Below are 144,179 nucleotides of genomic sequence, written 5' to 3' on the forward strand. Positions count from 1 at the left end.
CGGACAACATTTGATTGCCGCCCGCCCGACCGCCCGCCCGCCGAGCATCCCCAAATCAATAACCGACAATTTTGTCACAAAAATCCGGTTAAAAATGGCTGTATTTGTCTTATTAGAATTGAAATAATTCATGGGGCTTGAATATATTGTGATTTTACCACGGGTTGTCCCTTTAGGCTGATATTTCACCCCTCGCTATCACTTAGGGGTAAAATATTTTGCAAATAGGGCCAACCTATGGTAAAATCACGATATATTCAAGCCCCAATAAATTATTTCTTAAGTGATACCAAACAATTTCTTGTGTTAGATTTTGATTTTAAGGTTATAAATAGAACACAAATATTTTGAACAAACGTCAGTGGTATCACAGTGTTCAGAGACAAACTTTACTATACAGAAAATTTCCTAATTTAACAAATGGCAAAGTTAAAACCTCAAACACATCAAACAAATGAAAAAAAATAGTTGACTTATTGCTTATAGTTTCTATAAAAACAAACTTAAAAATGAAAATTTAACATTGACCAATGTACAACCAAAATGAGGTAAAGATATCGACAGACATAAACAGCTTACAATCCTTCAATAAAACAAATATGTTGTTGACCTTTTGCTTATATTTTTTAGAAAAACAGACCAAAACACAACAAGAGTGCACACACTGAAATGTCTCGCCTTCTTAACTAATCATTGATATTATGTTGATAGACCTAAATATAAAGCTTTATTACAATTGTCACATAAACTCAACATTAACCAAAGAAAACGAAACATTGATCAATGAACCATGAAAATGAGGTCAAGGTCAGATGAACCATGCCAGACAGACATGTACAGCTACCATTTCTTCAATACAACAAATATAGTTGACTTATTGCTTATAAATTAAGAAAAACAGACTAAAACACTAACACTTAATACTCAGCAAATGACCGTGAAAATGAGGTCAAGGTCAAATAAACAGACATATAGATCATAAAATATTTCCAAACACCAAATATAGTTGACCAATGCATAAAGTATTAGAAAAATATACCAAAACTCAAAAACTTATCTTTGACCATTGAACCATGAAAATGAGGTCAAGGTCATATGACACCTGTCAGCTAGACATGTACACTTTACAATCATTCCATACACCAAATATAGTAGACCTATTGCATATGGTATAAGAAAAACAGACCAAAACACAAAAACTTAACTATAACCACTGAACCATGAAAATGAGGTCAAGGTCAGATGACACCTGCCAGTTGGACATGTACACCTTACAGCCCTTCCATACACCGAATATACTAGACCTATTGCTTATAGTATCTGAGATATGGACTTGACCACCAAAACTTAACCTTGTTCACTGATCCATGAAATGAGGTCGAGGTCAAGTGAAAACTGTCTGACGGGCATAAGGGCCTTGCAAGGTACACACATACCAAATATAGTTATCCAATTACTTATAATAAGAGAGAATTTAACATTACAAAAAATCTTAACTTTGTTTTCAAGTAATCACTGAACCATGAAAATGAGGTCAAAGACATTGGACATGTGACTGACGAAAAGTTCTTAACATGATGCATCTATATACAAAGTATGAAGCATCCAGGTCTTCTACCTTCTAAAATATAAAGCTTTTAAGAAGATAGCTAACGCCGCTGCCGCCGTAGCCGGATCACTATCCCTATGTTGAGCTTTCTGCAACAAAAGTTGCAGGCCCGACAAAAATTATTACCACTGTGCAATTAACTGTGAAAATGAGGTGAAGGCCAAAAAAAGCTACAAGACTAACATGACCATCATGAAATATTTCCATGCACCAAATATAGGTAGCTTATGACAAATTGTATAAGAGAAAAGACTAAAAAATTTAACACTAAAACATGAAAATGAGGTAAAGGTCAGATGACACCTGTCAGATGGACATACAATGTATAGTTAACCTAATGCATACCGTATAAGAAAAACAGACCAAAACACAAAAACTTAACTATAACCCCTAACCATGAAAATGAAGTCAAGGTCAATATGACACCTGCCACCTGCCAGATGGACATGGACACCTTACAATCATTCCATACATTAAATATACAAGACATATTGCTTAAAGTATCCAAGATATAGACTTGACCTTGTTCACTAATCCGTTAAATGAGATGGAGGTGAAGTGCAAACTGTCTGAAAGGCATGAGGACTTTGCAAGGTACACACATACCAAATAAAGTTATCCTTTTACTCATAATAAAAGAGAAATAAACAGTTAAAACAAGTGAAACTGCGAGCTACTGCTCACTGATGACACACCCCTCCAAATATTTCGGTAAACAGGAAGTTGTTGAGTGGTGAATCTGAAAAACATATCACACTGTATAGCTAACTTTAATATATTAACCCTGAAACCAAATTTCAGATATCATTTTATTGTAGTTCCTGACAAAAATGTGACAATCTTTCGACTTGGCTATCATGTGTAAAATCAGACAAGTGTTCGGTCAACAGGAAGTTGTTGAGTGATCTGAAAATACACCACACAGTATAACAAACGCAGAAATCCTTGTGTTGTTGTTCCTGAGGAAAAATGTGATGAAAATTTTCATCTCAGCTATCATGTGGAAAATGATTATAGTGATTGTTAAACAGTATAGTGATTGTTAAACAGTATAGTGATTGTTAAACAGTATAGTGATTGTTAAACAATATAGTTTTTGTTAAACAGGAAGTTGTTGAGTGATGAATCTCAAATCCATCACACAGTAAAGCAGACTTATATAAACCCTGATACCAAATTTCACAAATCCTTATAATTCTTATATCATTTGCATATTTGTAAATACTTGAATTGGATTGGTCAAGTAGAATTTTCCCCTTGGTTTACACTTCGATAAACCATGTTTCCGAAACTACTTTTGTAATCTATTCATGCGCGATACACATTCTTGCAGGGATATTGGGATTTTCAGCAAGTTGAGATTATAAAACAATTGCATAACAGTTGTTTCTATTCTTATGCATATATAACCAAAAATAAAGAAATAAAATAAATGCACTAAAGCTTCGAAAATGTATAAAAAATTGAATTTAAATAAAATTCCGGGAAGTTTCACGAAGGATTTGGCGAATTTACGTCTTACGATTGAAAACTTTCAGACGGAAGATTATTTCGTTACTTGTACGCTTCAAATTCGGATAGTATCTAATCAAAATGAAGTTTTTGAGGTAGGTGCTAGTTCATTTTAGATTCTGCTGCATTTATCAAACATTCAAATTGTTAGAAAGTCAAGATGGCGGCGTACTCCTTAGTTACGACATGTCATTGTGCTTCTAATGGTACATATAGTAGCCATCAAAGTAATAATGAAAATTAATAATCGCGTATGTTTGGCTGAAGAATTATAAGGATTAAACACATTTTTTCTAGAGGTTATTGATGTGTAAACCGGGTCTCTAACTCACAAACTTGACATAAAAGTCCTTCGGACTTTTATTCAGTTTGTGAGTTAACCGCCCCGGTTTACACATCAATAACCTCTAGAAAAAATGTGTTTAATCCTATAGTATTGTAGTTCCTGAAAATGTGACAGAAAATATTAATTGGACTGACAGAAAAATAGTCAGGCAGAGGTAAAACAATATATCCCCCCAATAATTTTAAAGCTGGGGTATAAAATCCTAACTTTTTTCAAGTAGTCCCTGAACCATGAAAATAAGGTCAAGGTCAATGAAAATATTATTGACAGAAAGTTCATAACATAAGGCGTCTATATACAAAATATGAAGCATCCAGGTCTTCCACCTTCGAAAATATAAAGCTTCTTTAGTTAGCTAATGCTGCTACCACCAGATCGCTATCCCTAAGTCCAGCTTTCTGCAACTTAAGTTGCAGGCTCGACAAAAACAAAAAATGAACCCTGTTGCTACCCACCTACAAAAGAGTACATATGTCTCAATTAGAATAACAGTTTTTAGAGCAGACAATAAAGCTGGTGTCAGTGCAAAGGGCCACTTGATCTAATACATAAACAAATATTGTTCACCTTTTTTATTAGGCTGTTTTGCTGCATTCAGTTCACTACATTCAATATAAGTAATTATCATTGTTTTTACCATTTATACAAAGATGGTAGTCAGAGATGTTAAATGTAACAATGTTTTTGTTCATTGTCAAAAAAAATATACTTTCGCAATAAAAGATCAATCAGGGTTTTACAATTCCTCCATAAAATTTAAAACCGCATATATGCATGCAGATCAAAATAAAAGATTGAGAATGATTTACTACTAACCTTTATAAAAGGAAGTACAGTTATGTAGTCTCTATCAACACTTCAATAACCTATTTAAGGATATTTCTTTAGTTTCAAAGGTGTCTATTATATATTAAAATATCTGGTGGCTTAATTTCATGAAATGCACAAAAAAAATTATGATAATCTGATCATTGCAACATGAGTCAAATGAAATTTTTCATACATTATTTTTTCAAATGCATGTGTGGAGCATTTTTATATTTACAATGTGTAAATGAAAAGAAATAAATATTGTGTGTTTGGACATGTTTAAAACAAATTTCATGGTTGAAAGGCCAAAACAATTTGAGAATTATAAATCAAAACCCTTGAAAAAAAATGAAAGGTCAGGTGATAAAGATAGCTCTCAGATATTGAAGGTCCATACTGTATGCATTAAAATAGACAATCTAAAGGTAAAAATTTGGACCGCCATCAATTTGAACTGTTGAAGTAGTTAACTATGAATTTCACAAGCAATTTTCCAATTAATTATCCACAAATATCAACTTATTTTAAAAACCCTAAATTGAATAAAAAAATGCCAAATAATTCATTGTTCCGTATCAATTTATATTTATACAGAACTTAATTTAAAGCCTTAATTGATGACAAGTGAAATTCAAACATAGCAGTAAATTTTTTAGAAATAATGTAGTCTGAGCATTGCAATGAGGTGAAAAATAGCTGACTAGTTTCGTAATATAAATTTAAGGATGCATCATTATAGTTTCACATTGACAACAACTTTTTTCATTTTCCCTTTATATCTTAGCCATAAGATAAAGGCTGGATTTTCACAAGTAAACCTGAAAAATCCAATAATTGTTTAAATATGGACACAAAAAAATACATAAATGTCTTAACTTTATGTAAATAACATATTCACAACTTATACAAATCTAATCTTATACATGTACAAGAGACATTTCATCCTCTACATTTATTTCTCGACACATAAAATTTGATTCTTCTATTTATCTTATTCTGAAAGGTACTCAACATATTTCACAGACATACACAAATAACAAAATAAATCAATTACACATTTTATTTCTAGAGCATTGATACATGATTCAATAATTCAAATGCATATTTTTCACTTTAAATATTTTCATTTTATATTAATTGATGAACATAAATGCATACCATTTATAAAGAATACATAAAATATCTGACAAAAATATTTCAATCAGTATAATCTCACAAAGTAAAAATGTCGAGCTCTTTCCACAAAATAACTCCAAAGACAAAAAAGGATCTGAATTTATACTCAGAAAATTTGAGACACCAAGGCAAACATTAAAACTTAATAAGAAATTTTAAGGTCAACATGTGATTCTCAGCTTTAGGTTTATGTCAATATCAAGTCAAAATCTAAATAACTGAATTACACAAAATAATAATTAATAATTTGGCATCACATTTTAAATATTTTCCACAAAACTAAGAATAGTATCTCAAATCATGATTTGTTTGAACAATATCTCTGATTATACAAAGTATGTCTCATATTCAATATTTAATGCCCAAGCAAAAGATCATCAGTTGGATAACATCTTAGTATGTAAAATATTCTTAAACCCTATTTAGATGCTATAATTGATTTAATACCCAAACATTTTTTTGTATTAAAATAATGAACATATATGTATAAATATATAAATAACTCAGGCACTATGAGTTTAATCTGTCATTTTTAACCATGATCATAGAATTTTCTTTTAAATTGATTTTTCACAAATTCATTAGACTTAGAAAATAATTTTCTACGAGGTAGCTAATAAAACTAGCTTTTTAAACAACTCCATGAACTTTTTCTGTCCATATCTCTGAATATTTAGTTGCAACAGCTACAAAAATAAATATTTATGGAAACAACAACCACAACTTCTGTTAAAAACTCTTAAAACCACATTTATACACATGACAAATAAAGTTTGTTTACATAAAAACTACACTCATACACATAACACATAAGAGGTTGTATAAAAACTACATTCATACACATGACACAGACCTTGTTTTAAAACATACATCAAACACAATCAGTCAATATAAATGCGAATGAACATCTGTTAAAAAGTAACAATTCAAAACAGGGTAACCATGGTAATTTAAAACACTAAAAGCTAACAAAAAACAATCATTATGACTTTAACCATGGATGTGATGACAGAGATTCTTTATTTCTATCCCCATAGTCATATAAAAGTTCTTCACCCGTGGAAATATCTCTTGAAGCCACAAGCATGAGGTATGGTCGGTCATTTATTTCTGTTAACTTCATGTGACAGTTGTTTTTGGTTCTACTGTGGTTGATGAGACGACCAAGACGCCCACTCTCTGCAGTTGCGTCCACACTGAAGTTAAATCAAAATTGCTGCATTAAACTTATGAGTTCAATTGTTATGATTTTGTATATTTCAATAACAAAATGCTTCATTGATGAGAAGACAGAAAACTTTATCATCATATATTTCATGAATATTCAGGATATAAGAATCGACATGAGATAAAAAAAATAAAAAATCTACTCTTCTTAAATATAATTGCTATTTAACAAGTTGACAGTCAGCAGGCCAACACTTATTCCTGCAGTGACACATTATATTATGACTTAAGATGTCACCAAACACCTTGACTAAAATTAATTTGGCTCGTTTACTTTTCATAAAATTTTGACAAAATATTAACTTAGACCATTTGATAAAAATAAAAAAAAAACTTGTATCGCACTTTATAAAAAAAAAATCCTTGGATTTATATCAGTTTGACAAACAATAACTTTGATCATGGAGAAGCTTATTATTTCCTTTACAACTGATGCTGATTTTAACAGTTATTTTCTTGTAGTGTTTAAACCTTAGGCTAAACAGTTGTAAAAATTTCCTTTTATTCTTAATCCTCCTTTACTTACCAGTAATTAATAGTTTTATGAGTGAAGTAATACATGTAACAGCCAATACTGGGGTCCTTGCCGTAGTCCAACTCTTTCTGTTTGGCAATCTTCTGACTGATAAGGTTACCAGCATATTCCACAACAAAGTCTCCACGGAAGAAATCTTTACTGGCAATCACCCCACGACCTTTGTTGGCAATTTCTTCAACCTACAATAAGAAAGTATGATTTCAGATAGTCGATAATAACTTCTCAAGTATAAATCAAACATTACTGATGCAAGATTGAAGACTTGGTGGAGACATTCATACACTACAGCAGTTAGTGAACATTTCTAAAACCTGAACCATGGCTATTATTTTCTAAAATGTTGTCAACAGTTAACCGATAAATAGATGAAAGGCCTAAATATCAAATACCAAAAAACATTGACCTGTAAATCAGAACTTTTTTCTAATCTAAATAAATTTTCTTTCATAAAAACAGATACAGGATGTGAAATAGAACATCATCCACACTTTGTAAAGACTTTTCATCCATGTGTGGATTTTTTTTTAAAATAAATTTTAATTTTATTTGTAAAGCATTAGATATAAACATGTAAATGGTAAGTATAACTTATAAGGGCTATTCCATTTAAACATAGCTCATACCCACAGACGGCAAAGAAAAAAAATTCTATCCCTGGCTGTTGTCTGAAATAAATTGCTTCTATCCAGGTGTGTGTATTGATAAAAAATGCATCTCTACATGGATATTGTTAGCTTGAATGAAAATGCTTCTCTGGGGGGCTGTTTTATGAGTGGTGAGAGAATCATTTGTGGTTTTTTTGCGTTTATTTGACAATTTCGGCCAAACCAAAACGTCTGACATCCGAATCAGTTTACCGCAGGAATCCAGGTAAAGTTCAAACCGCATTTGCGATCGGGATCAAAGTAGAAGAGAAAAAGGCAACCGGATACGGATAGGAAACGAAAACAATCCAGATATCGTAAAAATTTACGATTTTTTTCAATAAAAATTTTACAGTCGGGAGGCTCTCAATCGGCTCAGTCAGGCTACCTCAAACAAACATTATTTTTTTTTTAATTTTGGTCCTGCCAGGTACAGTGTACATAATATATTTGTCTATCTGTAGGTTTGGGATGATGTTTGGTTCATGTTCCTATAAATGAATCTGCCCCACATCCTCTCAATTTCTTTCTCTGACAATCCCAAACTTTTGGTCCTGAAATAGGGGAATTGGGTTTAAAAAGCTAATTTCCTAGGGGAAGTGCTGCCCAAATTTTTTTAGGTATGGACTTAGTTTTTTTTCGGGGGTATTTTTAAAGGGGGTAAACTAAAAGTTATTTCAGGGGGATTTTAAAAGGGGTAAACTAAAAGTTATCTCAGGGAGATTTTTAAGGTGGGTTAATATAATCAATCTCTTTCTATTAAATCCCAAACTTGTGTCTGGTAACTGGAAATTGAGTTTTATATAACTTAAGCTTATTTCTAAGGGGAAGTGCTGCCCTTTTTTAGGGTTTGATTTAGCTTTTATAGCTTGCTGTATTATATTTCAGTTGCTGCATCAAGGATGCAGGAGCTCTATACTTTTCACTTTGTCTATCTGTATGTCAACTATTTTTGTCAAGCTAAAAGTCAAAAATTATATACAGTAGAAACATGAAATGTTATGTTATACACGGTTGTTTATAATATAAAAAAAATAAAAAAATACCTTCCTACCTACCGTCCCTTCAAAATTTCAAGGGGGTGATTGGAAACACAACATTATTTTTTGTCGGCCTAACTTTCCTGCAACATTCCAAGATTTTTTTTATTTTATTTTAACACAAATATACGTTACATCAATCTCTCTGATTTTCAAGGTCAAAGTTCAATTTACACATTCACAGCTGCTTCAGTTTTATATGATTGTGAACTGTGCAAGTAGAAATTTTAAGATGCATAACTTTAAGATCTCTTTTATATTGAAAGACTGCCTTAATACCGATTAAAAGTTCAAGTTATGAATATTTCTTATCAAACCTCAGTGTGCTTGCCAGGGGTGGACCAGGATCTCTTTTAACAAATGTGTGCTCCCACCCCTCCACTATTTTTTTCTTTTTTAGCCCATTTTCCCTATTTTGAGGCCTAGCCTTCCATTGCCCCCAACATCAAATCATTGATCCATCTCTGATTGCAACCAGGGGTATGTGACCTTAACAAACAACTCAATTAAATCCAATCATGATGTGCAAACAGTTGCATAAATTCATTGAACAAGTGATAACAAAAATATACAGGTATACATGGAGTATTTGAACAGAATACTTTGTATTGCCTTACAAAAAAAATGACAAAATAGTTTTACAAAATGTAGTTTAAGATATCAGCAATATTCTGTCGTTAGAATTGAAAATAATTTATGTTTTGCTTAATCTTCCCATAAATTGGATCTTGAAACTTTTTCCTTTCCTCTGAAAAAAATAATAATATAGTGAACTTGTACCCTTGACTTTCACACGATTCAGACAGTGTATTATGCCATTCCACATCCCAGAAACATAGGTTTACATACAGTATATATATAACAAAACAACATGATATACCCAGCAAAAGGTTTCTGACAGTGATTGTTGTAATAAAACCTTTCTCATCTCAAAATTAAATTAATTTTGATAACCTCCAATTTTGCCTTTAAAAAAATTAATTAAGAATTTTAAATTTGCTTCTGTTGGTGGTAAAAGAAAAAAGAAAAAAATTGCTTCTGTAGGAGGTGTCTGCATTTAAAAAAAAACCACTTCTATTGGTGGTGGTGGAACAGAAAAAAACACTTCTCTACCATTGCCGAACTTGAAAAATATCACTTCTATGGGGGGTACCTTGAAATTTCAGGTGCCTTCCTTGGGGTTGAGCAGTGATCTGGAAGGTTTTTTTCACTATGGGCCCAGGGCCCCTCAAAAATAAATTCAATGGGCCATTTTAAAAAATAATGGGCCATGTTGTCAAATGAGTGGGCCATTCGAATTGACTTCTGTAAAAAAATAAAAAGTATCATTATTTTCTCATGTTTTGGAAAAGAGGTGTTGGTACAAGTTTACCTTTATGATTTTAAATAATATTGTTCCTGTGATTCTGTAATTTCAATGAATATACAATAACTTCTTCCAAAACGAACAATATTAAAGATAAACCTTTATTTACAATGTTTAAACTGTTACTGTTGCCTTGGCTTGTTCATGTTCATGTTTTTTTTAACATTAAATTTGGGTCTTCGTCGATACCATACTCATTCCAGACGTTCCGTATTAGAGGACATTTCAGGAATGTCCTCTACTCTTCTTGTATTATTATTATTACTTCATCAAGATGACAAGAATAACAACAGAGAGTACCATTAATTGATAGAACAAAACAATAATTCGCTGAAGTCATGTTTACAAAATGTCAAAACGAGCCAAAGACCAAAAAATGACAAGGACAGTTAAGCGCCTTTTATGGAGACAAAAACTATATTCATAAAAAGGCTTAAGGGGTTTTTAATCGAAATAATAGCAAGCTAAACTAAATTAAAAGATTATTATTAGAGTTAAATTTCGTCTGTAATAGCCAAATTTCACAAATGTTAAGTTGTTTATAAAAAATTATATCATGAATGATGGGTTTTTTGGGTTATCAGTTAAACCGCATGGTTCTATTATTACCATAGGAAAACACCCGAGACGTTAAACCGCATGGTTCTATTACCATAGGAAAACAACCGAGACGTCCTAAAAATATATGGGTGCTCCTATGATTGGAGGAACATTATACAGTTGTGTACACACACATGACCGCACGGAACACGATCGGAAAACTATTTGACGATATCTAAACGTTTCGAAACGATGTGAAAAATATCGTGCGCCACGTGGGTGCTTACATTTGTCACTATATGCTCCATTTCTGGTGAATATGCGCTATAGGCGCACGTCCTTCCTGATCACTGGTTGAGCTATGTTTAAATGGAATAGCCCTAAATGTATTTTGCTGTATAGGGATTATTTGTCTTCTACTTATTTGTTGTTATTTTACACGTGGATTAAAGTTTTAATATTTTCAATTTATCACAGGAGAAAATAAGGTATGGATGATTTGTCCAATGTACAATGTGGCTGCATGGTTTACAAATCTTATTGATGTTATGGAAATGTGGCCCTTGCGCCTGGAAAGCATAATCAATGTTTAATTTTAAAAAGAACTCTGTTACATTTTGTGTAATATCTGTACATGTAAACATGGGAATGAGTTTCCTTATATTACCTTCAAACCTTCTTCTTTCTTGTTTAATATTTTATCTTCTATCTCACACTGTTTATCTTTCTGAAAAAAATATGATATAAAGAATTATATGAACAGCAGAGGTAATAATTATTAAAGTCAAGTTTATTTGCAGATGTATATATAAATTTGTAAGAATTTAACTCCCAAGGATTGAATAATCTCCCCTTAATCTCCATAAATTCATTTTTATGGAAGTTATATTTTTAATAACACCTTAAACTTTCAACTTCTGTGCAGTCAAACCATGTCTAAACATGTAGAGATCAGAACCAGACAGTCAATCTATATCAGTATACATTAAGCTGTTTGAGTTTAATTTGTTTTGAAAGGACAGATTTTTCTTTATGTCCTACAATAAATTAGTATTACAATTGGAATCTAAATTTAAGTGGTTTTATGAATACTGCCCCTGACTTTTATCTTAAAATGTAACAAAAATTCCATGCAAAGATGTTTAAATTGAGAAAATAAATGGGGAATGTGTCAAAGCGACAATAACCCGACCATAGAGCAGAAAACAGCTGAAGGCTACCAGTGGGTGAAACTCCCACACCTGTAGGCGTTCTTCAGCTGGCCCTCTTAAAATGTTGCATGTATGTAAATGAGCAATGTTTGAAAAATAACAAACAAAGAAGGTTTTTTTTACAATAATGAAGACAACTTTTCATCATGTTCATGACAGACACTCTTATTTGAGTAATGTTGTGAAGAGAAATTAAGAAAAGAACATAAACATTTGTGTACCTAAATAAACTAGAGGCTCCAAAGAGCCTGTGTCGCTCACCTTGGTCTATGTGAATATTAAACAAAGGATGCATTTGAATTCATGACAAAATTGTGTTTAGGTGATGGTGATGTGTTTGTACATCTTACTTTACTGAACATTCTTGCTGCTTACAATTATTTTTATCTATATTGAACTTGGCCTAAAAGTTTTAGTCGAAAATGTTAGTGAAAATTGTTAAAAATGCACTATAAAGGACAATAACTCCTTAAGGGGTCAATTGACCATTTTGATCATGTAAACTTATTTTTGGGTCTTACTTTGCTGTACATTGTTGCTGTTTAAAGTTTATCTCTATCTATAATAATATTCAAGATAATAACAAAAAACGGCAAAATTTCCTTAAAATGACTAATTCAGGGGCAGCAACCTAACAGCAGGTTGTCCGATCCATCTGCAAATTTCATGGCAGATTGATCTTGACCTGATAAACAATTTTACTCCCTGTCAGATTTGCTCTAAATGCTTTGGTTTTTGAGTTTTAGCCAAAAACTGCATTTTACCCCTATGTTCTATTTTTAGCCATGGCGGCCATGTTGGTTGGTTGGCCAGGTCATGCCACACGTTTTTTAAACTAGGTACCCCAATAATGATTGCGGCCAAGTTTGTTTTAATTTATCCTGGTAGTTTTAGAGGAGCAGATTTTTGTAAAAGATTACTAAGATTTACGTAAAATGGTTAAAAATTGACTGAAAAGAGCAATAACTCATAAAGGGGTCAACTGACCATTTTGATCATGTTGACTTATTTGTAGATCTTACTTTGATGAACATTATTTCTGTTTACAGTTTATCTCTATCTATAATTATATTCAAGATAATAACGAAAAACAGCAAAATTTCCCTAAAATTACCAATTCCGGGGCAGCAACCCAACAACCAGTTGTCCAATTCATCTGAAAATTTCAGGGCAGATAGATCTTGAACTGATAAACAATTTACTCCCTATCATTTGCTCTAAATGCTTTGGTTTTCGAGTTATAAGCCAAAAACTGCATTTTACCCCTATGTTCTATTTTTAGCCATGGCGGCCATCTTGGTTGATTGGCTGGGTCACGCCACACATTTTTTAAACTAGATACCCCAATGATGATTGTGGCCAAGTTTGTTTTAATTTGGCTTGGTAGTTTCAGAGGAGAAGATTTTTGTAAAAGATTACTAAGATTTACCAAAAATAGTTAAAAATTGACTATAAAGGGCAATAACTCCTATAGGGGTCAATTGACCATTTTGGTTATGTTGACTTATTTGTAGATCTTACTTTGCTGAACATTATTGCTGTTTACAGTTTATCTCTATCGATAATAATATTCAAGAAAATAACCAAAAACAGCAAAATTTCCCCAAAATTACCAATTCAGGGGCAGCAACCCAACAACGGGTTGTCCGATTCATCTGAAAATTTCAGGGCAGATAGATCTTGACCTGATAAACAATTTTACCCCATGTCAGATTTGCTCTTAATGCTTTGGTTTTTGAGTTATAAGCCAAAAACTGCATTTTACCCCTATGTTCTATTTTTAGCCATGGCGGCCATCTTGGTTGGTTTGGCGGGTCACGCCACACATTTTTAAACAAGATACCCCAATGATGATTGTGGCCAAGTTTGGTTTAATTTGGCCCAGTAGTTTCAGAGAAGAAGATTTTTGTAAAAGTTAACGACGACGGACGACGACGGACCCCAAGTGATGAGAAAAGCTCACTTGGCCCTTCGGGCCAGGTGAGCTAATAATCAAATTTTTAATGTTAAAGGGATATAACTCTAACACCAAGTGTACTAGTAAATAAAAATTATTTGTATTAGTATTACTCCTGACTGACTTAATTCTAGCTTTATCAACCAACATATTCTTACAATTTTCTTAGAAATATTTCACATGTGTGTTAAAATCTAAATGTTTATCTCTTGACAATGATGTTTTGTCCTTCTAAGCTGTTTAATCGATTTCTTCATTTAAGAAATAAAAAATCAAAAGATTTTACAATTTAGTATTTATTTTAATATCAATAATCGACAGATAAAGAAACATATTAGTTGGCTGCCTCACTAGGTATGCTAGGTGTGTGTTAACAGACTTTTTTTTTATAAATGATATGATTTTTAAAGAAAGTTTAAAAAAAATTAAGATTGATAAAAACAGATAATTATCATCTATCCATCATGTTTATTTCTAAACAAAAAAAATCACCATTAAATTATCTAATGCTGAAGACACAACAGCATCATCAACCAAACCCTCACTATCCATTATTGAGTAGTCTATTATCTTTCTATTCAGTCGAACTCTCTTAACAGTACTACATGCCATAGTTATCCTCATTCAAATGAATTTGATTGTCAAAATTTACATGCATGAAATTAATGACATGTGAACAAGAGCAACCAATTACTCTAAAATTAGATCTCAATGGCTTCAAAGGTGTATAGATAATTATGTCATTGTTTGTTAATTAGGGAATACAGGGTGGTGTCATAAATAATTGTTCTAATTACATGAATTAAGAAAAACACCTGCCAAACTAATTAATACAACTTGCAATTTATGTTTGTATAAACAATAATCTTTAAAACTGTACATATTATAATTTCAACAACTTTGTTCACAAAGTGTTATAATGAGATTTCTTTCATATTTTATTTTCATCTATACTTTAGTTTTTTGTTGATTGTAGTAAACAATTTAGAATTAAGGATATAATTATTCCGATTATTTAATCTTAATATATGAAATGTAATTTAAAGAACCTAAAGTTACGTTTAGAGCACCATGTGATCTTTCTTGAAATTTGAACAAAGATATGAATGAATCAAATTGCTTCATGTCAGCATTTAATGTATTTTTAAAATGAACAGAGTTCAAAACTAATTAAGCTTAAAAAAAATAATCTTATTCATGTGTCTGTATTTAGTGTGTAAGGGGCAATAATTCTTATTATTTACATAAATAGAACATTTTTGTTGCAGTAAGCTAATTTTAGTAAATTTCACTAATAAGATTTATTTACTAATTATTTAAAATGAGGTAATAAAGTTTACATCATTTTCAGAAGTAAACTTGCAAGGGTTAACTAATAGTTATTATTTATATATGAATACCTAATAAATAATTTCAAGAAGTGGAGGGATTGCCTCCCCTGACTCACTGCAATATAAATTATTAGAAAAATAGCACCTTCTATCTTGTATGGGAAAGGATTTGTTTAGGTGTTGAATTCTGGGAATCCATTTGTTAAACTATACGTCTCATATTGAACATTAAAAGATTCTGAATTGAATTATGTGTGAAAATACAAATTAAAATTTACAAAATTTAACGTGATTATGATTTAATAAAACACACCTCTAACTCAGATTTACATCTCCTGTTACTACGCCTGACAGGGTAGAAGTCTGTCAACAAGCTGTTCTGTAGACTAGGTTGAGTAGGCTCTGCTGTCTTTCTGTAAAATATAAGACAAAGAATTTAAGATAATTATTTTCAAGTTTTGATATGAGAACTGGTACATGGGACACATCATGAAATCAGATTTTTTTTTATACTGTTAAAAAAAACATTGCTATTTATTTAAATTTGGCTTGATCTTTTTTGGATTATGAGCTATTTTTTCATATCATACCACTCAAGTGAAATGGTTTTTTTTCAGTCTTGGAAGAATGAAACAGTGAGAAGTCAAGAGCCTAAGTCAATTCTATTGCTTAGGAAAAAAGTGATAACCATAATTAAATGGTCTTACAAATTTCAGGATGTTTCTTAGCTACATCTTATCTCAGGACTGTCACTCTACAGTCTACAAGAGATTAAAGCTGAGAAACACACTCTTATTTGATAATCTGTAAGGGTTCGGTGGAACACAGTGTCTTGCCTACTTTTGCTGTTAATCGCAGACACAACAAAAATGAGGGAAAAAAAAAAAAAAATATATCCCTCTTGATACTATTTTATGATCATAAGCAAGCTTCTGTCCAAGTTTGGGTGAAATTCAGGAAAGTTCAAGAAAGTTATTCAAAAACTTTAACCGCAGAGTGATTATTTGTGGATACCACAGCCGAGGACGGAATGTAGGATCGCTATGTCTCACTTTTTTGACAAAAGTCGAAGGCTCAACAAAAACCATTGATAATATATTTTTTTTACTATAACCAAAAAAATAGATGTTGATCCAAAAACGGAAAAAAGAAAGCATAATTTATGCAATCAACAGTGCACCTAACTAGGAGATTAAAGAGGCATAAATTGGTCCCTGATATTGCTTAATATAATAGTATTCTTCAAGACTGCCACTCTTATGTTTAATTTTTGTATTGATAAATCATAACTGTTTAAATTTTGAAATTTTTAGTGAAGTAAACTTATTTCTGCTGTCATAATATTTTGCAGTTTTGAATTTAAATGCAAGAACTTTGAAGCCCTCATGCATGAACGAGTTTAAGATAAAAATACAGGTATCAGGTTCTGATCATGTTCCTATCTAAAGCATGTTGTTGGATGGTTTAGATTAATTTGTCTTATTGTCGAATCAGAGCCCGAAAACAATGGCCTTTAAAACACCTTCTCCTTTTAACTGAGCTTATCATACCGTACAGCGGATTATTTTCGCGGGTGTAAAATTTCACGATTTTCATTGGTTTCGGTATACAAAATATTTATCAGTTATTATTTTGGCGGATTTGAAACTTTTATCAATACCTTTGCATGAAATCTTTTAATTGGCTGAATTTATTTTGGCGATTTTGTCCCATCCGCGAAAATAAGCGAAAATTTCCACCCCGCGAAAATAACCCGCTATACGGTAGTCCTCAAATTTACATTTTTTTAATGTTGGTCTGTGGACTTAAGCCACAAGTATTGTAAAAGGACCTTCAATAATGGTTCACTTAAAACATCTTCATGTGTATTATTTTCTCTTTACTTTTAGTAAAATATTTCATTGCCATTTAAAGAAGGAGGCCTCCGGGTGCGGGAATTTCTCGCTACATTGAAGACCTGTTGGTGACCTTCTGCTGTTGTTTTTTTATTTGGTCGGGTTGTTGTCTCTTTGACACATTCCCCATTTCCATTCTCAATTTTATGAATCTTAATGTAAAAGGGTTTGGAAATGTAAACAAACTTTTTCCTTGATGCTTTCTTCTTATTCTGTGAAGTAGAATCTGTTTTTGTTGATTTCTTTTGTCTTCCTTTAGGCTTTTCTTCCTCTTCATCTTTTTCGTCATATTTTTCTAAAAGAACCTTGAAGATACAAACAAAAGATAAGGACTCGTATTGATATTGATCGTCTGTGGACAGTGTGTCTATATAAGACTCAGATGCCCTCACTTACAAATATATGTCAAATTCTTCAATTTTTTAATGAACGAAGGGACATAACTCTGGAATGGTTTAAGAATACCACCCCAAATTTAAATTGGTTCTGTGTTTGGTTTTAATGAGTATTGTGTATAGGTCTTTTAATATTTTGTTGAGGCAAACATAAGTTAGACAACAGGAGGTACTAACATGCAGTGCACCCTTCAGCACAAAGTGGGCATAAAAATCTAACAGTAAATGAAACTTATCTTTCCATTCTAAATTTTTGCAGTCGTATAAAAAAGTGCATCTTATAAAAACAATAATAACTTATAAAATGTGTGCCCAAGAAATTTGGACAATTCACTAACAATGTAAATTCAGTTTCTAAACCATCAATATCTATACACGAAATCTAACACACTACCTTTTATAGGTGACTATGTGGTATGGGCTTTGCTCATTGTTGAAGGCCATAAGGTGACCTGTAGTTGTAAATTTCTGTGTCAATTTGTTTTCTTGTGGAAAGTTGTCTTATTGGCAATCATATCACATCTTCTTTTTTTTATATATATATATTCTATAGCAATGTTACAGTACCTGTTTACATTTAGGTTGTTCAGTACTAGAGTTACTGTCTGTTTCAACTTTATCTTTCTGATCTTTTTCATTGTCTTTGGCAGGTGAAGGTTCAGGGGTCAATAATATTGAAGAATTGGAAATGTCAATTTTGTTGGTCTTGGTTTCTTTGAATTTTTCATCTTTATCGCCTGAAATAATATTTTGAACATTAATGCATATTCATTGAAGGCCGTACTTTAACCTATAATGGTTTAATTTTTAGATTGTTATTTGGATGGAGAGTTGTCTCATTGGCACTCACACCACATCTTCCTATATCTATATTCATAGAAGCCCAGCAAAGCACATATTGGTGGCAATATTTAACTATTTTGTTGGTGTTCTCTCTGAATGGTTCACTCTATGCTCATACAGCACACTCAATTTGAAATATCGCAAACACTGCAGAGTCATAATTTGCTGTGATCATCACTTCACCAGGCTTTTAAACTATATTTTAGGATACATGTACACATGATCATATCTTTAATTTTCATATGTACCTTGACAATAGGAACTGGTCGGTCCATTGGTGACATTTTCATAATCAAGATTCATATAATAAAATATCTTACCAGTTTCTTGACTTGTTTTTGGACTTGGTGGAAAGTAGTCAGTTATTCTTGAAGGCGTGGAAACCAAGGGTAAGGGAGAATCACTCATTTTCAAACCTGAAAAAAAACAATACATACATGTACATTGTATTATATGATTATATACTTACTAGGAAACTAAGGTAAGCAAGCAGTCAGTTTCATAGATCATAACTCTGATTCAGTGACTCAGGACCTGTCATCGTTAGCAAGTGTCTAAAAGACACAAGCAACTCCCAGTGCTTTTCTTACAATACGAAACTGTAAACATATTTTTGTAGTAATATAATGTTTACTTATCATACAGTGGATAAGAGTGAAATAATAAAATCTATCTCTTATACATTATAAGCTTACGGTTGTTTAATGTTTACATGAATCCATGATAACTCATCCTATACAAAATGTACATGTACATTTGTAGATACACAACCGAACATTCTACTATAACTCAACTTATTGCACTTTCTACAAACTTGCCAAATAGTTATAACTTTTTAAGATTATCTGATCCCACTGTATTCTTAAGATATAAAACTGCCTTTTCATTCCACTAAGGAATACAATGAATACTGAGGAAAACATTTGAAAGTAACTTTTTATTTGTACTTCTTTTCTTTTGGTTGAAGCAAGGCAGAAATCCTGGTGAAATATATCCGGCTGGACAAATATATAATTAGTCAACCAATTGACGTATAATTTATGTAACAAACAGCTCGTGTGAGATACATAGAAGCATCATTTTGCAACTTACAACCTATTTTTAGAGCATTATTGAGTCCTCTGAAAGTTTTAGTTTTGTCAAAGCCTGCTGCATCTCTTGAGAATGCATGTGTACAACAATTCTTTGTTGAAATATCTGTTCTATTGACCATGATTGACTTTTAATAATAAAAGTCAAGTATTAACAATGAGCTCCATTCACTGGTGGAGTTGTACTCATAATCACATAACTGCAGACAGCAGGTTCGATGTCCATTGACAGGCCAGGTGATTAGTTGTAAATTTGCCAATCAAGAATTGACAAGATAACAATAGAAGAAACTGCAAATACAATTATTGATTTTATGCAAAATGTTATGTCATTATACTAAACTAGGAATGTTTGACATGTTTTTCATATCATAATATGGTTTTAAGAAAACAATGCTCTATTTTTTTTAAATAATTTTCTTTGAAAAACAAAGAATGATACGTCAATTGGTCTTTACAATTAATTTATGTCAATAGAGGTATAATCCACCAATAGACAACTTTCGAGTACGATGCATTTCCGTCAAAAACTCTGTTTTTAGGGAACATCACATGCGTTTTTGGAAATTGCATACCTGTCAACCTCTGAAAATGAAAAGTCAGGTCATGACCTGCATTGAGAAAAAAAATCTCAGGTCATAACGCGTACGACATTTTGCGGGCTGAATTGAAGAACAAAACATGTTTACATATTATTTATGTAGTCAATATGTATATGAAACAGTTAGAACATGTATACAAGTTTATTTCAGACTATTGTTATATTCCATAGTAGCAGACTTGGCATTCTTTAAAAGAACTGCACTTGGTTTCAGTTCATAGCAATGCAAATGTGTATTCATTTTACAAGAAAGAAGAGCACACAGTGTATCCTTATTAAGATCAGCCCTAAACTCTGTAGCTATTTTCTTTACTAAAGAAAATGCCCTCTCACTGTCTGCATTGCTGTTTGGCAAAACCAGTAATGTTTTAGCAAGTTTTGACAAAACAAAAAATCTTGGCTTGTTAAGAAAAATGTCATGCAACTTGGACATTTATCCCCATCTCTCATTTTCCCATTTCTCGCCGTCATTAGGGAAGTGTGATTAAGTACTTGCAATACAAACATTATTTTTAGTTTTTCCTGCACCATGACAATCACTAAGACGCTTGATGAACGTTAATCATGTTAAAAGTGCAGGGATACAGGCGACACCCTCTACCTGGTAAATGACGTCATAAAGGTGCACATAATTGACAAGTTTTTTCTGGTAAAGGATTAACTTGAAAGTGTTCTATTGGTGGTTATTTATGACCTGTTAGTGTTGACTGGCCAGCTAGTGGTTATAATTACAGTAGTACTAGTTGAACTACATAAGACAACTTAGACGCTGAGACTCCTACACTGTAATGATACCACTTCTACTGCTGTATTGTACACTGGTAGTAACTACTACTGATACTACCAACTTTTAATCTGCTTATTAATAATAATATATTAAATTATATATTAGAAAATCGACCAATTGGCAATTCACATAGAAAAATAGTTCTACAAATTGAACTTAATTGTAGCAGTAAAAATATTAAATAGATATAAATCTTACTATTAAAAACCAGCCACCTATATATTCTTCGACAGACAATAAAAAACGTAAACAAAGCGTCCCCCTTTTTTGTTTTACACCATACAAGTTGCTTTAACTAAGTATTTTCAATACCAACGCAAGGTGAATGGGTATCAGAAACGTGCACTGAGTTTAACTTTGTTTGTTTGTGTTTGTTAATTGTTATATTAATAGCAGTTTACCGTGTACTTGTTACCAAATTTCTTGTTTCAAACCAATGCAAGTGTCGCGGGGTTTGCGTCCATATCTTGGGTGTTGATTTTGATTGGTCGATAGAAAATGTTTCATTCCACCGAAATGACATTACAACGAGAAAATTATTATGATTTTATTTTGACTAAATCAATTAGTATTTGCTTAATAATTATCAAATATAGACAGTATAAATTATTTTAGTGATTTATTAATGTATACAAACTATTTGTAAGAAATTTGCGACGTCATTTCACAGTGCATTATGGGTAATTAAGCTAGGGATGAGATGAAAACGCCATGATCATCGTGCGGAGGTCTCTCATAAATTATGGCCAGTGAAGAAAATGTAAGAGAGAACACGTGTCGGCTTGGTGTATTTGAATGAGAATAATACATACTCTTTTCAATTATGTACAAAAAGTCAACATGTCTGCAGTTATTCATTCTAAATTAATAAAAAAAAATCTTCCCTGTTAGACGAAAGTAAAATGATCATGTGAGAGTGAATTTTTTTTTTACATTTCGTCATTTATGAATGTCACTCCAAATTACAATGACAGTATGTTATTAAATTGTAAATCGAATATGTTGTGACTGCAGATCATTAGGAAACGATTTTTTTTTAGGACAATTGCGCAATAACCGTTAAAAAGAAGTCTGAAGAAAAACATGATAAACAATTTCAAAATTTAGTATTCTTTCTCAATATAACTGTTTCTTTATCCAACCATTAATACTAATTAGTGAACTATAAATACTATTGCAGGTGATGTAATCTAATTTCTGAATAAAACGTGGGATTGTGTTTAGCAGATGCCAGATCCACTTAAAAAAACTTGTTCTGCAAACATTCTTAATAAACAGTCATGACAGTTTACACATTATATAGAACTAAAACATATTTTTTGACAGATTAAGGGGCAAATAGAACTTATGATGAATAGAGGTATCTAACATGTGCAATGATCACTTCATAATTTTGATAAAAATTGGTGTAGATGATGCAAATGTTGCAGGAACTTTTATACGACTCTTAATTATTGTAAGACAAGTTCAGAGGTCTATTTAGAGGGGGCCCAGGCCCCCCTTTTCTGTGAAAAAATGAAGGTTGATTATATAAGGCATCCCTTAAGCGTGACCAGAGTGAGCCTCCGCTTATGAAAATTTCTAGATCCATCACTGAATTTTACAAAAAATATAAATTCACTGATGCAATTTAAATCAGAAACCTGTTTCATACATAAAACTGATAATGGATCGGTGTAATAGAGACAACTATCTGACCAAAGAGCAGAAAAAAGAAAACTAGGTCACCAATGCCGGATCTTAAACAAAGCTATAAAATCGGATCCGGTATCCAGAGTTGGGCTTCAGTGGACCCCTTGCCTAAACCAAAATGTGAACTTGTCTAGAGGAAATGGATGTCACACTCAACTCGAAACAATTTTTGCTACATTACTGACAGTGACAAACCTATTCCACCTGGACATTCTACTTCTTAAATATTATTGATATTCGCTTCTTACAGTTTGCAAAAGTGTCAGATGAATATGGCCAGAGCTCCAGATAAGCTGCGTATTTGCGTGATCACGCAATACAAATAATAAAAAAAAACCAATGCAATTGCCCATTGTAGGGTTCAATAACCTAATTAATTCAAAGGGAAACCCAATTATATGCCAAAACCATGAGTTCTCAACCCTTTTATTGGCTACTGTTTGTTTTGTTTACCCTTATCTGTTTACAGTCGTCGCGTAAATATGTTTTTATAATATTTATATTTGGACATTTCCTTTAGTCCTAAAAACAGATCCCTGCATCAAGTAGCTGAAATGGGTCCCTGTTAGAGTTTTCCCTTGCTCAATAGGTACATGTGTTTTTGAAAACATTTCTATCTTTTCAGCGTTTATCCATTAGCATGTGTCATGAAGTCATATTTGTTTCACATTTCTTAGGATTTATCATAACCTACATTGAATTAAAACGAAAGTGAATGTCCGGTAAAAATATTGAATAAAAGCATATTTTCTGCTTCTTTTGAAAAACTGAGGGAAAGTTCTGATGATAACAAGACCCAACCAGTGTTAGGAAGCGTCCATCGAACACACAGGCGTGTGTGCGTACCTTCACAAGAACATTGCTAATAAACACGGGGTTTTGTCCAAAAACGAAATCAGTTGGAAAAAGTAAAAGTTCAAATCAATTATGACATGATAAAGCATCAGAAACCAAGAGTTTTAATGAAAGACAACTAAACCCAGATTTATGTAAATTGAATAAAACAAAAACATTCCAGTATAATTAGAGTTTATATACTAATTTTTTTCATTTTACGGTTAATTAACGATTAATGAATACACACAGACACAGGCACTTGTCTCAGAATTTATTATATAAAGGTATAAGACGAGTGCCTGTGAATACACATATCCGTTTTTGTGAGAAAATACAAAACTGGCAGAAGGTTTGAAACGGGGCACAAATGAAATCTACAATTGCTCCTCAGTGAATAAACCAAATAGACAGCTAGCAAATAACCCTAACATTAACTCTAAACCAAATAAAAGGGTTAAACAAGGAAAGAAGCATATTTAAGATGGAAAAAAACCTGGGGTTGATATTGCCTAAATATTCAATATTGTGTTGATGAAAAAATCCAATATATTAAGGAGCTTGGTGGTGAAAAACCCAATTTGATATTAACCTGAGGGGTGAATTGGAATTGATAATGCAATTAAAAAAAACTTTATCAACCAATTATATAAGAAAATAGGGGGTAAAAACCCCACTTTGTGAATTCTTATCTGGAGCTCTGTATGTTAAATGACATAGATAATGTAGATCTACAAAAAAATATATATAATAATGATATTTTTGTGTTTACAGAACCCGTTTACAGATATTTTGTCTGCAGCTTTAGATGAATCAGGCATCACAGGTGATGAGTTTGATTTTTCAGCTCCAGAGCCCACACCAGAACCTGTACAGTATACAGTAAGTAAATTGTGTGACCCTAAAAAGGTGTCAATTTATAAGTTTTGATTTCTAGTGAAATGGTCTGATGTGAAGGAAATGGAACTGGAATATAAAAGAGAATAATCATGATAATTCTTTTGAATATGTATATGATCATGAGGATGTTTTATACTATTATAGTCTTGCAGCTATATTTGCTGTGGTTTGTTAACTTGTTTGAATAAAAGGGTTCATGAATACTTTATCAACACATGTATATGATAGTTGAAAAACTTTGATGAAGCTTCTATAATAAAACTTCTAACATTAAATTGAATGCTAATTACATCAGGAAAACCACACTGCAACATTGCCAAAGTCACATCTAATTTCACAATTTTTATTAATGTAAATCAGTAACTATCAGGTTTTGGTAGTATGTGTGAAGGAATAATGGAGGATGCAGTAAGATTTGGTTTACTAGTCATACAATACTTATTGCATATTAAGAGTGTTTCTCTGAGTATTAAACATTAACTTAATCATTTCCTTTCTTTTTCTACTTTATATGCATTTTAATTGTGAACATATTTAGTTAAAGGTAAATTTTATTACAGGATCCTAACATACTGATAAGCCAAAACCAATATATACGACACGAGCCTGTCCAAGATCCTAATGTTTTTTCTCATGCTTTGAAACAGTTGGCTACAACAAATTATCAGGTGTACACTAATCAAAGATCTAGTCCGGTAAGTCATTAAATCAATTTAACAGGGTTTGAAATAAGTAGGGGCTAACTCACCAATTATGTGGGCTACAAAATTTAAGCTGTGGGCTAGCATTTCCAAAGTCTTTAAGTTCAATGTATTAATAAAGCAAAATGTAAATATATTATGTTCTCAGTCAGTCACCAGTTGTCAAACAAATGTTTGGTTTTACCTAGTTCATGTACTTCATAAGGGATTGTTGAAGACGAGTCCAGGAACTCATCATTTTTAGTAATGGAGGATACATTAGTGAGCAGAAGAAATTTTATTGCTATATAACAGTGTATAATGTATTATTTCAGCCTCCTTGACAAAATACAGCAAGGAAATATCAAATTCAGACTATTTTTAAACTTTTGCTGTAAAATGAGGACATGTGTGTGCTCTGTTGATTCAGCATTTTAGGATCATGATGCATCTTTGGACTGACAACAGTTTAAAAATTATAAGTCCAGACAGATATTCACTAGTCCAGAACTCACAGAATCACTTTAACGAGAACTTTTTTCTAAAATGTATTAGAAATGAATATAATTTAGAAATTTTTTACATTTTGTAGTTATTGTTCCATTTGTCCATGAGTGTTTCTTTCAACATGTTTGAACAAATAAAGTTTACTTGCATTGAGAGAGTAAATATTTTTTCAGGTGATATTTTCCAACAGTCGGGGAGCTCTCAACAAGACATCTTCATCTCCTGCCATCATAAGAGTGCCTCCGACAGGTCAATATGTAGGACAAAAACAACAACAGATAAAACTTCAGCCATCTACACAAGGTGGACAACCAAGAATTATCAAAATTACCCGAGTGGGTAGTAATGCAAATAATCCAAGTGCAATTAACCTGGCAAATTTACCGGGATCTGGAGCTATTAGATTTAATGCTAACAGTGGCTTAGGACTACATCCTTCAATTCCAAGCAATTTAGCTGGAAAGAAGATAATAATCACAAATGGCATCGCAAAGACGAGGCCATCCGATATTCCTTCTAGTCATGTGGTTTACACTCAACCAAACATTGTCCGTAGTACAAATTCACCCGTGCAATTTATAAACCAAGGAGTGTTTGCAGGTGGTAAGGTATTCCCCAACAGTAGTAATGCAGGTGTGTCATTGTTAAATAAGAATATACCTCACACTTTACAAAGTAATATACCAACTATGTTACATAGTCCAAGTATGCCTAATATGAACAGTAACAGTTTGTCTAACGGTGAAATGTCAAATATTATTAAGACAAACATCACACAGAAAGATATATCACGGCTGTGGTCAAACCAGGATTTGAAGCTAAAGTCTGTTACACAGAACATGCAGAATATTGCTGGAATGCATAGATCCATGAGTCAGGTATGTTATTCCTTGTTAGTTAAACTTAAAGGATGAAACATACATCAGGGCAAATGTAGGGATAGTGGGAACTGATGCTGGGTTGAATACATGTAATGATGTATATTTGACAACATTCCTAACAATGCCCAAGGTACATGTAAATATGTTAAAAAGTAACCAAATTTGAAACAAAAAGTACTTACTATTAAATAGTTAAAACTGACATGGACTGAAATCAATTTTTAACCGGATTTTTGTGACAAAAATGTCGGTTATTGATTTGGGGATGTACGGCGGCCGGGCGGGCGGGAGGCAATCAAATGTTGTCCGTGCATTAACTCATCAACCGTTCAACCAAAGCTTTTAAAATTTTAATATGTTGTTACTGACAACTTAATGAAGGTCAAGTTCAATAATGGCGATTTTGACTTTTACCGTTCAGGAGTTATGGTTGAAAAATGGAGTTCCCAGTCGTGTCCGTGCATTTACACATGAACTGTTCTACCAAAGCTTCCCAAATTTTAATATGTTGTTACTGATGACAAAGTGGAGGTCAAGTTCAATAATGACGATTTTGACTTTTACTGTTCAGGAGTTATGGTTCTTGAAAGATTGAAAAATGGAGTTTCCAGTCGTGTCCGTGCATTTACTCATGAACTGTTCTACCAAAGCTTCCCAAATTTTAATATGTTGTTACTGATGACAAAATAGAGGTCAAGTTCAATAATGACCATTTTGACTTTTACCGTTCAGGAGTTATGGTTCTTGAAAGATTGTAAAATAGCGTTTCCATTTATGTTGTTGCATTTACTCATGAACCATTCAATCTAAGCTTTTCAAATTTTAATATGTTGATACTGATGACAAAATGGGGGTCAAATTTGATATTGACGATTTTCACTTTCACCATTCTTCAGTAATGGTTCTTGTGATATTGCCAGGACACAAAGAAATATAAATAAATCCGGTTTGCTGTCGTTGTGACAGCCTCTTGTTAGATATATAATTGTTGGAACTGATTTCTAAGATATATATTTTATAAAAATAAAGAAAGTGGGAAATGTTGTCCAGTTGTCCAGTAAATTGGAGAATACAAAATAGTCTGGGGGTTTCTGGTAAAACCCATTATTTTGAGCACTGACTTGTAATCTTTTGAAGATATCACTAAAATGTTGTTGGTTTTCGCATATAACTTATTTCATCAGTGAAACTTAAATTTCCATTTCTTGTTCAATGAAAAGGAAAACACAATGCCAAAGAAAAGAAAAACAATTTGAGAATTGGTTCAATATGCTTTTTAGCTCACCTGTCCCGAAGGGACAAGTGAGTTTATGCCATCACTTGGCGCCTGTCGTCGTCCGTCGTCTGTCGTCGTAAACTATTTCAAGAATCTTCTCCTCTGAAACTACTGGGCCAAATACTTTCAAACTTTAACTGAATGTTCATTAGGGTATCTAATTTATAAATTGTATCTGCAGTTTTGATCTATCAACAAACATGGTCGCCATTGCTAAAAATAGAACATAGGGGTCAAATGCAGTTTTTGGCTTATAACTCAAAAACCAAAGCATTTAGAGCAAATCTGACATGGGGTAATATTGTTTATCAGGTCAAGATCTATCTGCCCTTAAATTTTCAGATGAATCAGACAACCTGTTGTTGGGTTGCTGCCCCTGAATTGGTAATTTTAAGGAAATTTTGCTGTTTTTATACGACCGCAAATTTTGAAAAAAATTTCGTCATATATTGCTATCACGTTGGTGTCGTTGTCGTCGTCGTCGTCCGAATACTTTTAGTTTTCGCACTCTAACTTTAGTAAAAGTAAATAGAAATCTATGAAATTTTAACAAAGGGTTTATGACCATAAAAGGAAGGCTGGTATTGATTTTGGGAGTTTTGGTCCCAACATTTTAGGAATTAGGGGCCAAAAAGGGCCCAAATAAGCATTTTCTTGGTTTTCGCACTATAACTTTAGTTTAAGTTAATTGAAATCTATGAAATTTTGACACAAGGTTTATGACCACAAAAGAAAGGTTGGGATTGATGTTTCAACAGTTTAGGAATTAGGGGCCAAAAAAGGGCCCAAATAAGCATTATTCTTGGTTTTCGCACAATAACTTAAGTTAAAGTAAATAGAAATCAATGAAATTTAAACATAATGTTTATGACCACAAAAGGAAGGTTGGTATTGATTTTGGGAGTTTCGGTCCCAACAGTTTAGCAATTAGGGGCCAAAAAGGGACCCAAATAAGCATTTTTCTTGGTTTTAGCACCATAGCGTTAGTATAAGTAAATAGAAATCTATGAAATTTAAACACAAGGTTTATGACTATAAAAGGAAGGTTGGTATTGATTTTGGGAGTTTTGGTCCCAACAGTTAAGGAAAAAGGGGCCAAAAGGGTCCAAAATTAAACTTTGTTTGATTTCATCAAAATTGAATAATTGGGGTTCTTTAATATGCCGAATCTAACTGTGTATGTAGATTCTTAATTTTTGGTCCCGTTTTCAAATTGGTCTACATTAAGGTCCAAAGGGTCCAAAATTAAACTTAGTTTGATTTTAACAAAAATTGAAACCTTGGGGTTCTTTCATATGCTGAATCTAAAAATGTACTTAGATTTTTGATTATTGGCCCAGTTTTCAAGTTGGCCCAAATTGAGGTCCAAAATTAAACATTGTTTGATTTCATCAAAAATTGAATAATTGGGGTTCTTTGATATGACAAATCTAACTGTGTATGTAGATTCTTATTTTTTGGTCCAGTTTTAAAATTGGTCTAAATTAAAGTGCAAAGGGTCCAAAATTAAACTAAGTTTGATTTTAACAAAAAGTAAATTCTTGGGCCTCTTTGATATGCTGAATCTAAACATGTACTTAGATTTTTGATTATGGGCCCAGTTTTCAAGTTGGTCCAAATCAGGATCTAAAATTATTATATTAAGTATTGTGCAATAGCCAGTCTTTTCAATTGCACAGTATTGTGCAATGGCAAGAAATATCTAATTTCACAATATTGTGAAATAGCAAATTTTTTTTTAATTAAGAGTTATCTTTCTTTGTCCAGTATAGTAAGCAAGAAATATCTGCATGAATTTTTTTTAATTGGAGTTATCTTTCTTTGTCCAGAATCAACTTAAATCTTTGTTATATACAATATACAATGTATATTCACTTTTTACTACCAACTGATAAATTTAAATAATCTTTACCATTCAGTGATAACAAGCAGTTTTTTTACATCTTAATATTTTATGATGTATTTAAATGAGTAGTAATTGTTGCAAACTCCATTAGAATATTTTAATTGAAATTAGTTTTGGAATAAGGGAAAGGGGGATGTGAATAAAAAATTGGGTTCAATTTTTCTCATTTGAAATTTCATAAATAAAAAGAAAATTTCTTCAAACATATTTTTGAGAGGATTAATATTCAACAGCATAGTGAATTGCTCTAAGAGAAAACAAAAAATTTAAGTTCATTTGAATACATTCATTCTGTGTCAGAAACCTATGCTGTGTCAACTATTTAATCACAATCCAAATTTAGAGCAGAATCCAGCTTGAATGTTGTGTCCATACTTGCCCCAACCGTTCAGGGTTCAACCTCTGCGGTCGTATAAAGCTACGCCCTGCGGAGCATCTGGTTGGTTATTATCTTGAATATTATTATAGATAGAGATAAACTGTAAACAGGAACAATGTTCAGCAAAGTAAGATTTACAAATAAGTCAACATGACAGAAATGGTCAGTTGACCCCTTTAGGAGTTATTGCCCTTTATAGTCAATTTTTAACAATTTTTCGTAAATCTTAGTAATCTTTTACAAAAATCTTCTCCTCTGAAACTACTGGGCAAAATACTTCCAAACTTTAATTGAATGTTCCTTAGGGTATCTAGTTTGTAAATTGTATCCGAAGTTATGATCTATCAACAAACATGGTCGCCATTGCTAAAAATAGAACATAGGGGTCAAATGCAGTTTTTGGCTTATAACTAAAAAACCAAAGCATTTAGAGCAAATCTGACATGAGATAATATTGTTTATCTGGTCAAGATCTATCTGCCCTGAAATTTTCAGATGAATCAGACAACCTGTTGTTGGGTTACTGCCCCTGAATTGGTAATTTTAAAGAAATTTTGCTGTTTTTGTTTATTATCTTGAATATAATTATAGATAGAAATAAACTGTAAACAGCAATAATGTTCAGCAAAGTAAGATCTTCAATTAAGTCAATTTGACCAAAATTGTCAATTGACCCCTTAAGGAGTTATTGCCCTTTAAAGACGTTTTTCACAATTTGTTCATCATGTTGACTTACTTTAAAAAATCTTCTCCTTTGAAACTGCTGTATCAATTTCAGCCAAACTTAGGCTAAATGAGTTTCAGAGTATCTAGTATAAATTTTATATTTTATTTCCTTGTATGTCAAGAAACATAGCTCCTATGGCTAAAATAGAACATAGGAGAAAATGATTATTTTTTTTGGCTTTTGAAGAAAATAGGACGATCCAAAAAACATTTAAATAAATTGAAAAGCCAAAATAATCATTGATGAGAGATTTAACCAAAAGAATTAAGGTGAGCGATTCAGGCTCTTGAGAGCCTCTTGTTTAGTATTAAAATAAATCTGTTCCACCAATTGAGTAAATACATGTTATCTTGAAACAGAAAAAGCTAAAAGGTTCAGAAAAATATAACAATGCAGAACTATTAAAATATAAAAATTATAAGAAGGTTTTGTGATTTCCAATGAAGAGATATAAACAAAACAAAATTCATGAATGATTTTTCCTATTCACTATTTGCAGCATTTAAAAAATTGTACATAGAAAAGTTTTAGTATTTTCAAATGATTTTGAAATTGATATTTTTAAATGCACTTCACTTTGAATATACATATATATTTGTTTTAACAGACAAAATTAAAACTTTATCATGTTGATCCATTTTATTTTGAATAGCAAACTCTTGGTGGCACTAGTTTTGTTTCAAATGCAAATCCACTGGATGATGATGATGTAGAAGAGGAAGTTCAAGAATTAGGACATGCTGAAACTTATGCTAACTATATGCCTACAAAATGTAAGTAGAATATATTAAGTTAGAATTTCTTTTTTCATTATTATTCGTGGGATACCAATTATTGTGGATTTCGTTTGTACAGGTGAACCACCAAATTAATTATTCAACGAATGACAAATTTCATCTAGGCTTTTATGCAGACTATGGCAAAACCACAAAATTGAATATCCATGAATATGCCAGTTTTCCTTAATCCACGAAAATTGGTACCCACGAAAATAATTGAATCCACAGTATATAATGCTAAAGTTGGTATGGTTTTCAATTATAAAACGAGATGATTTCATGAGATCAAGAATATTCATCTGAAAAAGCTGTCCGTCTGTTCAGTCATAAAAAGTGATTCTTTTCTTTCAACATGTTCGACTTAATTATATAAATGCAAAAAAAAAAAAAAGACTTGTGCATATCATGATTATTCAGCTTATCAAGATTAGTAGACTGGTAAATGTACTAGGTATAGTAGTTTCATACCAGATGAAGCAAATACCAAAGGGAAATTGTTGACAACTTTTATTGCCTGCTTTAAAATAGGATAGTAGGCAGTCCTGTATCAAGTTAACAGTCTTGTATAAGGAAGCTTGCAATCAAGTATTTTGGTAGGGCATTATGTCCAGTGTACTACAAAAAATCTAGTTGTAATGGATCATCTTGGACTTGGCACTAAACAACTGATTTAAAATATGGAGGCCTGAATAAAAGAAATCAATAATTATTTGTTTTACTGAAGTAAATAAAGCTTTTTCATATATTTAGAAAATGATGTGTATTTAAAAGGATGTTTTTTCTATTTACAGTAAATTTAGGAATCAAACATCCAGATCCAGTAGTAGAAACTAGTTCTCTGTCCAGTGTAGAGCCTGAGGATGTCTGGTATAAGTTGGCTATACCAGATACAACCATTGAATGTGGAGAGTTATCTGCCCTTCAGTTAGAGGCTATTGTTTATGCCTGCCAGAGACATAATGTTATTCTGCCAAGTGGAGACAGATCTGGTTTCTTGATAGGTAAGACATAAACTTATCACTTTTAAAATGGATTTCTGTTATAAAACCATAATTTATAAAAGATAATTTTAAGATGTCAGCATAAATTCAAATAGCTATCAAAGATGTAATTTTACTAATCTGTATGTTTACAGTACAGTAAATTGTATTTCATAAAAGACCTTATTGAATCAATATGAAAGAAGAAAATGTGGTATGAATGCCAATGAGGCAACTATCTATCAGAGACCAAATGGTACAGATGTTCATGACTGTTAGCCACAGTACAGTCTTCAACAATGAGAAAAACCTAGTTAAAAGTGTTTATTTTTCAAAGCAGAGAAATTAGTGACATCTATTCTATAAAGGTGAGAATGGAAATGGGGAGTGTGTCAAAGAGACAACAACCCAACAGTAGACCAGAAAACAGTTGAAGGCCACAAATGAGTCTTCAACACAGCAAGAAAATCCAGCACTTTGATGCGGGCTTCAGCTGACCCCTTGAAAAAAAGTATAATAGTTCAGCAAAAATGCACTTTGAGCTCAACTCCAAAACATATAAATGAACAAAAATTAAGAAACAAACATAAATGGTTGTTTTCTAGTTGTACAATACTGAAAATAAAGAATGTATTCATATTACAACAGAACTTCCTGTAGTAAATGATATTTTATATAACGTACAGGTGATGGAGCAGGTGTAGGGAAAGGAAGAACTGTGGCTGGTGTTATATATGAGAATTATCTACTTGGTAGAAAGAGAGCAATATGGTATGTATGAAAAATAGAAAAATGATATCAATCATAAATTTACAGTAAGAATTATCCTGAACTAACTTGTAACAAACAGCTGGAATTTCAAGTTATATAGTGTGTGGTACATTTACATTAAAATCACTTTCGTTGTCAGAAAAATCAAAACATATGTCAGTTTTTTTTTACCAGTAGTATAAATCACTTGCAGTTAATTGCATTCATGGCATGTATGTTATAACACTTCCACAAGAAAAGTCTTGAAAAAAAGATTGTTTGAGGAAAAGGGTACAGTAACGATTGGATATCTTTTTTTAGGAAAAAAATTATAGAAACTAGAGCATTACCTTAGGTAGAACATTCTAAAGAAACATATATAAGAATCTTCTGTCTGCTGGTTCTAATATCCATAAGTTATTTCAATTTTGTGATATCTACTGATATTCTATATAGAAATTTTTCTATAGATGCACAAGATTTCAATGTCTTTTCATGTAAGAAACAAGAGATCATTTTGTCAGAAATTGTAAACATAATACATTGTTTGTATGTAGGTTGAGTGTATCTAATGACTTAAAGGTTGATGCAGAGAGAGATTTGAGAGATATAGGTGCTGGAAGAATAGAGGTTCATTCATTGAATAAGGTTTGTGTCACCAGACTTATCTTAATTGTTTATAGAAAATTTTGGAAGTAAAAGCAATTTCATTAGAACTATACTGAGTACTTTTGTATATGTACAAATTTTAAGCATCAAATATTAATTTGATATTTTACCACTAAGCTTTTCTTCTAAACATAGAAATCCATACATTAATTATTGCAACAAAGAAATTAAACCATAATTTAAAATCATTGATTGCTTTGTTATGAACAAATTAAGATATGATACAAAATGTTCATTACCACCACACACAATTGTAGTATAGACTTATTTTGTTGTTTTCAAGAATTGTTTTTTCCTCACACCTTGAACATTTATTTTGCATGTATAGTTTGGTGAGAAAGCAACTTTTTTTCAATTTCAGTTAAAATATGCAAAAATATCATCAAAAGAAAATGGCAGTGTAAAGAAAGGCGTGATATTTGCTACTTACTCTTCTCTGATTGGTGAGAGTCAGTCAGGTGGGAAATACAATACCAGATTAAAACAACTGCTGAAATGGTGTGGAAAAGATTTTGATGGTTGTGTATCCTTTATAAAACAGGTTGTAAATGAAAAGGTGTCTACACCTTGTATACTACAAAAGTGTATTCAATTTTGATAGTTGTTTTAGAAAAAGGCTGATTATTGGTGTTGGAAAGCACTAAAATTGAATATTGGTGTTCATAGTGTTGGAAAGCACTAAAATTGAAATTGGTGTTGGAAAGCACTAAAATTGAATATCCCAATGAATATTGGTGTTGGAAAGCACTAAAATTGAATAATAATGTTGGAAAGAACTAAAATTGAATATTGGTGGTACAGTTAGTTTAGCATTTATTTTTTTTTAGATTTGAATAATTTGTTTTTGGATTAGATATAGATGGATGATGAATATGAAGGAAAAAAATGTATGAAATCCCAACATCAATTGTCCTAAGAAACATGTGAAATACATTTCTAATCAAACTATTCTAGTAGATATATGCAATTGATAGCTCAATAGTTAAGATGATACAAAATTCAAGAGGGCTGGCAGGCTAAAGCTACAGATATTTTAATAATTAGAAATGCTGTTTGTTTATAAGACTAATAAACAAGAAAGTGGGTGTATCTATTGGTCTTAACATAATGTAGATTGTTTTTGATGAATGTCACAAAGCAAAGAACTTGTGTCCAACGGGTTCTAGTAAACCAACTAAAACAGGACAGACAGTATTAGAATTACAAAACAGATTACCTAAAGCCAGGATTGTGTATGCCAGTGCTACAGGTATATATAGTGTTTATAACGTAGTAAATTCTGTAATTACACTTATCTATCTTCAGTCAGTGATTGTATGTATTGCAGATGAGATCAGAAATGTTGAGAATTATATCTAAACTTGTAAAGAAAAAGAGATCTATAGATGTGAAATTTATTCTTCAGGATAAAAGTTGTGTTAATAAACTTTTATTAACCAGTATAAACAGCATTTCATTTCTGAAATCTGAGGGGAAATTGCCCTTCAACATTGTAAGCAAAATTATGTTTTTGCTTTTGCAGTTTTACTCTTTATTTATATGATTTTATATTATATTATTTGTTTTATGATTATTAGGTGCATCTGAACCAAAGAATATGGCTTACATGACTCGACTTGGACTATGGGGTCCAGGAACACCATTTAAAGAATTTGGTGACTTCATTCAAGCAGTTGAAAGAAGGTATGCATTTTGACCTTACAACTTTATAAAGTGTTATACTTTATTTGCAAGGCAGAGGATTCAACAAGGATTTATAAACACATTTACATAAACATGCCAGTTCTGGTCCGCTCTTTTTGAATATCCTACCAATTGCTATGAAAATCACTGTCAGTATGGCTGTTCATCTGTACATTCATTAAACAAATATTTCCTTCACAATTTTCTCAACTGATGAGTTGGAACGTATGAGCTCTTTTTGGATGTGTTGATGATTCTTCTACTGAACTGTGTAACTTCATATATAATTTATCTCAAGCTTTTCAGATCTATCAGGCGTCTTTTCCCTGTGTTTCTATACTTTGAATTACTAGTGGGGTATGCTTAGCAAGACGACACATGCATTCTTGCTTGTATGAAATATTTGCCTCTGGATTTCAATTTGAACTAATAAAGGCACGATTAAACTAAATACCGGTTTTGCATTTAGATGCATAACAACTAATATAACTTAATCTTTCATTGTAGAGGTGTTGGTGCTATGGAACTGGTTGCCATGGAAATGAAGTTAAGAGGGATGTATATTGCCAGGCAGCTTAGTTTCCAGGGTGTTACATTCAGGATAGAAGACATTCCATTAGAGGAGAACTTTATCAAATGCTATAACAAAAGTGTCAGAATGGTAAATGTTACCTCATTCAATTAAGGGCTATTCCATTAAAATGTATGTCGGCGGGTAGGAATTTCAAAATATCTGTAGAAGGTTTCCCTACAACTAACAAACTCTTTTTAGATAATTTTAAATAATGGTAATAGATGCATACTGAAAAAGACCCATGACCCACATTCAATAATTAAACTTCCCTTCCTACCCTCCCACATACATTTTAATGGAATAGCCCTAAATGGTATTTGGATGAAGCATCTTTGCCATTGCATTCAAACATTACAAGATTTCTAGGGGACAACATATGGTTGTCAATGAAAGACATGTGTTATTGCTATATGTGTACTATATTTGAAGATTTAAGTCAAAGAGAGGGACGAAAGATACCAGAGGGACAGTCAAACTCATAAATCGAAAAAATAAACTGCCAACGCCATGGCTAAAAATGAAAAGGACAAACAGACAAACAATAGTACACACGACACAACATAGAAAACTTAAGAATAAACAACACGAACCCAACCAAAAACTAGGGGTGATCTCAGGTGCTCCGGAAGGGTAAGCAGATCCTGCTCCACATGTGGCACCCATCATATTGCTTATGAGATAACAAATCTGGTAAATAGTCTAAATCAGTAGGTCACATTTATGAAAGGGAAGGGGATTGTAGTTTCGATGTAAGGAACATATCCTATATCATAGCTGTGAATGACTTCAAAACCTAATTCCTAAATGGTTAAAAACATGAAGTAACATTAACCATTGACTTGGAATAAGAACAATAACATCTTGCAGGATTAAAGGTTTTTTAATGCCCTCTCTTCTGTCTAGCATGTATAGGTAGTGTGGAGTTTCTGTTTGAGAATCTTTTGAGATTAGAGAGAGTGAAAATTAAATGTCAGTCTTGAAAAAGGTTTAAATTAAAAATGAACAAATTAACAACTGTAAATAGAGACTATAGAAGTTTTTCACTGTTAATGTCTTTAATAAAAATAAAACATCTTTTAAACGAACTACTTGAAATAAATAATTAAAAAGAAAACTACATAGATAGAAATAGTCATTTTTTTTTAATTTGATGCAAATAAATTTATAATTATTGTTTTCTTCTTTTACAGTGGGTGACAGCAAGGACCAGGTTTCAGAGAGCAGCAGATTTGATGGATGCTGAGCACAGAATGAAGAAAACCATGTGGGGACAGTTCTGGTCAGCTCATCAGAGGTTTTTCAAATATCTGTGTATATCATCAAAGGTGAATGCCTGTGTAAGGCTTGCAAGGGATGCTGTCAAAAGTGGAAAGGTACGAGCAATTATTGGTTTGTTTTATTTTCGTTTGCATAGCCTTTTTAGCTCACCTGGATTTAAAGGCAAAAGAAATTTTCTATAATTTTGTCAATTATCTTGTATAATGTATAGCGGGTTATTTTCATGTGGTGTAAATTTTCACTTATTTTCAAGGATAGAACAAAATCGCAAAAATAAGTGTACATGCAAAGGTATTGATAAAAGTTTTGAATCCGCCAAAATAATCACCTCCAAAATATTTCTAGACCTTATTAAACATTTGTTAAATGAAAAACACGAAATTTCCTCCCACGAAAATAACCAGCTGTACGGTATCTTAAAGAGATCAATATAAACTGTATACATTAAATAGAATCTTTAATACAAGATTGAAGAAAATGACACTAAATTTAAGATTTGCGAAAATAGCAAACATAACTAATTGTAAAAAATTTAAATTTATATCAAAAGATACAATCAATTAATCAAAAATGCACCTTTGAGCTGTTGTTTTATTTTTTTAGATAAGATCAAAAGAAATAGTTTACCTACATGTATCTTTTTTTCCTGGTAATACTTTTAACACTTCATAACTACTGGGTAATTTGACTACACCTTCATGAGTTTCAAATCAAGAGTGTCACTTAAAAGGTCATTTGTATGCCAGTAAATACCTGTGTTTTGAAAAATACAGTATTAAACCAGAATAAAGTTGCTAATATATATGTAACATGTGAAAATTTAACAACTAAATTTGTGTCTGATGAGATGTTAGTTATGTAGGTTCAGTTTTCAGAATTTCTTCTATGTTTTCAGTGTGTTGTGATAGGTCTACAGTCAACAGGAGAAGCCAGAACTCTAGAACAGCTGGAAGAGATGGGTGGTGAATTGAATGACTTTGTATCAACTGCAAAGTAAGTATGATTTGGGTGTCCTGCTGTAGTAGAGGTCCTATTATGTTTTCTGATCTGTGCCTTCATCAGTATCAGGTTGAAGGTTTGGTTTAGAGTAGTTTGTGGTCATATCAACTCAAAATTTACTTCACCTGTTCACTATGAAGTTAAAGTGTAATTTATACCAAGTTAAATTTTTCGACAAATATGGAAAATGTAAATACGATAGTGTGAGTAGGACATTGTGTCCTATAAATGCATATTTCTGTTTTTCACCGGATTTTTGTGACAAAAATGTCGGTTATTGATTTGGGGATGCTCGGCGGGCGGACGGCCGGCCGGGCGGCAATCAAATGTTGTCCGTGCATTAACTCATGAACCGTTCAACCAAAGCTTTTTAAATTTTAATATGTTGTTACTGACAATGACTGACAACTTAATGAAGGTCAAGTTCAATAATGGCGATTTTGACTTTTACCGTTCAGGAGTTATGGTTCTTGAAAGATTGAAAAATTGTGTTTCCAGTCGTGTCCGTGCATTTACGCATGAACTGTTCTACCAAAGCTTCTCAAATTTTAATATGTTGTTCCTGGTGACAAAATGGAGGTTAAGTTCAATAATGACAATTTTGACTTTTACCGTTCAGGAGTTATGGTTCTTGAAAGATTGAAAAATGGTGTTTCCAGTCATGTCCGTGCATTTTCTCATGAACCATTCAACCAAAGCTTTTCAAATTCTAATATGTTGTTACTGATGACAATATAGAGGTCAAGTTCAATAATGATGATTTTAACTTTTACCGTTCAGTAGTTATGGTTCTTGAAAGATCGTAAAATGGCGTTTCCAGTCGTGTCCGTGCATTTACGCATGAACTGTTCTACCAAAGCTTCCCAAATTTTAATATGTTGTTACTGACAACTAAATGAAGGTCAAGTTCAATAATGGCGATTTTGACTTTTACCGTTCAGGAGTTATGGTTCTTGAAAGATTGAAAAATGGTGTTTCCAGTCGTGTCCGTGCATTTACGCATGAACTGTTCTACCAAAGCTTCCCAAATTTTAATATGTTGTTACTGGTGACAAAATGGAGGTCAAGTTCAATAATGACAATTTTGACTTTTACCGTTCAGGAGTTATGGTTCTTGAAAGATTGAAAAATGGTGTTTCCAGTCATGTCCGTGCATTTTCTCATGAACCATTCAACCAAAGCTTTTCAAATTCTAATATGTTGTTACTGATGACAAAATAGAGGTCAAGTTCAATAATGATGATTTTAACTTTTACCGTTCAGTAGTTATGGTTCTTGAAAGATCGTAAAATGGCGTTTCCAGTCGTGTCAGTGCATTTACGCATGAACTGTTCTACCAAAGCTTCCCAAATTTTAATATGTTGTTACTGATGACTAAATGGAGGTCAAGTTCAATAATGAGGATTTTGACTTTTACCGTTCAGGAGTTATGGTTCTTGAAAGATTGAAAAATGGTGTTTCCAGTCGTGTCCGTGCATTTTCTCATGAACCATTCAACCAAAGCTTCTCAAATTTTAATATGTTGTTACTGATGACAAAATATAGGTCAAGTTCAATAATGACGATTTCGACTTCTACCGTTCAGGAGTTATGGTTTTTGAAAGATTGTAAAATGTTCCATTCATGTTGTTGCAATTACTCACGAACCATTCAATCTAAGCTTTTCAAATTTTAATATGTTGATACTGATGACAAAATAGAGGTCAAATTTGATATTGACGATTTTCACCTTCACCAATCATCAGTAATGGTTCTTGTGATATTGCCAGGACACAAATAAATGTTAATAAATCTGGTTTGCTGTCGTTGTGACAGCCTCTTGTTCTTTAATTTACAGGATAATGTGATAAACTGAAGAATTTATCCTATTTGAATTTGAATTATTAAAAGGGAAAAGATCTTCATAACATTATTATAAAAAGTCTTAAACTGAATGTTGTTGTTCTTCTTATTTGACTGGGTTTTGGCAATTCTGTAAGATTTTTATTTAACAACGGAATTAATTTTGATTTATAGAACTGATGTAGATAATACTGCAGTTTTGCAACTGACATCTTCTTGTACAGTAAAACCTGTATAAACCAGCTGGCTACGGGACTATGAAAAATGACCGGATTAGATAGTGAGCCGGTTTATTCAGGTTTCCGTTTTGACCGGAAGTTAATGACTTGTGACGTCCGATATTTTGCATGTAAAAGTTCTCTCTGATTGTAAAGTATATCTGATTGATAAATTAAAATACTTACACTTCGTTTTTCATTGTTTGCATTTGCATCATTATACTCGCGTTGTTTGGATTGTGAGACGAGAGTTTCAATTTACTTCCATGATCGTTAATTTGAAACGTTGGAATGGCTGATTAAAAAGCCAGAATATTATCAAATGTAATTTCATCACTATCGAAATGTTGTCGTATTTACAGTGTACAATACCCATTGATTGTTGTCATCCGGGTGTTTTTCATTATCAAGGTCATTTCTTTAGGGGTTCACAGGGAATGCAGGATTTTGAAATCACAATGTAGATTTCTTACTCCGCTATTTAAATTTGTTTATCGAAGTTACAACGTAAGTTCAATCCGAGATATATTCGGTGTGTCTTTTTGTTTATTTGACACGTTTATAATGTTTTAATAAATAATACAGCTCACTACTGTACGATTGTAAGTTCACAGTTTAACACCTGACTAATTGATTATCCTGAAAAGCCATATTGTATAAACAAATATGTTTTGATTGCATATCGATCATTGAAATTAATTAGACAAACCGGTTTTGACAGGTAATAATTAATGTAATTAAGAGTATTGGGACTGCATAATTAGACCGGAATTCGGAATACACAGGGTCCGGTTTACAAAGGGTATTTTAACAAAGACTTTGAAGGGGAAAAAATGGGACTTTCAATTTGGGCCGGAATGGACAGGAAACCGGTTTATTCAGGGTCCGGTTTACTCAGGTTTGACTGTATTTGTACTTTAATAATTTACATACATACATGTGCAAATAACTTAGACATTTAAATTGTCTTCATGATTCTGTATTAGTTTGTATTTATTTTAGAAAATGTTGCTAAATAAAACAAGATACATATTTAAAGTTATTTATTTTGTAGGGGAGTATTCCAGACATTAGGAGATAAACATTTCCCTGCTCCTGATAGAAAGAAAACAAGATACATATTTAATGTTATTTATTTTGTAGGGGAGTTTTCCAGACATTAGTACTGTAAATTCAGAAATTATTGTGAGGTTTTTATTATTGCGAATAATGCGACTGAGTTGTAAACGCAACAATTAAAACTCGCATTTTGTAATATTTTAACTGAATTAAGCATGACTTTTCTCAAAATCGTAAAAATTAAAATCGCATTCAAGTGTAAAATTACAAAATCGCAATAATAAATGCACGCAATAATTTCTGAATTTACAGTAGATAAACATTTCCCTGCTCCTGATAGAAAGAAAACAAGATACATATTTAATGTTATTTATTTTGTAGGGGAGTTTTCCAGACATTAGTAGAGAAACATTTCCCTGCTCCTGATAGAAAGAAAACAAGATACATATTTAAAGTTATTTATTTTGTAGGGGAGTATTCCAGACATTAGGAGATAAACATTTCCCTGCTCCTGATAGAAAGAAAACAAGATACATATTTTATGTTATTTATTTTGTAGGGGAGTTTTCCAGACATTAGTAGATAAACATTTCCCTGCTCCTGATAGAAAGAAAACAAGATACATATTTAATGTTATTTATTTTGTAGGGGAGTTTTCCAGACATTAGTAGATAAACATTTCCCTGCTCCTGATAGAAAGAAAACATTTGATCTGTTTGGAGACCGATTCTCAAGTTATAAAGATAAGAAAGAAACTCCTGCTGCTGCTAAAAATAATAAAAACAATAAAAGGAAGAATGGTAATTTAAGTTAATTTAATCAGTAGAAGGGGAGAATTAAAACTGGAGTTGATTTCCTGAGGGATATGCCATTCATGGTCATTGTATGTACAAATTAAAAGAATCGTTCATGATCCAGAGCTTGTGACAGCATCAAGAAACAAACTTTGAAAATGCTTATTTTTGTATTTTACTGAAAAATGGATTTGTTTAAATTGGATTTTTGATGCAGCTAGTTTTAATGATCAGTTTGTCAAACCTTCATTATTTTTTGGAATCTTGGACAGAAGTGTTTTCTTGGTCAAAAAATGGATACAAGAAAAAAGAAATAACAAAATTGTGTGTGACATTGACATGGATTTAAATTTGGGCAAAAGATTAATAATATAAATTACAATTGATTACATTCTAAAACATCACTGACAATTGCAACTGCAGACAAGGCATAGTTTTATGGAGATCTTGACATATCAATTTATTTTCAATTTCTACATGTTCTGTATAATGAACAGTATTTGTTCTATCATCTATGTTTGATATTTATACCCCCGCTTTCAAAAAAGGGGGGTATACTGTTTTACCTCTGTCTGTCAGTCCGTCAGTCAGTCCGTCCCATGAAACTTTCGTCACATTTTTCTCAGGAACTACAATACAAGGATTTCTGAAATTTGGTTTCAGGATTTATATAAGTCAGCTATACTGTGTGATGCGTTTTCAGATTCATCACCCGACAACTTCCTGTTTACCGAACACTTGCATATTTTTACACTATTAGTATTATCCACTTGCGGCGGGGGTATCATCAGTGAGCAGTAGCTCGCAGTTTCACTTGTTTGATTCAGGGTTTTAATTTACTATAACAGCACCTTAACAATAACTTTTTTGTAGCTGATACTTCGAGTAAAAAGTCTAAGAAGGCCAAGGGTGATTCTTCCGACACCAGCAGTGGTTCTGATTCGTCTGATTCAGATATGAGTGATATAGATCTTGGTCTGGGCAGTGCCTCTAGTTCAGACAACAGTGATGTAGATAACTTTAATCCATTTGGAGGATCTGACAGTGATGATGATAGTATGTATTGTACACATAAAGTGTGTGTTTTCTATTACAGCTAATTTCCTAATGCATGTAGAACAAAACTTTGGTTAGCTTGCTTACTTTGTTTGTATATTGTACAATCATTAGAATAACACCCAATTAAATTCAAATATGATATATGCAGGTAAAACCATGCCTATATAAATTGTTTAAAGATGTCAATCTTATTTACAAAGCTTGAATAAACAGTTATACAAACAAAGCAAGCAAGCCAACCAAAGTTTTGTTCTACATGCATTAGGAAATTAGCTGTGTAAAGATAATGGACAGGGGTCCTGAAAATCCTTGAGGACTTCTGACAAAAATATGTCTTATACTTTCTGCTGTATGAATTGTTTCTTTACACTTAAACAACTGAAAAAAATATGCTATATTACTTGTAAATTATACTAATTGTTTTCCATATCATCAATTGAATTGATAGTATAAAAAAGAAGCTGTGGTATGATTGCCAATGAGATAACTCTCCACTGGAGACCAAAATGACACAGAAATGAACAACTATAGGTCATGGTATGGCCTTCAACAATGAGCAAAGCCAATATCTCATAGTCAACTATAAAAGGCCCCGAAATGACAATGTAAAACAATTCAATGTTAAACAGGAAAGATAAGCTATTTTAATTCCCCCTCTTTTGAACTGCCCCAAGGTGATAGACACAGAGCATGGAATATTGCTGTAGATGTTTTAACCGAGTTGAGTAAATGTAATAGTAAAAAATGAAAAAAATGCTGTTCTAACAATTTAGAGCTTGATTTAAGACATATGTATTTTAATGTTGATAAACCTGTGTTTTTAAAGATCCTTGGGTGAAGAAAAAGAAGGGCAAATCAAAAACCAAAAGTAGTAAAGTGAACAAGAAAAAGAAAAAAGATCTGGATTTTGATGAAGAATTTGACAAAGCTCTAGCTGCAGCTGGGCTGCTGAAGAAAGCAAATCCTGCTGCTGAGAAACCATCATCCTCAACATCTAATGGTAACCATGATGATAACAATACAAATGGTAATCTGTATAGTAAGTATAATAGGATCTTTATTGTTAAGTGTGCCAACTTAAATACAAAGAATTAACTGGAGGAAAAAAATATACTCAAATTAATAATGTCTTACTAGTAATGGTGACAACTTCTGTTCTTGAAAATTTTACAGGTAGTTCAGATTTTGAACATTTGAACTAAAAAGAATAGGGCATTTGGTGTTTGATTTTCCCAAGCTAGTTCAATTGGTCAGAAGGGGTACAGTTGTTCTAGATACTATCAAGTTTCAAAAAAGAAGAAAAACAAGGACACAATTATAAATTTACCCTTGTACATCATTGAAAAGTTGGTTTCCGTTCTTTAATTTTAGTTTGCCTCAATCAAATGTTATGAAACTTGTACACAATGATTATTACCACAAAACACAGATTAAGTTTGAATTTTTGTGTCGTCACTATAATCATATTAGATTAATGCCCTTTATAATTAGAAGAATTGCTGAATTTTTCATTTCCCTTCTCTTTATTTTTATTGTAATGATTTAAAATCATTTGCCATCTGATTTGTAGGTATGGATTCAGTAGAACAAGCAATAGCACTTAAGAGAGAGTTGATGGACATGCTGGAGGAGTTAGATGATCTACCTCCTAACACATTGGATCATCTTATTGATGAATTAGGCGGACCAGACAATGTTGCAGAGGTATGGATTATCCCATTTTGATGACAGCAGGGGTGTGGAAATATTTGTTGTGAGCACTTGTCCCCGGGCAAGTGAAACCTAACATTTTACTTGTCCTGAAAAATATTTACTTGCCCTGATGATCTCAATAAATATTGAAGTATTTCTTGTTAGCTAATATATGATTCTTACTTCACACTGTTGTGCATCATCCATTTGTTTATATGTGTAAAAAAAATAGGAAAGTAGGAAATGGGTTAACATCAATGGGACAGAAACCTAACAGCAAACCAACCAATGAAATGACATGTAAAGGTCAATTTTGCAGCAGTTTTGATAAAAATTGTAGCCAGTAGGTACTAAATTTGAGGAGAGTGACAGATAATTTGAAGAAATGTAAACTATAAATAACAGATAAAACTATTGATTTTGTGGTGTTTCTCTCAACTGACACACTTGTTTTTTTCTTGATTATTCATTATTGTCTTGATGGGCAATTAAAGCGTCCCTTCTTTTTACCCCTTTGACAACAAATAATGTTGACCTTTCATCTATTATAAAATAAGACAAAAACTTAATTTATTTTCCGAATTTCCATAGATAGCCAGGGGCAATCTGATATCCACGATGTCTGAAATTCTCGCTTCCGTTTTTATTTTTTAAATACTCTGTGTCCTCCATTTGCATTTAAGGTTTTCTACTCGACTCATGACTCTTTTTGTCTTGCTTGCCCAGCTTTTTATTTAGTATTTATCAATCTGAATCTCGATACAAAATTAAAAGAAATGATACTTCCGGCAAATGACGGATAAAACCTAATCGACGATCCCGGGTCAATGGACAAAACCAATGCAATGTTACGCGACTCGGGTTCGCATACTTATTTTTATTTATTTTGGTAATCGATCTATTTCCGGTATCATGTAATATTTATCGTCATGAACATTGATGTTTTTACTTGCTGAACATTGGTTTCTCTTACATAAATTAAACATCTCTATACGTTTTGAAATTAATTTTATCTTTTGTTGGATTTGAACTTTGTCTTGTGTATTTTTTTACTTGTCCACGGGCAACCAAGACAAAAATAATTACTTGTCCGGTTGTTCAAATGTGCGAGTCGGGCATAGCATTTCCACACCCCTGTAGCTTTTGCTGCTAACAACTTCAATATTATGTTCAGCTTTTAATTCTAAATTTGAGAAAAGAAATGGGGAATGTGACAAAGAGACAAAAACCCAACCAAAATTGAAACGGATAACTGTAAATAAGAAACATTTTAGAGACAAACAAGATATTATAAGGGGGCTGTTTAAAAGAAATTAATGCTCTTGCAAGGGAACTTGGAGGCTCATTTGCAGTAGAAAGTGGAAGAGCATCAAGGCTTAGTAAGCCTGAAAGCTATTGCCAAATACAGCTAAGGGTTGTTCCATAAAAACATACATGGGACCCAGGGAAGGCATTTCCAAATCTGAACTATGGGTGGGTTTCATCTATAATTTTGCATAGTGGAAATGTAAGTGAAATTTTAATTTGTCCCTTTAGGTGGTTACCTTACTTTTATAGTGACTCCCTGGTTATCCTGTATATTTTAATGGAACAGACTGGACGGTAGAAAATCATTAGTTTTTCCAAAATTGTAAGTTTGGTATATTTCTCTGTAGTGCAGGGGATGCTGATCAACAAAGGGCACTTCAAAAAACAAAGATTTTATTACTGATTTACTTATTACAGGAATAAAAGAAAATGTGATTTTGTAGTCAATGTTTATAAACTTTTAATTTCTAGCAGATTGGTAAAGTTTGTGAATTCTTGATCTCTTTATAGATGACAGGACGTAAAGGTCGTGTTGTCAGCACTGATGAAGGAATAAGCTATGAATCTCGTAGTGAAATGGATGTTCCATTGGAAATTCTTAATCTCACAGAAAAACAAAGATTCATGGATGGAGAAAAGGTATTGTAGTTGTTAAAACATTAAAGTTAAACAATCATATATATATATAATTAGTAAGTGAAAAAATATGTTTTAACTTTTAAATACTTCTTTTTTAAAGATTTATCAGTATAATTAACTCATCACAATTTTTGTAACAGTATCAAATTATCTTGGAAACCAAATATAAAATGACAACAAAAACCTGAAATGTCAGCAATCTACATCATTCATATATATGCATGAATAATCTTTATATTTACAGTCATTTTCAAGTTTTTAAATGAACCAAAGTATGTTGATTGCAAGATAAAAACTCATCTTTAATGAAATTGTAAACATTTGTTGTTGTTTTTTAATTTATACAAACTCAAGCTTCAAATTTGATGATGATTAATATTTAAGGTATAGTTTAATGTTATTCAATTTTGATTTTTTTTTCTCTAGGATATAGCTATAATATCTGAGGCAGCCAGTTCAGGTATTTCCCTTCAGTCAGACAAACGTGCAATTAACAGAAAACGACGTGTACATATTACATTGGAGCTTCCTTGGAGTGCTGACCGAGCTATTCAGCAGTTTGGTATGTATAACTAGGCCATGATTTTTATGAGCATTATGTTTTCTGGTCTGTGTGTCTGTTTGTTGATCTTTCTGTCCTGCCTCAGGTTTAAGTTTTTGGTTGGGGTAGTTTTTGATGAAGCTGAAGTCCAATCAACTGGAAACTTAGTACACATGTTCCCTATGATATGATCTTGCTAATTTTAATGCCAAATTAGAGATTTTACACCATTTTGATGGTCCCCCGAACATAGAATATGATAGCGCAGATGGGGCATCCTTTTACTAAGGATACATTCTTGTTTTCCACTTGTGTCAATCTTTGAAATACATAAAGTGGCTCAATTCAATATTGGAAAATTAGTTGTTGATTGTATGAATTTGAAATTTTCTAACCTACAAATTGCAAAAAAATAATACACTGAGAATTATTTAGATTTTGATATTTGCATATACAAATTAATATTGATTTTAATTGATCACCATTATAATGCATCAAAGGCAAATACTATTTTTATGCCCCACCTACGATAGTAGAGGGGCATTATGTTTTCTGGTCTGTGGGTCCGTTGGTTCATTCGTCCCACTATAGGTTAATGTTTTTGGTCAAGGTAGTTTTTGATGAAGTTAAAGTCCAATCAACTTGAAACTTAGTACACATGTTCCCTATGATATGATCTTTCTAATTTTAATGCTAAATTAGTGTTTTTCCCCCAGTTTCACGATCCACTGAACATAGAAAATGATAGTGTGAGTGGGGCATCCGTGTACTTGGGACACATTTTTGTTTGAAAAGAAGTTGTTTCACGCTAATGATAACACAGAATATATATATTCCATCTAAGATTTTTGACAATTTTGAACTTTTATCTATTGTCAGTGACTCAAAGAGTGTCAAATAAGTAAGAAAATGACTGCCATAAGATTTTATACTATATTGTTATTCACTGGCTGTTTCTGTATTGGCCCTGTTATAGATTCGAGGTTAACTGTATTGTTCCCAAGACTTGAAGATTGAACAGGCTGATTTATCCGTATTGGGGCAGATTTGCTCATATCATTTAAATATATTGTGTGTATAGTGTTATCAATTGACCATGTACATTGCAGGCAGAACACATAGATCAAACCAGGTTACAGCCCCTGAATATGCATTCCTGATATCTGAACTAGCTGGAGAACAAAGATTTGCTTCTACTGTTGCTAAAAGACTGGAAAGTCTAGTAAGTCATACTTGAATGCTGCAATGTATTTACACTTTTGGTATTTAGCTGAATTTTGTCTCTTCATAATCTTCTGATGTCAAGCAACAATCACTGTTTAATTGTGATGTCAAATTTTACAGAAACTTTGATGATTTAAAGTAAAGGCTGACAAATTTGCATAAGTGTTAATATGTCTATTGTTGAAAATAACATAATTTGAAAAGCCTTCTTAAATGTTGATAATTTCTTGTATGGTTCGGAAAATGTGAACTTTTTTTTTATCAAAAGAGTGGTAAGTTTTTGTGTTGCATCGGAAGATATATTTAGATGGACCCCTTCTGGGAGCAGAGCTATCAACAGTTGTTTGTAGGATCACAACAGCAAAAAATAACTTTGAATTATTAACAGGTTATCTAGGACAAATTTGTTTTCTTTTTTCTTTAGACATGTTATAAATTTTGATGCACATATAGATCAAAGGAGTAGGTCCGGTAAGGCCTGATTTTGGCCTCAAATTTCAGGTTCATCTGACGAAAGGGTTTGGGCACTTTTTGAACACTTAAGTGTCTATTTCAGTTCATTCAATTAGTTTAAGTGAAAGATTTTACCTGATTTACTCATTAAAAACGATACGATTCAAGCTTAAACATGAAAAATCTATCAAATATGCCAAAATTTTCACTTTTCAGATGGTTTTTGTCAAAAATGAAAGTGGCTGCATCCATGTTCATCCTCAACCTTTATATATGTTATGCATTATCATCAAAAACAACTAACATTTCATGTTAAGAATGAACACAAATGCAGCCACTTTCATTTAAGACGGAAACCGTCTAAAATTTAACTAAAATCCTAAAATTGTGAAGATTTCAGTAGTTTAGCATGACTTAATGATGCTAGTACCCAATATATGTGCATTGTATTGTCAAAAACAGCTTATATATATGTCGGAGAAAAATTCTACTTTCCAATAAATAACTAAAAGTTTACAATTTAATAATTTTGTAAAACTGCTTGTTTTGGGGCCAAAAAGGGGTCTTACTGGACCTACTCCTTTATGATAATATGAAAAATGTTCCTAGTGTTTATTTTTAGCTCACCTGGCCCAAAGGGCCAAGTGAGCTTTTCCAATCACTTGGCAACCGGCGTCGTCTGTTAACTTTTACAAACATCTTCTCCTCTGAAACTACTGGGCCAAATTTAACCAAACTTGGCTACAATCATCATTGGGGTATTTAGTTTAAATAATGTGTCCAATGACCCGGCCATCCAACCAAGATGGCCACCATGGCTAGAAATAGAACATAGGTGTAAAATGTAGATTTTGGCTTATATCTCTGAAACCAAAGCATTAAGAGAAAATCTGACATGGGGTAAAATTGTTTATCAGGTCATAATCTATCTGCCCTGAAATTTTTAGACAACCCGTTGTTGGGTTGTTGCCACCAATTAAGTAATTTAAAGAAAATTTTGCAGTTTTTGGTTATTATCTTCAATACTATCTTAGATAAAGATAAACTGTAAACAAAAATTATGTATAGCAAAGTAAGATCTACAAATAAGTCAACTTGACCAAAATGGTCAATTGACCCCTTAAGGAGTTATTGCTCTTTATAGTAAATTTTAAACAATTTTCGTAAATTTCTGTTAATTTTTGTTAACTTTTACAAAATATTTTCCTTTGAAACTACTGAGCCAAGTTCATTATAGATGGAGAAAATTGTAAACAGCAAGAATGTTCAGTAAAGTAAGATTGACAAACACATCATCATCACCAAAACATAATTTTCTCATGAATTCTATTCTCATCTATTATGTATGTCCTTTGTTTAGTATGATCATAGACCAAGGTGAGCGACACAGGCTCTATAGAGCCTCTAGTTTTAAAATGTCTATGTATACTTAGATGACAATATGGTCAATAACAAATTGATATATATATATTTAGCAATGACTCCAGAGGAAAAATATGTATATTGGAGTATTATTTATATGGAACAATGGTGGGATCACTTAAACTTTTGTTGAAAACTTATTAATGAAAATGGTTAACTGAAATCAATGACTTCAAATGGAAACAGTAAGACAGCTTTTATCAAATTCTATGATTGTTTTTAGGGTGCTCTTACTCATGGCGACAGACGAGCAACAGAATCTAGAGATCTCAGCAGATTTAATTTTGATAACAAGGTGAGCATTGTAGTTAAATTTTTAGATAAAACAACAACATTTGACCAAATTTGGAAGTATTCCTGCTTGATGATGACAAATGTATTTCTAAAATAGTAGTAAATAAAGGTAATGTTAAATATCAAGGTCCAACTAACTAACATTCAAAAATAAATTGATTATATATTTTATTCCACTCAAGTTGCACGATTTCCTGCCATTGATGGCCTTGGGCTGATTTCTGCTCTTTTGACTTGTTGGTTTCTCTGACCCATTCCCCATTTCTCTTGGCAATGTTATTATCAAATAATAGAACTGTCATTACACCTTGGCAAACTTATTTATTGCTGCAGAAGTGAAAGTTGTGAGGGATGTTTCTTGCATCAATGTAAACTTTTGAAATTGTATAAACTTGATAAAAAACAGGAGTCTTGACTTTGAAGATAAGATAGTAAGAAGATCTCATAATATACATATATCATTGACATCCCTCCATACCTTTTAAAATAGAGGGCCTTTGTGTCAGAGTGATATAAGTACCTATAGTGATCACTTGTGTGTCAGCCCTAAGGTTGTCAGTTCAAACTTCCCTCCTGGAATCGGATCTAAATTCACAGTTATTGCCACTTTCCTACCGAAAATCAGTTCTTCGGGTAAAATGGCTACCAGCTGGCATCCATGATATTGCAAAGGTTTCTGAAAGTGGCATTAATCACAAGCAACCAAAAGAGTTTAAATATCCAGATTATCTTAAATATTATAACAAATAAGAATGTAATAGAATATGAGAGCTTATATGTCAAGAATAGTTAATTTGAAACTGCAAACATATTTTCACCATAAGGCATATTGATTTAATAATAAAAAAAAAGGTTTCAACCGCCACTGTAAAAATACCATAGTTTTAAAATTCACTGCTGTAGTAGAAATTTGAAAAAGTATATTTAAACTGAATATTAAATAGAAATTTTGACATTACAGTATGGAAGAACAGCTCTGGAGAGTGTTATGAAATCCTGTATGGGATTTGAATCACCATTAGTGCCATTCCCAAAAGATTTTGAAGGAAATTTCTGTGATGGTAGGTTGTTTTAATATTTCTCTCAAAAACAAGTTACAGGCAGGAATGTCCCGACTAACTGTTAATAAAAAACAAAATCAGATGTGGTATGATAGCAAATGAGACAACTTACCACCTTCAGATTAGGATAGGAACAAATGTACATTTCTTGGAAGTTGACTAGGGGTGACTGTGAAAGAAGGAAATACAATTTCAACAAACATTCTTTAGAGCTAGAGTTCTTTGACTGACCAATGATGATCACCAGAAATAAAATTCAAACTTAAATTCTTCAAAAAGTAGGTCATCCAAATAAAATCTGAACTCTCTGATTGTCATCATTAATTTAAATAATAAGTTCAAGATCATCATGCATTTCAAGAAAAGTTCCCACAGTTTTCATGTAATTTTTTAAAGTCAAATAGATCATAGTAATTGCATCTTTTCTTACCTCTGTGGCCGTGGGGAACTGGAATATGAGCCCAAAATGTCAAACTTTGAAAACTGACTTAAAGACACGAACAAATTTATGGATATTTTTTAGTAATGGCCTTTGTTAAATGAATACAAAGTTATGGTAATTCTTAAAATAGGCTATTTTAACAGTTATAGATGTTTTGCTCTATATGTTAGAAGTTTCAAGCCATGTATGTAAGACAAAACTTTAAAATGTAAATATTAATGTTCAAAAGACTTATGTCTTGTGAGCATATGAACAAATTTATAGGTAGGTTAATGACACTTTAATTAATTTTTTTATTCATAAACCTATAAAATGTTTAAGCAGTATAGTCTCAATAATTATAACATGTAAAATTCATAAAATTTAATTAACAAACTTGTTAAAACACATGTGTTGAGTCATGAATGGTTTAGTCATTAAAGTAATATTTTGATTGTAGAAGTAAGAAGAGGACTGGTTGGTGTTGGTCTGGTATCTGTGGACTCCAGAATTACTGTACCAATTCTTGATAAAGGTAGGATAGTTTCAAATCGAAAGTTTTTTGTTGTTTTGGAATCTAAAGGACTATGCATATGGATAGGCTAATTGTTTGTACACTAAAATGAAAATAAGACTACTGGTTAATTTATATTGTTATGACATTTTAAACCAATCTCAATATTTTGGTGTACCCTTTTGAAAATATTATCCAGAATGCATTGGATTTTGACACAGCGAATTGTGGTAGACAGGAATAGAATTGACGTGAATGTGGTGAGAGTGATGTTTTAAAAGGTACTGTCTCTCTGGTTTCAATCTTTTAAAATAAATACTACACGTGTACATGAGAAAAAAGTTGTGTATTATTGTGTAACTTGACAACAGAGTTATAAATGACCTGTGGGGATGACATCAGTTGTTGGTAATGTCAACATCTATTACCTTTGACATTGCCCATGTCCTTTTGAAATAGAAATTATAGGAAAAATAACATTGTTAGCAATCTTGTGTTAACATTTATTTTAGAACATTTTTTGATGGAACAATACGTTCTCAGTCTTGAACCTGAAGGTTTAAACCTGTAGTGAATATCCAAGGTCAATGTAATTAGCTGCCAAAGATCTTGAAATTTAAACCAAGAATATTGTTTAGTTTTGTGATTATCTTGGCCTAAATAATGACATTTTTATATTATTTCTGACAATTTCAGACTATAATAATATCAGCAAGTTCCTAAACAGAATCCTTGGTATGGAAGTTTGTCTTCAGAATTCTCTCTTCAAATTCTTCTCCAATACACTTACGGCAATCATCCTGGATGCCAAAAGGAGTGGAAGATGGGATATGGGTATTTTAGGTAAGGTTATTTATAGAAATATGATATGATATCGTATATTATTATGAGTAAAAAGTTATTTTTGCTCTAAGTCAAAAAATAAAATTGAGAAAAAACGGTAGTATACAGCAGTTACCAAAAATTTGAAAACTGAAAGTTAGATGGAAATACTTTTAAGGCGAAGCGTACGTAATATAACTACTCAACAGATTTTTTTTAAATTTTACATGTGGATTCTGCTTGTACAAATACATCAGAATATAAAATTAAAAATAGGGGGTAACCGTTTTCATTTTTAAGATACAAGCTGTTGAAACTAACAGCATGATACGCCCGAAATACAAAGGACATATATAGGGAAAATCATAAAAAACCGGCAGATATTTTTACTTTTTAATGATTTTCATCAGAATTTTTTTTAAATTCGAAATTTGATTAAAAAATAAACGACGAATCCATTGGTGCAAAGAAAGTCCTGAGCAACCGTGCTGGTTTTCAAGCTATATTCTCTTGAAGATTGATTTTTAGCGGAGAATTATAAAATATTCGGCGACGTTATTGATGTCTTCTGTAACGTCACCACAAATTCTACTCTTTAACGTTATTATACCCATTGCACCGTACAGAATTGTCATTCAAAGCATGAGTGTGGTCAACACATTTTCCTAAGTATTGGAACTGCTAAAAAGATAAAAGCATAATCGGTTGAAATGGTTGATAATGATACAATTGGTAAATAAATATACTGCAAGTGAAAGAAAGTTACTGTATAGACTTTAACTCCATCTTTTCTTCATTAGACACGGTTCCACATCTTTTTTGAAATATTTGTATTGGTCTAATAATTTTTAATCAAGTAAAGAGTTGTCTAGATTAGTTCAGAATGATTCTTTACAAATTTGAAAAATTCGGTTATAATATTGGGATCGCTTCTTTTCATTCTCACCAATTCCGGTGCTATTCGAGGTGTTGCGTACACAACCCATTCTATTTGTCAAGTTCACACACATGCACGTGATTCATATTACTTTAAAATTTCCTTTCTCGATAGTTTTCCCTTTTCTTTAACTACAAGACAAGGCATTATCATATGGTATCAATGTTTGCTGGAGATTCATAAACAAAGGAAATAATTTCTTGTACCATTATTTCTTAAATTCCGCATGTACGACTCATTAAAAATAAGAAATATGCAAATGCGTTTGAAGACATTTTGTTTTCGCACTCTAACTTTAGTAAAAGTAAATAGAAATCTATGAAATTTAAACACAAGGTTTATGACCATAAAAGGAAGGTTGGGATTGATTTGGGGTGTTTTGGTCCCAACTGTTTAGGAATTAGGGGCCAAAAAGGGCCCAAATAAGCATTTTTCTTGGTTTTCGCACAATAACTTTAGTATAAGTAAACAGAAATCTATGAAATTCTAACACAAGGTTTATGACCACAAAAGGAAGGTTTGGATTGATTTTGGGAGTTTCGGTCCCAACGAATTAGGGGCCAAAAGGGTCCAAAATTAAACTTCGTTTGATTTCATAAAAAAATGAATTATTCGGGTTCTTTGATATGCCAAATCTAACCGTGTATTCAGATTCTTAATTTTTGGTCCTGTTTTCAAATTGGTCTACATTAAGGTCCAAAGGGTCCAAAATTAAACTTAGCTTGATTTTAACAAAAATTGAATTCTTGGGGTTCTTTGATATGCTGAATCTAAACATGTACTTAGATTTTTGATTATGGGCCCAGTTTTCAAGTTGGTCCAAATCTGGGTCCAAAATTATTATATTAAGTATTGTGCAATAGCAAAAATTTTCAATTGCACAGTATTCCGCAATAGCAAGAAATCTTCAATTGCACAGTATTGTGCAATATCAAGAAATTTTCAATTGCACAGTATTGTGCAATAGCAAGAAATTTTCAATTGCACAGTATTGTGCAATAGCAAGAAATCTTCAATTGCACAGTATTGCGCAATAGCAAGAAGTATCTAATTGCACAATATTGCGCAATAGCAAGAAATTTTCAATTGCACAGTTTTGTGCAATAGCAAGAAATATTCAATTGCACAGTATTGTCCCGTTTTCAAATTGGTCTACATTAAGGTCCAAAGGGTCAAAAATTAAACTTTGTTTGATTTCAACAAAAATTGAATATATGGGGTTCTTCAATATGCTGAATCTAACCATGTATTTAGATTGTTAATATTTGGGCCCTGTTATCAAGGTTTTCCAAAACTGTTCCTAATATTGTAGGTCCGAAAAATGCACAAAATCATCAAATTTTGACAATATCGCATGGCCTGGTTGGCCAACTTTGAAGTTTATTGTGAAAAAAATTTAAATTATTGTTTTTGTCTCGCTTGACGGAGTCAAAAAGCAAGACATAGGTATGCTGTTTCAGGCGGAGGCATCAACAATGTATTACTGTCTCGCTTGATGGAGTCAAAAAGTGAGACATAGGTATGCTGTTTTCAGCTGCTGCGGTGTCAACAATGTATTAGTTTGTGATTGTGTCTAGTTTATGGTGAATCACTAGTGGTAAGTCAAAGATATTTGGTATAAAGTTGAATTAGTATTGGCACATTTCATTACCATGGAGATTATTTGGCCCGCCCCCTCAGTTATGGTATATTCGACTTTGAATCTTCTGCTTAGTTTTTAACCGGATTTTTGTGACAAAAATGTCGGTTATTGATTTGGGGATGTACGGCGGGCAGTCGGGCTTCAGGCCGGCAGCAACCAAATGTTGTCCGTGCATTTACTCATGAACCGTTCAACCAAAGCTTTTCAAATTCTAATATGTTGTTACTGACAACAAAATGAAGGTCAAGTTCAAAAATGAGGATTTTGACTTTTACCGTTCAGGAGTTATGGTTCTTGTAAGATTGAAAAATGGCATTTCCAGTCATGTCCGTGCATTTACGCATGAACTGTTCAACCAAAGCTTCCCAAATTTTAATATGTTGTTACTGATGACAAAATGGAGGTCAAGTTCAATAATGACGATTTTGACTTTTACCGTTCAGGAGTTATGGTTCTTGAAAGATTGAAAAATGACAATTCCAGTCGTGTCCGTGCATTTATACATGAACTGTTCAACCAAAGCTTTTCAAATTTTAATATGTTGTTACTGGTGACAAAATGGAGGTCAAGTTCAATAATGACAATTTTTAACCTTTACCGTCCAGGAGTTATGGTTCTTGAAAGATTGAAAAATGGTGTTTCCAGTCATGTCTGTGCATTTTCTCATGAACCATTCAACCAAAGCTTTTCAAATTCTAATATGTTGTTACTGATGACAAAATAGAGGTCAAGTTTAATAATGATTATTTTGACTTTTACCGTTCAGTAGTTATGGTTCTAGAAAGGTCGTAAAATGGCGTTTCCAGTCATGTCCGTGCATTTACGCATGAACCGTTCTACCAAAGCTTTTCAAATTCTAATATGTTGTTACTGATGACAAAATAGAGGTCAAGTTTAATAATGATGATTTTGACTTTTACCGTTCAGTAGTTATGGTTCTTGAAAGATCGTAAAATGGTGTTTCCAGTCGTGTCCGTGCATTTACGCATGAACCGTTCTACCAAAGCTTCCCAAATTTTAATATGTTGTTACTGATGACTAAATGGAGGTCAAGTTCAATAATGACAATTTTGACTTTTACCGTTCAGGAGTTATGGTTCTTGAGAGATTGAAAAATGGTGTTTCCAGTTGTGTCCATGCATTTTCTCATGAACCATTCAACCAAAGCTTTTCAAATTTTAATATGTTGTTACTGATGACAAAATACAGGTCAACTTCAATAATGACGATTTTGACTTTTACCGTTCAGGAGTTATGGTTCTTGAAAGATCGTAAAATGGTGTTTCCATTCATGTTGTTTCAATTACTCACGAACCATTCAATCTAAGCTTTTCAAATTTTAATATGTTGAGACTGATGACAAAATAGAGGTCAAATTTGATATTGACGATTTTCACTTTCACCAATCATTAGTAATGGTTCTTGTGATATTGCCAGGACACAAATAAATGTTAATAAATCCGGTTTGCTGTCATTGTGACAGCCTCTTGTTAATTTCTACGTTGCAATTTTGAAAGATTTTCATATATAATGGATTTGCAAGTATGAAAGTAACTTATAACTACAGTTAAAATGTATATCCATACATAAAGGGTTTTCTTCAGTGATTTGACAGGATTATTTGATGATGGGTCAAAAGGTTGATTTTAACTCATGGCTGCCAAACTTGTCAGCTGACAATGTGAAGGATTTGCCATATTTGGGTTTAAAAATCAAGAAATATATTGAATCAGAGTAAAACCAAAACGGGCGGGAAATGAAGACTGCCGCTAGAGAAAGGGGTTTGTTGAAAAAGTGCAGACACCAAAAATCCCCTCATAGAGTTCTTTGCATGGATTGTTTGTCGTGCACTCTCCCTAACTTGAATATTGGATAATGTAGCCATTCTAAGCAAATTTTTTCGATGAAGATTTAGTGGGTGTAATATTAACAACCCTTGGTCAACTATTCAAACATTGTACTATAAATTCATTCTTGTAATGGTCAGAAAAACTTTTGTTAATGGGGGTTTTTTTCCGGATAATCCGATCCTGCGAAGTAATGACATATTTATAAATTGAAATTTAAAACAATGAGAATTTCCTTTGTAGATCTTGGTGCTGGTGAAGAAAAAGTTTCCAAGAAAGAAACCAAGACATTTGTGGGGAACGCTGCTTTGAATACAGCTAAAACTGAATTAAACACAGTAAGAATCATAATTATAAATATTAGAATACTGTAGATTCAGAAATTATTGCAAGGTTTTTATTTTTGAGAAAATGTGACAGAGTTGTAAGCGATTTAAGTTAAACTTGCATTTTGAAATATTTTATATGAATTAAACAGGGTTAAAATTATAATCATATTTAAATCTGAAATGACAAAATCGCAAAAATAAATGCAAGCAATAATTTTTAAATTTACAGGATAGCCAAACTCAAGTATCATAGTTATAAACAATAGAATAAGGCAAAACTCAAGTACCATAATTACAAACATATAAACATTACAATATAGTGAAACTCGAGTATCATAATTATAAAAATTACAATAAAGTGAAACTCAAGTATCATAATTATAAACATTACAATATAGTGAAACTCTTCAATGAAGGAAGTTACAGACGAACCTTTTGTTTGTTATTTATTTTATAAGATGATGTGGCTGTATAACTGTAATGAATGCAATAGTAATCAAAAGGACAAGAGTAGTTATCTATGAACCATGGGATATTATGTCTTAAGACATGTGCCTTTGAGTAGCTAAATTAAGGCATTAAAAATTTAACTCCGTATGTTGGGTACAGTACAAAACATACTTTTCTCCAATAGCCTGTTATTTCCTTGAATTTGTGTTCCAATTGAAGTTTAAATGTATTTATTTCATTTACTAGGTTACAGTAGAAAGAGGGATGTCATGGACCCAAGTCCTGAACTTGTACAGGAAATATTCTGGTGAACAAGATGGCTTCTATGTGTCTGCTAATGTAAGTTATTTTTATTATCCTAAGGTGGAAAATAAAGTTAACAAAAAATGGCAATAGCTAAGAAAATTTTACACATATTAATATCAGAATTTCTTTTCTGTTTTCTTGCCCGTGGGTGTCTACCATATACATGATATATATGTCATGTATGTATAAAAAAAAAAAAAGTTTTATTAGTGGATAATTAGAAAGCTATACATAATTAAAAACTATAAAAATGCAAGTTATTTTTGAATGATGCATAAATGTTCTGGTATGTGACCCTTAAACTCTACAAACGTAACAGAATGCTTTCATATTATAGGACAAGTTTTGGAAGAAGACTGCCATTCTGGCTGTTTATCATACAACAAACAAGAAGAAGGAGAAGTTATATGATGTCTATAGACCTAACACAGGGAGACAACCTCATCCAGAATCATTGACTGGTCTACTCAAAAGATACAAAAAGGTGCTACCAGACAATGCCCAGAAATGGTGGGAAGATCAATACATCTCATCTGCAGTCAACTGTAGTCATGCCTTCTGGTAAGCTAGGTTTTAAGGCCCTACCTACCATAATAGAGGGCATAATGTTTTCTGGTCTGTTTGTCTGTTCGTTCGTCTGTCCGTCTGACCCCAATTTCATGGTCCACTGAATATAGAAAGTGATGGTGCGAGTGGGGCATCCATGTACTATGAACACATTCTTGTTTATGTTCCAATTAGGGGCATTATGTTTTTCTGTTTGTTTGTTCGTCTGTCATGCTTTAGGTTAAAGTTTTTGCTCAAGATAGTTTTGATGAAGTTGAAGTCCAATCAATTGATGAAACTTAGTACACATGTTCCCTATGATATTGTTTTTCTAATTATAATGTCCAATTAGATTTTTTACTCTCTTGTTTTCAAACGATATTAAATAACAGTGTTTATTTAAGTTGTTCAAATGGTCCTTTAAGGATTTTTTTCCACCATGTAATGGCAATATTGCATTTTATTATATACTTAGTAGTAAATACAGATAAATTGTATGTATAATACAATCAATGGCAAGCGTGCTGTATCAGCCACCTGTGATGATATTGATATCAGCACGGTTGCAAAAGCTTTATCACACCTTTAATCTGTATGATCATGTCATCGATTGCAGTCACTTTGCAAAGACTTTATCAAATCCCTAATCTGTATGACGTCATGTCAAACCTATAATCTGTATGACGTCATTTCAAACCTCCTTATCTGTATGACGTCATGTCACATAAAAAACATCTACTTGAGGTATATGTATATAATAAAGTGTATATGATATGGCTTTTTCAATATCACACACCATATTTACCCTCAACCAATATAATCCCTCGAGCAGAGCTCTTATGATTATATTATAATAATAATAATAAATTCTTTATTTAAAGAGGGTAAACTCAGTTAGTTACAATAAACTAATCTTCCCTGAGCCCCTCACATACAAATTATAATACAATCAAAACAGATATTTACACATAGTTAATTTACAGTCATGTAGTTCAATGTATTGTTATTAACATAAGATATAATGCTGTTTAAGAAGTATACATGTAGTCAAAAAAATCAAATGAAAATAAAAAATATACATTACAAATGCATTGTCATGATTGTAGCAAATATTTCTTATCAGGATTGTGTTAGGTACTTCTTGATACTTTGGTGTCACAGGTTGATACGGATGCAATATTGAAAACGCCATATGATATTCTCTATTTATTAAACATTTAGCATCGAATGGTCCTATATAGTATATCCACAATATATTGGTTGCTTGATCTTAAGCAATTATAAGATGTTAAACATTATTAATTTGACTCTTTCAGGAAAGGCAATTGCAAGAAGACAGCATTAGGTCTGCAGTGTGATGTTGGCCTGAGAACACGAACATTCCATGTTCTCAGTGGTTCAGTATTAAGTGTGTGGAATAAACTAGAAAATGTTCTTGCTTCTGCTCCCGGTGGAATTAACTCCAAAATGCAGATTATTCGTTTAAAAACTGATGCAGGTGAAAGGATTGTGGGTAAGTTAAGAGGGATAATAAAAATGAAAAAATTTATAAAGCGCCTTATTCAAAAAATAAAAATTACTCGAAGGCACTGTACATTCAGCATGGTAATTAAAAGAAATCAATAACAAAATCATAAAACATACATTGTGTCACATTCAAATACCAAAATATAAAATACAACAAAAATGCCTACCATAAAAAAGGTCAATACCAAAATACATTTTAAAAAACCAAATATTAAAAATTAACAATCTTGGCTGAAATCAAGCAAAACTAACGAAAACCTTATAAAGGAATACAAAAAGATGCATTAAAAGTCGAAACAAAACAAGTAAAAGCCATGTGGAAGATACAAAGATCAGGTGACATACAAATCAGCAATGGTGTACACAGGTTCCATGGAATCATTAGGGAAATCATATTTGGTATAACCTGGCCTTGCGGTCATAAAACTTTCTAGCAATATTATTGTAATCAGACTCCACCAATCAAAATACTGGATTTAATGTTTTGAGTACATATTTTGTATTCTGAATACTGAGTAAAATTTTATGACAGGTCCCAGGATCTTTTGAGCTTCTTCTTTTTATTATTAACTGTTTTATAGACAATTTATTGCTGGAGATGTATGCATTTTTTTTTTTATGTCCAATGATTTATATATATATATGAAATATAGTTTATCATTACTTTTTTTCAGGGAGTTTGATTCCAAGTAATTGTTTAATGGCATTGTGTAACATATTGTCTCAAGATTGTGTTCAGACTTATACAGAGCAACATACTCAGCCAGTCGTTGAGACCGATGAATCTCATCTCAGCATGCCGTCTTTTGACTTTTAAAGATTTGACAGAAACTGTGATAGCCAGCACTACTGTTTTCATCAGTGATCTCCTCAAAGTAGTCTACAAGTTAGCAAGTGATACAAAAATATCTATGTTACATGCATTGTTTAATATACAAAAGTAGTTCCATGCCAAGACTTGTTGATGAACAATTAAAGAACTTCTTGGTGCTTTGGAGATTGACTTGTGGTCCCAATTATAGGATTAAAAATGAGCATAATCGGGTTAATTTATTGTTGATTGCTGCTCATAGAGCTCTAGTCTATTTGTAAGTTGCAAGGTTGTATGTGTGTGTGTGTTTGTTTGGATAGTAGACAAAAGTGGAGAAAGAGTTTGATTGGTAATGTGAGAGAAATTTATTTAATAAATAGCCATGTGTGAATACAAAACATAGAATGTTAGAAATATGATTTATCTTAATGAAAGGGAAAGAAAAAATGAAAGAAAAAATATATAGCTAACTTGGTTGTCATTATTTTTTGTCAGAATTTGCACCCCTTGTTGAAGTAGCCACCAACTTATTTGCTTTAGTTTAGTGCCAAATATTTTCATAAGGCCACACAAATTTGATTTTTTTTCTTTTGGAAATTAATATTTTTTACTAATTATTTGTATATTACCATGACTACCAGATAAAAATTAAAAGATTTGAATTAATCTCTCCTTTTAGACTGAACAAAAATCTTTCATTTGGTGTTCTTTACCTTCAGCTACTTTCCATTAAGCCTGATACTGTCTGATATAATTCTGTAAACATTTTTTTTTTTTTTTTTAAGTTTAAATTCATAATAAAATTTTATAAAATTATGTTATTTTGAAAGTTTAGTATTTTAACATGGCAAATAATAGAAGTCACCTAATTTTGTTTCACAAATTCCAAAGATCGTAACAAAAAAATGATATGGCCTTTAAAATTTATGTTCAGTTACTTTGCAAATGATAAAAACAGACCAGTCCGAAAGATGACTACATCAAGGGATGCATTATGTGAAAATATATAAATATTGTTGTTTTGTGTATAAATAAATTTAAAATGTATTTTTTTCTACTATGCTGTGATCATGAAAATGTAAGATGTAAAAGATTATATATTTGTTTAGTGCATAACCCTGAAGATTTAATACAGAAAAGGTCAAGACGCTTGTTATTGTAGAGAAAAAAAACCATACATTTTATCTTCTTATTTTTAAAAATTTAATATTACAATTTTGTTTTAACTTCAGAAAGTATCAATACTGATACTTTAATATTAGTTTCGGTGAAATTTTAAATGATGCATGGTCAATATTGAAATGATGCAAAGTGTTATTACTATAGATATATTTTCTATAATTAAATGATGCAAAAAAATAATTTTAGAGAGTATTTTCTTTATTGAATAAATAACTAAAGTATGTTATTTCATTAGTTGTTCTTGTATAGTTTCAAACTGTTAGGTCAGAAGTTGGTTTATTTTAAATACCAAAAATGTCAGGCTCTGCCTCTGGTAATTGTTATTAAAAAAGGCATTGCTCCAGAACAATTTAATGTGTTTGCCATAAAATCATCTTGAACAAATTTATTCTTTAATACCTGAGAGATCTTGTCAGCATTTAAGCATATAATCTATAAAAAAAAAAAAAAAAAATTGAACACACAAAAAGAGCCAATATTTTTGGTATAAAAAGACAACATGTAGATATATTCTCAACCAAATGTATGAACGGAAGAATAAAGGTATTAAGCTGTTCATTTGATAATAATTGATTCGTATCAAAGGTCTGTGGTTTTCTATGGGCACTCCGGCTTCCTCCACCTCCAGCTTCCTCCACCTCCAGCAGTGCTTAAAAATGGTGTTTAAACACCAAAAATCAAACTATTCGATAATAATTGGTAAATTTGATGGCAGCTTTCACCTGAATGTGACTGAAGTAATAACTGTGTACTGTTTGGTCCAGCAGACAATCTGTCCTTGCATCAAAAGTGTCAATACAGCAAGTGAAAAAAGAAAGTAAAAAAAAAAACAGCAACACCCTGGGTTTTTTTTCTACAATAACAAATAATTGACATTTTCTGTTTTCACTAAGAAGAGTTGTTGCACTTAAATGTATTTAAATTGTAAATAGATATGTTGTTGGTTTATCTAGAGCATTTATCATATTGTTAAAACAAAGTATTGAGTTTATTATTACATGTATATGTGTAGTTTTTTTGGTAAAAAGTTATATGTTTATTTGGTGCGACTAGGGTTCTATACTCCATACTGGTCAACCCATAGATCTTGTTGACCTGTAATGGACAAGTATGGATGTACAATGTCAATTATTATTAAATTTTACACCCCAATGCTGAAATGTCTTGGTTATGTTGATGTTTTTTCTATGTCAAGATAGCAGTTTTGTAAAGCATATATTGTTACTCCAGGAATTAAAAAAAATGGAAGAAAATATTGAAGGGGTGAACAAAAACCACAAATGAAAAAAGAGCACAACAGTTGAACAGAAAATAAACATAAAGAATTATCTGAAAACGGACAACAGTCCACTAAACAATACATAGACAAATGTAAACATTATCTCCACCATAAACAAGATGAACTAAGGTACTCTTAGATCAGTCAGCAGTCTCTGTTCCACTATGAAAACTTGCTGTGTTGACTCAGTTCAAAAAAAAGCCATCAGCATAATAAACACAACTGAAATTGAATATGTAAATGTCTTCACAGTGTTTTAGGGCATTGATTAACATTTTTGATATCACACCCTAGATGCAATTTTTAATTGTGAATGGTATGCATAATGAGAGTGCTCTTATAATGATATTTATGCTCTTGCATTTCTTTATTGTTTCATTTTTGGTAATTTTTCTCTATCTTTATATTTTTTTACTCATTATCCTCCATTCTTTATATTTTAGCACCTCATTATGCTCTTGACTTGATATTTTTAGGTCCACATTTCTAGTGTTATTCTTTAAATCCCACATAGACCCTCAAATATGTTGATAGTAGAAAAGGTTATTTAAGGGGGAATTTGGCAACTGTCCTTTATCTTGTCCAATGCTTTATAGCTGAACAGGTGACATCAAAAAATGAGGAGGTTTAATGTCACTCACATTTTCCATTAAATTTTCCAAAAAATTGAATTTAAAAAACAACTGCTTGGAAAGGGGAAGATAAAATAGTGCAGTCAGATAAATGGTCACCTTGTTTATACAATTTCAGTGTATGCAATATGTTGTATCGTTGAAAAGGCACCAGAATAAAACAATTTAAGATTTAAGAAATTAGAAATATAAATCATATGCTGTGACAAAATTATTTACTGAAAAATGACCACATTATTTATGTTTTGTTTGTTCATTGTAGAGTTTATTTCATGTAAATAAGTTTGTTTTTGTGTATAAATGAGGTGAGGTCTAAGTTTATATGTGGTTTCTTAAATTTTAGTTCTTATTGCTTAAAGGATGAATTAGAAATAGTTTATCAGCAAAATTGTAAACTGAATACACCAACCTTCACATATAGGTAATTGTTATAAACATGGCTATCTGTATATAAATAAAACACTTATTTTAGTGTGTTTATCTGATACCTTTGTATATACATGTACACAAAATACTTAGTGTGTTTGTCTGATACCTTTGTATTTTTCATTCATATACGTCTTTAGAATAACATAAACATTTAATGTCATTATATGTTAACATTCCAACTCATATGAAGATAATTATCTGATGGCCACAGATTTGTAGGACTTGACCTTTAAAGTGTATAAGAGACTGTAAATAAGTGTGGTTATTGTGTTGAGACCTTTTGGCTTATTTCATTATCATACATTTTGGGCTAAGTATTATTTATTTATTTGTGTGAGCGAGGATTTTGTACTTGTTTGTAGACTGTGTTCCTACTTTTATATATCTATTTTCTTATTATTGAATTCCATAATACTTGTATGTTATTAGGGATGTAAGATTAGCCTTCTATCTCTTTCAATATGTACAATGTTTACTTTGCATTTTAAAAGCTTGTTTAAAGAGTGAATGGTTTCAAAAGCTTGTATACCACTTCATTTGTCCAGTAGGGGCAGATCGGGTCATTTTAGGGGGAGAGGTTCCAACCATATGTCCCCTTGCAAATGCATCGATTGTCTAACAAAGGGGGGTTCTCATCCCACACACCTTTTGAGTCCGTCACTGCCCAGTATACCTATTTGAATGCAGTGAGATACTATAATATAAATCTTTTTGTTGAATCATAATACCATGAAGCAGATACAACAGACAATTTTCATTTCTGAATGCTTACTTTATCTTCCCTTTTCGTGGTAATGTGTGTTTTTTTTATTATTTAGGTCGTAAAAAAAGCTGAAATGATTACACATTTGTTCATGTTTCATTTGTATTTATATTTTCATTTATTTTATAGTCATCAAAAACATTTAAAAGACATTTTCCATTCCTCATTAATATTTTCATTGATATTTTGAATAGTAAGATCAGATAGTTGTTCTTTATAATGCTTCCATCTTATTTTATTGCTTTTTTGAGTTCTGTATAACTGATTAGATTTTTCACACTTTCATAACATTAAATTGACAACTTTTGCACTGTGGTCAGAGCAGACATTTTTATTTAGGGGGGATATTGTCATGATAGTATCATTAAAAGTTAAACAGGGACAGTAGAATCAAATGATTTGTATAATGCCAAGAAGTTTGAAACTGTTTAATATTTATCTAAGAGAGTTTAGAGGCAAAGCATAGAAATAATTCTGGATGTATTCAACTTTTCAAAATTGCCTCTTTTTTTTACTTGGTTGTCATTATTGTTATAAAAATCATTAAATATGCATTACCTATGTGGGTTGTAGTATATCATTAGTAGCAAGTCCTACAGATGGTTGTAATAGGGATATTGTGCAAAAGTGGATGAGAGGAGGTAAAAGCTGCATTAAATGCTAGGTTTTGTTAAGGAATATTAACATATATATTTAAACTTTCTTGTTTGTTTATGCAATGTCTTTGGAATAAAACAGAACCAAGTTAATAAGACTTGTATTAGTTACTTCTATAGGACATAGATATAGGAAGATGTGGTGTGAGTGCCAATGAGACAACTCTCCATCCAAATGACAATTTAAAAAGTAAACCATTATAGGTTGAAGTACGGCCTTCAACATATAATAGAGCCTTGGCTCACATAAAAACATGTCCATCTTACGGTCTGGAAAGGTATAAATACAAGGAGATCATGGGGGATTGGCCAAAAAGATAATCCAGGGTACAATAAAATCACCTAAACTTTTGAAATGCTGACAATGGATTTAGTTGTATAAACAACAACTTTAATTTGGTGCTGTTGAAAACATCGAACAGATATATTACTGAACCTCAAAGACATATGTCTTAATGAACTCAAATATGATATTTATGCCTACTACACTTGTTGCAAAGCTGACTATGGTGACCCTGATGACTTGACCAAACACAGTTACCCACTAGAAAGCTCACAACTAGATATCAATTCAACACCACTGTTCAGTAGTGGTACCAAAATTGACAATGTAGCTTAAGCAGAGATACTTTTTACCAAATATATATGATGACTGAAAACCCCTTATCTTCTATTTCCATCAAGTTAAAATGGCTATGGAGTACTGGAATCAAAAAAGGAAAAAATGTAGTTTAAACACCTCAAAAAAACATTGCATACATCGAAAAAAAAAATCTCCATTTATGAGGCCCAAACTCCAACTGGAAATTTCCAAATTTATGTTGTGGCTTGACAACTCTGTCACATGTCTGCAAAAGGTTTTAACAACTTGTTTAATAATAAACATGTGTCTATACAATACTTCAAGCTACAGTCACATTATTAAGAGTATGAAATAAAGTGGATAAATTTAATAGATATTCAAATGTCTGCCATCAACTACCCTGGTAGACCTCTGCCTTTTTGGAGTCAAAATGAATTACTTTAACATGTAACAGACTCCATACTTCAACATTTCCGTTTCCTGAGAACATCTTTACTAAATTCGGTTTATAAGTGCCAAAATGGATCTTGAAAACTATGATATAGAGAAAATTTGAATTTCAAAAAATATCAGTAAGACAATGTTTACTAATAAGTCTGCTTATTCGACGTTGTAAGTCAACTCCTTATTAGAGTTATTGCCCATTGATGACTTTTTATACGACCGCACATTTTGAAAAAAATTTCGTCGTATATTGCTATCACGTTGGCGTCGTCGTCGTCGTCTGAATACTTCTAGTTTTCGCACTCTAACTTTAGTAAAAGTGAATATAAATCTACAAAATTTTATCACAAGGTTTATGACCACAAAAGGAAGGTTGGTATTGATTTTGGGAGTTTTGGTCCCAACATTTTAGGAATTAGGGGCCAAAAAGGGCCCAAATAAGCATTTTCTTGGTTTTCGCACTATAACTTTAGTTTAAGTTAATAGAAATCTATGAAATTTTGACACAAGGTTTATGACCACAAAAGAAAGGTTGGGATTGATTTTGGGAGTTTTGGTTTCAACAGTGTAGGAATTAGGGGCCAAAAAAGGGCCCAAATAAGCATTATTCTTGGTTTTTCGCACAATAACTTTAGTTAAAGTAAATAGAAGAAAATAAAGAAATTTAAATACAATGTTTATGACCACAAAAGGAAGGTTGGTATTGATTTTGGGAGTTTAGGTCCCAACAGTTAAGGAATTAGGGGCCAAGAAGGGACCCAAATAAACATTTTCTTGGTTTTCGAACCATAACTTTAGTATAAGTAAATAGAAATCTATGAAATTTAAACACAAGGTATGTAGATTTTTAACTTTTGGTCCCGTTTTCAAATTGGTCTTCATTAAGGTCCAAAGGGTCCAAAATTAAACTTCGTTTGATTTTGACAAAAAATTAATCGGTTGGGTTCTTTGATATGCTGAATCTAAAAATGTACTTAGATTCTTGATTATCGGCCCAGTTTTCAAGTTGGTCCAAATCGGGGTCCAAAATTAAACTTTGTTTGATTTCATCAAAAATTGAATAAATGGGGTTCTTTGATATGCCAAATCTAACTGTGTATGTAGATTCCTCATTTTTGGTCTTGTTTTCAAATTGGTCTACATTAAAGTCCAAAGGGTCCAAAATTAAACTTAGTTTGATTTTAACAAAAATTGAAATCTTGGGGTTCTTTAATATGCTGAATCCAAACATGTACTTAGATTTTTGATTATGGGCCCAGTTTTCAAGTTGGTCCAAATCAGGATCTAATATTATTATATTAAGTTTTGTGCAATAGCAAGTCTTTTCAATTGCACAGTATTGCGCAATGGCAAGAAATATCTTATTGCAAAATATTGTGAAATAGCAATTTTGTTTTTAATTAGAGTTATCTTTCTTTGTCCAGAATAGTAAGCAAGAAATATCTAATTGTAAGAAATTTTTTTATTTGGAGTTATCTTTCTTTGTCCAGAATCAACTTAAATCTTTGTTATATATACAATATACAATGTATATTCACTTTTTACTACCAACTGATAAATTAAAATAATCTTTACCATTCAGTAATAACAAGCAGTTTTTTTTACATCTTAATATTTTATGATGTATTTAAATGAGTAGTAATTGTTGCAAACTCCATTAGAAATTTTAATTGAGATTAGTTTTGGAATAAGGGAAAGGGGGATATGATTAAAAAAAATGGGTTCAATTTTCTCATTTGAAATTTCATAAATAAAAAGAAAATTTCTTCAAACATTTTTTTGAGAGGAATAATATTCAACAGCATAGTGAATTGCTCTAAGAGAAAACAAAAATTTTAATTTCATTAGAACACATTCATTCTGTGTCAGAAACCTATGCTGTGTCAACTATTTAATCACAATCCAAATTTAGAGCTGAATCCAGCTTGAATTTTGTGTCTATACTTGCCCCAACCGTTCAGGGTTCAACCTCTGCGGTCGTATAAAGCTACGCCCTGCGGAGCATCTGGTTAGATCTTACTTTGCTGAACATTAATGCTTTTACAGTTTATCTCTATTTATAATATTATTCAAGATAGCATCTGGTTACCATTTTTTTGGCGGTTTTTATGGGACTTATTATTGTCTTCTGTTTGTCAGTCTGTCCAGATTCAGGTTAACGTTTTGGGTCAAGGTGATTTCTGACAAAGTTTAGTGCAATCGTTTTGAAACGTAGTACACATGTTGCCTATGATATGATCTTTCAAATTGTAAAATGCCAAATTAGAGGTTTGACCACTATTTACGGTTTACTGAACATGGAAATTGATTACATGAATTGAGTTATTTTCATGTTTTTGTAACGTAAAGACAATGTTGTGTGATAGTACTATACAAATCATTGGCCATATAAAAAAAAAACGATTTCAGATTGAGTTGGTACCAAACGTACACTGAGCAGCTATATATTTAGAAGATAATTTTCAGTCAGAAGTTGCCAAGAGCAGGGACGGATCCAGTCATTTTAAAAAGGGGGTTCCCAAGCCAGGACAAAGGGAGGGGGTCCAAATATATGTCCCCATTCAAATGCATTGATCGGCCAAAAAAAGGGAGTTCCAACTAAGGTGACTTGGTGATAGAAATATGGTCAGTATTGGTCTTCTGTCGTCCGACAGCAAAACCTTTTGGGCGTCTGTTTGGCAATGCAGGATATTCCTGGCAGAAAGGGGACGTTGAATTCGATGCCATGCCTTCTGCACGTTAAGAAGCCTTGCAACAACATTTTGCGGGGCCTATTAGTTGGCAAAATGTCTGCCCTATGCAATATATCCTCATTTTCTAGTGGCAGTCAAAATTTTCTTGAACCTCATCCCGGATGGCCCTTATTGCAGGACCAACCCATTGTATGTAATACACTGCCATGTCCGGTTTGCATGGATATAGGAAAGTTATATAACAATGTCTCATGCAGGCGAATTTTATACTCCCTGTCTGTTAAAAAATCCTTGTTATATCTCTTTAAAGGGATCTTTGATTGATGGCCTATTGCAAGGCAGTTAGTTGCTCTTCCGGAGCACATGTGAAACCCTCTTTGAACATGTTTATATATACTTGCTGATTTTCATTGCAGAAGACATACCTTAAAATGTATAACATGAATAATTTACTTCTGTATGTTCACCACCGTATTTTTTTCCAAGTTATCTTACTAATATATTAATTTTCTAATTGATTATGTATATGTTGGGTATATATCTCCCAATTGATTCCTATCATGATTTTCTTGATAGAGGGTTACTGCTCACAAGGAAGCTATTAAACCAAGAGTTCCAATGGTGAAGTTGAAATCATCCCTTCGTAAATTTTTCGGACGCCATCACGAGTTGGTTGACCGTTATGGAATAAGCGTTTCACAAATGATATCGGATATGTTCCTTACGTCGTAACTACAATCCCCTTCCCTTTCATGAATTTGACCTATTTACCGGATTTGTCATCACATAAGCAACACGACAGGTGCCGCATATGGAGCAGGATCTGCTTACCCTTCCGGAGCACCTGAGACCACCCCTAGTTTTTGGTGGGGTTCGTGTTGTTTATTCTGTAGTTTTCTATGTTGTGTCATGTGTACTATTGTTTTTCTGTTTGTCTTTTTCATTTTTATACGCCCGGGACGGGACGTATTATGGTATATCGTTGTCCGTCCGTCCGTCGTCCACACTTCGGACAATAGCCCAAAAACACTTTCACCAATTTCCATAAAACTTAAGTGAATTGTTTATATCTATTGACGTAAGCTCCCTTTCGGTTTTTTTTAAATTTCAGATTTTAAGTTTTGGATTAATGGGGCTTTATTCATAAAAATGGGGGGATTTTCAACATTTCGGACAATAACTCAAAAAGGCTCTGACCAATGTCCATGAAACTTTGGTAAATTGTTTATATCTATTGACGTAAGCTCCCTTTCGTTTTTTTTTAATTTCAGAATATAAGTTTTGGATTTATGGGGCTTTATTCATAAAAAAAGGGGGGATTTTCAACACTTCGGACATTTACTCAAAAAGGCTTCCACCAATGTCCATGAAACTTTGGTGAATTGTTTATATCTATTGACGTAAGCTCCCTTTCAATTTTTATAAATTTCAGATTTAAAGTTTTGGATTTATGGGGCTTTATTCATAAAAAAAAGGGGTATTTTTAACACTTCGGACAATAACTCAAAAAGGCTTTCACCAATGTCCATGAAACTTTGGTGAATTGTTTATATCTATTGATGTAAACTCTCTTTCAATTTTCATAAATTTCAGATTTCACATTTTCTTGTTATGAATTTTTATGCTTAAAAAGGGGGGAATTTTCCAATACAAGACAAGTTAAAAGAGCAACGGGCGTATTATGAGCTAAAGCGCAGCCCTTTATTAGCCATGGCGTTGTCAGTTTGTTTTAGATTTATGAGTTTGACTGTCCCTTTGGTATCTTTCGTCCCTCTTTTTTTTATAATATTTCTATTTTTTGCCCTTCCGTGGCACCTGAGATATGATCACCCTCGGTGTTTGGTGGATACTTGTTGCTCAGTCTTTAGTATCTAAATTGTGTTTTTTATTTATCTCTTGGTCATTTTTTTCTGTTTTGCCATGGCGTCTACATTTTTTTCTGCTTTGCCATGGCGTGTACATCTTTTCTGTTTTGCCATGGTGTCTACATTTTTTTCTGTTTTGCCATGGCGTCTACCTGCCTGTCCTTTTGGTATCTTTCGCCTCTTTTTTGCGATGAACTTGTTGAGGAATTTATGACAGTATTTGTAGAACTTTTTGTCTGTAATATATAGATATATACTGCATAGACTAACTGTGTTCGATGATGCTTGGTTCTATCATTGGAACCAAATTTATGTTCAACTTTTATCAAAATTAATATTCTGTGTACACTGAAAATCTAAATTCAGTTTTAAAGTCATAAGAAACGAGTGACCGGTGAAAAATAACGTTCTTCGAATTCTGGAACCAATGCATACAAACATCATAAACTTAGTCTTCTGTTCTTTTCTGTGCACGAATTTATCATATTTTTCGTATAAATTTCGTATAATCGTCAATTTGTTTTTCAATCGGTCAGGGTTGTTGTGAAAATATGGCAGGAAAGTTGCCAAAAAGAAATCATGTATTTTTAAGAATATTCAGGAAATGAAAACTGATTTGAATAAGTTATAGACTCAATGAAATTCATTATGTTTTGGGCGTATTTATTCCTACACTGGGACTCTTTGGGAATCGAATTTAAATTTGTTGTCCACCACCTCATCTTGGTTCTCTGACTTTGAAGTATTTTGTATAGTTGACATGTCATAGTTTGTATTGAGGTTAGTTTAAAGGAAACCGCTTATAATAAGTCAATGGTATAATGGCATGCAGTTTTATAAGCTTTGACATTTATCAATGTTTAAGAGGGGGAGGGGGCAATACCTTTTTATGTTAACATGTTTTGAACTTTTTCAAGGCGTTGTTAATTATTTTCAGAGATAAATTTAAATTGTTAACTGTTTTCAACCCACTGTATTAACTGTTATCAGCACTTTCGACTTTGTTGTAAACTGTTTTTGCAAAAAACGAGGTGCATGTTGTTAACATGTTAACGGAACACCTTGTAACCCTCTTCTTTCAACCCTGCAACTTCATTCACAGCAGCTATAGAATGAACAAGTGAAACTGCGAGCTACTGCTCACTGATGATACCCCCGCCGCAAGTGGATAATATTAATAGTGTAAAAATATGCAAGTGTTCGGTAAACAGGAAGTTGTCGAGTGATAAATCTGAAAACGCATCACACGGTATAGCTGACTTATATAAATTCTGAAACCAAATTTCAGAAATCCTTGCATTGTAGTTCCTGAGGAAAATGTGACGAAAATTTTCAACTTGGCTATCATGTGTAAAATCATACAAGTGTTCGGTAAACAGAAAGTTGTCAAGTGATCAATCTGAAAACGCATCACACGGTATAGCTGACTTAGATAAACCCTGAAACCAAATTTCAGAAATCCTTGTATTGTAGTTCCTGAGAAAAATGTGACGAAAACTTCAACTTGGCTATCATGTGTAAAATCATACAAGTGTTCGGTAAACAGGAAGTTGTCAAGTGATAAATCTGAAAACGCATCACACGGTATAGCTGACTAAGATAAACCCTGAAACCAAATTTCAGAAATCCTTGTATTGTAGTTCCTGAGAAAAATGTGACGAAAGTTTCATGGGACGGACGGACTGACGGACAGACAGAGGTAAAACAGGATAACCCCCCCCCCCCCCTTTTTAAAGCGGGGGTATAAAAAAGGGGGGGTATAATTAATGGGGGCAAAATTGGTTTCTGCGTTATATCTTATGAACCATAAGTCACTTTATATTCACCAAACTTAGTTTGAAAATACCGCTTAGAGAGAAAAAGACCCTTTTATTTTTTGGGTCAGTAGATTAAAGGTCAAGGTCACCATACATTTTTTCATTAATTAACAAATTGGTCAGCATAATTAAGTCCAATTATAAAAAAAAACAAAAGATAGTTCCAAACTTAAAATTAGTTTCTTCTATTAATTTATAAAAATCGCAACTCATTTTGCATGCACCTATGGTGTTTCAGACATCTTTAACAACTATACGACAAGGTCAAAGTACTAAGACACTGAATGGGTCTATTCATATCCATGCTACGTCATGCTACGTCAATCGCTTAAATGGACATCTATGAGAAAACCATGCAGATGGTGCTCCATGCAAAGTTGTTTGATTTTGATAAAACTTTGCTGACATGTTCAGGTTGACCTTATATGAAAGTCATGCAAGTTTGAAGCCCTTACACTGCTGGTAACCATGGCAACGATAGGGATTTAGGGTATTTCCCAGTTTATTTATAGATGCATTTACTGAAATGCATAGATTTCATAGATTTCTCAAATAGAAATAAATACTATAAAACTTCTGAGTGTTTAAATACTTTAATAGCACAGATAGGATGTGTATGAAGTATAAATCACATAATTATATTAAACATAATGATATATAGATAGAGAAAATAAGGGTGTGGCAAAACACATAAAGTGATAAATAATATGGCCTTTTCATCAAATCACCCTAAAACAGACACTACAGCCCAAAAGTCGCTTTGATTTACCCTAAATTTCACACATACATTGCATTTTCTTTGGTTTAAAATACTTTGCAGGGATTTCGGTTGCAAATCAATTTTATAGATTTTATTGATCATTTAGATAGCCTCCCCCCTTTTTTTTTGGTATTTTCGCAATAAATTGAGGAAAGTCTCATATTTCAATTAAACCAAGCATTCAAAAATAAATACTTGAATTATACAGATGGTATAATACAAAATAGGTAAATCAAATAGAAAATTCAAAGTAAAATGGATTTTTGTGTCACAAACAATAGTAATCATCAGGCTTAAAAAAGGGGGGAGCTGCCAAAGACAATTTTTTTTTGGTGTTTTTTTTATTCCAAATTCCTTCAGTACACTTGTCCTTATTACTTTAAAGAGTAAAATCCTTTCATTTCTTCCTAGTAATCCTATTTTGGATATTGCAGCTTGCTAATTACTAAAGTTTTATTCTGGTTATTCAAAAATTTGTAAGGGTTCTGCGGAACCCAGTGTCTCGCCTACGTTTGCTGTAAATCGCAGGCTCAACAGAAATGAGGAAAAAAATAAATAAAGTATTCCTCCTGATACTATCTGATGATTGTAAGAAGCTTCTGTTCAAGTTTGGTAAAAATCTAGGATAGTAAATGAATCTAATAAATGTTTTGAAAACTTTAACTACAGACTGTATGTAATGTTAAATGGAAGAAAATCTATGTCCATTTAAAAGAAAAATACAGAAAAAATGGAGGTATCTTTTTACAAAATTTACTTCTGGATACTATCTTATGATCATAAACAAGCTTCTGTCCAAGTTTGGTACAAATCAAGGATAGTTTAAGAAAGTTATTAAAATTTTAAAAACTTTAACCACAGAGTGAATGTAATGTTTCCCCGCAGTAAAAACTAAGTCCATTTATAAGTAAAATACGGAAAAAATGGAATTTAATTTTTACAAAATTTACTTCTGGATACTATCTTATGATCATAAACAAGCTTCTGTCCAAGTTTGGTAGAAATGCATTATAGTTTAAGAAAGTTATTGAAATTTTAAAAACTTTAACCACAGAGTGAATATTTGTTGACGCCGCCGCCGACGGAAAGTAGGATCGCTTAGTCTCGCTTTTTCGACTAAAGTCGAAGGCTCAACAAAAATGATATGAAATTTAATGTCAAGTTCATCATATTGAAAAATCTTAAGTATTGACATTCAGACAAATCCCTCTGCTATTGTTTATGCGCATATACCAGCGCAACAGTACTATGCCGTCAGCGTTTTATGACGTCGTGGTTTCCGCGAACTCGAAACGTTAATGAGAGTTATTCCTCTTTGAGCCGATTGAGAGAGTGACAAACGTTTTGAGTAGATTTTCCGAGAAGAAAATGAAAATTGTTTTTATACAATAGACATGTTCCAGAATTGGATATATAAATTAATTATGAGTCTGAAACAAACAACAAAACAGCAAACGATAAAATATATGAATAAAAAGAGAGTCCACTATATATACAGCAAACTAACAACTGTCAAGAAACGAAACAAAAATCTGGATACTCGACAACAAGATGGAGGGGGTAGGACCTTTATCGGGACTCCGGGATCGGGTGTTTTAAGCTCGGGATTTCGGGATCCGGGAATCCTTTTTAACTTTACTTTATTTAAATTCGGGACCTCGGGATTTCGATTTTTTAAGTCCGGGATTTAGGGATTGGCCAATCATATTATAATATAAAAAGAATTTCCATAATTTGCTACGTGTATGGATTTATCTGTTCTAGTGAGACAATCTCTTTGGTAGCCTAGGTTTTAAATTGTATTTATATTTCCACAAATTATTAAGAAAATACGAAAATCATCAATCATGTCATCAAAATTTAATGTATCTATAGAATTAGAAACCTTACGTACCTATATGGATATGGCAAATTGCACATACGTAAGTGTAAGGCGATTACATTTTTACACAAATATAATATTCAGATTTCTGATAAGCACCAAGAAATCAGTAACCCAACGTGTAAAATATAGTCCATCTAGAGAAGTTAACATTTACGCTTCTAACATTGTAGGTTTTTGTATTTGACCACTCCCGAGTATGATCCAATTTGCCAAATTTTATATTTATGTACTAGGTGCGCAATTTTTATATAAAAAAAACCAACATAATCCTGCCTGTGGAAGAATTAAAGAGGAATGCATATGAAAAAAGTACACGGATGCCCAACTCACACTATCATTTTCCATGTTCAATGGACAGTGATATCGGGTAAAATAATCTAATTTGGCATTAAAATGAGAAAGATCATGTCATAAGCAACATGTTTACTAAGTTTCAAGTGAGTGGACTTCAGCTTCATCAAAAAACTACCTTGACCAAAAACTTTAACCATGAAACTTGCACTTTCATTTTCTATGTTCAGTGGGCCTTGAAATTGGGATCAAAAGTCAAATTTGGTTTTAAAATTAGAAAGATCATATCATAAGCAACAAGAACTTCAAAAACTACCTTGACCAAAAACTTTAACCTGAAGCGGGACAGACGGACGGACGTACGAACGGACGCACAGAGCAGGAAACATAATGCCCCTCTACTAGTCTATCGTAGGTGGGGCATAAACAATCAATAGTTGATTTGAGAAAAAAAAAGTCGGACTAGGTTTCATTCATTATCACGATATGACAACTGTATGAGTATAGGGAAAACGGTAGTATTTATTCTGCCATAGGCGACAATACTAACATTTTCTAAATTTACCAGTTTTTATAATAAAAACTTGGATAAAACAGTTATGTGTGGTGTTTGTACTTTATTACTGTATTCTAAAAATTGAAGCCAAATAGTATCATGACCAATTTCCAACGGAGCTGGTTTATGTTATCCATGCCCACCGTCATTTTGCACCAAATTTATGAAATTTTGGAAGCCTTTTCAAATAATTCTCTAGAAAATATTTCAATAGGTTTTAAAATTTATATTGTAAATATACAAACTGCAGTTATTCATAGATAAATAAAAATATATTGTACCCTTACATCCAATCACAGCGCTCATAAGTTGACTTCCTTCACCTGTCTTGGGTACACAAAAGGCCAACCTAATGCTGGGAAAATGTAATACTACCGTTTTCCCTATACTTAGACTGAGTTTCTAGCAATATGACGGAATATTTTGATATAATAGATGCCTATGGATGAATGATGAAAACAGTAGTATGTTAAATAGACCCCGTTAACACTTACACGAAATTGAATCGATCTTTTAAGAACATCTCTCATTTACGATCTTTTTAGAACTTGTGATTTTAATTTAGTATACATTGCAATACTAAAATAATCGGTCATTTCGTTAAAAAAAACCTCTTAGTAAATAGAATAAGGAAATATTTGGTTCATAAGATGTGCTTCTGCATTTATTAATTATCTTTTTGATTTATATGTCATAAGTCCTTTTAAAAACAAAGAAATGTCAGAATAATTTTACTTATAACGGTCATTTTGTTTGAAGATGAGTAATTTATAGAAAATAATAAAAAAAAATAATATTGAATAAATACAATTGAAATGATAGTTTTTAAAATGTGCACCGATTAACACACGTATATTTAGCGAATACGGAACGAATAAGTAACGGTATCAGTCGAGCACTGAAACGGGTCAGGAGCTTGTAATTACGTTGTTGTCGTTAACGTGTTACATATTTGTTTTCAATTTATTTTTTATTTTTTCATAAATTAAGCCGTTATTTTCTCGTTTGAATTGTATTTCATTTGTCATTTCTGGACCTTTTATAGCTTTATATGCATTATGAAATTTGCTCATGGTTGAAGGCCTTACGGTGACCTATTATAAATAGTTCCTGTGTCAATTGGTCTCTTGTGGAAATTTGTATTATTTGCTATAATATCTTTATCTATCAGAAAAATGACGCAAAAAAACGACGTATACATTTTTTTTATCTTCATGTTCTATCAAATCATTTGAGTATACGGATGAAACTCTGAAATCAGTTACTTATAAGAATATATTAAACTGACCATGCGCAGATTTATTTTGATATCTACATAAAACATTTTGAATTGTAGATCGATAGTTGAATAGAAGCATAATCCATTCGCGTGTACATTTGTTCAACGCATTGTTTTCCAACCACCGCATTTATATTACGTGTCTGTGAAACTGACTGAAAACTAAGTACTATCACGTGTAAATTAATATGCATTAATAGTAGTTTAAAACAAACAAACAACATAACAGCAAATAACGAGATCTGTGTTGTCTGTAATTTGTATAGAAACGTCGCACGCTACTGGTGTTACTTTGGTGAAATCACGGACAAGGCACATTCATCTTAATAATTTTTAAACATAAACAATGATAAACAATGATATTATAAAGTGTTGTATATCATTTTAAAGCTTTTAAACTCTTCTTTCAGATTATTGCAATTTTGTATATGTAACATACCATTTTCATTAATTAAAACTCAATAAAACCTTTATTTTGCAATATGATTTCCTTGTCCCGCGTTACACTTTTAGTTTTGTGAAATTCTGAATACCGTAAAAAATAGCAATGTTCGACATTTTGTCCCCTTCCAACCAAATTAAACGTAGGGTTACGTTTTCTGAGTTTTCATGATGTTTATTTAATACAGTGCCATTCGCTACATATTTTTTTTTATAATGGATAAAAGTACAAAAATTTATCTCTATTTTGATATTAAATTCCCATAAATTAAATCTAATATACGAGATATCAGATAAATCTAAAATGTCCTATACAATGACTTTTTTATTCTTTTTTTAGGATAAAATTTTTTAACTGATGTCGCCGACGTTATAAATTTATAAAGGGGGAAAACTAGCTTATGATGCCGCAAAGGGGAAACATTGGCCTGATCCTCGTTTTAATTCCCCTATAACGTTAAGGGGGAAGAGTTGGATCATGCCAATTTTTCCGGGGGGAAATATTGGATCGATCCAGTTTTTCCCCCAGGAAAATTTGGCATGGGGGAAGAATGGCTATAGGACACCGGCCTTAATAACTTTGACCCGGACATATCAGCGACGTCATAATGTTTGAACCGACGTTAATAATTTTGACCCGAACTTTAATATCAAGTCATCTTTTGTGTGCTGGTGAAACAAAGAAAACACTTCTGAAACATGCAAATATAGCCTGATAAATCGATTATCAGATTATCTGCATATTGATATTGTAAAATATCAGCTGCTTGACATTATATGAAGGCTTTTTGATCTCGTTCGCTACGCTCACTCGACAAAAAGCTTCATATAATGTCTCGCAGCTGATATTTTACGATATCAACATGCAGATAACCTGATAATCGGTACTTAAAAACGGTTGGTTCAATTTTTTTCAATTTTTTATATTTTTATCAGAGGGTCAAATTGAATACTTCGTCAAATTTTTATAAAAATTAAACGATCGAGCCAAATTAATTTTAAGTGCAAGTGTTTGGTATAAATAAACTCATCATTGATACCAGGACTAAATTTAGTATATACGCCAGACGCGCGTTTCGTCTACAAAAGACTCATCAGTGACGCTCGAATCCAAAAACGTTAAAAAGCCCAAATAAAGTACGAATTTGAAGAGCATTGAGAACCAAATTCCTAAAAGTTTTGCCAAATCCAACTAAGGTGATCTATGCTTGAGGTAGAAAAGTCTTAGTTATTCAAAAAAAAAATACCATCTTTTATGTGTTTTTTTTCTATACTTAAACACATCTCCTTGTATGCATGCAAATTACAATGTACAGGCAAAAGTACCGTTGTTCTACTGATATATAAATTCTCTTACATAATCAAAAACAAAAAGGGCAAATTTAATCTTTAATAAGATAATGGTAACACCAAGAAAAGTGTCATACTACTTGATATCAGATAATAAATGTTTTATTTTGGTGAATGTGTAGTTCCATTCAAATGTGAATGTGAAGTTTTATTCAAGTGAGAATGCGAAGGTTTATGCAAACAAGTCTTGCCATACGCAAACACTTTAACTTCCATAAACTGTAAGTATTCTTTGCCTTTCAAGGTAATCTTGACTATCCGTCCAATTGTAGGTTCACTGCACTTCAGTGTAAGGTGTTCTCCACTTTTAGCCGGACCTTTGTAATGAGTGCATACCTTCATATTACTTAATGTTGGACCAACCATAATATCCGCTTGACGGAATCTATGACCTTAAATGAAAATGAAAATGTTTTAACACCGTGACCATTCCTGCATTGAGAAGGAATTCGTGCAAATGAGAAAAATATTCAGAATATCATATTATAATTTAATTTCGGATATAACGCATCTTCTGATTGGCTGACGTAATTTTGTTATGAGCTCATAGACATAATTTAGTCATGTGACCGTGACGTCATCAACTTTTTTTTTTATAGTTTTCTACGGTTTAAAATGGAATTTAGAATTAAATTATGAGAAATGACTGTAATATTTTTTTCTGTCTATTCGAAATAACATACGCTACGCGCGTTATTCAGTGTGCACCAACTTTTTTTTTATGTATTTCTTCATAGACAGAAAAAATATTAGAGTCATTCCTTAAACATCCCTGACATTCTTACAATACATGCATACAGATTTTTCAATTCAAGATGTTTGACACGTGTCCTCTCTTTCAGTTTCATGCAGATTGAAGTAGTAATGTATATTTTTCTTGCCAGAAGCGACAAAAGACACAAAATTCATCTACGTTTGTTAAGAGCATGCGATACAGTTACAGGGGAGGTAATGACGTTGCTAAACGGTAAATTGTTATTTTCACTTCTACGTTAAACTGTAATTTATAGCTCGCGGGTCTAACTCTATTTTTTTTTATCTAATATAGGATTTCGCTATATTTTTCTATAAATGAGCTTTATCTTATACTTAATAGACTAACACGAATTGATTTTTTGGAATGATGTTAGTACCATGTAATAAAGTAACAACTACTAAAGGTAATCTGGAAAAATAAATGTTGAATTTTTTCAAGAAAATCTTATACCCGCGAGCCTCCTTAAACTGATTTAACTAGAAAACGAATTCATGTACCCCTCTTTCTTTAAATAACACTTGGTTCGATTACGTAAAAAGATTATGTGTGCCAATTTTCTTGTAAACGTAAATAGTGCATTTTTTTTTAAATTTGATTCATATACAGAAAAAAAGTGACGTTTCTTTCTTCATTCATGAACATTTGATCAACTTCATTTGAGTTATTTGTAAAAATAAAATGTACAAATTAATTCAATATACATGAATATATTTATATATAAATATACAACTCGTCTAAACATCAACCCAACAATGTTAGATCTGAAAATTTGCTTTCGCAAATTTTTGGTTCTTCCCTCGCCGGGATTCGAACCCATGCTACTGTGATATCGTGACACCAAATCGCCTGCACTGCAGCCGTCCCGCTAGACCACACAACCACCTGGGCTCTCAATTAAAAGAGCTTTCGGTGGGCATGTGTTACCTTTCCACGTCAGTTTTAATCTAGCGGCGTACTACAGTACATGATATATAAGGCATGCAGATGTTATTGTTACAGATCAGCTAAATTATAAATATATATGTAAACAGAAATTACAAATACTTTAACAAAAAACAGCTTGTGTTTATCTGTTATGGATTTCTGTCGAAAGGAAAAATATGTCCACAAAATTCGTAGTTTGAGGAAATATCTGAAATTTGAACCTCAATTTTAAACAGATATATCATGTTCAGGAGGGGTATATATACAAAATTTCAATATGGGATAGAAACTGTGTCGTATGCCCTTTTAATGTATTTTTTAGCGACGTTAAACTGTGACACAGCATTGTAATGAAGTTGGTTGATCTCATTAACAACAACCAACACCAGTATTGGAGAAATGCTTTTTTGTTCACTTCCGAATGGTCTCAATAATTTAGCCATATATTAGTAATGTAATAAGTGGCAGGTGGAATTAAGTGTAAAATATACTAAAATCATATTCATCTTTCAGTCAGTTTAACTGAAGTCTGGAGCTGGCATGTCAGTTAACTGCTAGTAGTCTGTTGTTATTTATGTATTATTGTCATTTTGTTTATTTTCTTTGGTTACATCTTCTAACATCAGACTCGGACTTCTCTTGAACTGAATTTCAATGTGCGTATTGTTATGCGTTTACTTTTCTACATTGGTTAGAGGTATAGGGGGAGGGTTGAGATCTCACAAACATGTTTAACCCCGCCGCATTTTTGCGCCTGTCCCAAGTCAGGAGCTTCTGGCCATTGTTAGTCTTGTATTATTTTAATTTTAGTTTCTTGTGTACAATTTGGAAATAAGTATGGCGTTCATTATCACTGAACTAGTATATATTTGTTTAGGGGCCAGCTGAAGGACGCCTCCGGGTGCGGGAATTTCTCGCTACATTGAAGACCTGTTGATGGCCTTCTGTTGTTGTTTTTTTATTTGGTCGGGTTGTTGTCTCTTTGACACATTCCCCATTTCCATTCTCAATTTTATTAAAATCTAATAATGATATTTATTAGGATGTACTAAAAAGTAAAATCACAAAAATACTGAACTCCGAGGAAAAAACAAAACAGAAAGTCCAAAATCAAATGATAAAACACATTAAACGTATAGACAACAAATGATATATTCTTGACATTTTCAACCGTAGAAAAAGGTGGATTGAACATGTGTTTTAGCGCTAAACCTCATACGTGTATGACAATCGTATCAAATTACATTATATTGACAACGATATGCGAACGGGCGCAGGACATTGCAGCGAAAAATTAAAACTACTAGGGGACATTTGAGCGCCAACATTAGAGCCCATTTAAGCGCCGGATTAATCCGCTCACCTGTATTTTCGATAGCCCATTTTAGCAAAAAATTTACCTGGTTGAATATATTTCATCGTGGAAATACAAGTTTGTAAAATGAACAAAAAAATGTGATGGCTTCCGATATAGGATAGACAAAGTATTTATAGAGGAATGTACACCACAAACAAGAAAAGATAAAGAAAAAGAGCAGTTGCTATAAATGCAATTCTATGAACAGTATTGTACAGGGGATATAGCTAGAGCCAATCACGTACGTTCTCTAGCTTATAAATTCCAGACTAGAACAGACTTTTAACATTTGATTTAACCTTTTAGACTTTTAGTGCTGTATTCTAATTGAAAAGTTTTATATTGTTTTGTGTTGTGCTGTCTTGAGTCTATTAATTTTTTTTTAAATTTATTATATATTATTTATTTACTAAAAATGGTTAAAGATATTTCGCTAAAATGGGCTTTGACAATTTTAATTTTTGCTAAAATGGGTTAAAATTCTGGCGCAGAAATGTGTTCAACTTTGGCGCTCAAATGTCCTATTTTTTCGCACAAATGTCCTACCAATGCGCTCAAATGTCCTCAGTCGGTGTGAACACAACAGACATAATAGGTAAAATCATCGTGTCGCAATCTCAATCAGAACAAAAACAAACATTTCTTTTAGGCGATTTTTCCGTTTCACATGGAAAATGGTGGTTTACAGGGTTGAAAAATAAAAAAGTTTTGATTAAAATAATTTAAAAAAAAGACCGAGATTTAACATTATCCAGAAGCTCTTTAGAATTTTTAAATCCACATATGATTAATACCACTAGGCGAGTAAATAGTTTCACAGTATTTCTGAAGAACCTCTTTCAATGCGGACAGAATTCTAGTCAATCTAATGGGCAGTTCTTTAGTGGAACATGCAGATGAGCCGGCAGTGTACAGTTGTCTGTACGGAATTTTGTGAAGCTTAGGTATCCAATATTAACAAGGTAAGTCCTTCGGTTTGTTGTTCAATGTAATCAATGTTCATTGAAGCCATGATGGACTTATGATTTGCCAAAATATCATCCTTGTAAAATTATATATCTTTTTATGAAACTAGAAACCTTCAACAAATGCAAGTACTGAAGTACTGAACATCGGATGACCGCAAGTTCTTGTGGATGGTCCGACAAGCACTTGTCTCAGAAAAAAACATCCCATCTCTATACCCATCTTCGCTAGCCATGGGGTTACGATCCACTCCCGCTCTCTTCAGGATGTACACCTATGAGGAGCCAAAAATTTCTAGAATAAACTTTCTTTCTAAACCTGATTTTGGGGTTTATAACACAGTAACAAAATAATTGGGATAGAAAAAATCATATGGAGGTGCACTTCTATTTTTGCCATGGCTCTTTGAAAATGGTCCGTGTAACACTTATCAATTCAAAGTTTTAAAAAGTTTTGAAATTTTAGATTTTTGGAATTTTGATCAAAGTTTTAAAATTTCAAATTGTGTAAAAGTTTTCGCAGTAAATCAAATAGCCTTTTTGACGTTCCTGATGAAGGTAGATCCATTAAAAGCGCTTCGGTCGCATGTAACTTTAAACGTTTTGTTTTCATTTTTATCGATTGCATGACGATAATATATTGCCTGTGGTGATTTATTTCAGGTCCAAGAAATAACACGGAAGGAATACTTAATGCATAGCGTTGTGCTAGGCGTGCTTCAGCTGGCCCCTAGACAAAAAAGTGTACTGGTTCTGTGATTATAGACGTCATACTAAGCTCCGAAATATAACAATGAACTAAAATTAAAATCGAACGAATGCTGCAGATCCAAAACCACAATTTACATATCCACCCTTCCTGTGTCAAAATTATACAATAAATATACAACTTTCTATTATTGCTTAATTATTATGTGACCGATTTTGTGAAATAAATACCACAAGTGTTTATGTTCAATTTGTCAAAAAAATGTTCAGCTATATTTTTGTTTTCATGTGTCCCTCCGGGAGCCAGATTTTTTTTAAAGGTTGCTATGTATCCTATCCAAAATAAAATTGGAAAAATTTGCATTTGTTTTCATCTCATTACAGATCAGGAAATAAAAACGATCTTATTTAAGGTGGTACCTAACACTACAGGGAGATAACTCTGTAAAATCAGCTAAACGTTTTAATGACGTTGTGTTGTAATGGGAATATTAAGCTTCTCAATGATCAAAATTCGTATTTGTCAAACTGCTATATAACCAGTGTAATTTTTCTGATAAAATGGTTGGTTCAATTGTTTGGAAATTTTTATATATTTGTCAAAGGGTCAAATTAAATACTCTGTCAAAATTTTATGAAAATTAAACGAGCGAAATTAATTTTAGTGAAAGTGTTGGGTACCACCTTAATTGCCTTATACATGATAAATTTTGAAACATTTCTTCAGCTTATTGTATTTATTTGATAGAAGTCGATTGAGTAGGTTCTCCGCTCTTGATTACAAAATATCAAAGCTAGTATATGGCGTCACGTTTGTCAATTATACATGTTACGTCTTGCGACGCAATACCATGCGTAACGTCTATACGAAAAAACGTTTACTGTAGCATTGTCCCATGTAACAAACTAAAAACATAAAACTCGAACAATTCGCGGATTGTGCACGCAACTCTTCGAAATTTTGCATGAACATTCTATTCTATGACGAGATATATTTCAGTATTTGTTAACACGGCTGTTTCCATTTAAAATTTGCATACGTATTTTCAAAAGAATATGATGTACGGAAATGTCCCATCTTAAATTTAATTTGGCAACTTAAAACATTTCAGTTCAAAAATAAAATTTTGACTGATAATTCATTGAATTGTAAGCACGATCGTTTTGTACTAAGTGTTAGCTCCCGAAATTCGAATTAAAAAATAAATTGAGCTACATAATAAATTCAAAACAATAGATTTGCAATGTCATGCGGAAATGTCCGAGTTCAACTTTCATGCCATTACAAAACTTTTACGGAAAAAAACGGAGATTTGATTTCGTGAAGATTATTTTTCGGCCTTGATAACTATACCAATTAAAGTACTTTTATCTATCCCATCGATACTACAGATACAGTTAAGTCGGCTTCATATCTTGACTTACATCTAGAAATTGACAATGAGGGTCGGTTGAAGACAAAACTTTACGACAAAAGAGATGATTTCAGCTTTTCAATTGTGAACTTTCCATTTCTAAGTAGCAACCTTCCAGCAGCACCTGCATACGGGATATATATCTCCCAATTGATACGATATTCCCGTGCTTGCATTTCCTATCATGATTTTCTTGATAGAGGGTTACTGCTCACAAGGAAGCTATTAAACCAAGAGTTCCAAATGGTGAAGTTGAAATCATCCCTTCGTAAATTTTACGGACGCCATCACGAGTTGGTTGACCGTTATGGAATAACCGTTTCACAAATGATATCAGATATGTTCCTTACGTCGTAACTACAATCCCCTTCCCTTTCATGAATTTTGACCTACCGAATTAGACTATTTATGGCAAGCCGGCGTCAAAACTATGTTTAAACCATTTTTCGAAAAATTTACACACTAAGAATTACAACAAAGCACACTGAGATTTAAAAACTTCAAATCGCATACTGTGATTTGAAAATTACACACTGAGAATTGAAAATTACACACTGAGAATTAAAAATTACACACTGAGATTTCATAAAGACGCACTGAGATTACAAAAATGAAAAACGCACACTGAGAATTAAAAATTACACACTGAGATTTCATAAAGACGCACTGAGATTACAAAAATGAAAAACGCACACTGAGAATTAAAAATTACACACTGAGATTTCAAAAAGACACACTGAATATAAATAAACTGAAAACACACACTGAGAATTTGAAATTACACACTGAGAATTTAAAATTACACACTGTGATTTGTGCGCACTTTTTATGCGCACATATCTAATTAGCATACGTAATCTGAATCTATTACAAGCTTAAAACAACAAGGGGACAGAACTCGTTAGTCCTTCGATTAGGTTTCAAATTATTAATAAAAAAACTTTAGAAATACAAGAACAAGAAAAATACCCACTTACTCTTATTACAAAATATAACCAAATGGTGAAAAACTTTATTAAAATTATAAGAAAACATTGGAACAATCTGCAAAAGAATGCAGTGAATTTTTTACTCAAGTATTTATAAACGTAACAACAATATAAAAGCGAAATCAGGGAAACAGTTGGAAGACTTTTGAAAAGAGACACATGTTTAATTACTGGTAGTAATGATCTGAATTATAGGCAACAAACTTATGAATATGAGCGATGTTAAGTCTTGAAATTTATTACGAATGTTGGTTGAAGGAATCGCATTTCATTATAATGACAAGAGTTCTTGAGATCAAGATATTAATCTGTTGAATTATTCATCTCATGAATATTCATTAGTAATTTGCATATTAATCTTAGTGTGTATTTTTGAAATCTCAGTGTGTAATTAACAATTCTCAGTGTGTGTTTTTCAATTTATTTCATCTCAGTGTGTCTTTTTAAAATCTCAGTGTGTAATTTTAAATTCTCAGTGTGTGTTTTTTACTTTTTTAAATGTCAGTGTGTAATTTCGATTTCTCAGTATGTTATTTTAGGTTTTTAAATCTCAGTGTGTATTTTTTTTCGAAAAAAGGGTTTAAACATAGTTTTGACGAGAACGGCTTGCCATAACTATTTACCGGATTTGTAATCACATAAGCAACACGACGGGTGCCGCATGTGGAGCAGGATCTGCTTACCCTTCCGGAGCACCTGAGATCACCCCTAGTTTTTGGTGGGGTTCGTGTTGTTTATTCTTTAGTTTTCTATGTTGTGTCATGTGAACTATTGTTTTTCTGTTTGTCTTTTTCATTTTTAGCCATGGCGTTGTCAGTTTGTTTTAGATTTACGAGTTTGATTGTCCCTTTGGTATCTTTCGTCCCTCTTTTAAAGTTAAAATTGGTACATCAAATAACATTAAGATTACAGGGTTATCTATAAAAAAAAATACGGATTTAATTTAATGAAAATGTCTTGCAAGTTTGTCCGTTAACATAATTTGACGTCGCTACAAGCGTAATATGCTAGGGACGGCATGCACTGCGTGTTCCTTCCTACACTAAATATAAATGTCCTGCTTTCAACAAAACGAAATGATGCACGCATTACAAAAATACACATCTATAAAACGATCAAAAAGTAAGAAAACTTCAGTATTGTAAGTATAAGCTATTGTATGTCACTGCTTAAAATCATACTCGGGTCGAATATATAATGCAGCAATATTCCTCCAAAAACACACAATAATTAGCTGTAAAATTGAATATCCTATGTTAGTTATAAAATCATATTGAATTGGATTCTCACGGCATTTATACTTGTGTGTTATAATTTGCATTTACCCAAATAGGAAATCAGAAAGAATTAGATAAAGCGCGTTTCCAATTTAACGTCATTTTCATGTTACACTAAATGGTAGCAATATCTGACGTTGCGTCATAACAAATTATCAATTTTATATAACAGATTATCAATTTGATATTAAAATTATCAATTAGAAATAACAAATTGTCAATTAGATATAACAAATTGTGAATTTCTCTTCTAATAGAATGATTTAATTACAGTAATGAGATTTTTGTTTTTGCTTTTTTAGGGATGTTCAATACGCCATAGCTTAGTGTATTGCACAAAAACAAAAATTCTAGTATTATAAATTCAAATCATATAGCAAATTATAAGTTCTTTGACTACAGTGGTTCTGTGTCAGAAACCATTTTGATTGGTTGAATTTGGAGTATGAGTACAAAAACTGACTTGAAAGTTTTATGACTTCATGACCTTATATTCATTTACTTACCGGCGGTGTTTCTATTCCAAATCTCAACATGATGTACCGAGTAGGCAGCTCCGAGGTCTACCCACCAATATGGATTTGTTTCAGCATTCGTATGAACCATTGAATGGAGATCGCCGTCAACACCATAGCGTGAATCAAATCTACGGTGATTAAGAGTTGAACTTTGTCCTGTCAATTTCTTGAGGGACACATCTTCCAAACACATATCAAGTGGAAGTTTCTTTTCTAAGAAAAAAAAAAGAATAAAAAGTCGTTATTAAGGATGTCTGCTTGTCATGTTTTAGTATCTTTGTCAGATTTGCGGAATCCTCTGGTTTTATCCATTTAAATGCCTTAAAAAAAATCTCCATGAACCCCCCTTTTTCTTTTTATAAATCTTTTACATGTATAATTATAAGTTATTTGTAAAAGTCTTATAAAATTTTATTTATTTTTCAATAGTATTTGAGAACTTTAACTGGTCAATGATAAAGCTATTAAAAGTCAAGAGAACATTTTCCCACCAAAATTCAAATGGCTAAGATCTCGAAAACAAGCACATTGACCCCTATATTTTTTTTGCTTTTTTGATTCCTCAATTTATTCCCTATCTATACATACTTGTTTTATGAAAAGCTATTTATTTTGAAACGGAGCAGCGAACATCCTTAAAAGCTGCCCCTTTATTTTTATAAATATAAACTTCGTCGTGACAAAATTGTTGAAGTTTTACTAAAGTAGCTTGAAAACAAGGTCTATGACATCATTTTTCTTTAAATTTTCTACATGCTCGTAACTCAACCCTGCAACAACATATTTAATTTCACAAAATTTTCCGTCGCGATCACTTTCTTTTTTCGTTAACGAATGACAAAGAATGATGCAATGTTTGCCGAATAGAGTTTCAGTAACATAAGAAAAATATTTTTGTTTGTTCCATGCATTATTTGTTACATATACACGGATTTAAATAAATAATAAGCATAATGCATACTATTGCTCTTCAACTATTTCCGATCAGTTCTTATACATTCGTGGCTTTCAAAGGTTCGGCCTTTAGTGTTCTATATCAAGGTTAATCCAGAAAAGCGCTTTGGAAGCTTGAAATTTAAAACGTGTTGATTTCATTTAATCTTCAGATTTTTGTAGGTCGTAATGAGGTTAAAAGGAAGGACTTCCTAATACATTTTAACAAAATAGAAAAGATCAGAGTATTTGGTATAACTTCCCGTCGCAGATATTTCATACATATTCAAGATGAAAACATACACCTAATATGATACTTTTGAGATCGACTCAGGGATGACATCAAAAGATCAATGTAAGATAAATTAGTTGGGGGGGGGGGGGGGGAGGGGGGAACTGCGGCAAGATATGGTTATCCCGACATTTTGAGTGATGCACACAGACACACCAAAAAAAAAACAGATTTCGCTATATATCTCTTCGAACCTGGAATTTGAGAAAGAAGAAATGAAATGTTATATTTTATCTTACATGTGTACTTTCTTGTGTACAATTTGGAAATTAGTATGGCGTTCATTATCACTGAACTAGTATATATTTGTTTAGGGGCCAGCTGAAGGACGCCTCCGGGTGCGGGAATTTCTCGCTACATTGAAGACCTGTTGGTGACCTTCTGCTGTTGTTTTTTTATTTGATCGGGTTGTTGTCTCTTTGACACATTCCCCATTTCCATTCACAATTTTATTTCAATTTCAATTTGGTTCTAAATTTAAATTTAGCTTTCCAATAAATTGAGGACGGAATAGAAGACACCTGCATTTTTCTGCACATGTAAAAAAAAGTTGAAAACTGGGAGTCGAATGACATAACTTTTACTTATTCTAAGATAAATGTTAGAGTGAGGCAACTTTTAAAGATATTTGGTATTTTTTTGGGCCTAATTTGTTTATGTTTTGTTTGTTTTCCGTCTTTGATCTTCCGTCTTGTAAGTGTTGCACTAGTGGTAAAATTATTCTCTTGGTATCGTCTTATTTCTTATATTAATATGAATCTTAAATCACACGTCTTTCATTAATTATTTGTAACCTATTATAAAACATTGTAAACTGTGTTTTCGTTCAAGACTACGGTTTTTTAAAACGATATTGTTTGATCAATATAGTTTTATTTTAATTAATTTGATGTTTATAGAAGAAAAATTGTTAAATGTTTATTTTTTTATATACGTTATAATTTTGTTGTGAGGCGTTTTTTTCTTTCTGTTGATATCATAAACACAAAATGCATTCTCCTACGCGTCTAAAACACAATAAAACCAGATGCTCCGCAGGGCGTAGCTTTATACGACCGCAGAGGTTGAACCCTGAACAGTTGGGGCAAGTATGGACACAACATTCAAGCTGGATTCAGCTCTAAATTTGGATTGTGATTAAATAGTTGACACAGAATTTTCTGACACAGAATGAATGTGTTCTAATGAACTTAAATTTTTGTTTTCTCTTAGAGCAATTCACTATGCTGTTGAAAATTAATCCTCTAAAAAGATGTTTGAAGAAATTTTCTTTTTATTTATGAAATTTCAAATGAGAAAATTTAATTCCCCCCCTCCCCAATTTTTTTTTCACATCCCCCTTTCCCTTATTCTAAAACTAAGCTCAATTAAAATTTCTTATGGAGTTTGCAACAATAATTACTCATTTAAATACATCATAAAATATTAAGATGTAAAAAAACTGCTTGTTATCACTGAACGGTAAAGATTATTTTAATTTATCAGTTGGTAGTAAAAAGTAAATATACATTGTATATTGTATATAACAATGATTTAAGTTGATTCTGGACAAAGAAAGATAACTCCAATTAAAAAAAAGCTTGCAATTGCACAATATTGTGCAATTAGATATTTCTTGCTTACTATTCTGGACAAAGAAAGATAACTCTAATTAAAAAAAAATATTGCTATTTCACAATATTGTGCAATTAGATAGTTCTTGCCATTGCGCAATACTGTGCAATTGTAAAGACTTGCTATTGCGCAACTCTTAATATAATAATTTTAGATCCTGATTTGGACCAACTTGAAAACTGGGCCCATAATCAAAAATATAAGTACATATTTGGATTCAGCATATCAAAGGACCCCAAGATTTCAATTTTTGTTAAAATCAAACTAAGTTTAATTTTGGACCCTTTGGACTTTAATGTAGACCAATTTGAAAACAGGACCAACAATGAAGAATCTACATACACGGTTAGATTTGGCATATCAAAGAACCCCATTTATTCAATTTTTGATGAAATCAAACAAAGTTTAATTTTGGACCCTTTGGGCCTCTTATTTCTAAACTGTTGGGACCAAAACTCCCAAAATCAATATCAACCTTCCTTTTATGGTCATAAACCTTGTGTTTCAATTTCATAGATTTCTATTTACTTATACTAACGTTATGGTGCGAAAAACAAGAAAAATGCTTATTTGAGTCCCTTTTTGGCCCCTAATTCCTAAACTGTTGGGACTTTAACTCCCAAAATCAATACCAACCTTCCTTTTGTGGTCATAAACCTTGTGTCAAAATTTCATAGATTTCTATCAACTTAAACTAAAGTTATAGTGCGAAAACCAAGAAAATGCTTATTTGGGCCCTTTTTGGCCCCTAATTCCTAAAATGTTGGAACCAAAACTTCCAAAATCAATACCAACCTTCCTTTTGTGGTCATAAACCTTGTGTTAAAATTTCATAGATTTCTATTCACTTTTACTAAAGTTAGAGTGCGAAAACTAAAAGTATTCGGACGACGACGACGCAGACGACGACGCCAACGTGATAGCAATATACGACGAATTTTTTTTCAAATTTTGCGGTCGTATAAAAACCAGTGTTTTAAAGTCAATCTGCACACAGAACAACGTACAGCATACTGTGATTTCTAATTGGAGTTATTTAGATAATTTCTATAAGGTTTTAAGACAGCAATATTCTTTTTATCATATTTTGAAACAAGAATGTGTCCATAGTACACGGATGCCCCACTCGCACTATCATTTTCTGTGTTCAGTGGACTGTGAAAATTGGGGTCAGAACTTTAATTTGGAATAAAAATTAGAAAAATCATGTCATAGGGAACATGTGTACTAAGCTTCAAGTTGATGTAACTTTAACTTCATCAAAAACTACCTTGACTAAAAACTTTAACCTGAACTTCGCACTATCATTTTCTATGTTCAGTGGACCATGTAATTGGGGTCATAACTATAATTTGGCATTAAAATTAGAAAGATCATATCATGGGGAACATGTCTACTAAGTTTCAAATTGATTGGACTTCAACTTCATCAAAAACTACCTCAACCAAAAACTTAAACCTGAAGCAGGACGAACGGACGCACAGACGGACGAACGAACGAACGGAGGCACTGACCAGAAAACATAATGCCCCTCTACTATCGTAGGTGGGGCATAAAAAGCATAATAAAATCCAGGGTGGTTACTGACTATCATTTCAGGTATAGCTGCCGACACCACTCGCAAAATCATACCCTGTTCTAACCAGAAAACATTGAAAAACATACCCTGTTCTAAAAAAAATTGTTGAAAACACACCCTGTTCTAGACCGTATAAAATAGATGTAGTTCTAGACCCGGGTTCTACTGTATCTTAAGGGTATACGTTTAGTTATGATCCCATATTTACAGTGTAATGAAAATTTTCATTTAGGCTATTTTTTGCCTGATTAAATCAAATATGTAATAAAAAATATACCTTTATGTGCTACTTTTTTAGTTAAATGATGTCAAAATTTTGTATATTTGCCCAAAATTCGGATTTGTGGCCGTATTCCCTTTCGAAAGAAAGCAATAACTTTTTTGTTTTGAAAGATAAACACAAATTGTTTTTTGTTAAATAATTTTTAAAAGTATCCTAAAAATTTATGCATTTTTATTATAGGATTAAACACCTTTTTAAAGGAACTTATTGGTGCATAAACTCGACCAATTCACTCACAAACAAATAACAGTCCGAGGGAATTTTATGATACGTTTGTGTGGGACTTGGTCCAGTTTAAACACCAATTAATTCCTTTAAAAAGGCGCTTAATCCTTATAATTCTTTATAATTGGAGAAAGGGAATATATTTTTCCACACTCGCTACCTCTATCCCACTTTTAAAATTTGTACTATTTGTGCCATTGAATAGGTCTGGCGCATGAATATAAATGTTGGTGAACGCAGAAATATGTACTCAATGAAATTTGCTATCTGTTAAAAGAAAACTGTCAAAACGAATGTTTTCAATTTGAGTATCATTTTATTTCACGATTTATTGACAGTGAAAAATTAAGTTGGTAACGTCGGTGTTATTATCACCGTCATCATGTTTACATTGGTTACGAAAAGAAGTTTGGTCAACGTCGTCTATCGAAAAAATAACCAACGTCAAGATCAACAATCGGACGTTCTCCCCACCAATCTTACCAACGTATTCCCTAATATGCAAATCTTAAGAGAAGCGGAAGCGCTTCATTCTAAAAATGTGCGCACGGTCAACGCTTTTACATCCTTGTGAGCTTACAAAAAGAAGCACTCAATACTTATAATTACATTTTTTTAACTAGGATGATGAAAACTCGAATTTTATCAATTTTTAATTTAGTTCACTTGTGTGTGGGACCTCGCGTTTTCATGAATGAAAAGTGTATTTGCAGTAATGCAATTGCTTAAGGAATAACACATGATGTGCAGTTAGCCAATCAGAATAACGTATTATAGTGAAACATACATCTAAATATAATTATTCTCTAGTATAAAGCATGTCGATCAGTAATACATGTAGTTAACATTAATTGAATAAGGTCACTGAAATTAAAGATATCGGAAATAAAAAGTGTGAGAACTACTGTTTTCGAATATTTAGCAACTTTACAAAAAATGAAAATGCAAAAGAAGATCTATGCATGAACTGCAAAAATTTACATGTAAAAAAAACCATTACGTTACTTGTGAGAGCGTCACCTTGGGCGAGAGTCCCAAAATATATAGGATTCAGATATACAATTAAAAACTAATAATTTCAATTGTCCGTTTGTTCACTTATTCCATCTAATTAAAATAATAGCATTTGTCAAACTAAAACCATACGTGTATACTCTTACGGTCCTACCGTACGCGTATGGTCGGACGTATGCGTACGGTCCAAATCCTCATATGGTCTGGAACATACATAAGCCAATATGTACAGATTTATGAGAGACGATAACAAGTTAAGCAATTATATGTATGTACATAAATAAACATGAATGGCAAACTTATACAAAATAATTACTTATTATCTGTGTAAGGCGAATTGATATTTTTAGGCTTTTGATAATTCTTTAACTGGTTTAATTCATATAGATCTGCAATAAAACAATATGAAATTTGGAGTGAACAAAACATTATCCCAATAAAAAAAAGTCTCACAGATTTGAATAAAATCCAAGTTAATTTCAGAAAGGAAACAAAAATGGCATGCAATTCATATTCCATTTTTCCCTACCTTTGTGTCCCTTTCCCATAATTTTGTGGAGCATCGTTTCTTGTTTTCCAAGTGTTTCCCTCATCATGCTCTCGACTTTCAGGATTTTCTTTTCTAATACTTCATTACTGACCAGTTTCCCTTTATAACCGGAAATGGATAGTTTGCATGCGGACGACAACATAATACACCCGAATATCAAACCAGTAGCATAGTATAGCATTTTGCCAAATTTCATACTGCTGTTAACAGCCATTTGAGCTAAAAAGAAAAAAAAAGAAAAAAGAAACAATGGATAATATAATATCACGCAAAATTTCGTTAAAAAATCTGTTAATGTATTACTCAAACAATTCGAACGATCTAAAGTATATATATCAATACCTTCACATCAATTTCGTTATTGAAAATTCTTCAGAATAAAAAAAAATATGCCACAGAGCATACAAGTCTACCATCTTACCTTGTCTGCTCGTCTAGATCGTTGTTGTTTCCTTCTAAAACAACAATGTGACTCATACAAAAGCCCGCCATTCTAAAGTTGGGATACTTTCGCGGAAAAATGAAATTGGCGGCAATTTATAAAATTTTCTCTTTTTTCGGTTTCTTATTTGCCGGTTCAGTCGGATATGATGTAGTATCTTTTTTTATATCTAAAATTGAACCATATATAAAAGAAAAATAACTGAATTCATTTGGAAAGCATGCAAGTCCTTGGAAACGACCGCGTTTGCCACTTTTTAAAGATAACAATAACACTGATATTAAAGCCCGCCATTCTGAAATTGAGTTTATTTCGCGGAAAATTTAAATTGGCGGCAATTTGGATTTTCAAGTTCTGTTTGCTGCTGTTTGAGTAAGATATTGACGTTTCTCTAACGTCACAGTACTCAAATTGCACCGAGTACCCAGATTGCACCTATTGGACAGATATCGTAGCTGCAGAAATCTAAGATTCTTACAAGTTTTCTTTGCGACTCAACAATTTGTACTTTTATGATTTGACATTAGGCTCTACACACGTCTTTAAACATAACTGAATGCATTAAAATATGCACAAAACGTTCAAAAACGTTGAAAAAGTAAATCTTCAGAAACGTCACCATGCGACTTTCTAAAAATAGATATAGGAAGATGTGGTGTGAGTGCCAATGAGACAACTCTCCATCCGAATAACTATTTATAAAAGTAAACCATTATAGGTCAATGTAAGACCTTCAACACGGAGCATTGGCTCACTTCGAACTAAAAGCTATAGAGAGCCCCAAAATTACTAGTGTAACACCATTCAAACGGGAAAACCAACGGTCTAGTCTGTATAAAAAAAAGAGAAACAAGAAACACATTTAAATTACATAAACAAACGACAACTAATGTACATCAGATTCCTGACTTGTGCAAGTGCATCATGCCATGTGCAAGTTCATATAGAAAATAATGATACTTCTTCAAAAAGAATGGACACTTTTGTCAGAATCCAATCTAATCAAAATATTGATTTCTGCGTAATCAGAGATCAATATTTTAATTAGATTGGTCAGATACATTAAAAAAAAAACGAAGGCGTAACAACTGTCAACTTGTCTTGTGTGCAGTTTGGGTAACATCCCCCTGTTCTTCCGTCTTCACAGATATATCAAGATTATAATAATTTTATTTTAAAACATGATTATTTTTTTAGGGTACAGTATAAATTAAGCTAAATTGTGTTTCCGAATGACCTTATATCTGCTCCGAATATAAGACAAGAATTGTTTGGATCAGTTACTTATTTTTGCGTTCTAAAAGGGCGGATTATTTATTTTCTGCATTGTGGAAGCATGATGTAATTTTCATTTTCATGAAAACAAGGGACTGATGAATTATTTTCCAATATTATGTTTTTTTTTCTGAACTAAATAATACATATACAGTCAAGTCATAATATACCATTAAATCAGAATTAATTCTCTTCCTCTCTCGGACATGTAGAAAGTGAATCTTCTGAATTCCAAACTGTACATATTGCATGCTTACCTACTTATATACTTATTTATACTGCAATCAGCTATTTTACTATACAGATAAAGCTATACGTATAAACGTTAGCTTTATACGTCAATGACCCCAACTAACCTATAAGCCCCGCCTCCTTATTGTATTTCATCAACAACATCACGTCACGACCATGACAACGTAAAGTAACAATGGTAAAACTTTTATGAATTTAAACTTTTATGTCTGCAAATTGGTTATTTATATATCATGATTATCAAATGTTATTAATTAAGTTCATTTTCCCTTTCTAATTCCTTAATATGTCAATGTTTTACCGCCTGGGCTACGCTCATAGGGAAATACCCCAAAATGGTACCCCTAGAGGGAAATTCCAAACACTTTTTTTAACAATTTTTTAACATAGTTTTTTCATTTTTAAATATTTTTTTTCGATTTCAGTATAAAGACAATATACGTATAGTGTCTTGAAATATGAAATTTATTTGTATTCGGCACGAAACGGGAAAATGCTCGGTAGAACCTCGCATTTTCCCGTTTCTAAGCCTCATACAAATAAATTTCATATTTCAAGACACTATACGTATATTGTCTAATTATACTGCAATCAGCTATTTTACTATACAGATAAAGCTATACGTATAAACGTTAGCTTTATACGTCAATGACCCCAACTAACCTATAAGCCCCGCCTCCTTATTGTATTTCATCAACAACATCACGTCACGACCATGACAACGTAAAGTAACAATGGTCAAACTTTTATGAATTTAAACTTTTTTTGTCTGCAAATTGGTTATTTATATATCATGATTATCAAATGTTATTAATTAAGTTCATTTTCCCTTTCTAATTCCTTAATGTCCTTAATATGTCAATGTTTTACCGCTTGGACTACGGTCATAGGGAAATACCCCAAAATGGTACCTCAAGAGGGAAATTCCAAACACTTTTTTTAACAATTTTTTAACATAGTTTTTTCATTTTTAAATATTTTTTTTCGATTTCAGTATAAAGACAATATACGTATAGTGTCTTGAAATATGAAATTTATTTGTATTCGGCACGAAACGGGAAAATGCTCGGCAGAACCTCGCATTTTCCCGTTTCTAAGCCTCATACAAATAAATTTCATATTTCAAGACACTATACGTATATTGTCTAAATACTAGCCTCTTTTAAAAGTAATGGCAAAAATATTTGCCGAGTGGAACGAGTTAAAAAAAAACTGAGGCAAAGGGTTTTGGGGTCACTGCCCTAAGAACCTATAGAAAATGATGCAAACTTTTGCAATCTGTGCGCTTCCGAGACCCTTTCTTAATCTAAAACATAACTTCTATTTTAATTTTTTTTCCGACAATATTTTGGTCTCAAATCAAAATATGTCGATTCAGTGAAAGACTTTTAGTTTTTAGGGGCAAGATCAAAAGACCAATATGTAGGATAAAGTAAAAAATGCAATTCAATTAGTTAAGTATGTGGCTGCTGTATTTTTAGTTGTATATAAGTAGGTAAGTAATGCCTCGTTCACACGGACATTTAACTCGAATTGAATTCGAATCGAATTCGCTAATTGCGTTCACTCTTCTTTTTTAAATCGAATTGGGTAATTCGAAATACCCAATTCGAATAAGAAATACGTTTTTGTTAATACGAATTAAAATGAACAGTAAAGCGAATTTGACGCGCATTGTAATTCGAATTAAAATTGACGTTAGGACGCAAAACGTTTTATAAATATGTTCCGGAGATTTATGTGATGTCTATTTTCATAAATCAACCGTTTACAAAAGTATGAATTATTCAAATTCTTAGTTTTTTTCTTATCCCAGGCAAAGCTTACCTAAGCCGTATTGGGTATAACTTTTCGGAATTTCGGGTTCTCAATGCTCTTCAACTGTGTACTTGTTTGGCTTTGAAACTATTTTGACCTGAGCGTCACTGTTAAGTCTTATGAAGATGAAACGCGCGCGTCTTGTGTATCAAAAACAAAAGCCTGGAACCTTTGATAAATATTCTCTGAACTAGTACACATTGTTCTTAATATACCAGCTGAATGTCGCCTACGGGTGCGGACTTTTTTTCCTGTGTTGACTCATTTGTGGCCTTAGGCAGGTACGACCTTCAAAACGGAGCCTTGGCTCACACCGAACATAAAGCTATAAAGGACCCCAACATGTCTCGTGTAAAACCAACCAAACAAGAAAACCAACGGTCTAATCTATATAGATAACGAGATTTTTTTCACACGAAGAACACTTATGAACCACATTAACAAACGACAACCACTGAACAACAGGTTCCTGACTTTGGAAAGGTGCACACAATTGCAGTAGGTTTATGCATTTACTTTTCTACATTGGCTAGAGGTATAGGGGGAGGGTTGAGTTCTCATAAACATGTTTAACCCCGCCGCATGTTTGCGCCTGTCCTAAGTCAGGAGCCTCTGGCCTTTGTTAGTCTTGTATTTTTTTAATTCTAGTTTCTTGTGTACAATTTGGAAATAAGTATGACGTTCATTATCACTGAACTAGTATATATTTGTTTAGGGGACAGCTGAAGGACGCGTTTGATTGCGGGAATTTCCCGCTACATTGAAGACCTGTTGGTGGCCTTCTGCTGTTGTGTTTTTTATATGGTCGGGTTGTTGTCTCTTTGACACATCCCCATTTCCATTCTCAAATTTATTAAACGTTTAAATGCCGGCGTCAACATTTACCAACACCTGAAACAAAAGTGTCACATCAAAACATAGAAAGGCACACTATAAAATAGCATCACATTTATATACTAGACAGACCGCAAAGGAAAATGTACCTGCGTTCATCCACGAGAGCTAAGAAACATATTAGCGTATGAATTCACGCCATATTTTATACATGGTAGAGTACTCAAAGCATTTAAAATGCATATGTCCTTCTAAATTTTCTCGCTACATCAAAGACCTGTAGATGACCTTCGGCTGTTGTTTTTTCTATGGGCGGGTTGTTGTCTCTTTGACACATTCCCCATTTCCATGGGTGGGTTGTTGTCTCTTTGACACATTCCCCATTTCCATTCTCGATTTTATTCTCTTATATGACCAAATTAAAAAAAACACAAGATTTTATCTTTAATAAGTTCATTCATCAGCTAAACAAGTCTTTGAATACGCAAACACTTTAACTTCCATCAGGTTGAACCATTCCTGAACTCCTATGGCAAGCTTGACAAACCGTCCAATTGTAGGTTTACTGCATTTTAGAATAAGGAACTCTCCGTTATTAGCATGGCCTTTGTAATAAGTGCAGAGCTTCATTTTACTTAAAGTTGGACCAACAAGAACATCCAATTTACGGAGTCTACGACCTAAAAATAAAAATATATATAAGACAGTATAAATACGTTAACATGTGGCAACTATTATCAAATATGCAAGTTCCTGTATGGAGAAGAAGTTCGTTAAAATCAGAAAATGCCTGTAAAACAGATTTTTCAATATATATCACTATCTTTCAATTACTGGTGAAACAAAAATGACGTGTTTTTTTCTTGACAGAAACTTAGATATTAGATGTGGTACGAGTGCCAATGAGACAAGTCTTCATCCAAGTCACAATTTGTAAAAGAAAAACCATTAGAGGACAAAGTGCGTTTGTTAATTTGCTGACCTACTGCTTATTATAGTTTCTAAGAAACAGGATTAAAAAAAAAACAAATTAAACATTGACCAATGAACCATGCATGAAAATAAGGTCAAGGTCCGAAAACACCTGCCAGTTGGAACTGTACACCTTACAGTCCTTCCATACATCGAATATATTAGATCTTTTGTCAGATATTGCTACCATTTAGTGTAATCTTAATTGCAAAATTACCTCCATGAGGGTCAAGCAATACAATCAAACAATAATTGTATACAATATTTAGTGTAACAGAAAAATGACGTTAACTTGGAAACGCGCTATCTCTAGGGCTTATTCTTCCTGCTTTCCTTTTTGGGTAAATGCAAAGTATAACACACAAGTATAGATGCCATGAGAATCCAATCCAATATGATTTTATAATAAACATAGGAAATTCATTTTTTTCTAATGTGTGCATCATTTCGTTTTGTTAAAAGCAGGATATTTATATTTAATTGAGGAAGGAACACGAATGCAGTTCATGCCGTTCCTAGCATTTTACGCTTGTAGCGACGTCAAATTATGATAACGGACAAACTTGCAAGACATTTTCATTAATCCGTACTTTTTTATAGATAACCCTGTAATCTTAATGGTATTTGGTGTACAAACTTCAACTTTAAAAGTACTTTTTATTGGTATAGTTATCAAAGCCTAGAAATAATCTTCACAAAATCAAATCTCTGTTCTTTTGGCCGTAAAAGTTTTGTGGGGGCATGAAAGTTGAACTTGGACATTTCCGCAAGACATTGTAAATTCATTGTTTTGAATTGAATAGCTCAATTTATTTTTCAATTCGTATTTTGGGAGCTAACACTTAATACTAAACTATCGTTCTTACAATTTAAAGAACTATCTGTCAAAATTTTATTTTTGAACTGAAATGTTTTAAGTTTCAAAATTAAATTTCCGATGGGACATTTCCGTACATCATATTCTTTTGAAAATATGTATGCAAATTTTAAATAGAGACAGCCATGTTAGCCAATACTGAAATATATCATGTCAAAGAATGTTCATGCAAAATTTCGAAAAGAGTTGGGTGAACATTTCGCGAATTGTTTGAGTTTTATGTTTCGAGTTAGTTACATGGGACAACGCTTAGTAAACGTTTTTCGGACAATCTGTGTCTTCCTTAGCCTATGGATATTACATTTTTATTCTTTCTCTTCCATAATGTGAAAATTTAAGAATCAATCTTTATTTTCATGAATAATTTGAAATATGTATTTCTGCAGTCTATGAAAATTTTCCCGTCAAATATTTAGTCAACGCCATTTTTCGTGGTAGTAGCAATATATAACGTTGCTGCATACGGTATAAGAAAAACAGACCAAAACACAAAAACTTAACAATAACCACTGAACCATGAAAATGATGTCAAGGTCAGATGACACCTGCCAGTTAAACAAGTAAACATTACAATCCATCCATACACCACATTAAATAGACCTTTTGCTTATAGTATCTGAGATATATGGACTTGACCACAAAAATTTAACTATCAAGTGAAAACTGTCTGATTGGGACGAGGACCTTTCGAGGTACGCACACACCAACTATAGTTATCCCATTGCCCATAATAAGAGAGAAATTAACGTTACAATTAATCTAAACTTTGTTTTTTAAGTTGTTACTGAACCATGAAAATGAGGACAAGGACAATGGACATGTGACAGACAGAAACTTCGTTACATAAGGCATCTATAAACAAGGTATAACGCATCCAGGTCCTTCCACCTCCTCAAATATAAAGCTTTCAAGAAGTAAGCTAACACTGCCGCCGCCGCCGCCGGATCACTATCCCTATGTTGCATGATCGACAAAATTCATTATTATCTATTTACCCGTACCGAAATAATGTGTTTGAGGATGAATCCAACCTACATTGTAACTTGCAGTATTTCAATGTTCAGTACATTAGTACTTTGATTTTTATGTATGTATGCCTTTAGACGATTTACTTTCCTCGTTTGTTTAAATATTTCATCTGATTCCTTGTATCAAAACATGCAATCTCCTAGTTCAAAATAAAATATCATTCTGATTCGTCATGTTCGTAAGCGAGTTACGGTAGATCTTAATTTTACTAAAGATTAATATTCTGAGATAATATGACCATTACATATTATTTAAAAAAACTACCTTAATTTCCATTTTTTTTATTTCCGATTTTGTACACTTTGAAAACATCAGGCCCTGATGTTTTCAAATTGTACAAAATCGGAAAACAAAAAAAAAACTGGTGAGGCATTTATTTACTTACCAACGTTATCGTGTCTGTTCCAAATTTCAACATGATGAATTGAAAAAGAAGATCCAAGGTCAACCCACCAATATGGCTTCTTGTCGAAATTCGTCATAAACATTGTAGTGAGATCGCCATCAACAGCATTACCAGAAGGGTATAGAGCATTGTGGGAACTTTGACTTGTCATTTTCTCGTGAGACACATCTTCAATACGCAAATGACCTGTTAGCGGATCTTAGAAAAAAGAAAGAATAAAAAGTCGTTGAACTGCCCAGCTTTTATAATTTATAAGTATATAATTCATTGTGACTTAATTCTTCAGTGTTGGTCTGCAAAGTTATACGTTTTGAAAAGCAATTTACTGGTAAGCAAATGTTGCAATGCTTAATTGAAAGCAAAGTTTAATCGATCATAAAATAAAAAGGGTGATGTCTCTATAATAGTATAAAAATATTATGAATAAGTTAACCGATATAACAACAGAAGAAAATAAAGCACCAACTTATGTTCATAGTCGCTGTGCCTAAACAGCTGTGGGTAACTTAAGATGGCGGACTTTAAACTCGTTGATATTTAATTTATACAAACTCTACCTTGTGCGATGTTTTCCATGCAGAATGTAAATATTATTATAGTATTCTTGAATAAAGAAATCACTAACAATCACCATAAGTTTATTAATTCAGATGACGGAATGATATTTGTATGCTGCGTTCACACGTAATATGAATTCGATTTGCATTTACTGATTCGAACTGATTTCATGCCTTGTTTACACGTTTATTTAATTTGAATTGAATTCGGATCGAATGGGATGCGAATCGAATGCTCTAATAGTGTTCACGTACTCTTTTTTTCAATTCGAATTGATTCAAATTGACTAAATCGCATTATGCAATTCGCATTTGAAATGTGTTTTTGACAGAGTCATCGGATACATTTGTCACTCAAGATACCCTTTCGATGCAGTTTAATTCTATGTTGCCTAAAAGATAAAGTGAAAAAGATTTTTTGTAAAATAAAGAAAATTGACTATAAAGGGCAATAACTCCTTCAGAGGAAATTGACAATTTTTTTCATATTGTCTTGCTTGTATAGATCTTACATGGCTGAACATTATTGCTGGTTACAGTCTATCTCTATGTGTAATAATATTTAAGATAATAACCAAAAACTTCAAAATTTTCTTACAGATCAGAAGTCAATAACATACTTGTGGAGACACGAAGTTCAGGAAACTGCTTCGCAATTATCCATGCTTTATGCGGTTTGAATGCAGCATTAATATGTCTCAACATATTTCATCAATTGTTTTATTTCTAGCAATGGTGGCCATCTTGGTTGATGGGCGGAGCGTCGGATACATTTTTAAAACTAGAAACCATAACTTTGATTTAGGCTAAGAGTGGATTTATTTTATCCGGTAGTTTCAGATGAGAATATTTCAATAAAAGTTAACCATCGACGACCGCCAAAGCTCACTTGACCCTCTAGTCAGACTCCTGGTGAGCTGAAAGTGTATTTTCAGTGAACGAAGCAGTCTCAGAATGTCTTTAAAAGTATGATTTTACTTAAAATTAGATGCCTATCATGTTCCTTATCGTGCACTATACCTTTACACGGACTTTCCAGCATTTGGTTAAGCATCTCTTCTCTCTTTTTAAGCGTTGTATTCAGCATGGTCTCCAGTTTCAGTATTTTCTCTAATAGTCCGTTGCTTTTGAGGAATTTCCCTTTATAATTGGAAAGTCCAATTTCGCAAGCAGACGACAACATTGTACATCCGAATATCAAAACAGTAGCACAGTATAGCATTTTACCAAATGTCATACTGTTGTAAACAGCCAGCGTTAACCATTTGGGCTGTAAAAAAAGAACTTGATAAGATAATGAAACAATATTAAAACTTTTTGTGAATTACACAACTCATTCAAATTCTTAGTATAATATAAGTGAACCGATTACATGCATACACTTAGGAAATACTTATATTTCTGCTATTGATAATTCAAAACGAGTAGACTACCATATGAAAATATAGAGATGTGAAACAATTACCAATGAGGCAACTATCCACCAGTAGAAATGGAGTGGATGTACGTAAGGCAACAGTACGACCTCCAACAATGAGAAAAACCAATACTGCATAGTCGGCGATAAAAGGCCCCGACATGAAAAAATGTCATTGATATACTTCAATTGAGAAAACTTACGGCCTAATAAGTAATTCATAACAAAACAATTTGCGAGAAAAAAAATATGCCAGACACGAACCAACGACGATAAATGAAAAACATGCTTCTCAGTCGGAAAGCAGGTATAGTCTATGTATCACAACTTACAAGAGGATTATGTTAAAGATATTTTATATCTATTGAATAGTTTTGCGGTGTTCCGTAAATTTTTCCCGATCTTTTGTAGAAAGTCCCAGTCTCACGAGTCAAGATAATAAAGAAAGAACAAGATGATCGTTATTTGTGTGCGCCGACATTACCCTGCCACAACTTGAATATGTGAAGATTTAGATATAAAGGGGGAAAAGCAATTTTTGACAGTGATTATATTAGACTTTCACGGATTACAGTGATCATATCAGACTTTCACAGATTACAGCCAACGGGAAAAACAATTTGACAAGGACAGTTTTATGAATGGCTGTTTAAAGAATTTTATTTGTCGGATTAAAATTATGCTGCATTAGAGATTCAAGCATGAACTGCTTGGACGATTCCCAGTTACCAATCAACATTATTAAGTTAAAATGTTTATATTTTTATTTTTATCTTTTTATTTAAATGAATCATTTCCTATTTTATATATATATATCCATAGCCAAAACCATAATTGATACTTTTAGAATAAGAAAATGCTAAATATAAATTGGCCTAAAACTTAAGCTTCGTTTTTGGGTAACTTGATCAACTTGATCATACCAATTTTAACTGTATTGCGTGACATTTTTATAAGTAAAAATACTCACGTCGAGGTCTCATCTTATTTATTTCCCAACCATAAACAAACTATTTTATCAGACCTAAAGATAAATGGATTAGTTTAAACTTCATTATAAAAAAGATATTTTTTTCAGGCTACAAGTCTTGTTTTAGAGTTAAGGAAATCCACAAATGATGTCGAAAATTGACCCGATGTACCCAACTATTTTATTTTGTAAAGAAGCAGGGACGCATTTCCGGATAAGCCGATATAAAGAAATCCAATCTACTCAGAAAAATAAAAATAAAAGCCGATGATAAGCACCTCTTATACTCCAGATGTGACAAAGTTCAAACATCAATTGTAGGAGGAGTTATGTGGAATAATCATACTACCATATTGTGATGGACGGAAGGACGGACAAACAGGGGTAAAGCAATATGCCCCCCTCCCCAACCCACACACGATTTTTACTGAAGGCAGTTGATTTCGCGAACTTTTTGTCGTCACCGAAGACTCTGCATGTTGATGACAAAGCTTGACGACAACTGACGTTTCCAACGTTCTGACTTGGAACGCACACCTACAGAATGCGCCGGGGTTAAACATGTTTGTTAGCGCTCATCCTCCTTTTTTCTTTAGTCTGGGATAGTGGTGATACAACACAACACAAGAACAAAATAAAAGAATCAGTTGAACAAATCAGATAGATAGAATTTAGTAGAAAAACATCATTAAAAAACACAAATCGGACGTGGCAGAGTACAGATCAGACAAATGCTTATCATTTCTATTCCATTTATCAATAAAATAAAGTAGCACAATAAAAAAGAGCAGAGCATACAGGCGTCCGCCATCTTACCTTGTCGGTCGCCTCGACAGTCGCAAAGCGGTCCCCTAGAAACGACTGTTTCTTTTTAAGTGCAACACTGGGACTGATACTGATACTAAAGCGCGCCATTAATTCCGGCGTTGCGTCAATTTCGCGGGAAAATGAACACTGGCGACAATTTGGAAATATTCTTAATTTATCTTTTCTACTTGCCGTTTGAGTTGGAAATTAATATATTTTAATGTCTTATTTAAACTTGAGCAGATGTTTTTTAAGAGTACGAAAACAAATATGTAAAAATTTTAAGGGGATAGGAACTTGTTAGCTATATTAAAAAGAAAGAAAGAATGCGATCTTTTGTTTGTGTCTAGTCAAAATGTCACAAAACGCTCTTTTTTACTTTTTTTTTTACCGGTTTGATAAATCATGTTACACAATTTTGGAGGGGACATTTTAATTTATAACATCAAATATAATATATATATAACATAAAAATTTACATTTCATGGATTTTTTTTTGTAACCCATTTTCGACTACATGTATTAACAACACAGTCATCAACTACTTTTATCTAGTAATATATAACACAGTGTAGATACTATTCTGTACGCTATCCGGAAGTCGCGATTTTCGAAGCGAGAACTTTTTGGATCACATTTTAAATTTGTTGGATATACTACACATGTATATTAAACGGTAAGATGTTCATCTGTACATTGCTTAATGATTAATTCAGCTGACATCGATATTCACAAATGGTTTATAATCAAATTCAGCACAGTCATCTACCAAACTTTATTTTATTGAACGATATATCTGACATCTTTACATGTAAAAAAAACATTATGTTATAAAACAATTTATTTCTTGGTGATTACTCTCAATTTTGATCAGTTTTGAGTTAAATAGTATATTTTAATAGTACAGGGGCGGATCCAGGATTTTCAGTTAGGGGGGGCGCAAAATTTAAATTTGGAGTTTTTTTTAGGTAAAATTATTGAAATATTCTTCTTAAGGGATGAAATGTAGATAGCTCGAACTATTGTGTGTTAAAATAAGCGAGGAATTCAAGTTTAAAGCTGAAACAGCCGTAATCCACACCTGACAACAGTCTACAGATAGACGGACGCAAAGTGTGACGAGACAGATCACAATTGCTCACCTAACCAATATATTTTTCAAACGAAAAGTTCTACTTTTACCAGCGATTTTTAATTGTCCTTTCATACTAGCTATCTGTTTTTTACTTTTTTGATTTTCGGAGGTCGTGCCAGACTTCACTGTGTTCGCCACAAACAAATAAAATCAGAATGAGATGCATTTACGCAGATATTTTTATTTACTTGGGATCCCAAGCATACGGTAATACGGTACAGAATTCGGCTAAATGTTTAGGTTGCAAGGGAGAAATAAATATAGACACAGAGATACAAATTAATAAACTAACCTTTCGCTTAAAACAGTATTTCTATCTTTCATTACGGATATTATAAAAGAATCTCACCTGCCGACTGTTTTCTGGACCGTGTCATGATGAAATTGTGAAAGTGATTTAGGGATGTTTTGGAACTTCGATTATCAAATAAATTGATTATAAAAACCGTAAACACAATGTTATAGCTGTTTTTACTTTAACAACTAAACATCTATTATATCTGTCATCAAACGCAGCTCCGCGTTTGACACATTCCTTTCAAATTATTGCCATGATAGAACTTTGATAAAGCGTAGGTCAGTTGATTAGTAATCACGTTGATTCTGTGAAACTGACTGTTTTGTATATACTTTGAATGTTAAAAAAGATTGAATGGTCTCTTCTGATACTTAAATATATTGAAGTCAACCCATGCTTTGTAAATTTTAGGGGGGGGGGGGCGCACGCCCGCCACGCCCCCGCCTAAATCCGCCCCTGTAATAGTACATAGTACATGTATCATGTATGCTATAGGTTAAAAGGTACAAGTAATGCTGGCGCAATTTGATTCCATTAATTCCCATTTGGCGCAATTGATATATGATCCGGAAAATAAAAAGTGGCGCAAACTGATTTTGCCCGTAAATGGAACCCTCCTGTTTTTTTTTCTTTCTAGATAATTTATTATTAGAGCATTATACATTATGTTAAGGTCATTATAGATTAAAAAACAGACATACAAAAGGTGTAAATTATCCATGGTTGGAAAAAAATACCATAATTTGAAGACTTTTAACAAAATTTCATTCAAAATATTTACGGAAGCATTGACTAGACCGTGTACCTTGAATGCTTTGATTACTGGTATTTGAAATCCTTACATATAAAGGGAGTTACATTTCAAGTACCATAGACAGTAAAAAAAAGGGGGGGGGGAAGGAGTCAAATTAGCATGGCTCAGAAATTTGTAGAAACATCATTAAGTAGCAGTCCAGCTAAGAATCATGCAAAGTATTGTGGATTTCTGTGATACAGTGTGTATCACTATTTCATCATTTTGCATGATTCTTAGCCAGACTGCTACTTAAAATAAGAATTGTATGTACCATATATCAATTAGAGTACTAAAACTTTGAAAAGTGACTTGAAATTATTTGATTTTTGAAAATAGAGAAGTATAGACAAATGGGTTCACGGCAAAAACAAGAGGCTCGCATATATTTCAGAGGAGATTTTTAAAAGTTAGCAAATGATGAATAAATTGTGTAAAATTATCTTTAAAGGGCAATAACTTCTTAAGGGGTCAATTGACAATTTTAGTTATATTAATTTTTTTTGTAGATTTTACTTTGCTGAAAAGTATTGCTACTTACAGTTGATCTCTATCTATAATAATATTTAAGATAATAACAAAAAAACTGCAAAATTTCTCAGGTGCCCACAAGGATAAGCAGATCCTACTCCCCATGTAGCACCTGTCATGTTGCTCATGTTACTACAAAGCAAAGCGGAAACCCGGTAAAAAGTCTTATTTGGTGGGTCACGTTCATGAAAAAGGAACAGGATTGTAGTTACGAACAAAAGGAACTTATCTGCTATCATCTGTGAAACGGATATTTTTTAAACGGTCCAGTGGAACTAATTTCCTAATTTCACAGGAAATATGTCCTGGGAAAACTTTTTTCACAGACAATTTCTATATATATAATTTGTTCCATCTGTATGAAAAAAGTTCCACACTTTATCTGGTGAAATAAGTTCTGGGTTGGTAAAATTTGTTTTTTACCTAGTGAAGTAAGTTTCGGGTTTGTGAGATTTGTTCCCTGGTGAAATAAGTTCCTTGTCTATATATATATGAAATATGTTCCACTGGTTAAACAAGTTATCTTATATACTGAGCACTTGTCATCAGTGAGTTTAAAGTCATTGGGCTTAAATATTTAATAGTTATCCCACAAGGAAGCGGTGTGTCAGTGTAATATCACCCCAATGGCCGAAGGTAACAAGGAGAGTGAACTGGTAGGGACGATCTTGCTCAGATCACCCCTGTTATAAAAAAAAAGCTGGGATGTAATCATAAAACATGACCAAGTATTGTCTAACCTATAATATGTAACTATCTAGAGGCTCTAAAGAGCCTGTGTCGCTCACCTTGGTCTTTGTGCATATTTAACAAAGGACACGGATGGATTAATGAGGGGGGGGGGGGGGGGGTACAGGGGTAAGGGAGACAGGGAGAAAGGGGGTAGGAGAAAGGAGAGGAAGGCTGTGAGAAAGGAGAAAAAGTTGGAGAAAAAAAAATATGAAAAAAAAATTATCTCTTTTTTTTTCCGGTAAATTTGAAAAAACAAAATAAGGAGAAGAGGGATAGGAGAAAGGAGAAGAGGGATAGGAGAAAGGAGAAGAGGGATGGGAGAAGGGAGAAGGGTACCCCCTGTCCTCCTCCTCATTAATGACAAATTGTGTTTTGGTGATGGTGATGTGTTTGTAGATCTTATTTTATTGAACATTCTTGCTGCTTATAATTATCTCTGTCTGTAATGAACTTTGCTCAGTAGTTACAGTGGAAAATATGATAATTTACAAAAATTTACAAAATTTACGAAAAATTGTTAAAAATTGACTATAAAGGGCAATAACACCTGTCCTGTCAACTGTCCATTTTGATAATGTTGACTTACTTGTAGATCTTACTTTGCTGAACATAATTGCTGTTTTCATGTTATTTCTGTCTATTATAATATTCAAGATAAAAACAAAAAACGGCAAAAATTCCTTAAAATTACCAATTCAGGGGCAGCAAACCACCAACGGGTTGTCTGATTCGTCTGAAAATTTCAGGGCAGATAGATCTTGACCTGACCATTTGCATAGTTATATAATGTCATAATAACATTACCGGTACCAATTTTCCAGCACCAGATGCGCATTTCGACATTACATGTCTCTTCAGTGATGCTTGTGGCCAAAATATTTGAAATCCAAATTGAAACTTTTAACCGGACTAGTGGGGTGTCGGACTAATGGGGTGTCGGACTATTGCGGTGTCGGACCAATGGGTGTCGGACTAACGGGGTGTCGGAATATCGGGGCGACCCCGAACAAAACATGCTTAATTAATTCAAATATTCAAATTCAAAATTCAAATATTTATTGCCATATAAACTTTAAACATTCAGTTTGTGACATATAAAATAATAAACAATATAACTATATTTCACATACATATATTTATCGGTCGTCCCATTGTCTATATCACTCTGTTCAGCTCTAAATATTATTCCGTATCATGTCTTTGAGACGTCTAATACGTTGACCCGGCCTTACTAACTTGGGACCCGGACATATCAGCCACGTCATAATGTTTGAACCGACGTTAATAACTTTGACCCGAACTTATCAAGTCATCTTTTGTGTGCTGGTGAAACAAAGAAAACACTTCTGAAACACGCAATTATAGCCCGATAAATCGATTATCAGGTTATCTGCATATTGATACTGTAAAATAGCAGCTGCTTGACATTATATGAAGGCTTTTTGATCTCGTTCGCTACGCTCACTCGACAAAAAGCTTCATATTATGTCTCGCAGCTGATATTATACGATATCAACATGCAGATAACCTGATAATCGGTACATACACAATCATCCATTTACAGTAAATATTCCAGTGTCCCCTGTCCTCAGTTCTAATGACCTTTTGATGTAGGACCCCAATTTATTTACTTTTGATGGTGTTGATGGATTGAGTATAGAAATCAACTTTTCTTCATCAGATAAATCTTTAACAGAAAAATTAAAATCCAAGTTGTTAAAAAAGTTATTTCTTAGTTCCATATTTAATTTACAATCTAATATAAAATGTTTTTCGTTTTCTAATGTTTTACATTTAAGGCATAATCTCTGCTCTCTAGGAATATTTGTATGTCTGCCTTTTTCTATATCTAAATTATGGTCACTTATTCTTAGTTTTGTTATTAATTTTCTATAAGTAAAGTTTGATGTTCTTAAATAGTCTTCAAAACATAAATTTTGTTTAAGATTCTTATATAAATAAAGTTTACTTTTTTCATCTTTGTTTTGCATCTTATCATGTATCAAATTTTCAAAAAAGTTTTTAGAGCTTGTTTTTATATAAACTTTAAATGATTTTTTTTGTTGTCTGAACTAGTATTTTGTTGAATTTGTGCTATATCTATATTAAGTTCACTTAAAACATTTTTAACATAGGTAAACCAGGAGTATACTCCTTCTGAGTCTAAGTTTTTACTAAGCATGTAAGCTTCTTTCAAAAGAGGATTTAATTTACAGCATTCAAATCTCTTTAAATATAATAAAGTTTGTGTTTTAATATTAAATTCTATAGGAAGTCTCCCTATTCAGCTCTAGTTGCAAGATTAGATGCATTCTTTCTAGTTCCTAGTAAAAATTTACAAAATTGCAAGTGTAATTTTTCAATTGGACTTTTTTCTGCAAAATTTAAAATATCTACTTCCTTTCCAGAATTTAAAGCTCTGTTTTTTGCTCTAAAAAGAGATATATATGTGTCTAAATATGTAACTTCAGAGTTGTATATCATTATTGGTTTAATGAGGGAATCAAAGAGGTGGCATGCAACTTTGACTGGTAAATTATTCATAGACTTTGTGTAAGCTTTTAACCCAAATAATGGTTTTTTTGCTTTTTTAACAAGTTCTTTAGTACTATGAGACATGTTGCCATTGCATTTAATTAATAAGCCTAAAAATGAGTATTCTGATACATTATCAATGTTACTGTTTTTAAAATTCAAAAATGTTTTTTTTCTAATTTAGGGCATGTCCTATTAAATATCATAGATTTTGTCTTTTTAATATTCAATTCTATCTGCCATTTATCACAGTAGAAAGCTAAATTATTTAGACTATTCTGTAGCCCTGTTTTAGTTTCTGAAAAAATTAACAAGCCATCTATCTGCAAAAAGCAGGCAACTTAGTTTTGAGTCTATAAGTTTTAGAGGATAACACAAGTCATTATCAAAGACCTCTGTGATGTCATTAATGAATATATTATATAAAGTAGGACTCAGTGAATCACCTTGTTTTACCCCTCTTGTAATATTAAACATATCAGTTACCATGTTTTTGTATTTAATAGAAGACCCATGCAGTGTCATCATATTGATGTTTTATAATGTTAAAAAATTTCTTCCCTACCCCCATATTATAAAGTTTGTACAAAAGAGCATCTCTCCATACAGCGTCAAATGCCTTTCTTAAATCTACAAAACAAGCATAAAATTTATTTTTGTTTTTATGTAAATACTTATTTATTAGAGATTTTAATATAAAAATGCTATCTGCAGTTCTGTGGTTCTCTCTAAAACCAAATTGGCTGTTACTTTTAAAATTGTTCATCTATAATTTTAGTGAGCCTATTGTTTAGAGTTGCATAAAATATTTTTGCAAGACAATTAATCACACTGTATTATGTCTGTTGACAAAGGCGGCACACGTTTCCAAAGTGTCTGTTAGTTTTGGCATTGGGTGCCTTTAAAATGTACTCAATACTTTGTATATTTTTAATTCGCCAATTTGGTGTTCCACTTGAATTCTGTATTCACCAATCACGCTATCAAATTTGCTGTTTTTTATCAAATGTTATGGCTTACGTAATTTGAGGTGTTGTAAATGGTGTAACTAAAGGATGACGATTTGGATAAACTTGGTCTCTAAGGAGAACACAGTCCTCCGGGAAATGCAGTAGACCATTTCTCCTTATTTTGATCCAAAACATCCCTTATGTATGGTCATAGATGAGATAAAAAAATCTAAAGTACGAAAAAAAAAGAACTGAAAAAGGTACAAAACTTAGTTCCGCAAATTGGATATAGAGAAACACATTTTGACCCGGTGAAAACAAAACAAAATACAGCAATGACAGTGTATCAACTTTTTGTAAGAAACAAAAAGGCCATTTTCAGGAACAGGGGAAGAACACTATGACGAAAGGACAAGGTATGTCGTTTTCGGGACATCAGACGTTGGTCTCCAAGCCCCTGCTTAGCACTGACCATATTGATTTTGCAATGTCAACGAGCTCTTTAGTAACAACTTGAAATATAAATTACATGTTTGTAAAAAAAAATATGTACTGCTTAGATGTTGTAACATTAAACCGAGAATTCAATTATATTTTTTTTCTTCAAAATTCATCATGAAAACATTAACTCTAATAAAATATCTTGAAGCGGAGAAGTCCGTCGTTAACAAAAAAAATTAAAAAAAATGTGATATTTTCTTAGACCTTCAAAATCTATATGTGATTATCCATCCAGAAATTGAATATGTACATCAACTAAAGTGAAGACCGGTTGGAAAATACCAATTTGGTCGTGTTCACAGGTGTGATACGGACCTACTGACAGTCCAGTATGTTCTTTTTTTTATATATAAATTTTGGAAAATTTCATCAAAGCTTTTACACCAACAAATTAATCGTTATTTACTTGCGGCAAATATTTGGTTAAAGACTCACATAATCATAAAATTGAAGAGAAGCGGACCAGGATGCAGAATGGTTGCTGTATTTGTTTTAATCAATTCAACATAAAATAGCGTGTAAAAAGATACAAAATAAAAAAAATATATGACAGATACATATATTTATTTATCTATTTCGTTGATATATAGTCTGAAGCTTGTAACATTATTCTATAGTACTTTACGTACTTTGATTTACGTTTGTTGAGTTACTTCCCTTTGATATCAGATTATGCTTGGATTATGAATTGATAAAGTTGGTATACAGCACTGAAACTACGTGTACTTCTGACTCTGACCCAATGACTAAGTCGTCAGTGTTAAAAAAGAATACTCAGATATTTTCAAAGGTGTCGGCCTTGTTTCAGGCAAAGCAACAATACTGACACATTGATTCTGAGGTACCCCCAGTTGTACATCCCCCACGGCGCGTTCCTGTAGCGTTATGTGGTCGTTTAAAGTCCGAATTAGATCGCATGGAGAACGCAGACATCATTTGTAAAGTAAACGGTCCCACACCTTGGGTTAATTCCCTTGTCGTTGTCGAAAAACCTAATGGTAAGCTAAGGGTATGCCTAGACCCAAAAGATCTGAACTCTGCAATTCAGCGTCCGCACTATCCGATGCGAACTTTAGAGGATATTCTGCCTCAATTATCGAACGCTCATTATTTTACTAAACTTGATGTCCGATCAGGTTATTTACCATTAGTCTTGACGAGCCGTCTTCGTATTTTACTACCTTTAATACACCGTACGGTCGTTAGCGTTTCAAGCGTATGCCATTTGGTCTCAACTACTCACAAGACCTTTTTCAAGCGAAGATTGACGAGTGCTACGCAGAACTTAACGGTGTGGTCGCGATCGTCGACGACATACTGGTTTACGGATCAACCCGGGAAGAACATGATTCAAACCTGCGGCGAGTATTACAGATCTCTCGCGAAAAAGACATGAAACTTAACGATGACAAATTAGAGGTTGGGGTCACTGAGGTTACTTATTTTGGTCATGTTATAACCTCATCTGGTCTGAGGGCAGATCCTAACAAGGTCCAGGCTATCTCGGATATGGCACCCCCTTCTAACAAAGCTGAAGTCCAGACTATATTGGGTATGGTCAATTATCTTTCAAAATTTGCGCCCAACTTAGCGGAAATCACTAGCCCAATGCGAGCCATATTGAATAAAGATGTTGAATTTGCATGGGACGAACCTCAAATCGCGGCATTTCAAAAGGTCAAGGAGATTTTGACGAGGTCACCCGGTCCGATTCTTTCTTATTATGACCCGACCAAAGACTTAACTTTACAAGTTGACGCATCCAAATACGGTCTAGGCGCAGTCTTACTGCAAGACGACAAACCGGTAGCTTACGCTTCAAAATCCTTAACAACATCGGAAATAAATTACGCACAGATAGAAAAAGAAATGTACGCAATTGTTTTTGGGTGTACTAGATTTCACCAATACATTTATGGCCGTAGTATCAGGGTTGAAACGGATCATAAACCGCTAGTTTCAATTATGAAGAAATCATTATTAGACGCCCCCGCAAGATTGCAACGCATGATTTTACGGTTACAGCGTTATGAACTCGATGTTGTACATTTGCCCGGAAAATCTATCCCCGTGGCTGATACCCTGTCGCGCAAATTTCTATCGGACACTTACCCTGGTCTTTCTGATAGTTTTGAGGCACAAGTTCACATGATTTTTTCTAGTCTACCGATTAGTGATAGAAAGATAGAGGAAATCGAAAAGGCCACGTTGTCAGACCCCCAGTTTGATATTTTAAAATCTGTTATTCTTGAAGGTTGGCCACAATGTCGTAGTGAATGCCCAGCGCAAATTTTAGAATTTTGGAACCATAGAGATGAACTTTCTGTGAATAGTGGTATTATTTTCAAGGGACACAAAATTGTTATTCCAACTAGTTTGAGGGCCCTCGTGTTAGACAAAATTCATACTGGGCACATGGGAGTAGAGAAATGTATTCGCAGAGCTCGTGATGTTCTCTTTTGGCCTAAAATGTCATTGCATATCTCGGACATGGTTTTAAATTGTTCAGTTTGTTTGGAACGTAGAAATTCTAATGCTAAAGAACCATTAGAACCGCACAAAATTCCTCAATATCCTTGGCAAGTTGTAGCAACTGATCTTTTTTATTGGAATAATGCCTATTACATTGTAATAGTTGATTATTATAGTCTCTATTTAGAGGTCCATAAACTTCATGGTACTACAAGTACAACTGTTATTAATAAGTTGAAGGGTACATTTTCTAGACTTGGTATCCCTGAGACCGTTGTTTCTGACAATGGTCCTCAGTATTCGTCCCAAGAGTTAAGTGAGTTTGCGAAAAATGGGATTTTAAACATGTTACATCCAGTCCCCATTACCCTTACTCTAATGGGTTGGCAGAGAAAACGGTACAAACTGTAAAAAATATGTTTAATAAATGTAAAAAGGATGGTAAAGACCCATATGTTGCTCACTTGGAGTATCGCACAACTCCTTTGGATATCGGATATACCCCTCACAGTTACTGATGTGCAGAAAACTCAGATCAGTTCTACCTGTCACTCTAGAGGGACTTATACCAAAAACACCTATTTATAACGAAGTTCAGAATAAAATTGATTGTAAAAAGTCTTATGAAAAAAAATATGATGACAAGGGCTCAAAACCACTAAAATCTTTAAATTCCGGAGATTCTGTCAGAATAAGGGGAAGTAATGGACTCTGGAAACCTGCTATTATCTCTAGCCAACACCCTGCTAGTAGGTCTTACATCGTAGAAAGTCAAAATGGTGGTATTTATAGACGCAATAGACGTCATATAATAGGAACCAGAGAGGACATACCCCTTACTACTGTTGAAAATGACACAATTGTACCCCCTGTTCGTTACGAACCGCAGTGCAACTTAACTCCCCCTGAATTAGCCGAACCTACTTTGAACATAAATAATTCGCCCCAAATTACGAGCAATACAGAAACTACAGAAACCCAAAAAATCATTCTGATGGTTTATACATTTCAAGATCTGGACGTATAGTAAAGCCTAAAATCATTGAGTCAATGTAATTTCATGTATAAGCTTATATTTTTTCTAATTCATATATGGTGTATGCATGCATTTTGAGTCTTTTTATGCTCGTGTTATGAACCTTATTATGCTAGGACAATTATTGAACACTAACTTTATATTGGAACATTAATTTGAATTTGTCTATTGTATTTGTATAGCTTGTACATTTTATTTTATTTTTATTTGTGTTGAGAAGGGAGATGTAACATTATTCTATAGTACTTTCCGTACTTTGATTTACGTTTGTTGAGTTACTTCCCTTTAATATCTTTATAGTTTATTGAATAAACGCACATTTATACCCCAATGGGGTTGAAGGCATATATAAATGAACACAATACATCATACAAAAATAACAACAAAAGAACAAACATTATATACATATAAGTATCTATCATGCAGTTGTTGAGTCCACTCTCCTCAGTGACCACGACTTTTTAACAAATGGAGCCGTATACTGCATAATTGACGGACACGAAAGACATAAAACCAATTTATCCACATTATCCATATTATCTATATCAGAATAGGTATTTCTAACTTTCTGCAAAAATTCAAGTCTCAAATCTTTATTTTTAATACATGTAAATAAAAAATGTTCTTCATCATCTATTTTATTTAGACAACAATGTTGACATAAACGTTCTTCCCTTTTTATATTTTTGTATCTACCCCTTTCAATTTCCAAAATATGGTCACTTACCCTTAATTTAATAATTTTTTCCTTATTTCAAAGTTATTCTCTTTAAGTAAATAAGGCTCAGTTTCATATTTCTTTTTGATTTTACTATAGATAAATAATTTATTATTTTCTGTTAAAGAATTTATTTTTTTAAAGAACAGGTTTTTATAGTTTTCTTGCATAATATCTTTCATGTGTTTATTCATTTTATATTTTTCTTTTATGAAGTCAATATTTTGTATATCAGATATATTTAAATTATTTTCATGAGTTATATTTTTTACAAAAGTATAAATCAGTCTGATATGATTTATGTAAACCCCATATATTATTTTATGTATTATTCGTGTGGAATACAAATGAACACCTGCTTTCTTTGTCATTCTTATTATCGCCATATATATACGGCCTCAGAGAATATTACAAAGCTATATAGGTCAAGACAGTATATAACCGCGGCGGGCGCCAATCCAATATGTAACGTACTGATAATCATGAAGGTTTTTGTCTTTGAGACGACCCATCCATTTTACCTATAAACTGTAGGTGTTATTAATATTAGTCGGTGTCGAGAGATGTTGAAAAGGTCTTGCGTTATGCCTTAATCAACTTCATCACACAATAAAATATATCATTCATGATGACACAATGTCCTAAAATAAGGTGCACAGGTATATTAAATAAAAACTTGATCCTAGCTAAAAATGTTATAATAAGTATTGAATCCTTCCGCTCTTCATACAAAATGTACTTTGGTCAACGCTTTTACACCCAAATGAAGTTATAACAAAAAAAACATTCATTTCTTAATTGTTTTGTGCAAATATGGTTGTCAAAATAATTATATGGGACTGACACTGATTTTCAACAATTTATCAAAGTCAAGAGCCTGTAATTTCCCCCAAAATCATCATGGTTAACTAACCGTGATACCAAAAATCAGCACGATATCTGAAGGCGTTTAGAAAAAAACCTCTGCATAATGGTTTGTTGGGGAATGACAGCATGACAGAATTACGAAGTTACAGAATTTCTCACAAGGGTAAAACTATATGGCACTGACAACTTCTTTGCGGGGCCATAAAAAAGACCAAAAGTCAAAAACTCTACTTTGTTCACTGATCCATGAAAATGAGGTCAAGGTCAGATGACACCTGCCATCTAGACGTATACACCTTACAGTTATTCCATACACCAAATATAGTAAACCTTTAGCATACAGTATAAGAAAAATCAACCAAAACACAAGAGTGCACACACTGAAATGTCTCGCCTTTTTTACTAATCATTGATATTATGTTGATAGTCCAAAGTATATATAAAGCTTTATTACAACTGTCACATAAACGTTACATTAACCAAGATAACTAAACAAAGACCAATGAACCATGAAAATGAGGTCAAGGTCAGATGAACCATGCCAGGCTGACATGTACAGCTAAAAATGCTTCAATAAAACAAATATAGTTGACCTAATACTTATAGTTAAAGAAAAATAGACCAAAACACAAAAAACTTAACACTGAGCAATGAACCGTGAAAATGAGGTCAAGGTCAAATAAGACCTGTGCAACTAATATATAGATCATAAAACATTTCCATACACTTAATATAGTTGACCTATGGCGTATAGTATCAGATAAAAAGACGAAAACTGAAAAACTTAACTTTGACCACTGAACCATGAAAATGAGGTCAAGGTCAGATGACACCTGCCAGTTGGACATGTACTCCCCACAGTCCTTCCATACAACAAATATACTAGCCCTATTGCTTATAGAATCTGAGATATGGACTTGACCACCAAAATTTAACCTTGTTCACTGAGCCATGAAATGAGGTCGAGGTCAAGTGAAAACTGTCTGACGGGCATTAGGACCTTGCAAGGTACGCACATACCAAATATAGTAATCCTATTACTTATAATAAGAGAGAATTCAACATACCAAAATTTTTTAACTTTTTAGCTCACCTGGTCCAAAGGGCCAAGTAAGCTGTTCTCATCACTTGGCGTCCGTTGTCCGTCGTCGTCATCCGTCGTCGTAAACTTTTAAAAAAATCTTCTCCTCTGAAACTACCAGGCCAAACTAAACCAAACTTGGCCACAATCATCATTAAGGTATCTAGTTTAAAAAATGTGTGGCGTGACCTGGCCAACCAACCAAGATGGCTGCCATGGCTAAAAATAGAACATAGGGGAAAAATGCAGTTTTCAGGTCAACATCTATCTGCCCTGAAATTTTCAGATGAATCCCACAACCCGTTCTTGGGTTGCTGCCCCTGAATTTGTAATTTTAGGGAAATTTTGCTGTTTTTGGTTATTATCTTGAATAATATTATAAATAGAGATAAACCGTAAAAGCATTAATGTTCAGCAAAGTAAGATCTAACCAGATGCTCCGCAGGGCGTAGCTTTATACGACCGCAGAGGTTGAACCCTGAACGGTTGGGGCAAGTATGGACACAACATTCAAGCTGGATTCAGCTCTAAATTTGGATTGGGATTAAATAGTTGACACAGCATAGGTTTCTGACACAGAATGAATGTGTTCTAATAAACTTAAAATTTTTGTTTTCTCGTACAGCAATTTATTATGTTGTTGAATATTAGTCCTCTCAAAAAAATGTTAGAAGAAATTTTCTTTTTATTTATAAAATTTCAAATGAGAAAATTGAACCCAATTTTTTTAATCACATCCCCCTTTCTCTTATTCCAAAACTTATCTCAATTAAAATTTCTAATGGAGCTTGCAACAATAACTACTCATTTAAATACATCATAAAATATTAAGATGTGAAAAAATTGCTTGTTATCACTGAATGGTAAAGATTATTTTAATTTATCAGTTGGTAGTAAAAAGTGAGTATACATTGTATATTGTATATTGTATATAACAAAGATTTAAGTTGAATCTGAACAAAGAAAGAGAACTCCAATTAAAAAAAATTCTTGCAATTGCACAATATTATGCAATTAGATATTTCTTGCTTACTATTCTGGACAAAGAAAGATAACTCTAATTTAAAAAAATTTTGCTATTTCACAATATTGTGTAATTAGATATTTCTTGCCATTGCGCAATAATGTGCAATTGAAAAGACTTGCTATTGCACAATACATAATATAATAATTTTAGATCCTGATTTGGACCAACTTGAAAACTGGGCCCATAATCAAAAATCTAAGTACATGTTTGGATTCAGCATATCAAAGAACCCCAAGATTTCAATTTTTGTTAAAATCAAACTAAGTTTAGTTTTGGACCCTTTGGACTTTAATGTAGACCAATTTGAAAACAAGACCAAAAATGAAGAATCTACATACACAGTTAGATTTGGCATATCAAAAAACCACATTTATTCAATTTTTGATGAAATCAAACAAAGTTTAATGTTGGACCCCAATTTGGACCAACTTGAAAACTGGGCCAATAATCAAGAATCTAATTACATTTTTAGATTCAGCATATCAAAGAACCCAACCAATTCATTTTTGTCAAAATCAAACTAAGTTTAATTTTGGACCCTTTGGACCTTAATGTAGACCAATTTGAAAACGGGACCAAAAGTTAAGAATCTACATACACAGTTAGATTCGGCATATCAAAGAACCCCAATTATTCAATTTTGATGAAATCAAACAAAGTTTAATTTTGGACCCTTTGGGCCCCTTATTCCTAAACTGTTGGGACCAAAACTCCGAAAATCAATACCAACCTTCCTTTTATGGTCATAAACCTTGTGTTTAAATTTCATAGATTTCTATTCACTTATACTAACGTTATGGTGCGAAAACCAAGAAAAATGCTTTTTTGGGTCCCTTTTTGGCCCCTAGTTCCTAAACTGTTGGGACCCAAACTCCCAAAATCAATACCAACCTTTCTTTTATGGTCATAAACCTTGTGTTTAAATTTCATAGATTTCTATTCACTTATACTAACGTTATGGTGCGAAAACCAAGAAAAATGCTTTTTTGGGTCCCTTTTTGGCCCCTAGTTCCTAAACTGTTGGGACCTAAACTCCCAAAATCAATACCAACCTTCCTTTTGTGGTCATAAACATTGTCTTTAAATTTCATTGATTTCTATTTACTTAAACTAAAGTTATTGTGCGAAAACCAAGAATAATGCTTATTTGGGCCCTTTTTTGGCCCCTAATTCCAAAAATGTTGAAACCAAAACTCCCAAAATCTATCCCAACCTTTCTTTTGTAGTCATAAACCTTGTGTCAAAATTTCATAGATTTCTATTAACTTAAACTACAGTTATAGTGTGAAAACCAAGAAAATGCTTATTTGGGCCCTTTTTGGCCCCTAATTCCTAAAATGTTGGGACCAAAACTCCCAAAATCAATACCAACCTTTCTTTTGTGGTCATAAACCTTGTGTTAAAATTTCATAGATTTCTATTCACTTTTACTAAAGTTAGAGTGCGAAAACTAAAAGTATTCGGACGACGACGACGCAGACGACGAGGCCAACGTGATAGCAATATACGACGAAATTTTTTTCAAATTTTGCGGTCGTATAAAAATAAGTCAACAAAACCAAAATGGTCAGATGACCCCTTTAGGAGTTATTGCCCTTTATATTCAATTTAAAACCATTTTTCGTAAATCTTAGTAATCTTTTACAAAAATCTTCTCCTCTGAAACTACAGGGCCAAATTAAACCAAACTTGGCCACACAATCATCATTGGAGTATCTAGTTTAAAAATGTGTGGTTTGACCCGGCCAACCAACCAAGATGGCCACCATGGCTTAAAATAGAACATAGGGGTAAAATGCAGTTTTTGGCTTATAACTCAAAAACCAAAGCATTTAGGGCAAATCTGACGGGAGAGTAAAATTGTTTATCAGGTCATAATCTATCTGCCATAAAATTTTCAGATGGATTGGACAACCCACTGTTAGGTTGCTGCCCCTGAATTGGTCATTTTTAGGAAATTTTGCTGTTTTTGGTTATTATCTTGAATATTATTATAGATAGAGATAAACTGCAAACAGCAACAATGTACAATAAAGTAAGATCTACAAATAAGTCAACATAACCAAAATGGTCAATTGACCCCCTAAGGAGTTATTGTCCTTTATAGTCAATTTTTAACAATTTTCATAAAATTTGTAAATTTCAACTAACATTTTCCAATGAAACTACTAGGCCAAGTTCAATATAGATGGAAATAATTGTAAGCAGCAAGAATGTTCAGTAAAGTAAGATGAACAAAGATGTACAAACACATCACCATCACCAAAACCATAAAAAAGAGGTCAAGGACATTGCACACGTGACTGACTAAAACTTCTTATCATGAGGCATCTATATACATAGTATGAAGCATCCAGGTCTTCTGCCTTCTAAAACAAAAAGCTTTCAAGAAGTGAGCTATCACCGCCGCTGCCGTAGCCGCCCCATCACTATCCCTATGTCGAGCTTTCTGCAACAAAAGTTGCAGGCTCGACAAAAACTTAACAATAACCACTGAACCAGGAAATTGAGGTCAAGGTCAGATGACACCTGCCCATTGGAATGTACACCTTACAGTCCTTCCATTCACTGAATATACTAGACCTATTGCTTATAGTATCTGAGATATGAACTTGGCCACAAAACTAAAATCTTGCTCACTGATCCATAAAATGAGGTCGAGGTCAAGTAAAAACTGTCTGACTGGCATGAGGACCTTGCAAGGTACGCACATACCAAATATAGCTTATATGGAGAAACTTTAACTTTGTCATTAAGTAGTCATTGAACCATGAAAATGAGGTCAAGGACATTGGACCTGTGACTGATTGAAACTTCGTAACATGAGGCATCCATATACAAAGTATGAAGTACCCAGGTCTTCCACCTTCTAAAATATAAAGCTTTTAAAAGTTAGCTAATACCGCTGCCACTGGATCACTATCCCTATGTCCAGCTTTCTGGGACAAAAGTTGCAGGCTCGACAAAAATCATAGAGATCCATTCACATAAACTAAAGTTACTGTGCAGAAACCAATGTGTTGTTAGACAACGCGGGGGAAGATATCATACCATTATAATAGATCCCAAATTGTTTTTGGCAGTTGTATAAAAAATTTAACCCTATAATGTTATATTTTTAGCCATGGTTGCAATGTTTTTTGTCAACAAAGAAAATAAAACAAAAACTTTAATCTAGATACCTTTCAGATTAGCTTTTGTTGTAATTAATTCATTAGTTTCAGAGGAGAAGATGTTTGAAATTGTGTACTCTGGACGGAGTTTGAAGGACAACAAACACCGTCGCCATGTGATGGCAAAAGCTCTCATTTCCTTCAGAAAGGTGACTTAAAAACAACAAAAACAATAATTTGTGTACTTCATTTTATTATTAAAAGTTAAATACTGCTCTGCCTGCACATCACTTGCTGGCCTATAAATGACCAAAACTTGCTTCCTTAATAATGTTGTTCCATTCATGCAAGCTTACCTTATCTAAAATCATTAAGATTAATCTTGTAGTGCTTCACTTTGTTTAGATTTTTCAACAACCAACATTGAAATGTTTTATGGCTAGAAGTGCTATTTTTTTAAATTTGGTCTTATTTTTTGCAATTAAAATATATTAGGTGCTTTTACTTTCCATATGAATTTATTCCTTATTATCATTTTATTACTATCTAAAATCTTCCTTTCATGCAACATAGGTTTAATTGTATCAAGTGAGCAATATTCGTTAGATTTATTTCACATAAATAAAATTTTAGAACACAAAAAGCCTACCAGTAAATAGGATTTCAAACACTTCTAAACATTATCATGTCTTCTGGACATTTATGCTACTTAATACATGTATACACACATTTTATTCATTTCTAGACAAATCATTTCTGTGACTTCTATGGAGAAGCCCTATGTTATGGGAGATAACTCCACCTTCCAGACATGTATAATGTAAAAGCTCATCAATTTGATCTATGGTGAATTCAAATAGTGTTTTTTTGTTTTATGTCTATGTGTGTTTCTACCACATGCATCAAAGATTTAAAGAATTCATGAGAAAAAAATCTATGACATGATCGACTTAATACAAACAATCCAGTCCTTTAATTAGGTCTGTTTAATTTTTCAATAATTTCATCCTAACAATAACACTGTAAAACAATACCTTCCTGTTCCTGATTATTAAGTGCTAGTCTACCTAAGAATCAGGCAGTGGTGAAAACATGACAAACAAAAATCCACTCAGGTTGACATTAATTTATGTTCAAAATGTATAATGATGCAAAAATATACCACTCGTTTTCTTGTCCTGTTCTGGTAATTGAAGATAAAATTTGGTTACAATGCACTAGAAATTAACAATGAAGGGGAGCTTACTCTGTAATTTGCTATCATTCTAACCAAAGTTTATTTAAAGATTTCTCAAGATACCAGACACGCAGACACTAAAGACCTACCATTTCTAACTCAGGATGAGTGTTACTTCAAAATAGGATGGCTAGGTAGGTGGGTTTTTTTCAGGCATATTTTTTTTTTTTCAAAATTGCCTGATTCTAACAAAGACTGGCACTTAAAATAAAAAACTTTGACTTCATACATAGACAAAAGTGCAGTTTCCAAAAATGAAGACATTCACAGAAGGCGTATGCAAACAAGAGAAAAAGCACTAATACTCAAACAAATTTATTATTTCTTTCCTTCCAGTTATGAAATTATATTATTTATATAGTTAATATACTAGCTACTTTATCTAAAAAAAAAATTAAGTATTTCCAACAGAGAATGCAAAGACTTTGACTCTGTTTTAAAGAATAAAACTGTGAATTCAAAAAATTTTAATGTTTTAAATAATGGTAAAAATACAACAGTGCCAGGTTTGCATTAACAAAATCTCTCATAATATTAGCAGTGAATTTTATTCATATTTTTTTTTTGTAATCACATAAATTACAGTTCACATTTTTGCCATAGGTCAAGAATTCACATGATTAATTTCCAAATTTACAGTAATTGAATAAAAATATTAATTAGCACATTTCATATCTATGTATTTTGATGTGGCCAAAAATAGTAAATTGTACCTTTGTTAGCTTTTAATAATGATATAATCAAAACTTTTTTAAATACATGTTACGATTTAATCGAAACTTAACTCAGATATACCGATAATGAAAACTAACTGTTAGATGTTCTTCAACCGAATTATGAGAGACTACTAGAAAATTATGAGGTAAATTGGACAAAAAGTACTAAAAATAAAACCTGGAACTCGATCAGCAAAAACCATTCTTCCACTTCAGAGCTAGATAAATGGCTCTTTACACAAAAGTTAACTCTTGTAAACATAAAATGCCATCGTGAAAAGAAAAAAAAAATGCATTTATTATTTTTAGAAGACTTTTTAAAAGTGAAGACAAAATTTGAGAAGTATTTTCTTTATAAATAAGTTCACAATATTTTAACATAAAAACATAATCTAATCAAAATGAAAGCAGCACCAAATATCATCTAATAATACAGCACACATCTTATATTAAAAAAAATGGTCTTCTTTATAATGCCACACTATTTCAAAAGATAAAAATGCACCATTTAGTTCATAATCATAAATTTCAAAAAGTTTTTTTATAATACACTTACAGAGCATATTTTAAGTTATAAATTGTTAAAAGCTATATATTATGGGTTGTATAGTAAAATGACCATTTATAAAAACAGCCCTAATTAAGGCCATACAAATGTTATCATCTAATTCTCCAATAAAATATTTTTTGGTTAAATTCAGAAATTTGAGAACTAATGTTTATAGTAAGACTTTTTGTAGACATGACTTCTATTCAAAACTAACATGCTTAGGAATATAAGGTCAGTTATTTCATAAATTATTTATTCATATGTGGAATGTAAAATCCTTCCGTGATCTCATACATTGCAGTTGTTCAGGAATAATTTGTGACACTTTTCAATAAGAAGATTTCTCCTAGTCCTGCTTAAACACAAATGTAAATGACCAATATAATTTGATAGTTAAAATCAGTGCCTTTTGTTAAAACAGAGATTCCAGCTCTCTTCACAATCAAAAAACAGAATATTTAAATATTGGGTTTACATGATCATTTTATCAACAAACCAGATGCTCCGCAGGGCGTAGCTTTATACGAACGCAGAGGTTGAACCCTGAACAGTTGGGGCAAGTATGGACACAACATTCAAGCTGGATTCCGCTCTAAATTTGGATTGTGATTAAATAGTTGACACAGCATAGGTTTCTGACACAATGAATATATTCAAATGAACTTAAAATTTTTGTTTTCTCTTAGAGCAATTCACTATGCTGTTGAATATTAATCCTCTCAAAAAAATGTTTGAAGAAATTTTCTTTTTATTTATGAAATTTCAAATGAGAAAAATTGAACCCAATTTTTTAATCACATCCCCCTTTCCCTTATTCCAAAACTAATTTCAATTAAAATATTCTAATGGAGTTTGCAACAATTACTACTCATTTAAATACATCATAAAATATTAAGATGTAAAAAAACTGCTTGTAATCACTGAATGGTAAAGATTATTTAAATTTATCAGTTGGTAGTAAAAAGTGAATATACATTGTATATTGTATATAACAAAGATTTAAGTTGATTCTGGACAAAGAAAGATAACTCCAATTAAAAAAAATTCTTGCAGATATTTCTTGCTTACTATACTGGACAAAGAAAGATAACTCTTAATCAAAAAAAAATTTGCTATTTCACAATATTGTGAAATTAGATATTTCTTGCCATTGCACAATACTGTGCTATTGAAAAGACTTGCTATTGCACAATACTTAATATAATAATTTTAGATCCTGATTTGGACCAACTTGAAAACTGGGCCCATAATCAAAAATCTAAGTACATGTTTATATTCAGCATATCAAAGAGGCCCAAGAATTTAATTTTTGTTAAAATCAAACTTAGTTTAATTTTGGACCCTTTGCACTTTAATTTAGACCAATTTTAAAACTGGACCAAAAATTAAGAATCTACATACACAGTTAGATTTGGCATATCAAACAACACTAATTATTCAATTTTTGATGAAATCAAACAATGTTTAATTTTGGACCTCGATTTGGGCCAACTTGAAAACTGGGCCAATAATCAAAAATCTAAATACATTTTTAGATTCAGCATTTCAAAGAACCCCAAGGTTTCAATTTTTGTTAAAATCAAACTAAGTTAAATTTTGGACCCTTTGGACCTTAATGTAGACCAATTTGAAAACGGGACCAAAAATTAAGAATCTACATACACAGTTAGATTCGGCATATTAAAGAACCCCAATTATTCAATTTTGATGAAATCAAACAAAGTTTAATTTTGGACCCTTTGGGCCCCTTTTTCCTTAACTGTTGGGACCAAAACTCCCAAAATCAATACCAACCTTCCTTTTATAGTCATAAACCTTGTGTTTAAATTTCATAGATTTCTATTTACTTATACTAACGCTATGGTGCGAAAACCAAGAAAAATGCTTATTTGGGTCCCTTTTTGGCCCCTAATTCCTAAACTGTTGGGACCGAAACTCCCAAAATCAATACCAACCTTCCTTTTGTGGTCATAAACATTGTGTTTAAATTTCATTGATTTCTATTTACTTTAACTAAAGTTATTGTGCGAAAACTAAGAATAATGCTTATTTGGGCCCTTTTTTGGCCCCTAATTCCTCAACTGTTGAAACCAAAACTCCCAAAATCAATCCCAACCTTTCTTTTGTGGTCATAAACCTTGTGTCAAAATTTCATAGATTTCTATTAACTTAAACTAAAGTTATAGTGCGAAAACAAAGAAAATGCTTATTTGGGCCCTTTTTGGCCCCTAATTCCTAAAATGTTGGGACCAAAACTACCAAAATCAATACCAGCCTTCCTTTTATGGTCATAAACCTTGTGTTAAAATTTCATAGATTTCTATTCACTTTTACTAAAGTTAGAGTGCGAAAACTAAAAGTATTCGGACGACGACGACGACGCCAACGTGATAGCAATATACGACGAAAATTTTTTCAAAATTTGCGGTCGTATAAAAATATGGAGTGGTCAACTGTCAATAATTCACAGATGACCATCATGTGTGTTTTTGTTAGAACCAGATAGTTAATTTTATAATGTCTTAAATAATAAAATAAAGCAAATCATTATTGTTTTTATAAATATTTCAGACATATAATTGACTATTTATCTAAGTTTAAAAAAAAATCAATAAAAATTATTGATAGAAAATTAAAATATAGGCGTCACAGATTTCAGTACAAGAACTGTACTATTTTTTTCTTTTAATATACATTTAATTTTATTACATTGATACAAACATAAAAACATATGTACAGATATCACAACTGAATACGAAAACTTAACAAAATATATAACAAACAGTTAACGTAATAGCTGCAAAGTATTCCTTCTGATACAAATCACTTATCTTACACAATATTGGTTGTTAATGACATTCAGATGTACACTTTTGAATATAGAGGTTAATTTAGACAAAGCAGTTCAATAAATAAAAAATTATCGCAAACAGAATATAAGCTGAAAACTTGCTTTTATTATAGTGTGTACTGATCTTTTAGTATATGAAAAGTTTGGGTTTTTTAAATTGGGGTAAAAACTCTAATTTGGCATTAAAATTAGAACGGTCCTACTAAAAAGCGTCCGGGAGCGCCTGAAAGCGCCCCGGAAAAGAAAAGGCGCCCGGGGAAGGAAAATTAGCGCCCAGGGAAATAAAATAAAAATATTTTATAACAATAATTTTTTTTCCTAAAAAAAAATCATTGCTTGTTTTGTCCTTAATATAATTGGGGATATGTACAGTGCTACATCGAAAGTGTTGTTTATATCTTTTTATAAAACTAAAACTTTGACTGTTTTAATGTCTATGCTTATCAGGAATTTAATGCTTAGTTTTGAATTAAACCAAACTCCTGCTTTTTACCCCCTTCATTTAACTACTGTACATGTATAGTACTGCTTTATTTGCTGATTTATTATGTGTAACTCTTTTAATTTTGATTAGATAAATATTATCTGTGAAATTTAAGTAGTTTTTTACATTTTTCATTTTAATATTGTTTTTGAAAAACATGTCTTTTGAAGTTTTGCATTTTATAAATATTCCCCATATACTTTGATCAATTATTATCTGTCTTTCCAAATAGTATTCATATATCATTGTTGAAATTGAAACATTCATACTTGTTTTTGTGCTTTATTATAAATGTCTTTTAACTGAATTTGAAAATAACTTGTCTAAAATTTTTAAAAAAATCAATGTACATAGCTTATTTCATTGATACAAATGCCAATAAAATATTTATTAATTTTCCCCAGGCTCATTTTCTTTCCCCCCATGCCCTATTTGTTCTTCCCCAGGCACTTTTTCTTCACCCGGGCGCATTTTAGTAGGACCCAATTAGAACATCAAAAACTACCTTGGCCAAAAACTTTTCCCAATTCTTAACCTGAAGTGGAACAGCCAAATGAACGGAGGCACAGATCAAAAAACATAATGCCCCGAAGTTGGGCATAAAATAAAACTTTGCAACTATTACATTTCCATTATAACATCAACAAAATAAAATGGGATAAAACATAGAGGTATATTGGCACATTTTAGCTCTATATCAATAAATAACTGCAAGCAAAATTCACAGCACTTTAAGTCCCTTTATGAATATCGATTTTTTAATTAGACTCCAGAAATTTATAGAAGTTACAATTTGGTTGTTATTCCATATCAATAATTAAATGGAAAATTCCATTTTCTGTTATCAAACTGCTAATTCATGATTGTGTGCCATTAAAAGTAACGAACCCTGTCAAAATGAAGTAATATAAAGCTGCTTTGCTTAAATGAACAAAAATGAACTTCTTATTTTTCCATACAAAACACAAGCAAAATGTACAAATCTTTTATCCATTCCATTCATACAAACTGTTTTATGAGTATTTTGATATGCTTGTTGCAAATCTGGTCCCACAATGCATCAGAATGTTTTTATGACAATGGTTGTCATGGGACATATTAACATACATGTACCTTAGTCATTGTCATTGAATAAAACATTCCATGCAGTATATAAGATGCATTAAAATTACTAAAACAATACCGTGCGAGGGCTGAAAAGCCAGTCAAGGTCGTTAAACACTTCCATATATAAAACAATGCCTATATACGCACAACCTGATTTTTCTTACAAAACTACAATTTTAGTACTAATTTAAGAATGCCAGATATAGATTCATGGCTTGAAGTAAGATGGCGACTAAAAATAAAATATTGCCTTCCTAGTACAAAAGATATACGTGTGGTTTATACATTTATTTACAGGGAATGCATGTCAACCTCTTTCCCTTTAATTTAACCCTGAATCAACCTTTTTCTTTTTGAAAATAAAATAAAAAGACAAATAATATATATATTATATGCGTGGTACATTTATATAGAATAATCATACATTGTCTCGAAATATCAATGTTATTTGTATGAGGCTTAGAAACAGGTAGAAAGCGAGGCTGTGCCGAGCATTTCTACCTGTTTCGAGCCGAGTACAAATAACCGATTGATATTTCAAGACAATGTATGGTTATTCTTTATATGCTGCAACTCTTAAACTGTGAAATATTTAGGGTAAAAAACATCATTTTTTTAATTTGAAGCGGACGACATAAAATTTCCGCGAACCAGTATGTTTTATTGACGTCATAAATAAAACTCTACGGAAACGCATTGTCAACGTCATAAACAAGGTGATATACGGTCAGTGACTGTATATCACATATAAATATACAGTCAATGCAATTTGACTGCTCAAATAGGACAGCTGCAGTATTTATAATTTTATCAACAATAAGTATTTTCTATTCTATTGACTATTAGTTGTGTATAAGTTTGAGCCTTTTATATACATATATATATGTACTAATTTACTTTAATAGTAAGTCAAAACGCTATAGATGTGTTTTATAAATATTTAGTTGCAGTTAATACAAAAATAACCTAATATAAAAATAAACAACTTTTAATAGAATTAAACTTTGTTAATGAGTGAAAGAGAGGCTGATGACATCATAGGGATATTCAAACTCATTGGTTGATGACAAACTGATATCGCTGAAAGTGTATTCCGGTACAAAACTAAGTAGCCATTTTTAATTCAAATTGTTAACATTATACAACAATAATCATTCTATCTGTCTGTTAAACAAACATCTTAAAACAAAGGCGCCACCAAAATAAAACGATATTTGAATAATTATTTGACCATCACTGTAATGCACCATGTTTGAATAATTCCTTACAAATTGAGCGTATTATTCTACAACAACTTGAGGAAACCAGAGATTTTACTTTTATACCCTTATCTTTTCTAGGATCATATAGAAAATATTATCGTCATTAAAAATCTCAAACTGGTTTATCAATATGTAAACACGACATTCCTACTTTTATCCCCTCTTAACATTTTTTTTTTAAATCGCGACAATATAACTGAAATTTCAGAATAGAAAACTATTCCAGTTAAAAATAAATATTTGGAAAAAAAATCCACTTTTTAGTTTTTTTTCTAAATTAAACAGTTGGAACCAGCCAAAGTATTATTTTATGTCAACAAAGTTAAAATAAAATCTGCACGGACAGTATCATACTGCCCATACCATAAATAAATATACCATAGAAACTTACGTATGATTTCATTTATATTCTGGTTGACATAAAGGTCAAACATATATAATAAAAATTGAACCTGTTGACTCTTTGATCGAAAAAATTGTCTGAAGATTATACATTTTGTAAGAAGTATGTACCATATTTACCATTATACAAGCCCTTGCCCTAACACACCACCTTGCAAATTTTGACTAATCAATCTTCAATCATTAAGCAAAGAATAAAACTGAATAATTAACTGTAATGTTTTTGGAAAATAAAATGTAAATGGTAACTTTTAACTCTACAAAACTGATGTGAAGAAATCTCTTTTCATTTGTTTACTAATAGACTTCTTAATAATTCTTATTTTGGGCCAAACTATGATTATAATAACTAATTTTAAAGAAGCTGTGTTGATTATTTTCTTAGACACAAGCAATTTCTTCAGATGGAATATCATAAATTCATTTAACTCTTAGTTTTCATTAGATAATTCAATAATTCACAAGCATGGTTTCAACAACTCTATTGCACGTCCCCATTACAAATTATTCTGTTCCCTAGAGCTTATAAAATGATACCTATGGTATACTTGAAATTCTAAAAGAATAACCTCCCTTGACTGAAACAAATGAGATATAATCAAAATTAATATTTTCTTGTGATATGGAGAGTATTTTCTGCAGCAATATCACAGTTTAGAGACTATATGTCCCATGACAACGAGATACCATCTTGGAAATGTGCCCAATCAAAGGCAACATCGACTTCAAAGTCATAAAAGCATTCATCATTTGCCTGGTCCCGTCAGTGTTGATGGGTTCGTCTTCTTTCTTGAACATGTACAGGAGAGGTTGATGGTGATGTTCCAAACAATGATCTGAAACTATAAAATAACAACGCTGTTGTAAAATACGTTTTCTGTTATCAAGGAAAATAGTTTTTGGTCTTCTGCACTAAAAACAAATGGGATAGCTATTTATAGATTTGAATTAATTTTCTTCTGCAATATTTCCAAACCTACAATTGAAACATTCTTAACTAATCATGCTTGAGAAAGGAACAATATCAAATGTTGAAATTGCCTTATTTTTTTATGGTATCTTTCAAATATTTCACAATTTGGTATTGACACTTGTTTATTATAGAAATTGCTTTTTCTTTATAAACAATATGTCTAAGAGCTTTAGTTTAATAAGCAAATTAAACCTTAAATCTAAATTTATTCATGATTTCTTAATTAATCTAAATTATTTGTATGGATTTTGGTCAAAATATTAATTGTCTCATGCAAAATAAATACTATGACATTTAAGTTGCAGTGGTCATTGATTCATAAATATATATATGTTTGTACTTATTTAATTTTTTAACCAATGTCCAAACACAGGAATATATCAGAAATTAAAGAGTTCTAGTTATATAATCATTTGTACAAAATCAACAACATATACATGTAAGCTAACATATAAAATTATCAACATTTTTTTTTCTGGACAATGCACATGCAACTCACAAATGGAACTGGTGGAAAATCTATTTATACATTGACATGTATACTTGCCTCACAACAGCAAATTGAATTTGATTATGAATGCCAAAATATGCAACAGCAAATGACAAAGGTGTTCCCATATAAATCTTTGTTGGATACTTCATTTCACAAAACAGAAGTTATGAATGGACGTGTATATGGGAAGTATTCAATGGATCATTTATCTTTTAATAATTAAGTATCCAGGTATAACATTAAAATTTGGCAGATGTATGCCCATAGCAGTGGCGTATCCAGGGGAGGGTTCCGGGGGTTTGAACCCCCTTTTTTTTGGACCATCAATGCATTTGAATGGGAACATATAGTTGAATCCTCCCTTTTTTCTTGGTTGGTAACCCCCCTTTTAAAAATGGATGGATCCACCCATGCATTGCATTAATTCTCAGATTTTCATCAAATCAAAATTCTAAGAATGATAGTAAATAAAACAAATGTTGTTGAAAAAATACAACTGTTTGTTTGATTGATTATGTTCAGGCCTTGTGGTTATAGAACTTTGTAGCACAATTTTTGTACTCTAGACTCAATAATCAACCAATCAAAATACTGGATTTTGTGTTTCAAGCATGATTTTTGTGCTCCAAGCACTGAGCAAAGTTTTATGCCTTCAAGGCCAGGTTTTTTCTCCTATTTCATATTACATTATTATATTCATATTACAGATGTAATAAACTATATAGCTAGATAAAAATAATCTTACTGTTTTAGGATTTTTACACCAAAGTAAATATATTTTTTTATTCCAATTTCAATCATTTTTCCTTCTTATTTTGTATTGCTAATGAACATTTTCTTGTTTGATGTTGGGACTAAAACAACATATGGCTGAAGATCTTACTGCTTCTAAGAAACAAGAATGTGTCCTCAGTACACAAATGCCCTACTCGCGCTATCATTTTCCATGTTCAGTGGACCTTGAAATTGGGGTAAAAACTCTAATTTGGCATTAAAATCCAAAGATCATATCATAGGGAACATGTGTAGTAGGTTTGAAGTCAACTGGACTACAACTTCATCAAAAACTACCTTGACCAAAAACTTTAACCTGAAGGTGGACGGACGGAAAGACGGACGAACGGACGGACAGACCAGAAAACATAATGCCCCTCTACTATCGTAGGTGGGGCCTAAAAACAGGATGCTGTGTCTTCTTTTTGTTTATAAACATTAGTTCTAATTTATTAACATGCTATATCTGACATTGTTTTATTTCCAATGCAAGTTTTTTATGAACCAGATAGTTTATTTAACATTACATTAAAAGCATTGAGAATTCAAACTACTACAAGATTTTAATGAAGGTGCATGAAGGCTACATCAAAAATTCTATTATCTATTATTATCAATCCTGTTGTGAGTGGTTTACAACTTTATATAAAATAAAAAAATAGGCAATCATTTAATATATATATGTATATTAAAAATACAGAATTTTAGTGAATTTACATAAATATAGAGATAATAAGCAAATAAATTACATCATACATGTATATGCAAAAATAAATAGAGATCATAATTGAAAAAGTGGGAGAATGTTCTACACATATGACAAGAAACAACACTAATCTTTCTACCTAGAATTCCAAGTCAGGGAGATTTAATTTTTCCACCAGTCCAGTGAAGCTACAAGCAACATAAATGATTACTGTTTGCAACTTGCATTCTAAATAATTAAGCCTCCCTGACAATTTATTCTAAAGAGGCCTTGTCAGGGTTTTATAATTTTTCAAGCTTCATTTTCAGTTTACATCACTGCATGTTTTTGGTTGGAAAATGTTATTTGTTTCATCCTTAGCTACTTCACACTAGGATTGTTTTGTATAATCATGATAGAGCCTTTTAACAAATATATCAAATAAATGGTTTATCAGTCAACAAGAAGTGGATTCAATATTTGAAACATTAGATGATTTAATCATCTATCTTTAGAACACTAGAACTTTTCAATTTTGTTTACATTTTTATAACATCCCTGAATTTCTTAATCACAGCAATTTTTTTATTCATTTTCAAATAACAGTAATAAATTCGCTTCAATGAATGATGTGCAAACATAATTTTTAGAAAAGAACTCATTATAACAAAATTGCTTCTGTTAAAGAGTTATTAAAATAAAATACTAAAGGGAGAGAACTTATGTTTTAGATATGACCATTAAAGTTTGAAATGGTATCAAACAACATTAGACACATAAACCAGTCCTGGACTCATCAAAATCTGTCTGGACTCACCATTTTGAAAACAAGTGAGTCTACAGATGCATCAAGATTGAAATATTTTGTATAAACTGAACACAGGTACACACAAATATCATCATTTTATAGCAAAAGTTTAAAAGTGATCTGAATTTAATGTCATTTCATTGCTCTGTTAGGAAATGGAGACTAAAATATTACATTATATTGCAATAAAATATTTTTTTCATTCTGTTGGAGTCATCGTGGCTAAAAATCATGAGTCCCTGGACTCGCCTTCAAAAATCCTTATCGAGAACCCTGATAAACTATGATAGATGAAAATATCAACTTTGCCTGACATGCTTCTTCCTTTCCAAAAATTTGTAAACATAATTTATTTGTATTTATTTTCTATTTCTGGTGAGACTAAGCTTTATGACCTTTGACACCATAGCTATGTTTAATCCATTGAAAGCATCTGTATAAAGTCAGGAAAGCAACTGTTTATCATCTTTCATGCCTTTGGATATAGCATATTCCAGTTTTAGTGATTGAAATGTACTGTTGTAAACTTTTAATATTAACCATATGATAATCTATTTTATATTTATTTTAAAGCTCTCATTATACCTAAAAAAAGTAAATTTTTTCTTATTTGTTTTAAAGCTCTCATTATACCTAAATTTAAGTAAATATTTTTCTATTGGAATACTTACAATTTTCTAATGCCGGACTCTCTTCGTCTTCCAGGATAGAGCTTTTCGTAAGGTTCTTTGTTGATTGGCCCATATACAGGAAGTTCCTCACCAGTGTATGAATCACTAAAATAGGAAGAAAAATTACTTGTGAAATAGGAAGCGACTTCAAATTCCTTAAAAAATCTTTTTGATACCATCACATATCTTTAGTACTTTAAATTCCTTTAAAACTATTTTTGGCACTATCATCAACATTTAATTTGTTAAAGTACTACTTAATTTTATATTCCATTGATCAAATCATTTTCATTTAATCGTATTTCATTACCTATATAACAGAAAATGTTCTCTCTATACAAATTTGGGCTAAACAATTAAATTTTTATAATGTTTGTCTGTATTTTCTCTTTGATCTTCTTTGCTCTGATTTTAAGATTTCAGGAAAGCCATGTTTTGTTTAAATAGATAACAAGGTCACTACAGTCAAAATACAAGCATAAGTCATGCAAAGTATTCAATTATTATTTTGTGGTTGCACTGAGTCTTGATTGAAAGATTAGAGATAGGCAAGACCTGAGTCAAGAAAATGTCTTTCAGTGACATGACCTCTGGGTATGGTACCTTTTAAACTAAGACCCTAAAAGGTCAAGCCATATGGCATACCCCTAGCCAGGGGGGGGGACGAACCCTCCCTGAAAACAAATAAGCACTGTCAAAGTCAATGTTGTGTTCGAATTGTGACTGTAAAAGTCGAGAGTGTGAGTCCAAGGAACCCCCCTTTGGAAATTCCTGGCTACAGGCCTGTATAGTCTCTAGTAAAAAGTTAGCCTCACTTTCATATCACATACATGTATATAGATATTCTCTGCAATATTACACAATGAATTCGAGCCATTTGTTCAACTATCATCATGAGATATCCATAGATATGTGAAGAAATCGGGTTTCAGTCATTTTTCATGCAATTACCAAGTTCTGACTATTTGGATAAGTTTTTAACGTAAGAATAATTTTATGTGTGCAAAATATTTCTGAATTTATTTATTCTTATTTTGTACTCAAAATCGTCATTATATAAAGAGAGAAATAGATTCTACCACTTCACGCCTAGCATTTATTTTTATACACATACTTATTTATCAAGGGAATCTTATTTTGAGGTTTGATTACTTAAAGCCAAGGAATTATGTGTAACTACAAATTTGTTAACTGTAGATTATTTACATTTGAGGTTTGATGAAAACCATAAAAATTAACATTTCAACTATTGAATATTGGGAAGGGCTCATTATAAATGCCATAATTTTTTAAAACTAAACCAAGTGTCAAAACAGGTAAGAACATGATGTACAGGGGTAACCTGTCATTCAAACCTGTGAACCAAATCTTAAACTCTTACACATTGTTTTTAATTAGAAATTCTTTCAAAAGTATTTGTTTATAGATATAGGAAGATGTGGTGTGAGTGCCAATGAGACAACTCTCCATCCAAATAACAATTTTAAAAAAATAAACCATTATAGGTCAAAGTACAGCCTTCAAAACGGAGCCTTGGCTCACACCGAACAACAAGCTATCTAATGTACCTCGTGTTCCCAAAAAAATATTTAAGATTTTACTTCAATCCTCTTTAAGGTAATGTTTTCCTAGCTATCAGCCTTTAACTGAAAACCACAATTTTGTCACTTCTGATGGCTGAATAGATTTTTTTAAACTTACTTTGACTTTGTGTCATCAGCACTATCCCCATCTGATGCAAAACTGGTCATTAACTGGTTAGCAGGTCTAATAGAGAGAAAATACAAGCAAAGACTGGTTAGCAAAATCTAATAGAAAGAAAATACAAGCACAACTTTGTACAGAATCTGCTGCATGTTTAAGGACACTACAACACTGGACTTTCATGTAAAATTAGCATGCTTGATTTTAAAAGCAGAGAAGCATTCTGGGTAAAACTGTCATGCTTTATATCTAAGATTAGCATTCATATAATTGTCAGTTCTTTCACTTGACATACCCTTTTTTCTTTGTGCTTTGTCTCCTGGATGTTGAATTGTAACAATGGCTTTTTAAAAAATTTAGAAGTTTAAAAAAAAACTTACTTAAATCTTATACAGCATTAAATTTATAAATGGTTAATGTATCTGGAATGTTAAAATTCATCCCGACCTCTGGTTCCATAATACATGTATTGAAAATCCATGATTATTTAGTTATAAGCTAAAAATGGTTGTACATGTTAGAAATATTGTAATAGGTATTGAAGAATTATATTATCTTTCCATAGATTTTAATGTGTAGTTCTTATTTCTTCAATGGCTTTAATTATGATACAATATTCACATACTTGATTATATTTGATCACAATACAATATTGATACATGTACCAGAATTGGATAATATTTAGTAATTTCAAGCAAAACAATAATATCAAGCCTAGTCAAGCTAAGTAAACACAACATACAAATTTCTTTATGCACAAATTTGAATACAAGGTTCTCACAAAGGGGAGATTATAAGTCCTGGACTAATCAAAATCTGCTTTTAGTGATCATTTTCAAAGTTTGTGATTCCAAAGATGCATCAAGACTTTGATATATTGTGGATCAACTGAGCACACATTTTATCATTTTGTGACAAAAGCTTTAAACAATCAAAAAAAATTTATTTGCTTGCTCTATTTTTTTTATTTTTTTTTTTATAAAAACTGAAATTATAAATGATATAGCAATAAAATTTCACCTTCTAAAAATAACACACCAAAGCCAAAAAAGATTAGTCCCAGACATGGAATCACCTTCAAAATTCCTAAGTGTTGAATAGATCTATTTCTATGTAGCTGACATTACTCTTCCCTAGTTAGCAATCAACATACAGGAACATCATAATTTAAGCATTTCTGAACCTTAAAAAATATTTACAACTATTAAGGCTAATCACTTACTTTGGTTTATAATCAGCTAATTCTTCCTCTACTGCTATAAGTTTTGTTTTAAGTTCATTTCTCTCCAATAAAACAGTTCTTAATTCATTTAATGTAAATCGAGGACGGTTTGGATCTTTTAAGTCAATCACCATTTTGCCAACCATACTAAGTTTTTGTTGTAATTTTTCAAAACTTTCGTCAGTAGGTTCATCATTTGGAATGAAATTGTCTACGGAATGTTCAATAATATCTTCATGTAAGTTCTTTTGATGTGGCTCTTCATCTACTTCCTACAGAAATAGTATCAAAAAATACTTTTAAAATATGCAATAAAGTCTACCTAAATTAAGCCTCTTGCCTTTGTTAGTCTTGTATATTTTTTTTATTTCAATTCATCTATAATTTTAGTAGTTTAGACAGTGTAAAAAAAACTTCCATGGAAATGAGATGTGCTGATGCTGATACAAATTGTAGATTTCAGGGGTGGATCCAGCTATTAAAAAAAGGAGGTTCCTAACCCAGGACAAAAGGGGGGGTCAACTACATGACCCCATTCAAATGCATTGATCGTCAAAAAAAAGGGGTTCCCTCCCCTGTTCCACCACTGCATCAGCATGCTAAATATCATTTACTTACCATTAATCCTTTGATTTTTTTCCTTGAAGTGACCTAGTTATACACTTTTTACAAAAAAGGTTCCCAAGAAAGAGCATACCTATTTGAAGTAACCACCCTTGTGACAATGCTCTACATGTATATACTCACAACTTCTCTCAGTGGGTTGGGCTTTTCCTGAGTGGGTGTGTCTACTCGATCTTCTTCCTGAGACTCTTGATCTCTCATTATTTCCTGTATCTGATGGATTTGTTGTTCTTTATCTACAAGCTGAGCCTCTAACTCACTCTTTTCTTCTAACAAAGTTCTAGATTGTTTTTTATGTGTTGTGTTTTTCTTACGTAGTTCTGTATTCACTTTCACAACTTGTTCTAATTGTGTCTGTAGCTAAATTGTAAAATAATATTTTGGTAAATTAAACCTGCTTTAAATGATATCTGGCTTAGTTATTTTACTCTTCATATAACACAATAATGTAGTATTAGATCCAGTTATAAAAGTTGTCAGGTTTTGATTGAATGGTCACAATAATCCCTTTACTACATGTAGCTCAACTAATGCAATGTGTGATAGTGAGGTGAGAGGAGAGAGATCTTTTGGATGAGACTTTTGACCAATGAACAGAAAAGCTGCTATGGTGTGAGCTGTTGAAGTGTACAGTCTGCATGGTCTGTTTTGTTTTTTGTGTCAATTTTGTAACATCTGCATAATACAGTACAGTTCAAGAGTACCAACTCTCCCACACCCTACACCGAGGAAAATGTCGGAGCCACTCCGACAAACTCCGATATTCCTCCCAAAATGTTGGGAGGAATTTGGGAGTAATCTCTCCCAAAATCAGGTAAATGTTTATTGTGATAACGAGCTCACTCTCTACACCGAGGAATTAATTGCCCTTATCCTACTTTGATCTATACCGGCACAAGACTGAATGGGTAATTGGATTACCTGACAGGTAAAGGTTGAAGTAATAAAGAGTTATATTTCCGGTCTACTGTACCAGTTTAAGTGTCAAACAGGTGAAAAATTTTAAATGTCTTTTATACTAATTAAATTTCATTTGTGGTAATAAAAACTAAAGTCAAAATATTTTCGTATTTTTTGTTAGCCCATCTAAAAATATCTTAACCTTAATGTACTTGCTTAAAAAAAAACCGATTATAAAATATAGCGGAATATGTGAAAAACAAAATATTCTACTTCAAAGTTAAAGTCTTTATTTAAAAATTATAAGTCTAAACGTTTTATATATACAAGTAAAAAGGAAAATTTATTCACCATTCATTAGACAAAATGATTGCCCCGTATTAATTGTGTAAATCTACGGCATTTTCTTTTTACGATTATCTAATTGCTGGAATGAATAAAAGATTTAAAAGCAAAATGTTGTTGTTAATTCTTTCAATTGTATTTAAGTTTTATAAAAAATGAAAACTACTTAATTTTGACCTCGATGTCTTCACCAGTAAATTAATATTTTATTTACGAAATGAGCATACTTGTGTAAAAATAACCGGAAACTTTCGCTAAACTAATCTGAGCAGTTAAATAAAATTACGTGTTTGAAAGTTTTGTATATTCAAGTAAAAAGGAAAATATTATTCACCATTCGTTATGCTTAACAATTACGTCATTTTCGTTTTACGATTTGTTGGCAGTACAGCAGAATAATAATACATTTCCGTTACAACAGGAATACTTCCAGCTGCATTAATTCGTCTT

The 144,179-nt window shown here is 32.3% G+C and overlaps 5 protein-coding genes across 8 annotated transcripts in view; 1 reads left to right on the forward strand and 4 right to left on the reverse strand.

Moving 5' to 3' along the window:
* Positions 1-5,476: 5,476 nt before the first annotated feature.
* Positions 5,477-21,256, reverse strand: LOC134681070 (N-lysine methyltransferase KMT5A-A-like). The gene is made up of 8 exons (XM_063540476.1): positions 21,232-21,256; positions 18,761-18,856; positions 18,165-18,334; positions 17,389-17,507; positions 15,621-15,720; positions 11,476-11,535; positions 7,207-7,397; positions 5,477-6,649 (listed from the first exon to the last, which is right to left on the reverse strand). Exons 2-8 carry the CDS (start codon positions 18,846-18,848, stop codon positions 6,436-6,438), a joined length of 942 nt encoding a protein of 313 aa, XP_063396546.1. The 5' UTR covers positions 18,849-18,856; positions 21,232-21,256; the 3' UTR covers positions 5,477-6,435.
* A 341-nt stretch (positions 21,257-21,597) lies between these two features.
* Positions 21,598-63,976, forward strand: LOC134681071 (protein strawberry notch homolog 1-like). The gene is made up of 30 exons (XM_063540478.1): positions 21,598-21,679; positions 24,220-24,327; positions 24,906-25,040; positions 25,706-26,410; positions 31,354-31,474; positions 32,272-32,481; positions 33,147-33,231; positions 33,768-33,858; positions 34,241-34,402; positions 34,993-35,128; positions 35,457-35,562; positions 36,070-36,223; positions 37,327-37,509; positions 38,310-38,407; positions 42,181-42,332; positions 43,200-43,382; positions 44,212-44,424; positions 44,956-45,089; positions 46,896-47,024; positions 47,451-47,586; positions 48,675-48,787; positions 50,888-50,959; positions 51,920-52,019; positions 52,901-52,975; positions 53,651-53,797; positions 58,446-58,540; positions 59,228-59,320; positions 59,625-59,848; positions 61,150-61,346; positions 62,035-63,976. The coding sequence occupies exons 1-30, from the start codon at positions 21,662-21,664 to the stop codon at positions 62,175-62,177; spliced, it is 4,518 nt and encodes a 1,505-aa protein (XP_063396548.1). The 5' UTR covers positions 21,598-21,661; the 3' UTR covers positions 62,178-63,976.
* Positions 63,977-81,103: 17,127 nt separating this feature from the next.
* LOC134681072 (uncharacterized) lies at positions 81,104-97,020 on the reverse strand. Its single transcript, XM_063540479.1, has 4 exons — positions 96,898-97,020; positions 96,456-96,695; positions 89,975-90,199; positions 81,104-81,468 (listed from the first exon to the last, which is right to left on the reverse strand). The coding sequence occupies exons 2-4, from the start codon at positions 96,688-96,690 to the stop codon at positions 81,179-81,181; spliced, it is 750 nt and encodes a 249-aa protein (XP_063396549.1). The 5' UTR covers positions 96,691-96,695; positions 96,898-97,020; the 3' UTR covers positions 81,104-81,178.
* A 4,501-nt stretch (positions 97,021-101,521) lies between these two features.
* Positions 101,522-108,240, reverse strand: LOC134681957 (uncharacterized). The gene is made up of 4 exons (XM_063541587.1): positions 108,142-108,240; positions 105,959-106,208; positions 104,361-104,579; positions 101,522-101,777 (listed from the first exon to the last, which is right to left on the reverse strand). Exons 1-4 carry the CDS (start codon positions 108,238-108,240, stop codon positions 101,551-101,553), a joined length of 795 nt encoding a protein of 264 aa, XP_063397657.1. The 3' UTR covers positions 101,522-101,550.
* A 23,897-nt stretch (positions 108,241-132,137) lies between these two features.
* Positions 132,138-144,179, reverse strand: part of LOC134681073 (RILP-like protein 1) — an 18,352-nt gene continuing 6,310 nt past the window's right edge. Inside the window, exons 4-8 of one of the 4 annotated variants that reach the window (XM_063540482.1) lie at positions 142,608-142,844; positions 141,861-142,132; positions 140,934-140,957; positions 138,935-139,039; positions 132,138-135,372 (exon numbers count right to left, since the gene is read on the reverse strand). In XM_063540482.1, the coding sequence (XP_063396552.1) occupies positions 135,294-135,372; positions 138,935-139,039; positions 140,934-140,957; positions 141,861-142,132; positions 142,608-142,844 (717 nt within the window). In that variant the 3' untranslated portion in view covers positions 132,138-135,293. Of the gene's footprint in view, positions 135,373-138,934; positions 139,040-140,635; positions 140,702-140,933; positions 140,982-141,860; positions 142,133-142,607; positions 142,845-144,179 lie in introns of all 4 variants that reach the window. The other 3 variants (XM_063540481.1, XM_063540480.1, XM_063540483.1) reach the window with 3 other exon arrangements.

The sequence above is a fragment of the Mytilus trossulus genome, chromosome 8 (assembly GCF_036588685.1).
Source record: "Mytilus trossulus isolate FHL-02 chromosome 8, PNRI_Mtr1.1.1.hap1, whole genome shotgun sequence".
NCBI lineage: Eukaryota > Metazoa > Mollusca > Bivalvia > Mytilida > Mytilidae > Mytilus > Mytilus trossulus.

Bases quoted from the DNA above. Each gene is read 5' to 3' on its own strand.
- LOC134681957 (XM_063541587.1), bottom strand. From the start codon at position 108,240: ATGGCGCGCTTTAGTATCAGTATCAGTCCCAGTGTTGCACTTAAAAAG. The intron at 104,580-105,958 runs GTATAGTGCACG...CTTTTTTCTAAG, and splicing joins GCTGGAAAGTCCGTGTAAAG to ATCCGCTAACAGGTCATTTG. The intron at 101,778-104,360 runs GTAAGTAAATAA...TTTTATTTTTAG, and splicing joins GAACAGACACGATAACGTTG to GTCGTAGACTCCGTAAATTG.
- LOC134681070 (XM_063540476.1), bottom strand. From the start codon at position 18,848: ATGAGTGATTCTCCCTTACCCTTGGTTTCCACGCCTTCAAGAATAACT. The intron at 18,335-18,760 runs GTAAGATATTTT...ATATTATTTCAG, and splicing joins AAAAACAAGTCAAGAAACTG to GCGATAAAGATGAAAAATTC. The intron at 11,536-15,620 runs GTGTGTTTTATT...TATTTTTTTCAG, and splicing joins GATGTAAATCTGAGTTAGAG to AAAGATAAACAGTGTGAGAT.
- LOC134681072 (XM_063540479.1), bottom strand. From the start codon at position 96,690: ATGGCTGTTAACAGCAGTATGAAATTTGGCAAAATGCTATACTATGCT. The intron at 90,200-96,455 runs GTAGGGAAAAAT...TTTTTTTCTTAG, and splicing joins TATGGGAAAGGGACACAAAG to AAAAGAAACTTCCACTTGAT. The intron at 81,469-89,974 runs GTAAGTAAATGA...TTTTCATTTAAG, and splicing joins TTGGAATAGAAACACCGCCG to GTCATAGATTCCGTCAAGCG.
- LOC134681071 (XM_063540478.1), top strand. The intron at 24,328-24,905 runs GTAAGTAAATTG...ATTTTATTACAG, and splicing joins CAGAACCTGTACAGTATACA to GATCCTAACATACTGATAAG. The intron at 26,411-31,353 runs GTATGTTATTCC...TATTTTGAATAG, and splicing joins TGCATAGATCCATGAGTCAG to CAAACTCTTGGTGGCACTAG.